Source organism: Alnus glutinosa, chromosome 1, assembly GCF_958979055.1.
Source record: "Alnus glutinosa chromosome 1, dhAlnGlut1.1, whole genome shotgun sequence".
NCBI classification, from domain to species: Eukaryota; Viridiplantae; Streptophyta; class Magnoliopsida; order Fagales; family Betulaceae; genus Alnus; species Alnus glutinosa.
Genome location: NC_084886.1, coordinates 6,550,401 through 6,691,920, shown reverse-complemented (window position 1 = coordinate 6,691,920; position 141,520 = coordinate 6,550,401). Strand labels below are relative to the sequence as shown.

Sequence of the window (141,520 nt, the reverse complement as noted above, 5' to 3'; positions counted from 1 at the left end):
AAAAAAAGGAAATTCAAAATCATCCTTGTAACGCTCACCACAAATAAATGCCATATTTCACATTAATCCACGTGATGCTTTTACTATTACCTTATGACAATGCTATGATATATATATATATATATATTTGAATTTAACTTAACTAGAAACTATAAAGTTAATACCAAAGATTATATAATTGCGTATATTCACAACTTATACACCTGTTTAGTTTAACTCATACAAACACTATTGGAGAATGATACATGCACTCATGGTACACAACAAATATACTATCACAAGGCACAATTCTTGTGGTAGTGCACTTGTTGTGCACCATGAATATTTTGAGCATTTCCCTAAAAGCTAAGTCTCCCCAAACTCTAGAGGGTAGTAATCCAAATAGTTGTCCGACCCCTTCTCGTCTCCTCCGGCTATTGATGTAAAATCAAACAGTTTTATCGGTGAAAATTGGTGAGTCTACGACTCAGTAAGTAAAACATATTCCAACCAATACTCCGAGCGATGTAAGCCATTTTTTGCTTTATCAAATACAAATCTAAACCAAATTTATAATCTATGCTTTCGCCTCTGTCGCATTCCTATTCAATTTCCTAAAAATCAATATTGACCATTTGAGCAATCTCTCAACCACCAAACCTCACAAAACAATCAAAATACCTCTTCCCAACCATCACATCATTGAAACTTGATACATTAAGCCAATTTTGCTATTTTATGCTGCAAGGAGGCAGGGCAGGATTAAAATTTTAAGTGTGGAGGTAAATTAAGAAGAAACAAAAAAAAAAAAAAAAAAACTTTTTAAGGGATAAAAAATTAGTTTTGGAGGGTCTATCTCATTAAAAAAAAAAAAAAAAAATTCTGAAAAATTTAAAATTTTAGGGTCCATGTAGTAATTAGTCGGTTTGCCGGAAAATCAACATCAAATTTAAATTTAAAAGGACTTTATTCATTTACGGAAAACAAACAAGTAAGAATTGATTCAGAAGATCGAATAAAACAATTATAATTGATCCTAGGGATAAAACAATTATAAAAAAATATATTGGAATAAAAGAAATAAATAAAAAAGTTCCTCGAGGGTCATACAAATTAATCGACGAGTTAGAACAGCATGAAGTAAAAACTGACGAAAATGAGATAGCGTATCATGAAATTCGTTCAAGAAAAGCCCGTGCAAGGAGATGAAAGATTTTTTAGAAATGCTACTTTGTATTGTTTTGTCATTCTACCATCATTTTTAGTTGATGTGATATTGTTAGTTTATCATTGAATTTTTTATTTTTTTACAGTCTATATTATTTTTCAAAAAAATTATTTCAGCTGAAAATATATATTACTCATATTTTATTTTATCAAAAAAAGCCGAAACAAACATGCCTAAATACCATTATTCATATTTTTAAGACATGAAATTACCTACTCTGCAGTAAATATATACAGCCAAAAGAAAAAAGAAAAAGTGAGCCGATTGTATTAATAGTTCTCTCTTTTTTATTTATTTATTTATTTATTAAATAATAGTTCTCTTTCTGGGTAAGCTCACACCGGCGAAACGGACACAAAGCAATTCCTCATTTCCTCTCTCTCTAAAAACTCGAGCTGTTGGGTGTTTTTTTTCATTCAGTGCAAACCTTTTGGCCCCTGCAGCCTGGTTTAGGGCTACGAAAGCACACTGAGGAGGTGAGCAAGTTAACGTTCACAAAACTTTATGGACTACAATCTCCTTCACTGCTCTACAATTTTGGATTTTGCATTTCATTTGGGATTTCGATTGTTTAAGCTGCCACTCCGAGTACGGGGTCCAAATTTATTGACCCAAAGTTTGTTACTGTATTAGATACTTGTTAGTTGTTGAGTTGCAACGAATGAAGAACTGTCTACCTTAACTGTTTGATAAAATGCCCAAAAGAAATATTAGCAAGGTTGAAGCAGAGCATTATCGAATTATCTAATAAAATTATCTGAGTTGTAATTTCACTTGATTGGAAACTAAAATGATATTAATAATTGATAGTAGTGCTGCTGCTAAATCAAATAGGTTGCTAAAATACTTGTAATACATTTGATTTTGTTATTTTTGGGAATTAAGGAGATGAAGTAGGCATCATGCACTGTGTTAGTTGCTAGAACTTACATACTCGTAATCAGCTTGAACTCTTTAGATGCTAGTCTAAACCCTGTTGCTTTTAGTGATTTTACTGAACATATGTATTTGGGCATAGTTTCTCTCTGTGGTTTAGTGACTTATTGGGAAGCTCTAATTTGACTTAAATATGTGACAGAATTGAAATGGACAGCTTCCGCCAGGAGAAAGTACAGAGATTTGAGGAATTTGTTGATCGACGCTTGAAACCAGATCTTGTTCAAGCTATTGCTGAACGGTATGTCTTTGTTCACTCATTTCTTGCTTATTTCCGTTGAAAGTGCTTTTAAAAATATCTCCACCTGCCTCCTAATTAGAGTAAAACAATGCCATTTGGTTGGTGTTGAGATTTGTTTAAATGGATGCAACATAGATTGTAAAGAACACATTATTCTTTCTTATAAGAGATTCTATCTTCATTTTTTTTTCTTTTTATAATTATTTATTTATTTATTTTATTTATTTTTTTCAGGCAGCATATATGTTTGTTAACAAGTTCTAGATTGAAACTTGACATTCTAACTCAATCATTTGAGTTGGTACAATTTGTTTTATTATGGTTTCAAAATTCACAACTGTTTTGTGAAAGCGAATAGTTTAAGAAGCAGCAAATATCTCATTGGCCAATCCATATAGTTTGGATAGTGCTTTGTTGATATGTTTGTTGTGACATGAGAAGTGGGAAGAAGCACTAAACTTCCAAACAATGCGATTTGTAGCTTCATTAATTTTTCTGTTCTTATTTTGCAGGGACAAGGTCTTTGAACAACAAAAAGTTTTGTATCCTTTCCATTCTGTGTGTGTGTGTGTGTCTCTATATAAGGAGGGGAACAAGTACACTTGGAAAGCACAGTACACCGAAGAGTTGTATGCTGCATTCGGGATGGATGAATTGCTCCCGAAAAGAAATATATTGATTCTCTCCCAATCGGTTGGACCGTAGGTGTGATGATTTACTTTACGAGCGAGGCCTCTGGTTAAAGTCCATGATGGCCTAGCTATGCCAAGTATGACTTGAACTATTGATTAGTTCGTGCATATATATTTCTTATTTGCCACATTTGTTTGAATTCACAATAGATGGGACTTGACGCATTAGCTACAACATTGCACGGGTCGACATGCACAACACCTAGAATCTATTGTTTATGGCTAGGACTACTGGGCTATCTAATCCCATTTGCTCCCTTAGCTTTTGTCTCTCAGTGTGTCGGCCCAGCAGAGTCTCTTGAAGACAGTGCCCAAATCATTATGCCCTTCGTGTGGGTCAGAACTTACCCGACAAGTAATTTTGTTACCTTAGGACTGTTATTGTTATGTCCACTATTCATCGGGACTTCGGTTGCTGGCTCCCCTGTCATTAGGCCACCAACTTCCTTGACCTTTTGGCACTAGACAAGCATCAACCCCATACACGGTCTTACAACATATGTATTACGTAATAGCTCATTGATTGAGCGCTCTTGCACTAATAGCAAGATACCACTTTGGAAAAGCTAAAATTTTAACATTGTGTTAGGACCTACGGGCTAAGGAACAGTTTCAGATAGATAGTTTCTTTAGGGCATAGGTCTCCCAAAAGCTAACGGAGGCACACAAAGGTTTCTTTGGGCTAGACGGAGATTGGCCATCGAGTGCAAAGGTAGAAGGGAGCTTGATTGCAAGATCCACCGGTCAAGCAAGGAAGAAAGTCGACCTTAGTAATCCGACAATGCCGAGCAAAATGGCTGTTTCTCAACAGATGAAAGTTACTTTGGCAATCTATACATACATAGATGTGTGTGTATATATATATGTATATATTAAATATTATATTAGATTTACTAGATTTTATATTATTAATATATTTCATATTAATATAAAATAAATTATAACTATAATATATAGTTAACTAAAGTGTCTCTTATTTAAATCATTCAAAATACCTAGGGGTAAACCATTGATTCGGTATGGGAGCTAAGGTCCAAAATATGGAAGAAAGAGGTGTTTCCATGACTCTTCGACCCAATCAATCTGTTCTGCATAATCTCTATTGTATAGCCACATATCTTTCCGGCCAAGGAAAAATTTCCATTAATGAAAGATGTAAATTCATTGGAAAAAAAAAAAAAAAACCCCATGTCGGATGAAATGGTTGTTGCTATATGTTACAATAACGGACCATTGGTTTAACGAAATAATTTAATAAAATAGATAAACTTTTCTCTTCGCCTCTCAGTTTGACAAATCTTAAGGTCAAGGTTCAAACGAGGAAAGGTTTAGGGTATATATATACACTGGATAATACACAATTTACTCACCTGCATGGGATTGAACCCATCACCCCATTCTCCACCACTTCTTAAGTGGGGAGGAGATGCCATTTGGTCCAAGGACCATCATTCTAATCACATTTCTTGAGAAATATAGCTTGCTTCCTGTTTCCTTTTGACTAGCTTAGGGGTTGCTTCAGAAACATAATTTTTTCTATTTTTATTTTTATTATTATTATTTTTTGTGCAGTACCTATTTATCAGAGAATAAACTATACATTAAACATAGCAACCCCATGTGTTGGTGCTTTTTGGTGTCTGTGTTTACTTGACTCTATGCACTTATAGCTCGGATTTGCGAAGGAACATAGAGAATCTACAGAAAAATAGTGTAACCAGTCTTAGGACCATGGTCAATCTTGGCTCTGAAGTGTACATGCAAGCTGATGTGTAAGTCTCTAACATCTCATCTTTTCTGATGCTTTGTGGTGCTGCTTTCATGCTTATACATGTGATCGTGTATGGTGTGTGCAGTTGTATCTTGTATATTTTGTTATTTTTCTGCTTCCGTTTAACGATGATACTATAGCTGGTTCACTTGTTGTCCATTATGTCGTAGTTAGCTACTAGTGTCCTTGCTTCCCTGTGGTGCTGATTATCATCATCATGGATCATGTTGGAAAAAGCATTTACATCTTATGCAGGGACAGATCAATGGGACATAGTTTGCGGGCCCGGAATTGAATGAATTATTTCAGTGATGGGGTTACAAAAAAATGTGTAATGTTTGGAGGGGAAAAAAACAATTTAAAAGGATAGTCTCTCCTTTGTTGTCCATCATGTCCTACTATGAATGAAAAAATAGCTTCTTTTTTTCTTTTTTTTCTTTTTTTTTGGGGGGGGGGGGGGGTTGGGGGGTAGGGGATGGGCGGGAGAATGTGGCCCAGCTTTCAAGTCTGTCCATGGTAGTATGGGCACTTTATATGTTGTTTTAGTCTGAGCATGACCACTTTGAACTAAGATTTTGCATTGAACTGGCTGTAGCTGTGTTGAATGAGATAATTAGTTTATAGTTACAATTTTTACTGTTTTAGCCTGATTTTATTTTTAATGGTTTGGGGGCTGTTTTGTACATGCTTAACAGTCCAGATACACGGCGCATATTTGTTGATGTTGGACTTGGATTCCATGTGGAGTTCACCTGGCCTGAAGCTTTAAATTTCATATCACTAAGGGAAGAAAAGCTAACCAGGTATACAGTATTTCTTTTATAACATGATATGCTATCATCAATTGTATTCCAGCTGTAATGAATTGAGTTGCCCATGAACAATTGGAGTTTGACTCGTTTAAGCTCGACTCAAGTTTTGTTGGTTTAACAAATCAAACTTAAAACAATAAATTTGGCTCAAGTGTTAAACGAGTTAAACTCGTATGAATTAGGTTTGAGTCTGGTGAAAAACTACCTATCCTTGCCTTCTCCCCTCCCTCCCCCCTTCTCCTCTCCCCTGAAAGCCATTTAAATTCACTTGGGAAAAAAAGAAGACCACATAGAGTCATCACGTCAACCACCTAATTTATTGATCCCACCCGTTCCACTTCGACAAGGGCACATCGGTGTTGGCCAATGAGATCAAAAAAGCCCTGGAAGGGAACAACGGCGAAGAAGGCCACCATGCACCTCCTCAATGGCGAGACCACCTCCAGTTCTTCATAACCATCACCCGCTAAGTTCTCCCCTCTAAGGACCACACAATCCAAGAGCTCCCGCTCTACCCTATCATCTGTGACTCCATCACATATCTCAAGGACCTCTGTCATGATTTTTATCTTTTTTCTTCTAATTTTCCTTTTGTGTTTCGACACCACAGATACGCGTTCCTTTATTTATGATGGTTGATCTATGCATTTCTTGGTTTGTCTATGCAAACTAGAAATTAACTTGAGTTCGAGTTTGAGCTCAATTCGTTTGGTTTATTCGAGTCTAGATGGAGCTGAGATCAGACCTGGCTAGTTTTGGTAGATCTGAGGTTGAACACCCTTTTGAAGCTCGACTTGAGCTTGAACTGAGCTTGAGCCGGCATATTTTTATTTATTTATTTATATTTTATTGAGCCGAGTTTCAAAGCCAATACTTGGCTTGATTGCAGTCTTAATTAGTATGGTGTTTACTCGTATAAATTTATTTGTTTACTGTTGCATAGCTTAACTAATTTTGAAAGTGATTCAAGCACTTCTTGAAATCTATTTGGTTACAACTATATCAAAGTGCTGCTTATATAGCACTTTTTGAACTTAGTATAGAAACACTCTACTCAAAGCATGTGCTTTCTGGTCCTTGTATGGATTCTTTTTCATATATCAAGGTTCCTGGGCCACTGCCAAGTTTGATCCTAACATTCACGCTTCTGAATGTTCATTGAATGATTATTTAAGATGTGAAGGCTTACACAGGTTGCTAAATCTTAATATACCATTTTAATCATCAATAGAATCTGATGCTTACAATCTTCACCAATATGGTAGTTTAATTACACTATTTGCTCTTTCCTGTCCGTTCATCTGACTTGATATTTTTTTTAATAGCTTGTTCTGTATATTTAAGCTTCTTTTCTTATTTTGTGCAAACTACATTCAAACTGAATGCGGCTGGATTCAATTATGCAGGCAAATAGAGGAGTACACTCAGCTAATTGCTTCTATTAAATCCCAGATAAAGCTGGTATGTTCATTTATAATGATGGTTTGCCTTTTATTTATTTTTCTAACTAACATCTCTTGCAAAGTTGGAACACCCAGTTAAGGGATCTTCCAGTGAGGTCCTTAAGCCAGGGTATCTCTTTTCCCTCTTCTTTTCTCTAAAGAGGGCTGCGTGTTTGTTCAAATTCTATTAAACTACAGATGGAAGATAACAAGTTTGGGAGGCGTGATTGTATTGAAGCATTTAAGATAAAATGTGAACCAAGGATAAAAGTTTTCTTGATATTTTGAATTTAAGTTCTTTATGAGGAAGACACATTTATGATGAAAGTTAGCTTCTTTTGTTTCACCTGTGAACAAGTCCTTCTTTCTTTCTGTTTTCTGGGCTCTATGGACAAATGATCTCATTTGATTGCATACAGGTTTGTGAAGGGATTCGGGAGTTACTGCAACTTCCAGCAGAGAGATCTGTACGAGGGCCCATATTTTGATATTTTACCTGAATGTATATCTCGGTTTTTCGTCTTACATGACTTGCACTCCCCTCAAGAAGAAACTCAAGAAAGGACTGAATGCAAGGAAGCGAAAGGAAAGATCATTATGTGCCAATGCAAAATATTACCTCTTTAGTCTACACTTTCTTTGTTAGCGCCACTCGATTGGTTATCTTTCTCTAGAAAGTTTAGTCAGATGAGCTTGGATATGAATTTTGCTACAAATAATATAATTACTAAATGAACCAGATGGATCATGTATAGATATTAAAAAAAAAAAAATTAAAGTCTTATAATTGTGTTAATTAAGCTTTCTAATACTTTGACTATTCAAGGCGTCAGCAAATTTAAATTTTGAAAGACACAATTATTATTATTATTATTATTATTATTATTATTATTATTATTTATTCATTTCTCTGTTGTAAACGAAAGGAAATTGTTCGAAGTGCAGATTACATATGAAGGCTTGAGCTGACTGCTGATATGGGTAAGCCCAAATCGGTTGCAGCCTATAAGGATAATCCAAGGTTAATGTCACAAGCCCAAGCTGAATTTGACAGAACTCGGCCCACCTTTACTTTGCTGCTATGTGAAGACACCTTTGCTTTGTCTGCCTTAAATATGCTTTTTGCAATTAAGTATTCAAATTGTTAATAATTTAAAAAATGAACGTGAGAGAGCTTGATTGGAATTTATCTCTTCAAATAATTTTTGGCATGGATTCTTTTACATTAGCTGTTTAAATTATTATCAATTTGAATAGTTAATTGTTGTGGATTTCAATCCTAACTGAACGCCAAAATTTTCTCTCATTTTTAGAAATTTCCTAGTAGCATGAGCATGAGTAGAAAAAAATGTACAAGGTTTAGGTATTTTTTGTTCGGTTCACAAACCAAATGATATGAATAAGAAAATAAAAAATAAAAAACATATATTATTATTTCATCTTGTATTTAGTGATGGAGCAAATGGAATCCAATTTGCTGCCAACCGGCCGGTCGGCCAACCAACCCTACTTCTCTATGCATTATATGCTTCTGCTGATCTGTAGAAGCAGCTGTAGTCCAACGGAGGATAGATGATGTGGCCTGTTGGTTGTAACTTGTGGGGATGGGACAATACGCCACATCATGATCCGACTGTTTATGTGGTGGCCTACTTTTGTTTACACCGTTAACTATTAGGCTGAGAGATGATTTTGTCCGTTGGATCCATCACAAATAGAAGAGAAAACTCATTTACCGACAAAAATTGTGTAGGACTACTGGATTGATTGGACCAATAATGTTGAAATAACAACGTTAGAGCAGTTTTTTTTTCTGCACCGCCCTGTGAAGTATGAACAAGGGTGAAAATAAAAAAAAATATCACATCTCTCGCCGCGAAAATCAAATCCAAATCCACATTCCCAGTCTAGTCATCTACACCAGCCCATCTTGGTCCCATTTCTGAGTTGTCCAATCATAAATATGATCTTTTAGTATCAACTCAATGCATCAATTACAGGAGAAAATTTTGATTCATTTTATGTATGCTTTTTATTACTCATTTTTTAAGATGAGTTGATAGTTCTCAATGTAAGACAAATTAAGCCTCTACTTAAGGTCTCCTAATCTATAAAAGGTTCTAAAACATATATATATATATATATTAAATTTGTCAAAAAAAAGTTTAAATTAAAGCATGACCCACTTCTTTTTGTATTTCTTTTTTCTCTTATTTTATTTGTCATCACTTATAATCTTTTGCTTATTGGTTTTATCATTATTTATTTTTTTGATATTTTATACTTACTTTCAAACACCACATTACGAGTTCCAATATCTCATCGTAATTGTGCCATTAATTTTAGTACACAACTAATTAAATTTTAATTACAATAAACTATCCTACAAGAAGAATAAAATAGATTAGTCATATCATCATTTTAGAACAATATTTATTATTAATAAAACTTGAACATGAAAATTTAATTAGTAATTTTCCATCTCAAATAGCTAGAAAAATGACTTTTGAAACTAGAAATGCTTCATTTTAATTTTTTTGAGCGCCCCAATTTAAGATACTATCAAAACAAAGATTTTAAATTTGAATATTGTAATAGTAATTTGCCTTTTTATTTTATATTATTATTCGTTGTCCCTCATTTATGGGAAGAAGCATTATTAAAGTATTAATTAATTAAATAAATATATATATATATATATATATATTTGTTTTATAAAAAAAAAAAGAAGAAGAAAAGGAATAGAGGGTAAAATCGTATTTTGAGGTGACCCTCAGAAGAAACAAAAAGTTGGTGCCCCAAAACGTGTAGTTTTTTGTTTGATAGGTCGTCGGTACATGGGGATTGTGATGGAACGGGCCGTAGAGCATCTGTATGGAACTGTTCCATCACCGACAAGAGGAATCCCGGTTATGTAGTTTCGTATTCTCATTAAAATTTCGTTGATTCTCGTGTAAATATTAATTTGTTTTTGGTTACTTATCGGTGGTCCCTATCACTTTTTTTGATTTCCCCAGTCTTTTTGTCCCTTTCCGAGGCCGTGCAGGACCGGAAGCTGGAAGCTGTGGGTGACGCGCGCTCCCGGAGAGAAAAGCGAAATGGGGTAATAAGAGAGACAAAAGGGGAAGTCGAAAGTCAGACTTCTCTCTCTCTGGATTTACTTGGGTTCTTGCATTCTTCCTTTTTTACCCCCTCCTTCTCTCTCTCTCTCTGACTGTTCTGTTCGTAATATTGGGGTGACAGGTGGCACTGGGCAGGGGTTTCACTGGGTGAAACCATTCGTGGGGGGTCCCGCGAAGGGGGTCTCTCTGTACAAAAGTCTGGTGTTGCATGCATGGATGGTACGTATAATACATATACACACTGATCTGACATAGTGACATGGTGTAGGGCTGTCCCCAAAATCATCAATTGCCCCTACATTCTTAATTATCAAACAATGGATGGGACCCCTCATACTTTCCACTTTCCAGGACCCAAGTACACAGTTATAACTCATAACAGAGCCTAGATTTCTCCTTTTTTTCTTTTTGAAAAATGTTCACGTTCATTACACTTGGATATTTATTACCCATCGAGAAACATATAATATATACGAGAGTCTTGCATATAGTATTAATCTACAATATTATTGGGCAATATTCTAATTTTTTTTTTTTAACGTAAAAGCCTTCTTCATTGCCGGAACAAATGCCCGGAGGAACAACAAACGGTTACAGTAACAGAACAAATACATAGAAAGAAGACCATTACAACCGCCCAAAGGCGAAGCTAAACCAAGGCCAAAGGCCGAGAGACGTAGCTAATAGGTAAAGAACCTACTAACCACTAAGCCAGGGGAAACCCTAGCTTGAAGCAGCTACCGGAAACCGGTAGACTGTGAAAACAAAAAAGAATATACAATAACAACAAGGAGAAACTCAGGAAGACAAGCCAGGTAACAGACCGCCGGAAAAACCCGCTCGAACAGAGCACTCGACTTCTCCGGGAGCCCCCCCATCAACGGACGACCTTCAGAGGTCCAAATCTGCACCTAGCGAAGCCGGATGAAGAGGTCGTGACCCGCACGCTCAAGGGCCAGAAAGAAAACCCTCGGCGTGTGCAGATCACGCGCCGACCAGGAGAGCGCGATGCGGTCCCGCCAAGTGACCGTCGAGACCCGAGGAAGCCGAAGACCGCCATAGGAAGATTCATGTCGAAAAATAGCCAGCCGAGGTTAACAGATCTAGCCTTGAACGACATCTCCACCCGCCATTCTCCAACACCCGTCTATCTCCATGAACCATCAACCAAAAGCTTCTGCTTGCACCAACAAAGACAAAACAAAAGAAAAGAAAGAACAAAGCAAAAACACACAACCTCCACCAGTGCTACACTGGGAGGAAAAAACACTCCGACAGCCCAAGAGACTCGGAGACAAAACAACTACCACTGGGGCAAACGACCCAGGGTGAATAAAACCCAGGCCCAAACAGCCAAGGGAACCAAAACCAAAAAACAAGACCGGGAGGAGGAGGCGAGAGGCCTCCCCCCCCGGACGACAAGAACTCTCTCACCCCTCGCTCTCTAGAAACGTCTCAGACTTTCTCTCTCTTCAGCAGAAAGAGAGAGCCCCCCGGGCAATATTCTAATTGAATGTGTTGTTTAGTCGCTGACCCTTGGCCGGGCAAACCTTTTGCCATGTATTACCTCTCTACGGGGCATGGCATTGACAAGGTAATGGAGACGAATTAAATGCCTGCCTATTACATGGTGGTAGGATGCAATGTGCGTTTTCTGACTCAGTGCGGCGTTCTTTATGTTCTGTAATGAATCTTGAAAGTAGTTGAGGTGACTCGAGAAAGACTGTGATCCCCTGCGACCACTTTTCTAAGATAGTTGAAGTTTGTTTCTTTTTCTTCTTTTTTTTCATCTTTTTTGTGGTGAAAAAATATTTTGAGTTGTTTGAGTTGAAAAAAACAAAAATACAAACAAAGATGACCTTCACTCTCAATTGAGCAATAACTTCCTGTATAGTTACCATCAGGATCAGGGTAAATTTGGCTTTAGAGTTTAGGCTGTTTGAGGCCTTGATGTGCTCTAGTTATATGTTCAGCTTTAGTCAATACCATACTCATGAGGTTTGTCTTGTTAAGCACTCGTCAATGATTGATTGATTCAATGCAATAGTGTAAGAAGAGATCAAATCAAAAAGGAGGAAAAACACATGGTATTTTCATTCAAGGATTTAAGATCAGTAAGACCAAATGTAAAATTGAACAACTTCAAATTAAGCAGCGATGAGAGAGATTCTCGATAAATGTAAGGAATTTTTTTACCACAATTTGCATCATCTAGAAAGGCTGCCAGATAATTAGCAATTCATCCTTGAATTGACCTACAAGTTAGTCATAATTGGGAACTAGCTAGCTTATGCAATCGTATTAGACTACATCTCTCTGGAATTCAATTGTATGGGGGGTCATATAGTTTAGAATTTTGAATGCAACGAGAGCAAGAAAAATCAGCAGTAGAACATGAGTTTCTTGACATTTTCACTAAGTTTTGGTAGGGGAGTAGCTTTTGGAGGGGCAGCTCGGGAGAGTGTTGAAGCATTTCTCATATATCCTGTATTCTCTGACCGCTCAAGGTAAAGTCTGCCTCTGTATGCAGCAAGGTGGGCATAGTAAGCCGGAGGCACCAAGGAAATTGGTTTGGTGCATCTCACAAATGTGTAGCAGAGACTGTAAACCAGCTTCTGTAGTTCATCAGAAGTGAACTGGTTTTCATCCCACAAGACATGGTAATGGGTTGGCCGGCTTGTTCCTTTCACACCCCAATGGCTACAAAGATAGAAATCAAATTCCCTTGGATGAGTAATCACAGTATCAACCACTGTGCCTGGAGGAACATTTTCATCAAAAAACTGGTTTTGAGTGGAAGATGGATCGGTTTCAAAGGGAAACAACCTTGTGTGATGCCTCTTCTGGACTACTGAAAAAGTGATGAGAGGCTTATAGCCAGGGAATCTATAACATGCGCCTCTAATGGCTTGCAGCTCCTCTTCGAGTACTTTATAAAATTGGGTTTCACTTACCCCATCCCTAAAGAAGATTATTCTATTGGGGAGTTTCTTTACTTCCTGGCAAAAATCCTCAAGTAATTCCCAGACCATAGCACCAAGATCCTGTATGATTTCTTGTCGATGTGTTTGGGACCTCATTCTTGAAACATACTTGTTTGCTGCTGGCCAATTCATGCTACCAACCACAGCAGCAACAGATGGGCTGAAATCATCAAGTGGGTGAGGGTGTGTCACATCAGCACCCATAAAAATCACTGGCTCATCAGACTGGAAGAGACGTGGGATTTGAGAGGGTAATGAATTGTACAAGGCAACTGTGCATCCACCAACTTTGGCATTGATCTTGAGAGCCAAATTTGCCAGGAATTGAGAACTCAACTTGCTGAGGTTCGGATATAAGCAACACTGGCTTACAACCCCAATGCTTGTCTCTGCAATTCGCTTCAGATCTGCATAGCCTCTATGTTTTCTCTCCATTATACAAACAAGCACCTGGAGATTGTTTGATGCCGCTTTGTGTATTTTCTTGAGTTTAGATTCCAAAAGGGAGACATTGTTAAGCACTTGGGTTGATTCAAATTGGGGGCTAACTATTGTGCTTTTGTTGAGAAAGATGCCTAGTTGTTCACACCTCTGTGATAGCTGGTTTATGAATTTCGGAACGTAGGACTTCTGCTCAGAGGTGCCACCGAAACTTATCAGTGCCCACCTTTCAATTTTAGCTCCTTCAAAAACGTGGCTGTCCAGAAGGTTCCACTGTCTGTCATTGCGGGAAGGAATCAGTTCCCTCACATGGCCACCATCGCCAAGCTTTAACTTGGGAGGTTGAAGAATTCTTCCATTTAATCGCGTCATTTCTCTGGAAACATCGAGTTTGAACTCTCTTCCTTGGATGCCACTGTCAAGATAGAAAAAAAAAAATTAAATACTTAGAAGTAATTTGATAGCCAACCAAGAAAGTTCTAATGGTAACAAAAACTTTCAAGACAATTCAGGACAGAATTTCTTCACTAGCAAACTTTCAAAAATAACCTTGTTGGTCCAACAGGTCCTCTCATGACTCCATCTATAATAGCTTTTCGCTCTCTTGGTCGCTGGCAACCCATCTTAAGTATTCTTGCAGTCTGATCATCTGAAAGCTTCCCAAGAAACTTCTGGCCTTCACAAATCATACAAAGCTCCATAGGAAGATAACACGGTTTACTCCGACTAATTTGCAAGCATGGCATGTTTCTGAACTGTATATCATAATTGTAATGCTCCTTGAAGTAAGACACCACCCTCAGGTTCTTCCCATCCCTGTCTGCAAAACAAAGATTTTCAGTAGCTTCCTCAGTTAAGCCAAAGACCCTATATCTCTGAAGAGTTTCTCTATGGCAAACAAAGACCCTGATGTTCTTCAATGCCTTCTCCACTTCCTTCCTCTCTTCACCATTTAAACCCCTTGTCTTCCTTTGAGAAAGGTCCCGCAGAAATTCAAGACGCTTCTGCAAGTAGGGGATTACTCCAATGCTTTCATGAAAAGCACTCACAGAGAAATCTACGTTGAGAGCAAGTCCTTGTTGGGTTGGACGAAGGCTCTGAAAGAACCCCCTGAATCCAACAGCTCCACCCCCAATATCTTTAGTTCCTCCCATTGAACTTGAATATAGTGATCTCCCAACAGAAATACATTTCTCTGTCGGGCTTTCCCTTAAAACAACATCCAAAGCATGGAGATAATCTTGAGGAAGCGGGATCCAATCATCTCCCTCCTTGCTCAAGTAACTAGTTAACTCCTTTCCATCAAACTTCGACACAAGTTTGATGTTTATCCGAAATAGTTTAAGCTTTTGAGGCTTCTCTAGCAAGTCATTGAATTCTCCTTTTGGCAAAGTTGACTTGCTAGTGGGGAGTGGGAGGCTTACATAGAATTCAAGCCTATCATTTTGGAATTCGACGGGGCTGTAAAGGTTCTTTCGACCATCATAGGCCGGAAAAGAACTGGAGAGCACAATCGAATTTTCCTCAACCAATTTCTGTTTGATCATTCGGGCAACTTCTTTGGGGGGATTAGGAGAGATTTCGACATTGTAATGGAAAATTCGTTGAGATGAATCAAATTGGACAAGAAAATGGTTGGCTAGGAGAGAGATAACTGGCCCTTCTACACCGCCTGAATCTGGTCTTCTTGCAGTCACTAGTGCTTGTGATGTCCTTGCACCTATGACCCTTCTTCCATTATCTCCTTTAGGGGGTAAACTTTTTGGCCTTACGAGTCCCTCTGGAGCTGATTAGACAAGGAGGACAGAACAAGATGAGTCCAACTGATTAAACTCTACCAATCATAAAATTGAGAAATATTAGGCCTAAATCGCCATAATTGGTGGAATACCTTAAACTACAAAAGAGAAAGATTACAATACTCGACACTTCAATATCAAAACCAGAAGGGCATGTCATTTTTATCAATTATGTTCTCCTCAGAGTAGATAACTCAAATATCAAGATTTCCATATTTTGAGTAAGAACAAAGAGATAAATTGGCCCAAAAGAAAAGAAAAGAAAAGAAAAAATGAAAAAAGAAGAAGAGGGAAAACAGAGTAAATAGCACGTCTTTCTCAATTCTCGGCCTTCTCCAATGGTTAAAACTACGATAGTAAGCTACATGAACAAAGCACATACCCTCCCCAGAATCTTTAACCATAAACCATACTTGCACTTCCAAAGAACAGGAAGCAAATAAAGGGGTAAAAAACCGAACAAATAAAAGAAGAGGCCTTTGATATTTACCTGTTGAAATTGTGACATTTCGAACCTGGGTATCTGAGGAGGCGACAAGAGGAGGGTTATTCAGCTTGCATGAAGGTTTGTAGAGATGGGTTTTTGTTCTGAAGCTCTGGTTTTGAGGAAGAGGTGGAGTCAAAGCCAGCTGAAGTGGTATTTGAGGAGGCAGGGGAAGCAGCGCTGGGTAGTATCTCTGGTACTGGTTCTGGTTGCTGAACCCATACTGATTTGAGTACTGTAGTAGCTGATGCTGATACTGGTACTGATGCTTGGGGGGGTTTGCTCTGCCCCTGAAACCTCTCGTTTTGGTGGTGCATTTCTTGTTAGCATTGGGCTCCTCTGTCTTTTCCATTATTTGCTAGAGAGAAAAAAAACAAGACTGAGAGAGAAAGAGCAAACAGAGATGGGCATGAAACAGAGAGAGAGAGAGAGGTTCTGATTTTGTTATCAGTGGAGACTGTAGTTATTGTACAGTGAGAGCTTCTCTGCGTCCAGCTCTAGAGGAAGTATGATACCCGGTGAAGTCTATTTCAAAGGGAACAGAGGTGAAGGCTGAAGGCCTGGATATTGCTCTATAAAAAGAACCATGAATGACAGTATTGTCTATTTGGAGTTTTTTAGGGCTCTCTAAACAACCCTTGGGAATAAATATGGATCTGTTTTGTTTCCACCTGGAAAACAATACAAGGCTATCTTTGCCTTTTCTTGAAAATGTTTGGTCGGTCAAATGGGGAGGGAATAAAAAAAAAAAGGTACTCTCTCTCTCTGCTATAGAAAATTAGAAATTGTGCTGATAGCGATGGCCGATGGACTTTCAGTTCCTCCTCCTTCCAGGGGGTTTAAGCATCATCCTGCCTATCATTTTTATCATTGCCATTGTCTCATTCCAAGCTTTCTACTGGGGTCAAATTCATTTTTATTTTACCACATTTTAATACTTAAAAAGCATCATCATTCATCAACTTCATCAGCTCATAAGCAAACTGCTTATGAGCTGGACTGGGAAGTTTTTGCAGCTTCTTTTCAAACCCTACTTTTGGAGTTACTTAAACGCACCTACGTTATACTTACCCTTTGACCCCTCAGCAGGACAACGTTAAAAAAGAAAGAGAATCTTCTATTCCCCCTTATCTCCTTGGATCCAAACGGGAGCACGAAGGCAACTTTAAACCACCCCCCAGAAATAGAGCTATATTTTTTTATTTTTTATTTTTTTTAAAAGGAAGAGTAGATCTATTATATATGGAAGAATAATGGTATATATTATAATTTTATCTCACAAATTATCTTATAATATTGACGAAATAAACTCAATTAACCTTTTAATTTTTGGATTATGATCCGTAGAAGATTCTCAAATTATAGAATATTTAGGCCGTTTCTAGGCATCGAAACACTTGAAAAATGTCACGGTTTGCCACCTATCGACCCAATTAACCCTTGATTTTTTGGATAATGATCCGTAGAAGATTCTCCAATTACATAATTAAGACCGTTTTTATATATCGAAATACTTGAAAAATGTCGCATATTAAAAATATGACATATTATCTAGACAACCAAGAAAAATAATTTCCTCTCAAAAGGCTTATTTTTCACTTTTAAAGACCTTTTTTTCTTTTTTTTCTTTTTTTTTCCTTCAGAAACATAAAAGATAATTTTTTACTCAAATATTTTTTACAACATAGAGAGCAAGAACCTAATGAAAACATATTCCATTCTCAACTGTAACATGTTACATTTTTAATATGTATCATTTTTCAAGCGTTTTAATATTTAAAAAGGGCCTAAATTCTATAATTTGAGAATAATTTTTTTTAAAGCTATTATCTCTTCAAAATTGATTGGTTCAAGCCACCCTTTTGCCTCATCTTTTGTGAACATGATTAGTAGCAAGGGATGAGGGAAGGGGCCATTGATGCAATTGATCAGAAGGTGGGTCTCTTTAATATTTTAAGGATAGACATCGTTGGAATGTGGTAACGGGACAATATGATTAGTGTGGAGCCCAATGAGATTTAACTCATTTTTAGATTTGGACCACATCATTACCCACTAAGTCCACTCCTTTTTTGGTTCATGAATTCTTCAGCACATGTTGACAAAAAAAATTGAGATTCGTCAGACCGGAAAAAATTAAAAAAAAATTAAAAAAAATTGGTCAGACCATAAAAACACTTTCTCACTTTTCGCTATTTTACACGTGGCAAACTCTCATTCGATGCACTATTGTGCTTAATTACCTGCCCAATTAAAGGAAAACTGAAGTTACCTAACCTCAAAATTAGGTACCATTTTGTTAATCCTCACTGAATTAAAAGTGAAAAAATCCTAGACTTCAATCACCACCCAACCTCAAAAGCTGTGATGATGGCTTTATCTTTATCTTTATTTTTTATTTTTTTTTTCTTTCATTATTCCAAATGAAAAGAGTAAGAACATCCATATATACATAAATTTACATATTAATTATTAGAGAAATTATATAAATACATTTTCTACACATCTCATTTTCAAATCTACCATTAGATTTATGGAATTCACGTTGAATCTGATTTGAAACTTGATTTTACGAAGACGTGCAAGAGATGTATGTGTATTATTTCTCTATTTATTATTTGATTTGCTAGCTTTCAAGGCGGAGCTTTAACCTATATATCCTAGGCAAAAACTTGAACCAAAGACAACTATGTTAGCAGAACCAATCTAACATAAGTACTGATTCGCGCTTAATTGTATACTACTATGTAATTAACCAGAACGAGAGAGATAAGATAGGAAAAAGTAGATTGTGGTGGCCGGCATCAATGGCTGAAAAAAATGTGAAGATATATATGAAGAGATCGAGATGCAACTGGGAGGTGGCGGCCGGGGTAGTGCATGCATGTAGCCTTAATTAATGTGCTGAATACTCTTATTAATTCCTTCTATAATCATTCACAAATAGTGCTTTGATGGGTGCATGTTTCTGGAGAAACTTGCTGCTGCTACTTTCTCATCTGGCTAATTTTAAGTTCCTTTATATCGATCGATGATCTGATCGATGACCATCAGCAGGTCCCATAACACGTTGGGGTTGCTCCCCGAGTGCTTACGTACGTCACCCTCCTCCGTTTTCTAGGATTGATCACCTTGAGCCTTAAACTATGCAACCATATAAACATATAATATAGTTGTTGGAGATCGACAAAGATTAGAAATTTCAATTTCTTCTTGTCATTAATTATGGCTGAGTATCATGATCTATATCAACTAATTAAATTTCAACTCAGTCAAAGAGACCGAATCTTCATCATTTTTAAATTAATTAATTAGGGAAGAATGACGAATTGGTCCGCCTGGTTTTGTAAATGTGACTCAGAATCAACAAAATGACATGTCATCATCATATATGATACTCTTTGACCTGATGACCACATATACGTCATGAGTTGTTATATTAATATTTTCATCATTTCTCAATAAAATCTTCAGCTTCTTTTTCTTTATTAATTTCATAGGTGTATATATATATATATATAGTCTTTTTTTGCTGTTGCACGATATATTTTGGCCAATAATTAAGTATCAGCTCTCACAAACTTATTTAACAAAATATGCTCCATTTGCATAAAAGGATAGTTATGGTAAAAGATTATATAAGAAGCAAGATCTCTCACCTTTGCAAGATTGTAAATAAAGTTGGAAATAAAGCTCACTTTCAACCCGCTTGGAATCAAAGGCCTTTACTCCTAAATCAGACTTCTTAAAAGATCATCTATTCTGGTATTACTCCCACAAAAACACGTTTAACTGCAGAATTCTGATAGGTTCATTTTTATACATAAGCGATGTGGGACGTCACAATCACCTCCTCTTAGGACTCAGCGTCCTCACTAACAACCCTCATGAGATCTCCTATTCTTGGTGTCTCAACAAGTGTCCATTAGCGATCTTCATAGGCTTGTGCACGTTCTCCTCATCTCAGGATGGACAATGGCTCTGATACCATTTGTGTAATGACCTACCCCCAGCGACACAATATTGTCCGCTTTTGGCTTCCCTGAACCAGACTTCTTAAGAGGTCATCTATCCTGGTACTACTCTTACAGAAGTACGCTTAACTGCGAAGTTTTAATAGGTTTATGGTCATCACGGCTTAAAAATGCATTGTATTAAGAAGGTTGCAAATATACATATAAGCATATCACTATTCTCATATCTAGGTGACGTGGTCACGATACCCACATTGCAAATTTTGATAATTTGAGTTCAACATTGCAAAACCCGTGACACTTCTGGTGGGTAAGTATTGAAGTTTTCCTCCCTTATTCTATTTATTTATTTTTTTACAAGTACTGATCTAAAGACTTATTTTTAATGTCACATCATCAAGTTGTATGACATAAATATAGCGATCTACTAAATTATCATTACTCTCTTGATTGGATGCTCTACTACTTCTTCTATTGATTTTTTTTTTTTTTACTAAAATTAAATACAATTGTTTAACCTCTCCTACATTTCCAAAAAAAAAAAAAAAAAAAAAACTAGGAAAAAAGAAAAAACTTCTTTTAAAGATGTCACTTGATACTGATTTTAATCATTATAATAGCAATAAACTTTATAAAAGTTGTCGTGAACAATGCCCAAGAAATAAACTTTTGGAAATTGGATTGAAAAAAGTAAATTAAGATATCAGAAGAACAAAAACAAACCGAGAAATAAGGAAATATTTTTATTAAAATTCTTACATAGTAAACTTTTTTTTTTTTTTTTTTTTTTGACATGTCCACACAAGAGGGGAGAGAGGATTTGAACTAGTGACCTCCGCTTCATGAGGCGTGCATGGTCCCTAGCCGATTGAGCTACCCTTTGAAGACCTTACATTGTAAACTTGTGATTAAGGCTAGTGATGCAGGACAAGACAATAAATATTTGGGTCTTTTATTTTTATTTAGGTTTATTAATTAATGTGGTTATTAGTATTTAGTTTTTAGTTAAGAGTTAAGTGATATTTTTGTATTTTAATAATGGGCTTGATATAAAGTCGGTTAAACTAGGGTTAATGACTTAATGTTAAACAGTTAGTCAATTTAAGTGTATTTTTGTACTCCATTGAAAAACATATTGAAACTTGGAATAAACATATTTTGGTTTTGAGGTGTGACTCCTCTTCTCTCATCTTTTGGGGTGATACTCCATCAAACTCCATTGTTAGCTGGTAAGATTCTGATTCAACTTGAAGTTCCATCAATATTATTTAGTGAGACCCTGTTTAACTTGGATTTATTTATCTTTTCTTTGTTTTTTCTATCCATCTTGCGTAAGCAAGTCTACTGAAAGTTGTATTTTGTTAATTCTAAGAGTTAATGGTTTAATTAAATCAATATCCAGAAGTTTTAGGGCCTTTAGATCAAAGGTTAAGCTCTTAACAATTAGTATATATAAGACCTAGCATTTATGTTATTTAATATATCAAGATGAGTAGAGCCATAAAAAATAAATGACTATCATCGGGTCAATGTCGATAGAGTAAGCCGTTGTGAACGTTGGATTCAGAGGCGTAGTGAAATGTTACGATCCCAAAAGTTAAGACTTTAACCAAATCAGCTTGCAAAAAGACTTTTACATCATATAAAGTGATTAGTCTGTTAAATCAATGGTTAGTTTCTTCCATTGCAAAACTAATTTTCTGATTTAAAATCATCATGTTTCTCTGCGCAAAACTAAATTCTATCCATAATATATAGGACACCGATATGCTCTACTAATTCAAAATTGAGATTATTTATAGCACTAAATATATATATATAAAAATTAATATAAATCAGAAGCGTGGTGATATATGATCCTCTCTTTGTAATAAAAACTATATCTAAAGAAGCTCGTTCCACAAATTAACATGATTTGCAAATGGGAATAAGGTAATTAACTTTGACTTCCTCAAAAAAAGGTAATTAACTTTGACAATCTGCACTAAAAGAACGAAGAATAATCATAGGAATTCATATTAAAGTTAATGGAGTGATCAATTCTTTGTTTGTTTTTTGGTCATTTAAACCATGAGCGTGTGTGTGTGTATATATATATATATATATGGTTAGGCAGATCGAGAAGATCTAGAGAAAATCTTGAATATTTAATCTAAAGAGAATTTCACTTAAAATTCTTGATCTTTTATCACTTTCGAAAAAAGGTACCAAAATTTTAAAAAAGTGTCAATTTAGGGTATCCATCTTTCAATTTTTTTAATTTTTTTTTTCTTTCAATTTCAACAGTTCATTAGAATTTTTTATTAAATCCTGTCAAAATTTCCAAAAGATCACTTTTTTTTTTGGGGGGGGGGGGGGGGGGGAGGGGAAACAAAGAAAAAAAAGTTGCTAAAATTTAGGTATTAATCAGAATTTATGAAAATACCAATGCCAGAATGTTTGAAATTTTTTTTATTTTTTATTTTTCAAATAAATACATGGGTATTTAGGAAATTTTGATAGGATTTAACGGAAAATTTTAAATGATTGTTGAAATTGAAAAATAAAATAAAAAAATTTGAAAGATGAATCGCCTAAATTGACATTTTTTAAAGTTTGAGTATCTATTTTCAAAAGTAATTAAAGATCAGAGATTATAAGTGGAGTTTTCCTTTAATTTAACTAAGATATGTTCTAAAAAGTAAAATCTCATCAAGATATACAGACATTAATGATGGTTTAGACCAAAAAAAGAAGATATTCATGATGATTTACCTTGTGAATTGTCTAAAAAACATACATATTGCAGCACTTGGCTACTTGATAGATATGTTTAAGAACATGTAATCTTGCTTGAAACCTGTCATAAAATTCTTACGTTAGCAAAAAGGAAAAAGAAGAAGATCGATGTGAGTTGTCGTCTTATTAGGATCCTCTTAAATTATTTGGTGGTGATAAAGTTGGATTATGATCCTCTCAAATCATTTGTCGAAATTTGAGAGAATTCGAATAGGTGATTATGAGATCGAATCCCATAAATGGTCTCTTACAATTATTTATTCGAATTATCTTAAATTCAAACAGATAATTTAAGAGGATCTGATCCGATAAAGTTAGCTTATTAATACATTATATTCGCTCAGGCGATATAATTAATCATGGTGGTTCTGACTTTGAATGTTGGTAGTAGAGTGCGGGAACTATTACTAGCTAGAAAACATAAATGGTTTTTACCTTCTGCCGTACTATTCCTTTTATGGTGAATAATTTTTACCAAGTTAAATTCTACCATGCATTGATCACAATTGACATGCCATATCTCCACTAGATCTTAGCATATACAAATTAATGATTTTACCCAACAAGCTACAAACCTAATGTAACCCTTCTTTTTTCGTGCGCCAGGGATGGGTTATGTCGATGATTGAAGAGATTTTAACTATAATTAAGCAGGAAATTATAAAAGTCTCTAAAAATACTAATTTACGTGCACACATTTTAATTAAATAGTACTGTAGTGTTGGCAGTGTTGCTACCTACCTTGTGTTTGGTAGCATTTTCACTGGATCTCTTTATTCTTTCTAAAATTAGAATTAAGAACGGGAAACATCACCCTTGTAATCTTTTCCTTGTTCAATTATAAGAAGAAGAAAAAAATAGAGCAAGAAATTATAAGAAATATTACTATATATATACATCACCAATATTATATGACTTAATTAATTAAGATCAGGCATGAATGTTTAGCTCCCGATCCTCTTATCTATGATTGTGCGTTTGAAATGATTTTTTTTTTTTTTTTTTTTTTTTTTTTTTTTTTTTATCATTTTTTACAATTAAATGTAAGATATTGAGGCCAAACATTTCAATAAAATTTCTTTGGCCTTCTCTTATATGCTATGAATATATTTAAATATCTTGCCTATAGCAATTTCTTGATTATACATTACTAGCCTATTCCTGTGTTGTGCACGTGTTTTTCATTATAATTTAAATTTAAACGTCTCTTTGTGAAAACTTCTTAAAAAATAATAGCAAAAAATATAAATAATAATAATGAAAAAAAGAAAAGAAAGGTTATAGATGAATTCATTAAATTCAAACAATTGTTTTGATTTCTGCCTCATATACTGAGTCAGTGACGTTTGGGTGGATCGAATTAAACCGACATTAAACAACAAAAAATAGTCATGAAATATTTCTTGTCACATAATTAACCACCCTAAAACTATTTTATATATTAAATTTTGGTTTTTTTTAACCTACTTTTTATTAATCATTTTTAGTGATTTTTTTTTTTTTTTAACAGCTATTGAACGTATGTATACGAACTATAAAGTATAAAATTGCTGAAAATTTTTGGTCTATTTAACAATTTTAGCCATTCTAAAACCATTTAATAATCTTCTAACCCTTTCTTTCTCTTTATCCTCTTGGATTTTTACCCTCACGGGAAGATCCTTCCAATCACTTGCATTCTTTTTCTTTCAATATTCCAACATTATATGTGGAGTTAAAATGTTTGCAAGACGTGTTGAGACTGCAACATTAATATTATAAAATAATTATAAAATAAAAATATGATATATAACATCGGTCTCCTTTTAACATAAAGCAGGAGCAAGGGCATCATACCCTTCTCTGTCTTTCTTTGTATATGGTACTCCTCCTCCACTTATGAATCCAAGGCTTTATAAGCAGCATGTCAAAGCTTCAAGTAAACGCGTACTGAAATCCAAACGCAAGCTATCTTACTATCTAAGGATATATAAATCATAAACACACACACACAAAAATGGATATATAAATCATATATCGTGAATCAGTATTCGTAAAAGTAGTATAGTATTGAATCCCGTTTGATCCACATGCAATGCAAAAGATTTGTAAAATAGTAATTTATATGAGGGGATCATGATCATGATCATTGGAACTGTTCATATAGACCAGATAGAAGAAAGATTGAGAGAGCTCCAAAGACACTGTTCACTACTTTCTGTGCTAAAAAATGAGGAGGATGAAGAAGAAGAAGATCCTGTTTCTGTCGATGTTTGTGGGAGGATCTCAACCTCTTCTTGCACCACCTTCTGAAAAGTTTCTTCTTTATCTTTTTTGTCTTCATTAGATGATTGTTCAGACCTCTCTGTTTCATTTGCCACCCCTGCAGATTGCTTCAGCCTTAAGCACTCTGGAATCCCATTGAAGGCATAAAGAGAAGCTGAGAATTTGCGTTCAAACATCATCCTCTTCATAGTCTCTCCAAGCACTGAACTCTCATCATCCCCATGATTCTCCAGCTCCATTAATGGCTCCACCATTTCCTCAGCTATCTCAAAAGGTGAACAATAACAATCAGATCTCGCAGCATCCACAAACAGCAAATCTCCTATTTCTTCCTCCTTCCCTCCCCCGTGAGTACTACTCTTGCCATCATCAACATTACTCCAATTCTCATCCATATCCAAGGCTCCCACACAACCCGTAAAACTTGACTCAAAACTACTATCAGTATAATTAGCATCATGACCATTTTCGTAAATGGTGCAATCTTGGGGCACATTGAAGAAACTATCAAAGTACTGATCATCATAGTCTTTTACTTTCATAATTTCCTGCTCGGAAGCTGGTGTTGAGGCAGAGGCGGCCGCAATGTGCCTAGCCTTTAGCCTAAGCAGAAGAAGATTGGTGATCTTTGAGGGAAGGGTTGGCGTTGATTGGCAAGGCCAAAAGTTTGTCCGAGTATTGGATCCACGGAGCAAGCAAGCAGCCTCATCGTAAGCCCTTGCAGCCTCCTCTGCCGTATCATAAGTTCCCAACCAGACTCTCATCTTCTGTATCGTGTCTTTTATCTCCGCAACCCATCTTCCTGAAGGCCGCTGCCGCACCCCAATGTAGCGTTTTCTATTTCTCCGAGCTCCACCTACAGCCTCTTCCATCTCCTTCTCTTTCGACTCACCAGAGTCTTTTTCTACAATATATATATAAGAGGGCCTCTGTACGTTGGTTGTAGGTATGTCTTTGTACGCGGCTTATGAATTCGGCTTTCTTGTCAAAACCCATATGGCCTGCGACTTCATCTGAATCGGAATCAGAAACTGGATCTTCCTCGATCGGCACTTCAATGGGACGGGCCACTCATCTGGAGTATATATTCTCTTTTTTTTTTTTCATTAATTAATTAATTAACCATTTCTTTGACCTAGCTAGTCACACTTGGTCATCTGCATTAATCTAAAAATCGAAAGAAAAAAAAAATTTATACATTCAACGAGCTCGATCTCACCAATCTTTAATTAATCAATCAGCTTAATTTGTACTCGTTCTTTTTTATCTTTAAATATCATTGGATTAATTTATGAGAAATATTTAATTTCATTATTTTACATATCTCTTGTTCATCTCCGTATAAAATATGTTCAAATCCACTATTAAATTTATCAGACCACATATATATTGGTTCACATATTCAATATATGGTGAATTTGTAGAAAAAAATATGTAAGAGAATACCACAAAAAACACATCTTATAAATTTAATGTCGTGCAAGCGAAACCTAAGCCCATAAATCAACATTTTTTTCCCACTCGAGGCTTTAAACAAAGGATGAGCATGCATGTCCGGTTATTAGCTTGTTAGAAAAATATAGAAATTTAGAGAGTTGCGGGGCCATCTGACTTACTTACCCAAAATAAGTAGGCTTTACAGTCCTCTTCTCTTAGGTTGTTCGAATTTTAAGTAACCTAATAACAAAAAATCTCAATCAAATATATAAAAAAGAGAGAAGCAAAAGAACAATTAGTTAGAAAAAATGAATTTACATGCGTTTTGGTAGCTAGGCTTGATCGACCAACGGCACTCTAGCTAGCCATGATCAGTGGCCTCTATATATTGACAACAACATTTTTCCCTTTTTTGTGGGTCCTTTAATTAACAAATTTTCGTACTCTGAAAATCGATCATTATTTTCTTTGAATATATTATTGCCCAAATACTTCTCCCGGCCAACTCGATCCATATATATATATATGGTCAAAAATGGCATCAATTCCTGCATATCGATCGTTTGATTTTATATATATATATATATATTTAGCGACGAAGACGATCAATGCCCATACATACTAGAATTTGATCCCATTTTTCCTTATTTTTATCATAACGCGTGCATTGCAATGATCATAGCGATGTACGTTTAACAAATAAGTCAAGAAACATTGGAGAGATCATGAATATTTATATAGTGAAAGAGATATATTGGATCAGCCTTCAATTCGTTACTAACAACAGATGCAACAAATATTTACTACCCAGCAAAAATCCAAAACCTTCAACTTCACAGAGATCGAGTAGCGAAAAATAGAAAACAAATAGGAAATTAATTTCTGGCTTAAACCCCAAATTGTGAGATTTATGCTACATATTGATCTTATATAATTATAAAATATTTGTAACTCCCAAGACTCGATAATTTCAACCAAAATCAATTTTTGGGATACCTTGCTTCGCCATGCATGCCGATCGACGAGTTGGACAAGCAAATGTTACCATTGAAAACATTAACAAACAAAAAACCAACTCGTTTGATCGAAAAGATGATCTGATAGTACTGCAGAGTGGAAGGGCCGAGTGGAAGGGTTGTTGCTCAACTATTATGCAATCCCTGCAACTGACATGTTCACCTTAGCCACCGCAGTGGCTACAGAAATTTTAGCATTCTTTTATAGGAATCACCTTGACGAATGAAACTCTTCCACTGCAACCTAGAACTCTAGCGGCTAAAGATTTTTCATGTGGTTTGGTTGATGAAAAACAAAGAGACGAATTAGATCTATCTAGGCTCAAGGGTGTTTAGAAACCTTTATACGAAAAATGAAAAATAATCTATGTGACTTATGAAAGCCATAGGTCATTAGGCTTAAATAGATGGAAAGAAAACATAAGTTTAAAAGCAAAGTCGGGTACAATTAAATTGTCTACGATTATCTCGCTCGTATGGGATTAATTCTCGTTTGAACACGAGCTAGGGTTTTACGAATTCACCTTTAACTCCATCTCTTCGGTCAACCGAAGTTCGACGAAGCCTTCAATCGAACGTTTTGGGTTTTAGTACTGAGACTTGATGCATTGGTTAGGTTGACCTAATAAACATTTGAATTTGAAATTTTTTGTGATTGTTTCAATTTGAATCAGATTTTCATCGCCACCAAGGTTTCCTTCATATATATATATGATATCAGAATCAAAAGATATGATTGTTTTACTTTAATTAAGAAATGACACATGTCATTTTTAAAGGCTGGTTTGTAAATTTCTATCCATAATAGTATAATAGTATACAATCTCTTAAAGTCTTACTCCCATAATAGACCAAACCCGAAACCTTTACCTTCTAAATAAGTTATAACTTATTAAGAAGTTTGATATTAATTGCTATTACTCACATCAATTCTAATGTCGAAGTAAGAGGACTTCTTCTTCTTCTTCTTCTTCTTCTTCTTCTTTTTTAAAGGATTCTTTTATTTTCAAGCTTCTTTAGATTTACATTGTTGTAATTTTTTTTGTTTTTTTTGTTTTTTCAATAATGAATCAATATTACATAGTACCTCCTTCTGTGCATCAATCAAAGAAAACTTCTTTAGGTGGGATTGATCGATCTATCCATCTCACCCCCAAGAAAAAGACCCTCCAGCCCAAAAATACTGAATTATTTTGATAAAGTATAAACATTTTCTACAAACTGGATCGAAAGACATCTCACCATTAAAATTGATGTTGAGACCCATCATTCGTATGAGACGATGAAAAGATATTGCTTAGGAGTATTGAGTAATTTTATTTTATTATTATAAATTTTATTTTTTATCAGGATATCCATTCTATCAACCAGTGGCACAAATCTTATATCTTGAAAAAGGATACCAAAAAAAAAAAAAAATGCAGCCCTAAGAGTGAGAGGCAGCATGATTTGAGAAGGGGAATAGTTTGCCGGGCAAAGCCCAAAGGAAGAGGCAGCGCTGGCCCTGAATCTTTGAAATTAGAAGGGTCTCATTTGCTGATTTTTCTGGTGTTTGCTTGTAATCTTTGAAATTACCACCATGATTAAGGCGTTAAGACACTCTAAATCTGCTGGTGATAAAATCAGTAAATACGACCCTGGCGATCCTAACGATAACTCAGTACTACTATCCTTTCTCGTTTACTCCAATTAAAGCTTTCATGAAGGCCAAAGAAAGTGCTATTTTTTTTTTTTTTGCCGGTGATGCTCGAAATTATATTTTTAACTTATAACGTTAATCTAATAGTCTTAATCAATTTTTAGATCAGTTATTGTTAATAAATAAATAAATAATTAGTTAGTTGAAATCATCACATCAGTATTGTAGAATAGTTGTGAGATAAAAATTTGATATAAAACATTATTATTGTTGATACAGTTTTCAACATGGTGACGTGTTGGATGATGATTCGCCTTGTTATTTATGATCTGCAAAATAATAAACACTGCGTCGGGGGGTGCCGACGATCCCCCTCCGATGCCTAAGTCAGAAAATATTAATTATGAGCAAAGTAATTTTTAGAAGCATAGAATAGCATGTACCTTAATATTTGAAGAGACTCTGGTATTTATATAGATTGAGGAGTAGTTAGGATTGTTCCCGGTTTGTGCAGGAATCGGTAGTTGAGGAAGACGTGGCCTCGGGTGCACAGACATTTCGGGTTCCATGACCGCCTATCTCGGGTGCACGATCCTTTATGGGTGACATGTTTGTCGAGACAGTTCGGGTGCACGATCTAGTTATATATCATGCGTCGTGTCCTTTAAATCTCGGGTAATACCTAGATGTTCGAGGACTCGGGTGTTACGAGGTATCCGGGTCGACCACTCGAGTCGGGTGGTCGGGGCGGTTGAACCGGTTGGGCTCAAATGATTTTGATGGGCTTTGATAAACTAATATTTTTCCTAACAGTTACCCCCCAATTCTCTTACGCAAATTTTGTGCGTAAGGGAATTTAGGAACAATTAAACGGCCTTAACTTACTGCAGATTCCAAAATTGAGTCGAGTGCATGCTACCGGGAAGATTTCAATTTTTCAGCCGTTACTTCACTCGAAGAGTATCGGTCCGAAGGCCTTTGGAAGTCATATTTGGAAAAATCCCGCACTTTTTCAAATTCTAAATTTCAAATTTGCTCTCACATTCAAAATCTTGGATTTCGGGATCGGCTAACGTATGCAATAAGGTGCATTTAATGCGATTCAACGTCGGTTCGACTTTTGAGGCTTGGGACCAAGAACTGAGTGTTTCAGATTGACTGAGAGAGACTTGGGATCAGGAGCTCAAGGTTAGTTGAAAACAACGAGAAAAATTGCAAGGCCGGCATTTGAATGAGTTGTCTGAGTTATTCTTGAGGGTGTTAATTATTTGATTTGACCGAGTTACCCCCCAGTGTTACCGAGGGACATGATCGAGTGTGTGTTCCGAGCCGGTTGTGTTTCAACCCGAGGGAGACAGCACTTTGAGTTGATCTGGTTTGAGTTGAACCGAGTCACCCCCTTGTTACCGAGGAACATGATCGGGTGTGTTGTTGGGGTTGCCTCCCTGTATGGTTTGTTGTAGGGGTTCTCTCCCCGTATGGTATGTGCCGGAGCAGGACCCCTGAAATTTGTTAGAACAGATGTATATATATTGAATAATGATTAGTTTGCATACCTGAGTTGATAGATTGATTTCCAAACAGCTGTGGTTGTTGGCGTTGCAACACATAAATAGCACTTTGAAAGCACAATTGTTGTTGATTTGATATGGTTTGAGTTGATTTGATCTGATCTGGTTTGAGTTGAACCGAGTCACCCCCCACTGTTAACGAGGGATATGATCGGGGTGTGTGTTCCAAGCCGGTTATGTTTCAAACCGAGGGAGACAACACTTTGACCTGATCTGGTTTGAGTTGAACCGAGTCACCCCCCGTGTTACCGAGGGATATGACCGGGGTGTGTGTTCCGAGCTGGCTGTATTTCAAACCGAGGGAGACAACACTTTGAGTTGATCTGGTTTGAGTTGAACCGAGTCACCCCCTGTGTTACTGAGGGATATGACCAGGGTGTGTGTTTCGAGCCGGCTGTATTTCAAACTGAGGAAGACAACACTTTGAGTTGATCTGGTTTGAGTTGATTTGATCTGGTTCGAGGCTTACGACGGCTCTGGGCTTATGGTGGCCCGAGGCTTACGGTGGCTCAGGCTTATGGTGGCCTGAGGCTTACGGTGGCTCGGCTTCGTGCTCGGACGTACCGAGTCTTTTGCTCGGGATTGCCGGGTCTACTGGAGGCCATGATGAGGCTTTGCTCGGGATTGTCGAGGCTTTTGCTCGGGATTGCCAAGGCTTTTGTGCTCGATGCATGACGTGGCTTATGTGTGCTCGATGCATGCCGAGGCTTATGCTCGGGGGCTCGAGTCTTTGGTGCTCGAGTCATGCCGAGTATGCTCGAGGCATGACGAGACTTTTTTTTTTTTTTTTTTTTTTCTCTTGAGCTTTTCAGTGGAGTTCCTCCCATCGTTGAGACATAGGATTCAAAAGAGCTGTGGAGAAGCTTGACAGAGCATGGGTATGGTGAAATTGCCTGGCTAGGTTTTGCTCACGAGCGAGCATTTTTTCTGAATTTTCTAATCTCGCTTGATAGAGACCTCTGGCCTGAAATATTAGCCTCGCTTGTGTCTATACGACACATATGTAGCAGAGCCTAGCAGTTAACAATTTATTAATGCAAAGTATTCAAAATTGCACTGAGATTCAATCATGCGACTTGATATAGTCTTCTGTTTCACTTTTATACTTGGCTAATTTTTAGCTAAGTATGAAAGTTTAGGATATCTGTTTTGTACTACCGAAGGAAAAGTTTATGGGTACCCCCCAATTTTTAGATTTGATGTGTAATCATTTTTGCGGTGAGAAGTTAATTTTAAATTTCATTGATTAATGCATGAGATATATATTTGACTGTCTAAAAATTTATGAATAGGCTAGCATAAACGAAAATGCAAATAGTGAACTTATCTCAATATTCTGATGAAGTTGTGCATTGGCGCTTCTCGAAAGAGACCTTTGAAATATGCCATCAGCTTGGACCCTCGGTCGAATTTGAGCCTTCGGGAAATTAGACCCTCGAAAAAATTGGACCCTTCGGAAAAATTGGACCTTTGGTTGGATTTAAGCCTCAATTGGATTGCTCCGTTGGCTCGGGATGCACCCTTGGCTAGGGTTGATCCTTAGCTCGGATGGTTTCCTTGGTTCGGAATGGACCTTTGGCTCGGAATGGATCATTGGCTCGGGATGATTGATGGCTTGGATGAGATCCTCGGCTCTGATTGTATTCTTGGCTCGGGATGATCCATGACTCGGATGGGATTCTCGGTTCAGAATGCACCCTCGGCTAGGAATGGATCATCGACTCGAAATGCACCCTCGGCTCGAGATGATCTGTGGATCGGAATAATCTGTGGCTCGGATGAGATCCTCGACTCGGATGGACCCTCAGTTCGGGATGATCTGTGGCTCGAATGCGATCCTCGACTCGGATGGATCCTCAGTTCGGGATGATCTGTGGCTTGGATGCACCCACATATCAAAATTTTATCTTTTGAGACATTAAAGCATTGTTGTACAAGCCCTTGCTGCCGACAGGGAGAGTTTAAATCCATAGGATTTATTCAATGCACTATTGCAAATGCTTAATCTGAAAGTCAAACCAGTATCTTTATAGGAGTGATTAGTAATGAACATGGTATAATCCCCATGTCTTGTGCCAAGCAAGTGGCGTTTATTTTGCAGTCTTGACTTTATGAGAAAATACAACTCATGTTATGTGCTTAAAAGTTTCATCAATTCGTCTCGTAGTGCACATGAAAGATGACAAAAGGCTAAAAGTATTGAATATGAGGGAAGCAGAGCTCCACTTGATAGTTCAATATACAGAGATAAAAGTAGAGTTCGGACTTATCTGGTATATTCAATGAAGGCAAACATAAGTAGGGATGGAGATTTGCGTGATGCTTTTCTTTTTTTCTTTTTCTTTTTATATATATATATATATATATATATATATATATATATATATATGCTATTAAGGCTTGATGTTTTGTACTTCTACACAGCCGCATCCGAGTTGAGGAGAAGTCTCCTTCAAACGTCTGAGCCAAAACCATCAGGAGCACTGACTTGTTATCACACTTGTGGATCCTACCGAATCATTAAACCGGGCAATTGCTCGCTCCTTGATCAATGATTCACTAGGTACTGTACCGATGATGACCCACGGCTTGTAAGGATGTGCAGGAAGTGCAGCTGGCGAACTGAGATATCCGGTCCTCCAAGTCAAGTAGATCGTCTGGGTAGAAACATCGGCTGCAACAATGGTCTCTGGCCTATGGCGAGGATTGTGATAGTCTGGACAAAGGTGGGACCGTGGAGCATTAGATCTGGTCCGGGCTTGCGGTTGTGCCAGAGCTATTGAAGTCACTGGCTCGGTTCATTTCCAGAGAATGTTTTCTGCACGTCTCGGAACCGTTTGGCTCTAGGATCCAAGTTCACAGCAGCGACCTTTAGTCCTTTGGAGCTTAGGTATGTGCTTGGGTATCTAACCGGAGAGCTCCAACTTATTTTCTGTAAGGGAGTTCCTCCTAGAGGAGGCCCACTTATATCCTCCTTTACCGAGTCGTTGCCGACTCGCGGTTGTACAGGGGGTCGTGTTCTTCGGCCCGATGGGTACTGGACTAGCTTGCCAATCCGCTGGAAGATATTTAGGAAGGATAGGAGAGTACCCGGATCTGAACGCAATCACTTGAACTGCTAGCGGTAAAGCCAGATTTTGACGCATAGAGAATGGATTCGCCTGGTTGCCGACAACGACGCCAGAGTTGACAAACTAAGTCGCTGAAAATACATCCAAGGATCCAGGTCCCAAAGTCGAAACCACCGTCTTCTTATGCTTCGTGACTCCGTGCCCCGGAGCAGAAGTCCGAGCTCGAGGCGATCCTCTGGGAGAGAACGGCTAGGTAATCAAGCCTCAGGGAACGGCTGGTGACCAGGGAAGGGAGAAGCTGGAGAACTCAAACCAAATGGAACTCATTCGCTCGTGGTCAGGACCGGGACGGGGCCATACGATCTGAGAGCCCTCGCCTCTGGGTTCTGCCCGTGTGTGCTGTGGGCCTCCGGGTTGATCACGATGTCTCACTCTCAACCCAGAACAGTTGGCGAGTGCACAAGAAATCCCAAGATCTGAGGATCCAATGTCTGGCTTGCGTTTGTCTCGTCGCCTTCTCGATCCGAAGGCTGACCCAAGGAGGTGGCATTTCGGGCATGGGGCCGTCCCGAAGAGACGCCTTTGGGCTTTTTTCACAATCTGGATTGGGTTGCTATTCCTTGCCTTTGGGTCACCGAGGCCTGGTTCAGTCTTGGTTCTTGACTTGTCAAGCTAATGTGGACGGTCCTTGTTATCACCAGCATGTACAAGTGTCAAGGTGCGTGATTCCTCTTGGCATCACTTCAATGAAGTTTTTAATTATGAAAACCACTCGTAAAGGTTTGTCCATTGTTGAAGAGGACTTGGTCAACTCTCTTTTTGCTTTTGATATGTACTTTTTGTCTTTATCTTAAAAAGAAGGAAATAGCAAAGTATCTACGTAGGCTATGTTTATAAAACATGATTGGGTGTTGTAAATCACAAAGCAAATAGTTAACTTATCTGGAAATCCGGCGAAAATGGCATGGTATCTCTGGACCGTGAGTGACAACATCATGGCGACACCTTTTCGGTCTCCAGCAACTCATCATTGTTTCAAGTTCTTGCCGACAGAAATTTAAAGCCACGTGATGTCATCACGTGTGTGTGCAAATCTGGAGTTTTTTTTTTTTTTTTTTTTTTTTTTTGCATAAACCCAGATCTGCATCAATAGGTGTTGCAAGAATTGTACGAACATGATCTGGCCTCTAATTTACCACTCTATATATATTTCATGAGAAAACATGGATCTGATGTGTGTTATCGTGGATTGGACATCATCGAATAGGTTGATCGTAGATCTGCTCTGGTATATACGGTGAGGTCCAACACTGGTTTGATGCGCGTTAAAGCGCTCCGATATAGCTGGATGCAGATCAGTTGTTTGTGAACTCAGATTTATGTAGATCTGGATGATAGTACATCTGCATATATGGCAAAGGCCAGCACCGATTTGGCGTGATTGGATGCAGAATTGAGATGTACAAACGTAGATCTGTGCAAATTTACTGTAGATCAGCAGATATTTGCCACGGATGATGAACAATTTGGGGAAGAAGGCGTGTTCAGCCAGTCATAATCATGATTTTAGAGACGAGAGAACTGTCTGATCGCGTGGTCACCATTCTGATTTTTTTTTTTTTTGCAAGAAACGATTAGTCGTTCCCACAGACGGCGCCAAACTGTTGATATAGTTTTCAACATGGTAACGTGTCAGATGATGATTCGCCTTGTTATTTATGATCTGCAAAATAATAAACACTGCGTCGGGGGGGTGCCGACGATCCCCCTCCGATGCCTAAGTCAGAAAATATTGATTATTAGCAAAGTAATTTTTAGAAGTATAGAATAACATGTACCTTAATATCTGAAGAGACTCTGGTATTTATAAAGATTGAGGAGCAGTTAGGATTGTTCCCGGTTTGTGCGGGGGTCGGTAGTTGAGGAAGACGTGGCCTCAGGTGCAAGGACATTTCGGGTTCCATGACCGCCTATCTCGGGCGCACGATCCTTTATGGGTGACATGTTTGTCAAGACAAGTCGGGTGCACGATCTAGTTATGTATCATGCGTCGTGTCCCTTAAATCTCGGGTAATACCGAGATGTTCGAGGACTCGGGTGTTACGAGGTATCCGGGTCGACCACTCGAGTCGGGTGGTCGGGGCGGTTGAACCGGTTGGGCCCAAATGATTTTGATGGGCTTTGATAAACTAATATTTTCCCTAACAATTATTTTTAGCAACATATATAACATAATATACTATATAGCAAAATGATCACATCACTATACACTTTAGGAAATTTTTTTAAGGTATGATGGTTTTTATTATAATCTCCTTAAATTGATGAAATGATTAAGAGTGTACAGGTAACAATCAACCATTAAATAATTAAATTTGACAAATCAATTTTTTTACTTAATCATTTCATTAATTATGAATTACCACCACGTCAATTTATAAAGAAATCTGTATTAATAGTTGTAGTTAGCAGCACTCTATAGTTTATTATCTTCTTTATTCTTTCTTTCTTTCTTTCTTCTTCTTCTTCTTCTTTTTTTTTTTTCTTTTTTTTTTTTTTCCAAATAAAAAAAAGTTAGTTACAAACGAATCATAAGTTTGGCCCATACAAGTGCTGCCCTATAAGTTCATATCTTACTAGGTTCACCCACCTATTGGTGATCACTGATAAGTGCTGAATGTTACACATTTATATCCTTTAATTCACGTATGTTAATCTCTTAGTTTTGTTATAATTTGATGTTTTGTATTGTTTTTGTATTTTCTTATATTTTACAGGTTTGGGAAGAAAATCTATCAAATTCAAAGATTAGAATGAAGTCGGTAAACTCACTTTTAAAAAGATTCTATATCAATTCAATAAATTGAACTGAAAAAATTGCTACACTACAAAAAAATCAGGATTTCTAGACGGTTTGAAACCGTCCAGAAATTGGAAATAACCGTCTGGAAAACGGTCCAGACGGTTTTTTCTGGACGGTTTAAAACCGTCCAAGAAAATGGGTCGCTAATTCGGACTACGAACGGTTTGGGCAAAACCGTCCGCAATTCCAGACGGTTTGGACCAAACCGTCCAGAATCTTTTTTATTTTTTTATTTTTTTTTAATTACAATTTTTTTATATAATAATAATAATGTCTCTTGGTTCGAAGATCAATCCCGCATCAGAATTTTTCTCCTTTTCCTCGCACTCGTGAACCTCTTTTGCATCAAATTTTCTCTCATTTTCCATAAAATTTCTCTCATTTTCCAGTCTTGTGCTCCTTTTCCCATTGGTACTCGGCGAGAATGAGAGTACTCCTGAAGAAATCGTAAAAAAAAAAAAAAAAAATCAGATGTTTTTAGTTGTTTCACCTGAAATGATGCAACACAACCTAAGATATATATCACAATCTGATCATGCGTATTTTCTCAGCAACCAAACAAAGCAGAGAAAATATGAGAAGCTAGACATCAAATAATCCGAATAAAAAATCAATCTTTGCTAATAAATAAACCAAAAGCATCGAAGCTCATTCTCAAAGTTGAAAATGCAAGAAAAACTTCCAAAACACCCAAAAATTCACATACTTCACCTAATTTCCCAATTTTTACAAATCAGATTAACACAAAATCTCAAACCCACATACAAATAAACAAGAGCACAGATTTGGTCGGCTGTGTCCCAGATCTTGGCCGGGGGTACCGTTCTTGGCCGGCTGTGTCCCAAATATGTGCCTTGATGCTCTTGTGCTGGAAACAACGCCGGATATTGGTAGTGGGCGGACCGAGGGGTAGTACCCTGCTGAGGGGAAAAGAGAGAGCGTGAGAGAGAGACTCGAGATCAGAGACGTGAGAGAGAGCCTCGAGATCTTACCTGTAGTTACCTCATGGTGGTCGACCTGGGTCACTGAACCGCCGGGAGAGAGGGAGAGAGAGCGAGGCGTTGGGGAGAGGAGGTCGAGTGTATGGGGAGGGTCGGAGGGACAATAGGGATTTAGCAGGGAAAGTAAAGGAAGGTGTGCGGGCAAGAGATTAAGAACATGGAAAAAAAATTCGAAAAATTCATAAAAATAAATCCAGACGGTTCGATTAAACCATATGGAAAAAATTGAAAAAATTTTAAATTTCTATTTTTGGACGGTTTTTAATGAAACCGTCTGTATTTTTCCAGACGGTTTGATTAAAACCGTCCAGAAATATAAATTTAAAGACGGTTTGGTTAAAACCGTCTATATTTTTTCAGACGGTTTGATTAAAATCGTCTGGATTTATTTTTGGGATAATTGCACCGTTGGTCCCTGTAGTATGCCATAATTATTTTTCACTCCATATGGTTTAAAAAGTTAATGAGAGGTCCCTTTGGTATGCAATAATTACGTTTTACTCCCTGGGTCGATTTTCCGTCCACCATTTTGACGGAATCTGCTAACCCTACACGTCAGCGCCATGTGTCACCAATAAGATGGCGACACGTGTCCATCTTAATAAAAAAAAAAACTTATTTTTTTTTTTTTAAAAAAAAAAAAAAAAAAACAAAGAAAATGACAAAAAAAAAAAGAAGAAGAAGAAGAAGAAGAAGAAAAAAGGGCAGGCCAGCCACCCCTCAGGCCGCCGGGGGCCACCCCCTGCCACCTTTGGGGGTGGCCGCGGCCTCCCCAGTGGCCGGGGGGGCCACGCGCCACCCCCGGCGGCCACCCCCAAAGGGGTGGCTGACCTGCCCTTTTTCTTTTTTTTCTTTTTTTCTTTTTTCTTTGTTTTGTTTTTTTTGTTTTGTTTTTAAAAAAATTAGTTTATTTATTTATTTTTAAATAAATTTATATTTTTTTTATTAAGATGGACATGTGTCGCCATCTTATTGGCAACACGTGGCGCTGACGTGTAGGGCTAACAGATTCCGTCAAAATGGTGGACGAAAAATCGACCCAGGGAGTAAAACGTAATTATTGCATACCACAGGGACCTCCCATGAACTTTTTAAACCATAGGGAGTGAAAAATAATTATGGCATACCACAAGGACCAACGGTGCAATTATCCCTTTATTTTTTACAGACGGTTTTCAAAAAAACCGTTTGTAAAACTTTAATTCTAGACGTTCTAAAAACCGTCTAGAAAAAAACCGTCAAGAAACGGTCATTTTTTTGTAGTGCTAGCAACCCAATTCGAACGCAAACTTTGTTAATATGTCATTAGCCATGCATATGCATAAGAGGGGGGTGGGGGGAATGCACACGCATGCACACAAAGCAGGACATTTCTTATTGCTCAAGTAAAAAGAATCAAGCATTACATATGAAAATGGCAGTAAAGAAAAGGCACCACCAATACCAGACAATGTAATATGGTAGAAATAAAATCATATCTCAGGCTCAAACTTCAGCAGATGATATAAGGGGACTGTGAAGACCGTCGTTTGAAGAGAAATGAATTGGCGTAAATGCTGGGTCCTGATAAGCAGTGACCAAGTTATCTAAAAACTCGGCCAGTGCAGCATCATTCTCGTCTGCCCTGTCTTTCTTTATCAAAGTCTGAAAGTATGCATGAAAACTAAAGTCAGTGTCAAAGTGCAAGATTTGAAGGCAGTAATGGTAATAAATTCTAAAAGAGAATAATGTGGGGGTGGGGGAAGAAATGGGAAAACTTGGCACCCCTTTGGCTTAGGGTCTCACAGTACTGGACTCGTAAACATACCTCAGCCGGGTAGGCAGTGAAGATGGGTAGGAAACGTTTCCGGCAGTACTCATTAAAGAGAAGCGTGAGTATTGCAAGAGGGAAAATTAAAGTTGAAGCTAGAGAGAGCTTCTTCAGCGTGAAGATTCCCACAGCAATAGCATGCATGAGTACCAGAGAAAATATCATTGAATTGTGTACGGTAGGCCAAAACTTCCCAGCAGTTTCATACTTTGGTGCATATACATTTATGAACTGCAAAGTGAATTTGTGGGCCGGAATTAGCACAAGCTAGTTTGAGCTCAGTCCAAATGTCTAAATAAATTATTGCTACAAGAAACTTTCGAAATCGGGCAACATGGAAAACAAAATGACAAGTAGCTGTTCCCTTTATTTTCTTTAAGAAAAAAAAAAAGAACTTTAGGTACACCATCGAAATAGGAAAATCTTACAAGGAATGTTCTTAGAATCATTAATTAGTACTTTCCAACATCAGTAATCATGTGCAATTAATAAAAGCTGTTAGTATTTTCTTTTTTTTTGGACTTAGAACACAAGGTGTACAATGATACAATCTTAGGGGCATGAACTGTTGATAAATAAATAAAAAGTTTTGACTTATTCGAATTCACTTTATTATCTATTTTGCATGCACCACACAGATATAACCAAGTCTGTTGTTTACTTTTACCCACACAAATTTAAAGTAGCCCAACTTCATTGCCTGAATAAGTAGGAATGAAATCAATTTGTCCAATCTAGGGCACCTTTACTGGATATGGGGATCCGTCTAGCATTGCTAGAGGATGAAAATAACATTAAAAAAAAAAAAAAAGCAAAGCTTTTTCTCTTTTATAATCATTTTTATTTTTATTGTTATCGCAGTTTTGATGTAATTTTACATTTTGCCTTTTAAAGTGTAAATTACTTATCTGATATACAATTCAACATGACTAAAGAGCCTACCTCAATATGATAAACTTACAAGGTAAATGTTACTATTAAGAGGATTTTATCCTTTTCTTTTATCTAGTTAAGCTTATCCTCATCTAGGTTTGGGGGCAATTCCGCTTGTTATATTTATCGTTATCTTGAATTGTATCTCTCCTATAAATAATAAATTTTAGTTTAGGAGAAAATAATATAAGTTCATTTATTTTTCTCAACATGGTATATAACACCTCAGTTCCACATTGGAAAGATGATTAACACACATAGAGTTGGTGCATTATAAAGGAGCTCATGGGTGTTAAGTCTCACATTGGTTCCTTACTAAATGAAACTGAACTTTATAAGCGATTCTAGGGATGCTCCAATTGCAACTTGACTAGTCCTTTTAGAGTGATAACGCATATATGACTAGCACTTTCCATGGGTCATTACAAACAGTATTGGAGCAACCTAGTAATGTCATGTGGTACTAAAACATTGCATGATGTGGCCCTAACAAGGACGTCAAAAATTTAAGGAGAAGATTGCAACACCCTGGTACCACATTGGAAAGATGATTAGCCCACATAAAGTGGTTGGATTTTAAAGGAACTCATGGGTGATAAATCTCACAATGGTTATTTACTAGGTGAGACTGGATTTTATAAGCGATTCTAGGAAGCTCCAATTGCAACTTGGCTAGTACTTTTGAAGTCATAGTGCAAGTGTGGCTAATGCTTTCTCTGGATCGTTATATGGTATTGTTAAATCATCAATTATCCTAAAATTAAAGCTTAAGCTAATAGGAAGAGATAAATTTAATTACTTAATCAATGCTTTAACACTCTCCCTCACGTGTAGACTCAGACTCCCTTTTAATAGGTGAGGCATAACACGTGGAATATTTAATTGAAATGAAAGGTAAATGACGGAATCAAGGTTCAAACTCAGGACCTTTGGCTCTGACACTATGTTAAATCACCACTTATCCCAAAAGCTTAAGCTAATAGGAAGAGATAAATTTAATTACTTAATCAATGCTTTAACAGGTATCAGAACCAAATCTAAGGTTCAATAATTTTCTTACTATCTAGACCCTTTTTTTTTTGTTCTTAGTTTTCTTTCCTCTCGTGTGTTGTGTTGTGGGCTTAGTGGTTGGAGGTTGACGGCAGCATCTGCTGTCACCTTTGACCTCATTGGTGTAGTTGGCTATTGGTTGTTGTAGTTGTGTAGCTGTATGTGGTCGCCGGTTTCCATTACTTTCTGGTGCATTTCATGTGAATCCAGTATGTTGCAAAGGTTTTCGGCCGAGTACCGTGAGTTTCAGCCAGTTCAGTTACTTTTTCAACTGGATTAGTTGTATTTCAGCTCGTTTTGGTTGTTTTCGGTCGAGTTCATGGAGTTCCAGTCAGTTCAATTGTTGTTTCAGTCGGTTCTGGTTGTCGTGTTTCATTGAGTTTCAGCTGGTATGGTGTTGTTTCGGCCGGTTCCGGTTGTCGTGTTTCATTGAGTTTCAGCTGGTATGGTGTTGTTTCAGCTGGTATGTTTTCAGCTGGGTCAATTGGTTTTTGGGTCGATTCTGTTTGTTTTTGGCCTATTCATTTGGTTTTCGGACCAATTCAGTTTATTTCTTGACCAAGTCAGGGTTTTAGGGTCTGTTAAGTTCGTTGATTCTGTTTGTGACAAGTTGTTTGTGATAGGTAGATTTTGTTACTCCCTAAAAGCCCTTCTCCATGGATGTGGTACACTTATTTGTTCCAAGTTGGGATTATATGATAATCTCCAACTTGAGAGGGAGTAGTAGAGGATTTTATCCTTATCTTTTATCTAGTTGAGTTTACCTTTATCTATGTCTGATGGTAGTTCAGTTTATTTAGGTTTGTTATATTTATCGTTATCTTGAATTGTATTTCTCCTATAAATAATAAACGTTAGTGTGGAAGAAAATAATATAAGCCCACCATTTATTTTTCTCAATAGTTATGAAATGCACCCAAAGAAGATTAGGAGAATAAGAGATAGCCAACTAACCTGGTTACGGTAGATGATGTATCCAAGACAGAAGTACACTAAGAGGAAGGGTAGAATTAATGGAGCTTGGAAAAAATATGTAATCCCAAGAAGTCCAAAGAAAAGAAGTCTTGGAATGTCCCTGTGGTAAGGAATAGTTGGAACTTCAAGTTCATCATCCGTACTTCTTGTACAAGGTTTTGTTATTAGACCCCAAACAAGAGGGACAAGGCGAAAGAGTTCGGATGAAGCGCTTGTCCATCCAGATGTGACAACATAAGCAATGAAAAATGATGCCTACAGCCAAACAAATGATGTCATAACAAAGAAAACATTTGAACCTGGTGATATTATATGATTGTGTCAAAACATAAACCCATGCATTTTGTGTTCCTTTTGTATCACGTCTAAACTATATGGAATGTCATTTGTATTCTGATCTGTCTTGTTAAACATATCTGATGAAGCTTTTTACTGGCTGCATATCTGCATAGGTACTAAGTGTGGCCATTTCTTCTTCTTTTTTGGACTAGCTATAAGCTGTGACTATTTTATATATATATATATATATATATATATATATATATATATATTGGAGAGAATAATGAAACAGCAAGTGAACATGGGAACCAGTGCAAAGATCAATTCGTAAGGTAAAGTTTGATTTCAAAGGCAAACATGTGTTGATATGAATTTCAAAAGTATATCTGCTACTCGGGCATAGGAGGAACTTCATTTTTTTGGTGGTGATATTAGCTATTCAGGTCATAATTGTCGGATTGTAAACTTCGAATCAATGAATTTTATAAATTGATTTTCTAAAACCAATTCAACTAATATACTGAATCAAAAACCGGATCTGTCCATAAGCCCAAACTGGATTACTATCTGAATCCATTTCTGGGATTCGGGAAAACAACTTGGCCGTTGAACATGTGAGGTAGTCAGATTACCCTGTAAAAGTAACCAGAGTTGAAAAGGTACCATTATTCTTTATTATTAGAAAGAAAAGAACTATATAGTCATATGTACTACATCCTATCAAGAGATTAAATATGAAGAAAAGAGAAATGACATCCTAGAAAGAAAACACAATGGATATTGCCTACGGCATGCAGCAAGTAGATCATTATCCTTTCTATATTTAGTTTAAAATGCATAGTCAAATGAGTGCAAATATCTTAAGAGTCAGTAGACCATATACATCTGTCCAACTGCAAGTCAATAAATAGAAAAATATAACATTCTTAAGTACGTTTCACCTTCATGGATTTATTTGTGCTAGCCCCGAAATATTTTACCTAAACCAGGTTCAATTTTAAACAATATTTCCACGGGGAACTTAGTCTCACCTGTGCTGGAACCAAAACGGCTAGCTTCGCAGGAATATTCTTGGGTTCGAGGAAGATGGAAACCTGATATAAAACTGATCCAGAAAATACAGTTGCAAAGAAAATGTTCCATATTGTGAACCACAGTACTTTGATACATGCACTCCTTTCTATGGCACTATGGGAAACATATCCTTGAATGGAAGAAAGCAACTCCATCACAGGAGGCACCGTTTTCAGAAACAACATAAGAATTAGACTGGGAAGGTATCCTGTAATTACTTCACTAACGAATGTTCTGCAAGAAGACACGTAGAGTCAGTACTTTGCATCATCAAGAAATTAAAGAAAGCAGGAACAAAGTTTGCACACGAAAACATTCAAATATCAACAAATTAGCGTGCTCCTGACTTTAAGCTGCATATGGGTAACTACAGATCATATAGTATCACAAAATTACCATAGAGGTCATTGCATAAGAACAAAGCAATTTTCTTAAGCAAGAAAATATTCCTCCAGATGGGAAGCACTCACTGCTCTGTAATCACTGTTACAAATCTCCTATCAAAGAACCGAAGTGCAAATTCCTCCTTTAAACAATTAGTTAGAATAACAAAACAAAGTTAAATCTCCCAAGGACAGATATACAGGGGGCATCCCACACCCCCAGCGGGGGGAGGTTTCCCGTATCAAAAGTGCCTCTCACTGTTCTGCAGTAAAGCAGTAAGCAATAGAAGAAGTGTGCATTCTGTTTTAGGAAAAAGAAATCTTAGTGTAGCCGAGTGAAAAACCTGAATTTAGTTCATTCAACATATATTTCACAATACTTGATTTTCGGCCTCTCTTTTTAGTGATTCTATACTTAAATTTTATCTGAATGACAACATCACTGCTTTAACAAGGAGATATTATAGTGACACTGACAAGGGAGTACTGATAAAGAATTCTACATTAATAAGAGGTTATACATGAAAAAACATGTATGATCATACACCTTTGCGGAAGAGCCAGATAGAATAAAGAAAGCCCTTTACTGATAACATAGAAGGTAAGGCCATCTTTCAAATTGTAGCTTTGAATGATAGGACCTGCCATTATTATTTTGACTATTTCTGGGAACTTAGGGTCCCAAATAAGACCTGAAGCGTAAGTGTATTTCTTTCAGTCAACTGCTAAAGCCACGTGGTACAAGGAAAGGTAAAATGTACTAGAAAACTAAATTCTTCATTGCTGTATGTGGGTGTCAACGCAATAGATATGCAAAATTTGACTCTTTAGACATCTACGAGTTTGAAGACTTCAATCTTGTTTATTCAATAGAATAAGAGCCATAATCATTCTGAACCATTGTCAGCACAAGTATGCATGAGTCCATTAAACTAAATTCTCTAGTTCTGAAAATTGCATCGACAGCCGGATAATCTCCTGATTGAAGTGTTTATTCTGTCAGTGGCAATCACCAACCATAAAATTTCACGATTAGTTTGAATTTTGGTAAGCTAGCTTAAACTTATGATTACGTAATGAAAAAATTAGTGGTGAATACTTCAGGATATACTAAAATATCTTGAAAACTATAAATGTTTCAAATCTATTATGGTAATATGTACTCATATTGTTTATAAACCATTTGTTAGCTTGCATTACTAATTGGAAATTGTAGTTTAAAGAGAGATGGAACTTGGAATCAAGAAATAGATTAGTTTCATAACAACAAAAACATTACTTACATGGTAAGAATGCTTTCCAGGAAAGGAAACCAACCTTCCAACTGACTCAGGTTAGTAAGACCTTGCACAACTACAACAGGTATAAGGAATAAGATTGTAAGAAGAATACATGCAACTATAACCACCAGCTTAGAAATCCATCTTCGCATAAATGATGAAGAGAAGAAAGGCCAGTAAACATCATGAGGCTCAGGAGCTTGCTCTGTGACCCAATGAGTGGGATTGATTGATTGTTGCAAATGAAAAGCAATTGCAGCACCATACCGAGACTTGAAGGACACAAAGGCGGCAGGAATTTCCTTTTACAATAGATAAAGAATGCAGGTTAATAGAATGCACCAGGTACCACAATAGTAACAAAGAGCTAACAAAGCATTATGAATATATTACACTCATTTACAAAGGCAGCTAGAACTTCCTTTTTCGTTAAAGAAAGAATATATGTATACCATTTCACACCCAGGAATAATACTTGTAACATAATAGCTATAAACTTAAAGAATTCATATTATAACAATGATGTATAATATTGCAATATCTAATGTACCCAGTGCTGGATATGACTAAATTTGATGCATATGATTCATACACAATAAATATAAAAAAGAAAAAGAAAAAGAAAAACAACACCAATATGCATGAATACTTGAATTTATGAACAAGATCCCCACCAAAAAGACGTAAAATCTAACAAAAGACAAAATCTCTACAAGATGACAAGAAAGTAGTTTAGCACATACTTCTCCAGCCAATGAAACATCTGATTGCTCCAATCTCACATTCTCCTCTATGTCTTCTAACTTCTTTTCATAATGATCCACAAGATCAACATTGCGTCCAAACAATCCAAAGCAATTGTTACACCCATACCTGTGTTGAGTAGGATTTGATTGCAAGCGAATAATCCTTTTGTAATACTTCTTGGCATCATGCTAGGGGAAAAGTGAAACCATGTTAGCAATGAGGCATAGAAAGGAAGTCTACGTATTCAAGGCTATGAACTACGATTTAGCACTCATATTTCACATCCAATACTCTAAATATGTCTTTAAATATTATACAAATTACTTTCAAAAATAAATAAATAAAAAGGCTTAAATTGATATGAAATATACATTAAATCAAAGAGAAATAAAGGCATACTTTTCCATGCATTTGCAACTGTTTGAACGAAAGTGATTTAGAGACCAGCAAGCTATTTGTAAAATATACTTACTGTAATGTTACTGTTTGTGCTGGTTTAGCTAGGGCTTTCAAGGATATTCACATCTTTCTATTAATTATTGTTTTTGTTATATTTATGGTCAGGACTTTATGATTTAATGTCAATAGGGTTTTTGGGCTTTTTTTCCTCTAATAAGTGGAGGCTATGACAGCTTAATGGACAGTGGAAATGACAGTTTCACAATGGACTCATGACTTTTTCTATGGATGAAATAGCCTCTAGCTTGTTAATTCTTTTGAGATTTCAGCATCCCAGAGAGGTTTTCCTCTGTTTCCCTCTGAGAAAGATGTGCTTCAAGAGAAGGTCAAAGTATGAATACACTATACCATGCCCCAACTGCATCATTCCAGATCATCTCCCTGCTTCACAATTCACATATTTGTGAACTGTAATTTCCTCTTTCTTCCATGTTGGTATCCAGATGTTGTTTCTTGTAACTATTGTCAAGTCATATACCGAGTAAATGCTAGTAATAATGCTCAACTATCCATACATATACTACAACCTCAATCAAAAAAGTTATGCTTCAGAAATATGTATCATAAGTAAGAAAACAAATGGATTCATTCAAATATACAAAACAGAAATGGAAACAAATCACAAGTAACATACTATTCGACTAGATTCCAAAAGTAAAATCTCTGACAAGTAAATAAAGGATCCATGATTCTGTATTTTACCAGAAGAAACAAACATGTTCTTTCCTGACAATTAAATTGATTTTTCAGAAAGAAGAATTCCATTATGGGGAAAGGGAAAACAGAAGTTTGTACATCTGAAAGGACAATAAACACTAAATGCTTACAATGAGATTCCGTAGTTTGTTTGTACGACGAACAACCAAATGTGACAGATATGTTGAAGGATGATACTCTCTAAAGAAGTTGTCAATACTGTCACTGATGCTGTTCCCGGCAGAAACAGGAATACTGCGAACTAAGATGGTGAATTGATGTGGCTGAGGTTTTGATGAAAGAAAATAAGCGATCCTTTTTGAAGAAATATATTTGTATTCCTGCAGAATGAAATGCAATTCAGTAACCATTGAAATAGAGGAAGGAAAAATTGGAGAAACAAGGAAGAATATACAGAGAATATGGTCTTATTTTCCTTGGTAATATGGAAATACAATAGATGGAAAATAAATGAGAATCATATCAGAATCAAATCAGCCGCATATCTTCAACACTCCCCCTCAAGCTGAGGCGAAGATGTCTCGCATGCCTAGCTTGCACAAGGCTTAATGAAGAACACTATTGGACACTTCCTTCGTCAAAATATCTGCCAGTTGCTCCTCTGTCTTCACATGAGGTGTGAAAATTAACCCCACACACAACTTTTCCTTGATAAAATGTCTATCAATTTCAATGTGCTTAGTTCAATCAAGCTGGACTAGATTATGAGCAATATTAATCGCGGCCTTGTCGTCATAGTATAATCTCATAGGCTCCTTACAATCATTTCCAAGTTCTCTCAGTAGAATCTTCAATCATAATAACTCACATATCTTATGAGTCACGATAAAATGTCTATCAATTTCAATGTGCTTAGTTCGATCAAGCTGGACTGGATTATGAGCAATATTAATTGTGACCTTGCTGTCGCAGTATAATCTCACAGGCTCCTTACAATCATATCCAAATTCTTTCAATAGAATCTTCAATCATAATAACTCACATATCTTATGAGTCACAGTCTAGATTTCAGCTTCTGTCCTAGATCTAGCAACCACTGATTGTTTCTTACTATGCCAGGAAACTAAATTTCCTCCCACAAAAGAGCAATATCCCGAAGTAAATCTTCTATCCATGACTGACCCAACCCAATTTGTGTATGTATACGCTTCTACATTCACGTGATCATGTCAAACAAACAACAATCCCTTTCCTGGTGAAGATTTCAAATAACGAATTATTAAGTAAACTGCTTCCATATGAGGTTCCTAGGGTGAATGCTTAAACTGACTGCATAGGCAATGTCTAGACGAGTGTACGACAAATATATTAACCTGCCAACCAATTGTTGGTACCTACCTTTATCCACTAGAGGACTTTCACAACTTTCTTCTAACTTTTTATTCTGCTCTACTAGATTGTCAACATCCTTACAATCGAGCATTTTTGTCTCCTTGAGCAGATCAAGAACATATTTTCGCTAGGAAAGGAGGATACCATTTCTCGATCTTGCTTCTTCAATAACCAGAAAATATTTTAAATGGCCTAGGTCTTTTATCTCAAATTCAGTGGCCAAATATTTTCTCAACCTCTGCATTTTCTAATTATCATTTCTAGTCAACATGGTATCGTCTACATAAACAATTAAAGCAGTTACCTTTCTCTATGAAGAATGTTTTATGAACAGCGTATGATCTGGCTAACTTTGTTCAAAGACAAATCTCTGCATATCTCAGGAGAATCTCTCAAACCATGACCACAGAGATTGTTTTAGTCCATATAGGGCTTTCTTCAGTTTAAACACTTTATCCTTAGCTGATGAGAATTGAGGACCAAGAGGAAGTTCCATGTATACTTCTTCCTCTAAATCTCCGCAAAGTAATGCATTCTTCACATCAAGCTATTTAAGTTGCCAATCTAAGTTTGCTGCCAAAGAGAGAAGGACTCGGATAGAATTCATCTTTGCTATCGGGGCAAACGTCTCCATGAAGTCTATCACATAAGTTTGAGTAAAGCCTTTTCCCACCAATCACACCTTATATCTTTCCACTAACCCATCAACCTTATGCTTCACTGTAAACACCCATTTGCATCCAACCACCTTTTTTCCACTAGGCAACACGACTAGCTCCCCATGTGTTATTTTTGTGTAAAACTCACTCTTCTTTAGTTAGGATTAGATGTTCAGAAAGTATCAATAGGAATAGTATTTACTTTTCTGGCGTCTGGAGCAAACTCTTAGCTCATCCATTGGTGGTGGCTTATACAACTCGGCAGTAGAAGACACATCAGCAAGCGGCTCGTGTTTGTCATGCTCTAGCACAGGAGCACGGATAGGAGTAGGGGTAGGTAAATGACTATCATAGAAAACCTCTCTTCACTCAGACTCCCCCTTGAAGATAAGTGTGAGTAGACGAAAAATATGGTTGTGATTCAAAAAATGTAACATCTATCGAGACAAAACGCTTTCGTGATGTGGGATGATAGCATTTATATCCTTCTGAATAGGAGAATAACCCACAAAGATACATTGAGAGCACAGGAATCTAATTTTCCCCGAGTTGGACCATGAATGTAAACAAAGCAAACACAACCAAACACCTTTGGAGATACACCTTTGAAAGTAGATAAAGGTGGGGACAACACCTCAAGAGGTGTTTTGAAAAACCATGTGAGGGCATCATATTGATGAGATATGCTGCAGTAAGGTATCACCCTAATAAGATTTAGGGACATGCATATCAATCACGATGGACCGAGTTACCTCAAGATGTTGATTTTCCGCTCAACAACTTCATTCTGCTAGGAAGTATCAACACAAGTGGTTTGATGGATAATACCATGTTCACAAAAAAAGGTACCAAGACTACTGGATAGATACTCACCCCCATTATCAAAACAGACAATTTTGATAGAGGCATTAAATAAGGGTTGAATCATGCGGTGAAATTTCTGAAAAAAATAGAGGACACCTCACTTTTATCTTTTAACAAATAGATCCAGGTGGTTCAAGAAAAATCATCAATGAAAGATACAAACCATCGATGACCAGATAAAGAAACCACTCGTGAAGGAGCTCAAACATCAATATGAACAAGAGCAAAAGGCGCATCACTTTTTAGTTATACTAGGAGAAAATGACACTCGATGATGTTTAGCAAGTTCACAAGCTTCACATTGAAACTTAGAAACATGATTATGCAAAAATAAGGAAGGAAACATTCGTTGCAATAACAGAAAAGAAGGATGTCCTCACCACAGATGCCAAAGCCAAATTCTAGCTACATAGTCATCTAACCGAGTGGTGTGACAAGCTTGTATGAGCCGACCATGTGTCATGGGATGAGAATCTAGATAGTACCAGATCCTAGAAAAAACAATAATCAAAATAGAAGACGACTCTACAATTTAACTCACGAATAATAAGAGCAATGGACAATAAATTGGCTGCAAAATCTGGTATATGAAGGACAAATGACAATGACATGGAAGGCGTGACAAATATGAATCCTTTACCAGACACTGACCAGAGAGAACCATCGGCTGTTCTAACATTTTCCTTGCCAAAACAAAGATTATAAGAAGAAAACAAGGAGGATATACCGGTCGTATGATCGGAGACCTTTGAGTCAATGATCCAAGAATCATCAGATGGAGGAGAGGATGCATTCAAAGTCATGGCCAAATTACCTGTATGAGCAAAGGAGGAGGATGCAACAACAAATATTTTTAGTCGACACATAAGCCGACAAAGTGTGTCTACCTCTTCCTTGCTAAAAACACCAACAAATTTTTCCAATTGAGAACTAAGCCGACAAAGTATGTCTACCTCTTCCTTGCTAAAAACACCCATATAGGCATAAATAGAAATAGATTATGGTGTGAAAAAATTCTTCTCTACCATAGAAGCATGATTGGTCTAAGGCCCGGTTCCACCTCCCGAACGACCCCCTCGACTTCTTGTAGGACAACCACGAAGTTTCCAACTAGTCTCCCGACATCTTGAGTCTTGTGCATGGAGAGTTTGATTCTCATTGTGGGAAGCCTATAATGCCTCTAGAAATTAATTAACTGATAATTAACTTCACGATTCGCCTCCCAATCTCATTCCACAATGAATAAGACTCAGGGATCTCTACTCCTAAAAAAGAGAATACTACGCAGCGAAAACATAAAATATTCTATCAACATTAATAATGACAACCAGAGCATTTACTAAAAATCATTACATTAACTGGAATCCTTACAATATACACTCCATCACTATAAAATATTTCTATACTAAACCTTTAATACACAAATAAACTAGGCCTGTGGCATCACCCGAAAGTACTATTCACCATAAGCGACCTCCGAGTTTTGCAATGTCCTCAAGCATAACCAGATCAATATCATTACTCCAAATGGTCGCGTCCGCCTTAAGATCCTTGTAACTCAAAGACCTAACTGGCTTCACTATAAAACATAAATGTTTTATAGGGGGAGAAAGTAAGGGATAAGTCTACCACTTAGTAAGCAAGTAAGCCGGTACTAGTGTGTGACTTTGAACAATTCATATGCACATAAAAGTATTATTTTTTATATCATTTCTCTTAAACATTCACTATGATCATTCTTTTTGCAAGCATATTTATTTCATACATAATAGCTTTATATAAACTTTTGTTTCTATCCTTACTTTGTTTGCCACAACTTGTGCCATCTACAAAGTAAGGCCATTTCTCGTTTTGCTTGCAACTACTTGTACCATCTACAAAGCAAGGTCAGTCCTTGATTTGCTTGCAACTACTTGTACCATCTACAATTCAGGGTCAGGTTATTATATAAATATCTCTTAACTCTGTTTAATCCCCAAGAGTAAGGTTGTGCTTATCCTACACATCACCTTTCGGCAAAGAATGGTCCGTTCAACCCCTCTCTATGGAACCCTATCAGCCTAGCCTCCTTCATTTAGGGCTAACATCTGGTGTGGCCACACCCAATCCCAGGGTGCGTTGCACTGCTTTTGATATTTATTAAAAAACACACGCACATGCTCGGTATTTGTGGCCTTATTTATTATCTCATAACCTTTACACATAAGCAATTCATTTCATATCACATAATTAACGTAAATAAGCAGTCTTTGAATCATGTTATGCATCATTTGAGACAATATTTATAAAAAGGTAATCCAAGTCACACATTTCATGCATAAAATATTCTTCATTTATTTCAAGATAACCGGGTTTGTCTTTGAAAACATTATACATAAAATGTGCCGGGTCATTATTTATAAAGCACATGATAGCCCGCTTACCTCAATCGCTTAATTCTCCACAGAAACCGTCTCTGATTCTCCAACACCTAAATATGAGAAAAGACCTAGCATTACCCTCTAATCTCGAGCTAAGAAGGTCCTAAGTCCTAAACTATTCAAAATAGGCTTACTGTCTGGTCATCAAACATCCAGCCAAAAGCAATTGAATGTTCTGCCTCGATGTCGAAAGTTTGACCAAAAGGGTCGAACGTTCGTTTCTGCGCAAAAACCCATTCTGAACCAAAAGTCCTTCCAAACTTTATTTTAACATGATCCAAGGCCTTAACATGATCTCTAACACAATCCTAAACCATAATAACACTCCCATGCAGAACATGGTATGTCCAACATCATTAAATCATTAATCCAACACTAATTTTGTATTAAAACCAAAAACTAACTAGAGATTGAAAACCATAAGCTAGGGCACGAAAAACTAACTAAACAGTAGGTTAGAAACAAGATAACAACCTAATAAAAACAAGTTAGACTAGGAAAGTTACCTCCTTTGAAGAACAAGAACCAAGAGAACTCATTCTCTCTCTCCAAATCACTCTCTCACTCTTACTAGGGTTTTAAAACTAGAGGAAATTGAAAATGGGGCTCAAGGTTCCTATTTATAGGCGTCGAAAGCTTAGGATAAGACTGAACCATTTGATTTTTCAAGTACTGGAGGCATCAAACGTTCGATGTACAATCGGACCAACATTCTTAGGGCTTTAATCAAACGTTCGGTTGTACTATCAAACGTTCGGTGTGCCATCGGACCAATGGTTTTAGGGTTTTTTCAGTTGCACTATCAAACATTCGGGTCCAGGGATACAAGCGAACATTCGGCGTCCCACTCGATCGTTCGAGACCCAAATCGAACGTTCGTCATCAAGCGTTCGATGTCCTACTCGAACGTTTGACAAGCATAGAAATTCTTAAAAGTCCAAATCTCACACTTACAAATTGAGAACCAACCCTAGCATCCTTAAATTATAATTAAAGCATGCTTACCCTAATTAATGTTCGGGGCATTACAAAGCCACCTGACTCTCTATCCCCTTTCTGAGAGTTTTCAAGGTCTTACTCATTTCTAATATCTTGAGTTCAGACATCCAACCAAAAAAAAAAGAAAAATCCACTACACAACTAGGCTCAATGAAGTAAAACTACCCACTGCGAATCATATGATATATAAGCAACAAAAGTGGAACAACATTTTTTCTGTTTTTTAATATTTTTTTTATTATTATTATTTATTTTTAATTTTTATGAAGCTGCGCTAAACAACCTGTCATTTAGTGAGGCTGACTTGTCGTTTGTCTCGGGGGGAACAACCTGTCATTTGGGTCCACGTTGTATGACATGTCGTCTTACCCATGACTATACGACCTACCGTTTGAGTCTCCATTCAAAAATGACTTGTCGTTTTGGTTGTCTCCTCCACTACCATTGCACAATCGCTGGAAAACTCACTGCTGAATCAGAACGCCATGATTTCTTTAGAGAACAACTCAGATCTTACTGCTGAGTCTCCTCACCCTCATACAATCTTCTACCGTGCAACCACCCAATCAAGAAGAAGAGAAAATCTTCGATTGGCACAGTAATGTCGTCGCCCATGTGTAATGCCGGAACAGACCCATGCGAAAAAACAACTTCAGACTACCTGAAGAGTTTCGATCATGGCTCTGCGGGGCAACAAATGCAGACCAAAAAGGCTGTTAGCGCGACAAGCATGAGCGGCACAACAGACGCTCAAGACGGGAAAAAAATTGCTTTGATACCAAGTTGAAATAGAAGGAAAATTTGGAGAAAGAAGAAGGAAGAATATGCGAATATGGTCTTATTTTCCTCGCTAATATCACTGATACAATTACATTGTTTATAAACAGGAGCAATACTGTCTAATATGAAAATACAATATTTGGGAAATAAATGAAAATCAAATCGAGAAAATCATATCAGAATCCAATCAGCAGCATATCTTCAAAAGTTTTGGCTCTTGTATGACTGTTATAACCATAATTGTCTTCATTTAGATATTCTGGACTTTTACTTCTTTTGCTAGGAGTTCATACATTTTAACAAGCAACGTTAGAAGAATGCTAGGATCATACCATCAAATTCAGAAGCTCCAGTCAATATTTTCCTTTCAAGAGAACACTAAGTGATGAGTAAAGGTCTACCACCAAGACATAAATCTAATATATCATCCTGGCTTTTTCTTTACCCTCCATGATAAGTGTTCAGTCCCAAAATCATTAAAATTCCAATCTCATGTAAAGGGATAGGGCTCTGGAGGTGTCAGTTAAACAAGTATCAAATTCAGATCAAGTTAGATCTCTTATCTAGTCATCCAGATAGAACTTTGCTAAATTGACTTACATAATACAGTAGATAGCAGACAAACACAGTGACAACATAAACAGCGCTGAAGTGAATCCACAACCTGCGGGAAAAAAAAAAAAAAAAACTTTTAGGTCTTTCCTCGTACTTACCTCAGTTATAAGAGTACAAGATTAAATTCTGGATGGAATTGAAGTTCATCAAATTCTTAGGATCTTTAAAGCATGAAGTCATGAATATAAACTACGAAATCATTTCATCCTGCTCAGATTTCCTTAAACTCCACTGAGAAAAAATTTAAGAAGCTTATTTTTTAACAGATCCACCCAAAATTTCTAGGTTACTTAATTAGCATGGAGGTTTTACTCAGGCAGGATACTCATGTTCCACGCCAAAGATACCCAGAATGCCGGATGAGGTGGAAAGAAAGCCTAAAATAATAGAGAACTATTTTTAGCCACTAAATCCTATTCATGATGAAATTGGAAGAAATAAAAGAATTTACATTGAAATGAGGCAGGTGGGAGGAGTTTTCCTCAAACAGTTATGGGAAAAGTGATGTTGAAGAAGAGCTAACATAGCTTTCAGATACAAGGTTTCATATTTAGTGTTTTCTGCAGTAATATATGGCTGGTCAAGTTTACAAATTTGGTTTTAAAGCTAAGGGCTAGCATGGAGGTAGTTGATAGATGCAAAGCTCAACAATATAAGCCATCATCAGAAATGAAAAAAAATAAAAAATAAAAATAAAAATTTATTTCATGGACCCATGATCACTTCATTCAAAGTTTCAAATTTGAATATATGTAATCTTTAAAACAACTCAAGGCACAGCATGGTAGAATCTCAGAAAGGAAAAAGTCCAGTCAAGTTAAATGACACTCAACCACCTGCAAATTATTGAAATCGACTTATAAGCAACAGGTAAGTCAGATATACTCTACACAAGATACTCTTACTGTCTTACAAATCATATCAGCCTCAGTTACAATCCATGCTCCACTAGAACTGGACAAAGGACCACAACTAGATTGCGCTTTACGTGATTGAAACTCACTGCCAAATATATGAGTGCTTCCTCCACTCTTTAATAAGGGTGAGGACCATTACTATTTTGAAATTACTTCACTCTAAGCTTTGCTTAATATGTAAATAAAATTTTGAGGTAACATTTACCTTTTTGAGCCACTGTCTACATTTGAAATGGTAAATACATCCAAGGAATTATTTGAAAAATCAACGAAGTCAACACCTTCAAGCTGATCTCCCGTGCAGTTCACTGGGAGAAGAATAAAGACCCCAATAATCCCAGCAACCAAAAATATTTTCAAACTGCATTATTCACATAAAAGCACGACTTTGCGTCAAGATAACAGAACAATGTCAACAGCAAAAACAACAGTTATTAGTGCTCTAGAATGGCAGAAAAGGAAAGAAATGTAAGAAGACCACCAAGAAGACAAGAATTTTTAATTAATTATGACTGTCCAGACAGGTGATATCCACATCAAGCAACAACATTACACAAGGGTAATGTTGCAGATAATAGCAAATATTACCCGCTGCTTTGTAATGGAAAGTTGCTGCCAATTGCATTTATTTTGAGTGTTGCGTGTGCGCTGTGCATGTTTTTTAATGCCATATTCATTTGTAATGAAACTTCCTTTGTGAAATTGACAAGGCTTATCCCTTAAATGAAAAAAGACAAAGACAAAGAAACAATAAAGTGAGAAGCCATCAGTCCATAATAGGTCCAACCCAAATCAATTTGCAAACTCTCTCTTTTCCTTTCTTATAACTCAATCTTTGCTTTTCCCCAATTCTTTCATCTAAGGCGGTGTTAATTAAGTTTCACTAATTCAGTAAAGTATATTTGTAAATATTCACATCGAGTGGAATACACCTACAATCAAAAGAGTCTTCAACTAAGAACCTCTCTTCATGTTTGTTCTCAACAAAACCACACCAATACTTTTGCATGCAACTCTTCCTTTAATTTATTTTATCTTGTCCAATTACTTAGAATGCAAAAGAAACTCTCTCTCCCTCAAAAAGTAAACACACACACAAACAAAAGTTACATGACCAAAATAAGAAGTAAGCATTGATGAATGACCCAGTTTACCAGAAGGTTATAATGCGCATAAAAACCACGGCATCCAAGCCTGAGGATGACAGTAGTTCGTCTTCAGAAAGCTTCCACGCCCTTCTCACCCAACCAGGAGAAGGTATTAGCCTTTCTAGGTTGAAACCACTTCTCCGTGTAGAAGTTCCTTCAACCAACAAGCGTGGTATATAAACATCATAGTTACTTGGTTGTTTCCTCAATATAGAGTACAATGTGAAGAATAAAACGCATAGCCCAAAATTTATTCCAACAGATGTTAGAAGAGCAGAGACAAGCATTTCTTCAGAGCAATCTCAAAACCTCGAATTAGATGACCTATCAAACACCAAACTGCACCAAGAATAAAGAAAATACTTATGGATACCAATAACAAATTCACAAATAACTTAAGTCGATGATGTAAGAACCATATGAGAGTGCCACAACAACTTAAATAAAAGTGCACAGACGAAAATTTACTAGATACAGCGGGGATGTGCAACATAAATTAAAAAACTGAACCAGATGGAAATGCAGAAAACAAAAAGAATAATAAAGTGAATATCCTACAGTCAAATATCCTCAAAAGGATAAATGGATAATGTGTGTGTGTGTGCATGTATTATGTGATCCATATCATTTGGATCTTGGAACTATATAAAAGTGAAACTTATTTAAGAGTCAACTAAAACAAAAGCTATATCAATTATGCTCAATGAGATGAGCATAATTATGATGGTTGACATGGTTCTATATCAATGCCATTTCAGAAGAAACTAACAGAAAAGTGTGGATGCAGGTGACTGGTAATACATACATACATACATATGCGATATCTGCAACGTAACAGCCAATACCTTCTGGTATCGGCAATCTATGGCAATTCTGACAATCTTTTTTTGGATGAATTATTCTGACAATCTATAGGTTTGATAAAATTGTATGACTGCGATGTTCATGACTCATTATGTAAGGTCCGTTGCGGCTGATTGCATGACTGATATCACGGTTTAATAACACAAATTATGAGACAACTACCAAAAACAAATCCAATTAAGTAATTAATATATGTCATTTTTTTTTCCCTTTTGCTAGGAATAAATCTAAGTCATTACCTATAATCAGAAATCTCCCTCTATCCTTTTCTTTTGTACTTTTTCACTTAAGTTAATAAGCAGTCAATGAATAACCAAAAACCCTGGAGGTTTTTTTCTTTTTGGGAAGGTGGGGATTCTTGTTCAGGATCAAATGCCGGAGTAGAAGTATCAACAATTGAATCCCAGGAATTACAACAGGAAAATGTTGGGTTTTTTCGAATTCTTATAATTTACGACTCTCACTGTTGCCCTCACTCTCACACAATCAGAGCCAAAGCCAAGATACCCATATACTTAATTTGGATTCAAAGCTCAAATGTCAATAATCATACAATTGTATATCAAGAAAGAAGGACACTTTACAAACAAAAACACACACACACACACACAGAGACAAACAAACAACTATATAAAGCATAAAATTATCCAAAAGTGGGAGAGAAGAGAAATTCAAACCTCGTGTTGTTGGCGCTGTGAAGCGAAGTGAACCCAACTTGAACTCCTTATAATATAGTAAAAACAACAGATTGTAGCTACTGATGTTGTAGTTTGTAACTGTTCTTCAATGAAAAGAAAATCCACCTGGGATATTCCTAGCGCCTGGTTTTGATTTCTAGTTAGTTCCTAGTGATTGTAATGCCAAAAGTGCCCCTGTAGCCTCGCTATGTCCATTGTTTTGTGTTGTCCAAATAAATAACTTGGACGAATCTTTTTGGGAATTCCATCTATTTTACTCACCCAATTAAATAAAAAACGAAAAAAGAGGGGGTTTTTTGTTTGAGGTGATTTTGGGAAGTTCAGGTTTATTAGAGAAAGGAACAGCCGCTGGTAGTCCAGGGCTAGCAGTAGCACTCCGCCAACTACCAGTCAAATACGCGCCGGCGCCAGGAGTTAGTTGTCCTTTCCTTCTACTTAAATCGAAATCTTGTACAGTTGTGCATCATGGTGAATTTATTATCATAAATTATTTTAATTGACAAGGCACCTCTTTTCTTCTTCTTTTTTTATGTCATCCCCATGTTAGATATTTTTCAGTCTATAGGTTATTGATAAACGACTGAACCGGCGACGGCGACGGCGCTTAGACAATTTATCACCCACACATATATAATTCAAATATAAAACACAATCATGATGTTGAACCTGAAAATTACTCTCTCTTTTCCACGCAAAATGTTTTTTAATTTTCATATTGATCGATTCTCTATCTCCCAAAAGAGAAAACGAAGCGATTAAAAAAACCTAAAACAAAACCGACAGAAAGTCAATCAAACGGAGAAGGTAATTAACAAGTATGCGGATTGGCGGGTATAATGCTGTGACTGTGAGAGTAACATGGTGAGGCATGTGCTGTTTAGTTTAAGTGGTTTCAAATGGATAATGCACCTTAATTTTACTGCTACTATTTGGGAGTCTCAGGCGACCGCGCGCCTGATTCGCCTAATCATCCCGTCGGCACGGGCATATACAATGCATTTGACCATAAAATAAGAAGAGGAAATGAGTTAGGTAGGATGGTGTGAGTGGGATAAAGTTTATGTAACACCCTCACATTGCAGGGTGGATTTGGTATGTGAATTTGCCTAAAGTATTGAACTTAATTGTGCAGACCAGCGATATTGGACCTAGATAGCTTAGTAAAATTTAGATAAAATACTACTAAAAGAGACCGTAAGAGTTTTAAAATATGTACATATATGAATTTCATCTATGATGGTATGCATAATTTCATGGTTTAATTCATGACACATGACATGTAGGAAAAGAGTAATAATAGAAATTACATTTTTATTTCACGACTATCTCATAATGTTAACGTATTAGTCTTAAACAACTATTGGATCAATTATTATTACAAAAAGAAAAACACACACACACACACAAAATGATTAGTTGAGATTGTTACATTATATTGTAGAATAAAAATGTGATATATAACATTTCTGATAGAAAAATAGGATTAAAATCTTATGATTTCAACCTAAGATCATTTTTTTTGATTAATAAGGTGATTTACATACCATTAACTAGGGGTTATTAAGTTAATCATTACATGAGTGTAACCTTGAGTTCATGAAACTTTTCATGCAAATGACCAAGAAAACAATTTTACATGAAAAACCCTAAGCATTTTTTTTTTTTTTTTTTATGAATAAAACCCTTTATAAAGCTCAAACTCAACATCCTTACACTCCAGTTAAAACTGGATACCAATCCTACATAGGACAATCCCCTAGCTAGGAATACTACTCAAACAGAAAAAGAACCTGCTAAATCACTACTACAGGCAACAGACAGAATCCAAATACACTTCAACCCCCTCCCACAGAAAACCGAAACTGCATAGCAACAAACACCAACAAGCAGAAAAAACTGCAGAAAATACCATCAAACAGTCTATCATCTACGATTACAAGGGAATTTCAGAGGGAATTTATAAACCATTCTAGTCTTCACCTCCCATCTAATCTTGGAGATAATCCTCTTTTTGGTCAAAGGAGTTTCACTGTGAAGAAAATTCCTCTGTCTCCATAGGTGGTAAACAGTAGCCCCAAAATAAAGTTTCCTAAGACTAGCATATAAACTATTCCCCTTCATTGCCGAACCACACAATTCTGCAATATCATCCCACTCAACAGGAGGGCAAGGTAACGAACAGTCCCTCATGATAGTAGACCAGATACGCCTACTGAATCCACAAGAGAAGAAAAGATGATCTCTCTTCGATTCTCTTATCCTACCTCAACCTCTTCAAGTACTCTAACTTCGAAGAGCTCAAATTACCTCCTCTCATGGGCGGAGTTACCTTATGACTTGGGGGGCTTGGCCCCCAAACTTCAAATTTTCTGTAAAAAATGAAAAATTATAATTAAATTTAAAATTATAATTTTATCCTTAATTTTTATTTTCAATTTTGCCTACCTAAATTTCAAATGTCAACTACGTCTTTGACTTTTAGTTTTTTATTTTTATTTTTTATTATTTTTTTATAGATGAGCAACAACAATTTTAAATGCAGCCTTTTTAGTTGTACCTTACCAATATATATTCATTAGCCGCCAACTTTCTTCATTGTCATTTATCAATGTTCGAGCCCACTATGGTTACAGTAGCCTATGCCCTAAATAGACGGCTAACTTTTACAAACTAGTATAATAAATATGTCGGTAAAAAGTACATGTTATTAAAAAAAAATATTGATCCAACCAAAAAAAAAAAACATATTTTTCACAGCTAAGGACATATGATACTTTTTAGGGCTTATTTGAAAGAAATTTCCTGGAAACAAATTTGTTTTAAGGGATAAATCAGCCCTTTTAGATATTTGTACCATAATATCCTTCGAGACCAGAGAGATATTTATAAGGAAAAAAATAAAAAATTGGTCATTGTAGTTGGTATAATTTACAACTTATTTTACGTGGTATAAAAAAAAAATTCTGAAGTCACCGTGATTAGGCAAAAATGACAATTTGCTCATTGCAATCTGTCTACAACTTAACAGAATCTGTTTGATTGCCTCGTCAGACCTAATGAAAACGTATGTGTCACTCTTTAATAAAAAATAAATAAATATATAAAACAATTTCTTTCTTAAAAAAATAATAATAAAAGAAAATGGTGGCATTCGAGCTACCCTTAGCCCATGGATGCGCCATCCGGCCACCCCCAAAGTGGTGGCTGCCAACCAGGGGTGGCCGACAACCACCCCTTTCCTTTTTTTCTTTTTTAATATATTATTTGTTTAGTTTTATAATTTATATCTTTTAATATATTTATTTATTTTTTTTATTAAAGATTGATACGTGTCGCGCTTTTATTGAGCTTGGCATGACAACCAAACAGATTCTATTAAGTTATAGACGGAAATTGATTTTAAGGAATAATTTTTTTTTTTCAAAAAAAAAAAAGAAAAAAAAAAGAAAGAGAAAAAAGAAAAATATAGAAAAAGAATAAATTGTCATTTTTGCCTGTCACAATCCTGAATTATTTTTTATACTAAACTAATGGATTTGTAAATTTATAAACCATAAGCTTTATTCACACTTATACGGTTAATCCAACGGAAGGAATGTAAGTAGAATGAATATCCTAGATTTCTGGTCCTTAGAATTTCATGCCTCGTACTGGGCAGCCATCCCAAGAAATGGAGGGTGCCGATGTTCCCGAAGCCTTGCATGAATGGCAGCAAATCCAGTCCCCACCTCCCCAAAACTCTCCCACAGTGCACCAATCCGGTGTGGGATGGGAGATGGCGGATGTCGGAGACAACCACCTCAACCCCAACGATGACTGCTCAATCTTCCCGGAAGGCCTACAAATCCCCGTTCCGGAACTTCAAGCCCCAGAAGACCCAGACTCTCAAGGTGATGAGGAGGAAAATCAAAGGCCCCAGGGGGGATATGATCAGATACGGAGGTGTTGGAGGGTGCGGTTTGAGATTATGAGGGCCGCGGTCTTCCGGGTGGCCTCTAGCTTTCGTAACACTGCGGTGTGCACCGGGGGGTTTTGGTCCATTGCGTCGGTGACCGGAGTGGTTGCGGCGGTGTTGCTGTCATTCTTGTACGTAAGGGTGCGACGGTGGCGTCAAAAAGTCCACCAAGAGAGCAAGGATCGTTTTGTTTTTCTCATCAGAGAAAAAGACGAGGTTCGTTCATAAAGCTTTCAGTAAAAAATCTGGCCCTTTTTTCCTGAGTTCCACCCGCAGTATGATTCTAGATTTCTTGTGTCAGACTTGTTGAATTTTTTTGATGGAATAATGGAATTCAACTATGGAACAATTCTTTTTTGATGAATAAACTGATTTTATATCAAACACAATCTAACTCTTGAGGATAGTAATCGGTAGACTCCAGCTTGCACAAACATTCTCACCTATCAATCCAAAATTATCTCTGCTCAAAACCCGAGTCCTAACCTCCCAAATAACTTGTTTAACAAGTTTCTCCTCTGATTTAATGGAATTCCCATGCTTGATATCGTTTCTATGGCTCCACAATTTATAAGCCACTGCCCCAATACTGAGCTTACAGATCAAGGACTTTAAAGAACGACCCTTTTAACTCATTTTCACCCAAAGAAATGACATCTGCCCAATCCAGAGCAGGGCTGTTTACAAGGCAGAGCTTCAAAATCTCCCTCTACAACCTGCGACTAAAGCTGCATAGAAAGAAGAGATGGTCCCTCCCGTCAATACAACTCCTACAAAAACACACAGAATAACCTGTATAGCCCCTTTTAGCAAGGTTTTCACCAGTTAATAATCTGTCCCTTGCTGCGAGCCAGAGAATGAAGGCAGCTTAGGTATAGCTAGAGCGAACCAAAGTGTCCTCCACCAACTCACCTCCTGACACTTAAACCGAATGTAATCCCAAGTTGCAGCACAAGAATAAAGCCCTTTTTTGGACAAACTCCATATTAGTAGCCTGGTCATTCTCCCCTAGCTTCACCATCGGCAGATGACTTTGAATTGCAACAAGATCCTCTGACCGTGCTGCTTTATATCTCCAATTACCATTTATCAATACCTTCGACACTTTATCATCCATCCTCCCACCTGCATCATACATCACACGATGTCCAAGCTTCTCATACAAGATTCCTAAAGGATGCCACCAGTCATGCCATAGGAAAATACCCCTTCCCTCACCCACTTTGAAACGAAGAAAATTTCTGGCAATATTCCTTAGTTTTAGGATCTTCCTCCAACACCATGAGCAGCTTTGAGGAACATTAACAAGCCAAAAACTTCTTCCCTTGAGCCAAGACTCATTCGCCCATGCAAACCGTAGTGAGCCAGAACTATGGAACAATTCTGCTAATGCTGAGCTTGTCAACTGTTAGAACACAAAATTGTAGGGGCTGTCTTCTTCTTCTTTTTTTCCTAGTTTTTAAGCAAAAAACTCGAGAGGCTGTGTCTCAGTTCTAGGCCTCTGTTTGAACCCACGGGGATGGCTCAAGTGGTAATTAAGGGCATTAGTCTTTGTAGTAGTCCCATGAGGTCTATGGTTCGAATTCCCTTGAGTGCAAACAATTCTTTGGGACCAACTCGCTGGCAAAGCAGGATTATTACCCGTGTGGAGAGGGCACTTTACACGGATCCGAAGTTTACCTGACATGGGTGTGTACACGAAGTGACCCTGTCTTGGAGGGATTCTTTGTCATAATAAATAAATAAAAAAAAAAAAAAGTTCTAGGCTTCTGCCTCGGTATGTAGGAGAGACAGTAGAAGGGGGAGATTCGCTGCAGCGACTGCAGAGGAAAGGCAATTGCTTGGTAATGGTTGGTAATCCAAAGATTAAGGTTGGAAGGAAGCTTATGAGCTTCTAGCACTGTCCTTATGCGGATAGTGTCTTGTCCAATTCCAGAATCACACTACCCAGTAACTTGCACCTGTTAATGGCGTGTGTCCTCGAGCTTCCACTCTTTTTGGCAAGGATAAGGCTGTTTCTTCTGTGATAGAGAAGAAACATATTATATTTAATATGTTCTTATAATTGTTCTGCACTACTTATATTTGTTCTAACCAGAAGATTCAATTTTCCCTGCAGAAGATCAACCAGCTCTTGCTCCACATAGCACAAATGAATGAAGTAGTATCAGCACGCCGCAGGGTTCCTGTGTTCAGAATTGGTTGATTGACCGTGCAGTGTCAGCCAACCAGATGTTGATTTAGGATCTGTCTCTCGCCTGTGCATTATGTATGAAGTCGGCATCTTCTTGTGCATCAGAAAGTGGAAAGAGATACATGCGTTTAGTTGCTTAGACGCTTCTGTATCAGATTGGTGACTGAACCAAATTCTTCATATTGTATTAAGCACGTTGTATCTATCTATCTGGGTAATTTGTGTTCTTGTGATCATACTTATGGCCTGAGCCAGCAGTACCATGAATTGCTTCTCAGTTATCTTTGTCACTCTCTGCTCCTACAGAGTTTTTTTTTTTTCTTCTTCTGAAGATAGAGAGAAGATGGTGCTCAAGTCTTATTAGAATGAATACAATTGTATTTCAAAACAAGGCTGTTTTTCTGTTCTTGTTTTAGAAAGAGGTACCAGTTACCAATAGATATCAGTTAAAGGAGTAACAAATGGGTGACTCCGATCAAAATAAGCTGTTAATATCATATGTTACAATAAACTTTCTAACAAGAAGCAAATTTCTATCAAGAGAACAACATTTACCCTGCTTTACCAAACAGGATGTTTGGAAACCAAGAAACAAGTTAACAGATGATAAGACCAATATAAGATGTTGAGGAGCATGAGAAGTGAGACTAGGTAGGATCAGAAATTATGCATTTATGATTTATCCATTATTCAAGAAAATGCCACCATGAAGCACAGATATGAAAAGTTCAAGTACAGCAATTAGCTAGGTGAAATTGAAAAATGAACTTCAAAAGCTTTGGAAGCACGAAAGGAGAAAGGCTGGCCACAATGAAGAAATTTAATATCTTATAAATAAGACCAACTGGGGTCATACTGTTCTAGGAGAGAATCGCCTGCTTTTGTTTCTTGAAAAACGATACAAATCTATGAGGAACTAGACAATATACGCCCTATTTGTTCATAACAGAACTCCGGTTAGGGACTTTCACAAGTCCAGAAAATAGGCAGGAAGAGAAAATTTAGCAACACTGATCCCCATGTAAACATAGCAGCCAATTTCCTACTGAAAAATTTAACCTCACACTAAATAGAATACAGATGCACGACCAAGGGCTATTATGCAGGCTGCAGCATTATGGATTCCAAAATTGCAACAAACCCTAAATTCCAAGATTAAAACAGAACAAAACAGATATCCATGCCAATGCAACGAGTAAGCACTGTTATGCTCCACTTCAAGAAACAGTGAATAAAGGAATAGGACGCATGTCTCTATTAATGACTCTAATTATCGATCGTGCCAACTGAAACAAAGCAACATAAAGAATTCTATCGTATTTGTGGATTCCACTTTCAATAGCAGTTCTACAAAAGCAAAACGAAGGAAGAAAGCCACTAACTCGGATATCTAATGGGGTTGATATCAGCAGTTATCTGAAAAAATTACATCAGAAGACCATGAATGTATCAATCACAAGAAAAATGAATTACACTCACGATCATAATCCACTTTGTCCACCACGTGTTGAATGCCTAATATCAAACCGGTCTACAAACTCTAAAGGAGTAGTAGTCTCGTTCCTAATCCTCTTGATCTTAGGACTCAATAACCCTCTATGCCTAAACCCATACAGCCTGAGCACCTGATTATCTGCAAAATTGAACGCCCTTTCCATGCTTCTCAAGCACCTCTCGACCGCATAATCCCCGTAGCTCCCACAAGGCTTGCAACCCACAAAATGCGTTACAAACGGCCACCTCTCGTCCCCCAATCCCGGATGATACTTCTCCATCATCTCCTCATACCTATCCACCAACCCTGCCCAGTACCCGTGCAAATAGTATGAATTCTCTACGAACACCTTATCCATCCACTCATCTTTCTTCGAAATCAACAAGTATATCAACGCAGACTGATCATCAGCCTCGAAAGCGGGCCTTCCCTTCAGATTTGCCGTCAAAATCTTCCCGGCCTCGTCCCGAATAGGCCCCTTTGGACCCATTGGAGCCCAAGCATCGAGCAAATCCAAAGACCACTGGCAGTTCCTGAACAAAAAACTGCCAGTGTTCAACGCAATCCACGACTTCTGATCGAACAACAAATCTGGGTACCCATGAATAACCAAATTATGATTGTTGTACTTCCATAGCGGAATCTCAAACACCATGTCCGTAAACAGAGCATCGCTGTCCAACCACCATATCCACTCGACCTCCGGGTGCGACAACATCAACCTCCGAATCAACGGCAGTTTTGCCCAGTACCCAGCAAGCTCCTTATCCAAATGAGCCAAATTGTACACGATCTCAATCCCGTGAATCCTACAATAGTCAATCTTGTTCTTAATGGACTTCAAGAGATAGTGATCCCCAATTGGGTTGTCGCAAGGCTTCGGGGGAGACCCAGTGACGAGCAAAACCCGAGCTTTCCCATTGATATGGCTTGGGAACTCGGGGTTCTTGGCAAGCCAGCTCTTTCTCTCGTAGTCCCAGTTGGAGATTTTGGGTCCGAGAGTGTAGGTGACGTTGGGGTTGATGTCGGGCTCGGGGGGCTCGTTGGGGTCGGAAGGTTCGTCGTCTGATCGGATCTCGGCGAGGATCCGGTTGGTCTCCTCGGCGATCTTCTGGGCGTTGACATCGGCGTCGGGGGAGCCGGTGAGTCCGCCGATGCCGACGGTGCCGCGGAGGACGAGGATGGTCACGAAGCCGCAGAGGATGGTCAGCTTCAGGTTGTTGAAGGTCTTCTTAATCTGCTTGCCACGCGTCGCAGTCGTACGGCCTCTGGTTGTTGTCGTCGTCGTCGTAGTAGTACTAGTAGGGAGGCCAGTGGCTGAGCCACGTTTCAGGGCCGTGAAGGCGTCATGGCCCATCTCTCTCTCTCTCTCTCTCTGTCTCTCTCTCTCTCTCGCTTGTTTAGATTGGGATTTAACTAATGATTTGATTGCAATGGGGAGAAGACGTGAGGGGATGTCCGAGTTTGAGTTTGGGTTTGTGCGAGAAGTATGGGTCCATGGGAGGAGGAGACACCGACAGCGGAGCACCGACGACGAGGTACTGGTAAGAAAATCATTGTTTTGTTTTAGTTTATTTTCTTATTAGGAAAATACAGGCAACAAGTAACAACGGTGGAGATTCTGACAAGTGACGAGTAAAGGTCTAGACTTGATAATTAATTAATTAAATATTTGACAAGTAGATAGAAAAAAATAAAAGTAATAAAAAAGTTATTGAGCCTGCAAAACTACTTGTAAATTCCGTGGCAAATGGCAGCACATTAAGCCCAATTGAATGGCGTTGTTTCTTAATCTTGCTTAATCATGCCACGTTGGCTTTTGGTTTTAATTAGGAGATCTATATCTTTTCTTTTCTTTTCTTTTCTTTTCTTTTTTTGACATAATTAGGAGATCTATATCAGTAACCTTTTGGTAATGCAATAATACAAACACAATAACCAATTTCTTTGGGTTGGACTCTTGGAGAACGATTATGAACATAACCAAGGAAGGCCAAGAAGATGCAGTGAGTTGTATCATCTCTTAACGGTTACAGATAGTCAGAAACTGTTGACATTTGAATGCTATTAGGGAAAGACAACCTCGTTTTTGTTTCCCTCGGGATTATGCTGTTGTGTGGTCTTGACATGCGGATGGCTGTTAGAAGCAAATTGCCGAGCCCGGAGGGATTTGTTAACTTTAGGGAAGTTTAACGAGTGCGTTTTAATACCCAACTAGCCTGCATCATAGTCAAATTTCAAGAGTTTTTTATTTTTTATTTTTTATTTTTACAAAGACAACATTAAAGAGATTAGGGAAAAATAGAAAAAGGGGGGCCACTTGAGATAACTAAAAGTATAAAACATTAGTAAAAATACGAACAGTTACATGAGATTTTGTTGGAATCAGCATTGATATGCCAAAATAATATTGCTAGCTTGTGCAGAACTAGATAGAACTATGGGTTACTCATCACGGTTTCCATCCAGTGGTCTACAAATTCCAAAGGAGTAGTTGTGTCATTCCTGATCCTCTTGACACTTGCTCGCAACAGCCCTCTATGCTCAAACCCATATAACTTGAGCACCTGGTTGTCCGCAAAATTAAACGCACTCTCCATGCTTCTCAGGCACTTGTCAACCTCGTAGTCGGCGTGGCTCCGGCAAGGCCTGCAACCCACAAAGTGAGTCACAAACGGCCACCTCTCGTCACCCATATTTAATCCAGGCCCATGTTCCTCCATCATTTTCTCATGCAAGTAGTACGAGTTCTCTAAATACACCTTCTCCATCCAGTACTGATCATCCTTCTTTGAACTCAGCAAATATATCAATGCAGATTGATCATCCGCCTCAAACGCTGGCCTTCCCTTCAAATAGGCCGTCAAAATCTTCCCCGCCTCTTCCCGAATACGCCCCTTTGGACCCATAGCCGCCCAAGCATCAAGCAAATCCAAAGACCACCGGCAATTCCTCAACAAAAAACTCCCCGTGTTCAATGCGATCCACGATTTCTGGTTAAACAACTCCGGTAAACCGTGAAGAACCAAATTATAGTTATCGTACTTGAAAAATGGAATCTCAAATATCATATCAGTAAACAAAGCGTCGCTGTCCAGCCACCATATCCACTCCACCTCTGGGTGCGACAACATCAACCGCCGAATCAACGGGAGTTTTGCCCAGCACCCGGAAAGCTCCTCGTCCAAAAGAGCCATATTATACACAATATCAATGCCGTGAATCCTACAGTAATCAATCTTATTCTTTACAAACTTCAAAAGATAGTGATCTCCTATTGGGGTATCACAAGGTCCGGGAGGCGACCCGGTAACCAACAAAACCCTATCTTTCCCGTTCACGTAGTTGGGAAATTCGGGGTTTTTCATGAGCCAGTTTTTTCTCTCTTGGTCCCAGTTTGAGATTCTGGGTCCGAGAGCGTGCGTATGCGTGAAGATGGGGTTGCCAGTAGTGCTACCGATGGTGCCACGAAGGACGAGTATGATTATGCAGCCGCAGAGGACAGTGATCTTGAGGAGGGTGTTGAAGGTCTTCTTGATATGACAGCCGCGAGCTATGCCGAGTAGCAGCGTAGAACCTCCACTGGTGGTGGTGGTGGTGGCGGTGGGGAGAGCAATCGCGAAGCCTTCCAGCTGGCCCATTCTCTGAGTCGTCGGTGTATCAATGATGGGGTTGAAAAAAGGTTGCTGGCGAAGGCTAAGCTTGGTAGTTGTTTGATGATCTGGTGGAGAAAGACGTGCGGGGGTGCATGTGTTTTGGTGGTGGATTCAACAATGATTTGTTTGGTCTTCGGAATTAGCAGCTAGCTCTCCCGCACATGGCTACGGGAACCCGGCCAGTACGTACCCACGTCCGATCAAGATTGAGCTTTAAAATGGTTAAAGACTTCATTTTCTATCCCAATATTGCCGGCCATGCACTTCCATTGTTTTTCGTCTGCGGGAATGATCGATCTCCACGTTTCCAATGTGATTCGTGCATCTACATCTACATCTACAAATATTGCAAAATCCATTTTTAACTCAAAAAACAACTAAAATAATTAGCATAAACAACTGCACCCCCGAAGTGGCGGCATGTGCCGCTTAATTCAGCTCTCTTCTCCCAACTAAACAACAACGATAACAACTAAGCAACATCACTTGTAAGTGGATCATGGAGATTTAAATGAATTACTAACTTCTCAAATATATTGCATTTTGAAGAATGACTCATTAATTAATTTATTGTTTCTTTATTAATTAAGATATAAAAGAGAAAATGAGAGAGCTAGGTCAGAGGAGAGTAAGAATTTTTTTTTTTTTTTTTTTTTTAATCAAGTTAAAAGAGAGCGATGAATAAATTAAATAAGATATATATCTATATATAAAGGATCAACAACGATCTTTCATATAGCATCGATCTCCTTTAAAATAAAGGATGAGGAAAATTGGATGGAGGGTGATTTTAAGGCTTAGTTCTTCAAAATTTGAAGAAAATGGTCGTTTAAAGGATCCAATGTGAAATGCATGTTCTAATGGAATGAAAGATTCGAAAAACGGGAACTCATTAATTAAGGATATGATTATTGAAATTATAAACTTAAGAACTAAATTGAAATCGTGTGAAAACTTAAAGAATAATTAAATTTGATTTTTTATAAAATGAAAACTTGAAAGGATATGAGGTAGAATGCAATGATTCTGAAATATGATTTCTCACATTAATATTATTATTTTGGTGAATTTGATATAATCAAATATCTCACAAGTATTGATCGATTGTAAAGAAAAGTCTTGACTCAACAGAAGTTTTTAATTGTTAAAACTTTGGAAAAATTGGCTCATGAGTTTAAAATTACATAGTAGTATCTCTTCATACAAAAATGGGTAAATGGTAAAGTTGGGGATCCAAATTCCACTCACAAATGTGCGTGTAACCTTATTAATAATTTGAAAGAGGACAAAGTTGTTATTTTGTTCACATTTGTGTTTTTGACATGTAATTTTGACATATATTTTTAATAGAATATGTAATTTTTATATTTTTAAAAGAGTACATGACAATTATTTTTAGAGAATGTCTTTATATAATTTTAATAAGATGAATTAAAGAAGAATACGGTTTATAGGATCTCCAAATGTTACTTGTATCTAGGAGCGGACAAAACCCATCCAAACCTGCAATACTCGACTCGCTCCACCCTCGTGGATCTGAGTATAAAATCAGACTACTCGTGCAGGGCGAGGCAGGTCGGGAGTATAAAACTTTTAAAATCCAGGATATCCGCCCCACCCCGTCTAAAACTAAAAGACCTAAAAAAACCCTAAACTACCCGCTCCTAAAAAAACCCTAAACTCTTGAGTACGTCCCTCCCTCCCTGCACTGCTCAGCCTCACCCCCTCAATATCCAAACTTCTTTCTTCATTTTCATTCACCTCTCACCTCTCACCTTTTAGGCTTTCACCCTCACGTCCCTCTGAAACCTTCACTCTTGAATCTTTCACTCTTGAACTGGTAAGTTGGTAATTTCTGTTTTCGTTGTTGTTGAATTTTGAGTTGGTGGTTGATGTTTTGAGATGGGTTTGCAGGTATATATTTTCAGATCCTTCACATGCAGGTCTTCAAGTGATCGAGTCAAGTCTCTAACACCGGCTCTAACCACAAGCTCTACATTTTCCCATATACGCATATCTTTCTTTCATTTTTAAAGAATCTGTACGTAAAATGAAAAAAATGAGTTGGCATGTACGTATATCACTTACATAACTTAATTTTTATTTTTATTTTTGCTTCTATATATTCTCTGGCTCACACTTTTTGCTTGTATATTCTTGTTTTCTTTATTGTGGTTGTGAATCTTTGTGAATTAACTAGGGTAAACGCTAGCCGGTTAGTTCTGCAAAAATTATATTGAATGCCTTTTGACAAAGCATTATCTTTTGTTGATGGTTAGAGAAGAAGTACCTCATTTGGAAGCCAATAAGGCATCGGTTCTTGTGCCAATCAAGATGCATGTACTTTTTTTTTTTGGTCATTTATTGGATTGTGATGTACCATTTTTAATTTAATTTGCTGTTAAGCTCTGGTTTTTCCTTTTCCAAAAATTTCTTCGTATTAATCGGTTGTTTGAGGAAAGATTGAGTAATGCTACATACACTTTCACTTTTTCACACTTATTTCTTCAAATTCTTAAGTGACTTTTAAAACTATAACTGACTTTGATATAAATTTTTAATCCAATAATTATTTTAAAAATATAGAGAAATAAATATAAAGACGCGTGAGTGTGTGTAAAATTAATCTTTTCTGAAAGAGTAGAACTGGGCGTAGGGGAGTAAAATATCACTCTGAACAGGCAAGTACAACTAACAAAAGAATAAAAAATTAAAAAAAATTAAAAAAATAATATTTTATTCATATAAAGAAAGATGAAGGAAGTATTTTTACTTCCTAAATTGAAAACTGTGCTCTTATTCGGTAAGTTACCGAATAAAAATCGCCGACTCCACCTAGTCTCACCGATTTCCGACCGATTCTCACAGTTCTTTTGTTGTTTTCGTGCGTAAATCCAAGGCTGACACCAGAAAATCGGCAGCAAGTTAGTTTTCGCTCTATTTTTTTCGTTTTCGGACGTGTATTTGCGATTATTTGTTTTGACGATGGCGATTCAGATCAAACCCGATAGTAAGAAAAAAGCCCTAAATTCGTCAGCCCATTTCCCCTAAAATATTCACGCCCACTTTATTAAACTCTCAAATAAAAAAATCAAAAGCCCTCCTCCACCAAATAATCTGACCAGTGAGGGTGGAGATTATTTACTAATAAAAAATAATAATAATATACGAAACGTAGGTAAGTACATGAAGTACGTGGCATGTATCCTTACCGTATATTTTCTCTACCGCACATTACAAAGTGGACCCCTACACGCCAGCGGCTGTGATTTTAACTTGTGATTTAGGCCATCAGAAGCTTACTTGGGAGCTGAGACTTGGTAATATATTCTGCCACCACACTGTCCCTCTCGGTCTCTCTTCCAATTCTGGATCTCTAGCGGGAGGTTCTGATTTTACAAAAGGGATTCAATCAGCTCGCTTTCTGTACGCCTAAGGTGCGCTCTGCATGCAGATCGACATTCTGATAAAAATCGTTTTGCATCTATACTTCTAGGGTTTTGCTTCAAGTTTCTTCGCAATTTAGCTTTGCTTTTTCTTTTTCTTTTTCTTTTTTTTTATTTTAGTTCATTAAAAATCGATTACTCTAGGGTTTTATTATTTCGGGTTTGGGTTTCAATTTTCGAACTTGTTACGACGACTAGGGTTGCGATTTTCTGTTAGCTTCTGAAATTGTTTATATGCTGGATCAGTAAAGAATGAGCATAGAATATGTAGTATATTTCTCCTATACATGCGAAATTGGATTGAATAGCTTATTGTTGGAAAATATATTTGATGGTAGATGGAGAGAATTAGGACGTGTTTTGGAAAATTTATGTTGTGTAAAGTGTAAAACCCTTGGGGATATTGATTTTATTTTTAGCATGAAAACTTATCTCTTTCAGTGTTTTTTTTTTTTTTGGATGAATTAGAACTTTATAAAACCAAACTCAACAATACAATCTCTCCAGTAAAAACTGGAACAAGTTCTCCCAAAAGAAAAACAACAACAAACAAGCTGCATAATACACAGCTAACTCCAAACAGAACATACAAATTCAACTAACTAAGCAGGCTCCAACGTCGAGCTAAAACCAGATTCTTTACATTACTGTTAGAAGAAAACTTAGCTAGCAATCTCATCCTAACTTCCCACTTGACTTGAGCTAGGATCACTTCCTCTGTTTTGGGAGTTTTTCCATGCAACAAAGCATTCCTCTGAAGCCAAAGACGATACACTACAGCACCAAGATAAAGCCTATAAATGCTGGACTTCAGACTTTTCCCTTGCATAATCTCAATACTCCACTGAACAACTAAATCCCAATCATCCGGAGGATCATCTACCAAGCATTCAGCCATAATAGCTTTCCAAATCCTCCTGCTAAAGCTGCATTTGAAGTAGAGATGAGCACTACTTTCCTGTCTGCTATGGCAAAACAAACAGAGGCTATTTCCAACAAACCCCCAACCACACATCTTTTCCTTAGTAACAATGGCATCCCTAAACACGAACCAAAGTATAAAAGCATGCCTCTTTCAGTTTCTAATTCTCCTTTGGATCAAATTTGTTTGGCTTCATGTTACACCATGATAAATCTTATAGCCGTCCAAGCCAAGGACGATTAAGCGGTACATCTTCGTGCTAACTACGAAACCCAATTAACTCCAAGGGGTTGGCTCAAGTGGGAAGAGCCTGGGTCTTTGTGGTAATCCCATGAGATCTAAAGTTTGAATCCCCTTGGTTGTAAACAATTTCTTGGGGCCAACTCAACCGGTGAAGCTTGAGTATTACCCGATTCGTGTGAAAGGGAGTGCTTTACACGGGTCCGAGGTTTGCCTAACAAGGGTGGGTACACGAAGTGGCCCTGCCTTGGCGGGGTTCATCGTCATAAATATTAAAAAAAAAAAAAAAAAAAAAAAAAAAAAAAAAAAAAAACTATGAAACCCAATTAAAAGGACCAAAAAAGAAAAAAGAAAAGAAGAATATATAAATATACACACATACCCTCGTGTATCACACTTTTAATTGCACTCTAATATTCTCTTTGCCTCCTAAACACAGCTCTCAGAGCCACAGGCTCTTTCAATCTCTCTCTTGGCGATTTCGATCCCTCCGCCGCGGTAAAACACTCTCATTGACATCATCGTCGCCGATATATTGTTATAATTATTATTGTTTTCAGTCATCAAAAAAATTTATTATTATTGTTTTCATTGTTGTTGGTTAATGCATTTGCTTTTGTTTTATAGATTGGTTACTTTTTTAGGGTAAATTGGTTCTTGGATTCTTTTCTAGACAAGATTTGAGGTTCTTTGTCTTGTCTGGATCTGGGGTTTTACCTTGCGTGGATTATTCGATAGAAGTTCTAGTTCCGTGTGTTATAATGCACAATACTTCAGGTTTAATTTTTTGGAATTGTTTTCTCATTCCTAAAAAACTTCCTAAAAACACAGCGATTTTGGTGCAAAGAGTTTTCTTGTTAATGCTTTAATGTGATATATCTATCCTGATTAAAAAAAGCAGAAATTTTTTATTTTTACAATGTTTTCCGAAGACTTATAATCCGTTTCTAAAAGAAAAAAGAAAATTTCCTTTTTTGTTTCATGGCCCCAAAAAAAAAAAAAAAAAAGGCGGTGTTTCTAAGTATCCATAGTAATTAGAACTCGTGGATGTTGTGCACATATAGGTGGGAGACCTAAGAAGGTTTTTCCTTCTTTTTTTTTCATAAAAAATTTAATTAAAGAGAAAAAGGAGCTAGCCTTGTATATTTAATTATACAAGAGAAAAACACCTACGAAAAAAGGGAACAAAACGTCTGATTACTGAATTTTGAAAATTTTAAGCATCCATGAAAGATGAACAGCTAGGAGCCACCATCTGCTCATAAAGCAATCTTAGAAATAGACTCTGCAACTTAGAACTGAATGTTGATGCTGTTAAATGTCGATGTCTTTCTTATTATGTACTAATAGTGAATTGCCTAATTTTAGTATCTTTCTTAAGGGATGAAATTGGTTTTCTGATGACTGCCACTGAGTTCCCATGTTGAGACTGTTACTTATTGTCTGTAAATAGAGAATAGAGGCTCATAGATATAAAGTTTGGTTCTGTTTGCCAAAATAGCTTGAAACCACTTTGGCCACCCAATTTCTGTATACTTGATATCTCTGGGAACAATTTTTTTTGTTTTGTTTTATGAAGTGCCAAGGCGATTTTTATTTATGTCAAATTAAGTTGATGGATTATTTTCATTTTGCAGGACTTGGTTATTTTGAACCATCAACTATGTCTTCTTCATATCTCCCAGCAACAACTGATTCAATTGCTCAGGCTTTAGAAGCCAAAACCCCTGCTGAATCCATCTCTATTCTTTATCGTGTACTTGAAAGCCCGTCATCTTCTTCTGAAGCCCTTAGGATAAAGGAACAGGCCATCACAAATCTCTCAGATCTTCTAAGACAAGAGAATCGGGCTGAGGATCTCCGAAACCTTCTGACCCAATTGCGGCCCTTTTTCAACTTGATCCCCAAGGCAAAGACTGCAAAAATCGTTCGTGGGATAATTGATGCAGTGGCTAAAATACCAGGCACATCTGATCTCCAGATTTCTCTCTGCAAAGAAATGGTGCTGTGGACTCGTGCCGAAAAGCGAACTTTCCTACGGCAAAGAGTGGAGGCAAGGCTTGCAGCTCTTTTGATGGAAAGCAAAGAGTATTCAGAAGCTTTAAATCTCCTTTCGGGTTTGATAAAGGAAGTGAGAAGGCTAGATGACAAGCTTCTACTTGTGGACATAGACTTGTTGGAGAGTAGGCTCCATTTCTCTTTGAGGAATCTCCCTAAAGCTAAGGCTTCACTGACGGCTGCGAGAACTGCTGCCAATGCTATATATGTGCCCCCAGCTCAACAGGGTACTATAGATTTGCAGAGTGGAATCCTCCATGCAGAAGAAAAGGACTACAAAACTGCTTATAGCTATTTCTTCGAAGCTTTTGAAGCTTTCAATGCTCTTGAAGATCCACGAGCAGTATTTAGCCTCAAGTATATGTTGTTATGCAAAATAATGGTGAACCAGGCTGATGATGTGGCGGGAATAATATCTTCAAAAGCTGGATTACAATATGTGGGACCCGAGCTGGATGCTATGAAAGCTGTGGCCGAAGCCTATTCAAAGCGCTCTTTGAAGCTTTTTGAGACTGCCCTCAGGGATTTTAGGGCCCAGCTAGAGGAAGACCCTATTGTTCACAGGCACCTCTCTTCCCTGTATGACACTTTGTTGGAGCAGAATCTCTGCAGGTTGATTGAGCCTTTCTCAAGGGTTGAGATTGCTCATATTGCTGAGCTGATTGAACTGCCCGTTGATCATGTGGAGAAGAAATTATCTCAGATGATTCTGGATAAGAAGTTTGCAGGAACTCTAGATCAGGGTGCTGGATGCCTCATCATTTTTGATGATCCCAAGACAGATGCTATATTCCCAGCAACTTTGGAAACCATTTCTAATGTTGGCAAGGTCGTGGATAGCCTCTACGTTAGGTCCGCCAAGATAATGGCATGAGGTTTTAGAGTTAGGAGGCAGTTTGTCAGCCACTGCGTTTTTTCTTGGTTCTATTTTGAAGCAATTTCTGTACTTTCTCATTTGATATGCATGCTAGATATAGATTGCTTGGTTGCCTTTAGCCTAGTTTCTATTTGTGGGTTCAATGTTGAATCCATCATGTTGGAGAACATTCATATTGGTTAATAGAATTTGCAACATCCAACAGGGCTTATCAGTTTGTTGGATTTTATGATTTGCATTAAACTTTTACTATGCCTAATTCTGCTTGGTAGGAGGTGTAATATCTTAGGACGTTTGAAAATCACAATCTATCGTATATCGACTTAAAATATGAAAGTTTTTCCAAATTTCTGATTGTAAGGGCAATTTGGAGGCTTTGTAAATGCTGATTTGGAGGTAAAATAGAAAATAAATCATGCAAATGATTTGATTGGTCGTATTGAACAATAACTGAGATGCCTAAAAAAGAAAAAATGGAGGGACGACCGACGAGATTACTCATATATATATATATATATATATATATAGAGTAATGATTCACTACCACCTAAATATACAACTTTTTACCACATTGTCTATGTGGCAAGGTGGTCCCCTACTAACTTTAGAGTTTTTTTATTTTTAAAAAATAAAATAAAGTGGGGGACCACCTTGCCATATAGACAAGGTGGTGAAAAGTTGTATATTTAAGTGGTGAAGAATCATTTCTCATATATATATATATAGAATAATGATTCAATGCCACCTAAATATACAACTTTTCACCACCTTGCCTATGTGGCAAGGTGGTCCCCCACTATTTTTTGAGTTTTTTTATTTTTTAAAAATAAATTAAAGTGGGGACCACCTTGCCACATAGAGAAGGTGGTGAAAAGTTATATATTTAGGTGGTAGTGAATCACTACTCATATATATATATATATATATATATATATATAGATATTGTATTAAGGACATATCAAAACGGCATGTGATGATAGAAAGATAATTGGTTGGGAACATCTTATGCTTCTAATGGCAATTAAAAGATAAAAATCTTTTTAATAAAAAAGAAAAAGAAAAATCATATTTTTTTTTTTACCAACAATAAAAAATCTACCGCGAAGGTAGTTCGCAGCACAGACGAGATAATCTAGACTGTCCCAATTAAACGCAACTCTCATCCATTTCGTGAATTTTACCGTTGTAAAGTATCAGTTTTTACGTCCAAATCCCTTCATATCAAAGCAAACAATACTTGCAACTAAAGTACAGCGAAACGAGACCATTCCCCTTCATATGGTCAAGGGACCGATCGATCTTCAATCAGATCTATTGACTATTGTTTTCCCACATCTTCAATTTTGATGATTTTTCTTCTATATTTATTCGGTTGAGGTAGAACTATGGTTTTGATCTTCTATATATGAAGGGGGTTGCATAAGAGGCTTTGAGAAAGAGATGAGTCAGGTATTCAATCAAATGGTACGAGCGCCAGTACTGCGAGCTCTCTTTGAATCTCTCTCGAAAATGTAGCTCGGCTAGTCCTCTTCCTACCAGAGGTAATACCCAACTTCCCTCTTTAAATCAACCATGAATAAGGGGTCACATTTATTTTTAGTAGGGGCCAACCCTAATTTTGAAGCCTAAAAATACATACATACATATATATATATATATATATATATATAACTTAATAAAAAAAAATTTAAAAACCAAGCGGGGCCATGGGCCTATATATGGGGTCCATCCTAATTATTAGCCTTACTAATTGGCGTGCTGTCGCGAGCACCCAAAAATAAAAACCTTACTTTTAAAATATATGTAGTAGTGCAAGTAAGGGTCGATCCTACGAAGAGTGATTAGTCGAGTTTTATGCTAAGTGATCAATGATGGGGGGTTTTGAGTATGACAATAAAAATAATAAGTAAAATAAAAATATAAAGGAAAAGAACAAACATTGGTCTTAGTCAACTTCCACCGTCGGAATCTGGCAACTGATCATCCATGCAAATATATATCAATTCATACTTGAATATTCACCGTTGTAACTGTTTTCCTATCTCTCCTTAGTCGTAGTTAATTAGAAGACAAGCGCTCTAATTAACCCTAACTACTAAACAACCTAAGACAAGCGCTATAGGTTTAATCTTGTAGCAGCTTTAAGAATTAGAGAGATCGATGAAGCGAAACAACCAAGCACAAGCGGTTGCATTTAATTTCGTCAAATGTTCTTCCTAAGATTTAATAATCACTGAGAAGCAGCAAATCATTAAACAATTACGGATTTGATGTCCAACCTAGCAATAGATTGCAACGAATAACAAACTAGTAGACTTCTTAGGATTTAATGATCGCCAGCGCAGAAACTCAGTCAAATCATTAAATAAACTAGTTGGCTACTAGTGGGCTTCCTAGGATTTAATGATCGCCAGCGCAGAAACTCAGTCAAATCATTAAATAAACTAGTTGGCCTCCTAGGATTTAATGATCGCCAGCGTAGAAACTCAGTCAAATCATTAAATCTTAGTTGTTAAACGAGACAATCATAAAAATAAGTATAGAAGAACATCTGATACTCAAAGCATAAATCGATACAATAAAAACAAATTAGATCTCACAGTTTTATTGATTCCGAGGCTTCCGTTTCCTTCGACCAAAGTTTAGAGAAGAGGGGAGAAGATAGAAGATAGAAGATGGAAGAAGATAGAAGATGTAAGGTAGAAGGTGTGTGGTCTTTTGGTCTCATGGTTCCCCCCTTTTATACACGTTTCAGCCCATTTGCTAGAAGCCTAGGAAATCTCCTAAAGAAATATATTGTAAATACTATCCTAAAATAACAATACACAAATCTACTAATTAAGGAAAATGTTAAACATAAAATAAAGGCTAGGATAACTAGGAAGGTGATGATTTCAATGGGGACTTTTGTTGCCATATCCCCACAAATCAGCCAAGTATGTCATGGAAAGAGATGCTTAATTCATGTTGTCTTCTTCCGCGTGGTCCCCACAAATCTCTTCTTTAATTCCATGGTCCTCCACGCATCTTTTCTCTCCTTTTCTTCCTTTTGCTTTAACTTTTCATTTATTTGCTTGGCTTGGCTGCAATTGATTGGATGATTATGAAAGGCTCAAAGTAAAGAAATTTCCATATCTGAAAACTTCCGCAAATAAATCGCATCAGATCCACATCAGAACGTCAACTTCAAGCCCGATTTCGACCTTGATTCATTCGGTATCTCTCAAAACGCAAAACATAAAAGTTGTAGATCTTTTTCTTGGCGTTTCACAGCATCTTGAATCATCTCAATCGGAGTTTTTATGAGAGAGTTATGCCCAGATTACGAACTGATGTCAAATCTGTCCAAAATCGCCCAATTAGCTTTGTTTTGCATTTAATGCCTCAATTTGCATCCTAAATCAAAATATAAGAATAATGAGTACATTTAGGCATTAAATAAGTATAAGAGATTAAATATTAAAGGAAAAAATACGACATTTTACATTCTCACCACTGATAGAGGGTATCTCAATCGGTGTTAAACTAATAAAGTGATGCTTCACTCACTAAGAATAGATGCAATCACACCAGACAATATTTAGCAGGTGCTATTATCATTTTGATGTGGTATAGCTATGTGAGATAGTGTATCTACTTGGATGATTGAGGATGAAAAATTTGCTTGTCATCATGCTTTACTACTATGCTTACTTCTTAGTAAAATTATTATTAAGATTTTATTATTTAAGTTAATTAGATAAATTAATTCAAATCTTAAACAATCTAATTTTGAGTCCATATGTTTGTCTTAACTCTTATAGCATGCATATTCATTCATTACACACACGTATACATACCCACAAACCAACTCATATATACACACATACATAGATATTTATATTAAAATTCACAATTACTATAACTAAGTTATATCTATTACTTTAGGATGATTTTTTTTTATTTTATTTGAATCATTTTAAATATTTAAAATATTCTCGTTACAAATTTTTTTAAAAAAATATGCTAAAAAAATAATAAAATGAAATTATACAATATATAAGAGCTTATACAAGTTCGAATGTAATTTATTTTTTGGCAAATCGGTTTTTGATTTTGGGAACTGTTTTTTAGAACAAAAAAAAAAAGAAATCAATTTTCTGTTGTTTTTTTTGCTAAAGAAGCATTTGGTAAACTGTTCCGGAAAACAAAAAACTGGTCTAATTTCATTTAAACAATTGATATGTTATATAATATTATTATTTATGTCATAAGTATACTAATATTTATATAAGTATGTAAATAATTAGATATAATATATTGTATATGTGTATATGTGTAAATTTATAATATATAATTATATATATTATATATATAATATTTCTCTCGACGAAGGAAGAAAAATAAAAAAGGAAAAATGAAAATATTGAAATTGTTTTCAGATTTTTGTTTTTTTTGTTGTTGTTTTTTTTTTTTTTTTTTTGTGTTTTTGTTTTCACTCGTTCTGATTTTTAAACCAGTTTACTGAAAGCAAATAAACAGTAAAAAACATGTTTTACTGTTTTGAGAGTGTGTTTGGTAAATTGTTGTGTTATGAAATTTTTGTTTGAATAATATTAACAACTTATTGATGTGATATAAAATATAAAAAAAAATTAGAGTTATTTTATAGAAAAGTAAAAAAAATTTGTTTTGTACTAGATTTTTTTATTTGAATAATAAAAAAAATAATTAATGTAATATAAAAAAAAAAGGTTAAAATATTTTAAATTTGACTTTTAAAAAAAAAAAAAAAGTAGAAAAAAAATAGAGAGATAAGAGTGTTGTCAAACACACACTAAAAACTGTTTATTTGTTCAACTAAAGTTTATTTACTGTCCTTTATTAAGGCTCCGAATTTGACCCGTTGGCTTCACAGAGGCAACTCCGGCGGACCCACCATGGAGCGAAAAATATCCGCAGATTCACGCGAGATTCACGGACGCCACCAGACCCATAAGTTACAGAAACACAGTCCTTCACGGCGAGAAATTCTTCCAAACTCTCGTGCCATCTACAAAATCCACCTACCCCGAGAAAAAGCTCAACCAAACCCAAAGGAAAAGGCAAACCATCACCCATGGATTCTCTCTCCTCAGTCTCGCCCTCCATAGTTCTCCCCCCCAGCAGGGACCCCCTCCGCCTACGCCGGCGGCGGAGACTCGCCGTGTCTTCTCTGGGCAATCTTAACACCCATCGTGTTCCTCGTCTCTCTTCATCTCTCTTCGGTGTCCGATACTCTCTGGACCCTTGCAGAAGGAAAGTTCTTGAAGTTTCTTGTAATTCGAGAGCTTCTGAAGAAGAAGATGACGGAAGAGAGGAGGTGGAGAGGGCGCTTCACCTGGACGGGACCATTCCCGGCACTTCGGATGAATTCGTGAAGCGGGTGTCGTCGCGTGCCTACGACATGCGTAGACACCTCCACCAGACCTTCGATAGCAGCAGCTATGACGGTATTGCTTCCAACTGTTCCTTGTTCTTTGTTGCTTTTAGGTTTTAATTATAGCGGTTGCTCATCACAGCATTGTATCTCTTCTTTTTTATTGTGATTTATATCATCTTGACATGCACGAAAATAACTTTACAATTAGGGCAATGAAGGGGTGTCAATTCGGGTTCATCATTCATGGGTCGGGTTTCTGTAGTATTCTTTAGGGGGTCATGATCCCCTTTGGCCCCCCATAACTTCGCCCTTGCAGAACCGTTCTGGTGGCGGTGGGTGGACAGTAGAACTTCTCAATCCTCCAACCCGACAAATAGCACCCTAAGGAGTAAGGGGTAGCTCACCACACCACCTTAGTTAGTGGAGGTCACTGGTTCTAATCTCTCCTTCTTCCTCTCCTTGGGGCAATTACTCATCAAAAAAGAGAAGAGAGAAATAGGAAAAAAATAGTGAAGGCAGTTCAAATAAATCTCACTCTTCCACTTGGTATGATATCAATTATAACATGTGGAATTTGATATTTCCATATATTTGCAATTAGATTAACTCATTGCCTGTTCTGTCCTTTCATTCTAATCATTGTCCAAGCCTCGCCAAACCTCTTTGGCCTCAGCTGAATGGACATCACCACCAACTGTCTGATATATGTGGCTTAAGAGTAAATTATTTGCTGGAGCACTTAAACACATTTGCATTGTTTGTTGTCTCTTAACCATTTTCTATATATATAGTTTAGAATGCAGGGTCTATTTGTATTTCTTTTTTGAGTATTCCGAGTGTTACCGATCATTCATTGTTCAAAACTGTTACATTGGTGTATGATGTAACATGCTTTATTTCTACTAGGCTTGGTGTTCTGTTCATAAATAATTTCATATTTGTTTTCATGTAAAATGCTTCTCATTTTCTATCATTTTTATATTGGTACAGTACTGGAGGCCAACCCATGGAGAGAAACATCGAAGCCTGTCTATGTACTCACCCACAGGGAAAACCAATTGTGCACAATGAAAACTCGAAGAAATCGCAGGTCTCATTTGGTTCAATGTTCTTCTACTTTCTTTTGGATAATTGTTACTGTTGCACCAGATCAAATTTGTTTGTTCTTTCTGTAACAGTGAAGTCGAAAGGGAGCTTGGGTTACTGTTTTCTAAGGGGGGAAAGTGGAGGTCTGGAATTGGAAATCAAACTAAACAGTCAAGAACTGGGACAAAGTTTCAGATGCTTGTGGAGGATATTAGGGAGGGAGTGCTAGTAAGTGGTTTAGCTTTGGTTTTCCAATATTTGTTGTGTTGAAGCAATATTTGTGAATGCGAATACTAGATCAAGCACCCTGTTGTTTGTGTGTAACTGCAAATTTACAGTTCAAGCCTGGCACCATTTGTGGCTCTAATTATCCGCTTGCTTACTCGCCAGGACCCCTTAAAAAAAAAAAACAGATTTGAACACTCCAATCAAGGCTTCCCATGCTACTTTCCTGTGGGAATAGTTCAATGCAGGCCTATATCTGTTGCATATTCTCTGATTTTATCTCTGGTTGCAAAAAATCAGAACCTTCATTGTCGTTGCAGGTATTTGAAGATGAAAATGAAGCTGCAAAGTATTGCGACTTGCTGCAAGGCGGAGGTAAAGGTTGTGAAGGCGTTGCAGAGATAGAAGCCTCATCGGTAAGAAACAGAGCAATCTTCAGGACTGGCACAGTATTGATTCTTTATAATAAAGAATTTCCAAAATTATCTACAGGTATTTGATCTTTGCCAGAAAATGAGGGCTCTGGCAGTTCTGTTCCGTCGAGGAACGACACCTCCTCTACCTCAAAGCCTTGAGCTCAACCTGAGGGCCCGGAAGCGCTCTCTTGAAGATACTGAGGATTTGGTATGAAGCTCATGTAGTTGGAAGAATATGTACAAGAAATTGTGCTACCCATGCTGAAGATTGGAACTAAATATTGTAAGCTAAAGTTTTTTTAGCTGGATCCATAGTATGTATTCAATTGTAAGTAAATTATACAACTCAAATGCTCAAGGGGAAAAAAAGAAAAAGAAAAAGAATTATACAACCCACATAAAATTTGTGTATTTTGGTTTTATCTTCAAAGGCCATGATAGTTCCACATGTCGCTAAAAATTCGAAGCAACATCCATGGGGAGCCTGAGCCAACATGATCAAGTTCGATATGTATCTTTCAGGGTGAATTTGGTCCTAGTCTTTCAAACTTCACAGTGCTAAAATCCATAAAATCTTTAGGTGCATGATGCGGAGCTGAGACTCAAATGAAAGTCAGACCTTAAGCTAAGGTGTATAAGTAACTTTTTCTGTTGGATAGTTTTGAATATAGATCCACCCACACGCATAACACTTTTTCCTATGTTTGAGTTGAATTCCAAATTATTCAAATCTCCTGGAATTCCTATTCGAATTTCAAAGAATTTGGATAGGGATGACTGATGAGAGAGGGATGCGGGTTCGGGGGTGTCGAGAGTGTCTCTAGGTTTTTTGGGTGTGGGGAGTGGGGACCTAGATCCTTTCCAGTTGAGAGGATCTGTTGTTGGGTGTGGGGCTTGCTCTCTCACTCTTTGAGATTAGAATATGGGTAGGGAATTTGAGGTCGAATTTCAAATAGTAATTTATGGTTTAAAATATTTTACTTTACCTACCTAAAGTCTAAATGGTATCTGTTTTTGGTTTAGGGCTTATATAATTAGATTATCATGAGATGGATAAATTATATGCGAGAACTTTAGTAATAGAGGACGAAGAAAGCATAAAAATATGTAATTTTTAACAGATTAAACAAATCAATCTCAACCCGTTCACACATCGGTAAGACTTAAGAGTAGTAAAAAGAAAGTAAATCTAAAATAAAGTAAAGATTAATCGCATAAAGAGAAAAAAGAAAAAGAAAAAAAAGAGTAATAGAAAGTAGGCACGGCAATTCAGGATTCACACATTCACACACACCCCCCATAAAAGGCAGGAAGAGAGAGAGAGAGAGAGAGAGAGAGAATCACTTTCTGTTGAAAAAGTAAAACCGGACTAACGGACACAAAACTGACATCTAGACCTACAGCTACAGCCCCCCAGCTCTCTCTCTCTCTCTCTCTCTCTCCCTCCCTCTCTCCAATTCATTACCCACTTTTGTTAAAGCTGAAAACAGATTCCAAAGCACATCAAACTCGCCAAGTCACACAGTTAAGCTACATAACAGAGCAGCCAATCACAATCAAATCCAGTTGGATCCGATCCGATCCAATCGCTGGTGATGAGCTCGGAATCGGGCTCCAGCGGCGAGACCCCCAGAAGTAAGGGAGGCTCGACATCGGACAAGGAGAAGCAGAAGGAGAAGGCGAGGGTGAGCAGGACCTCGCTGATCCTCTGGCACGCCCACCAGAATGACGTCGTTGCCGTCCGCAAGCTTCTCGAGGAAGATCGGTCGCTGGTCCACGCCAGAGACTACGACAACCGCACCCCGCTCCACGTCGCCTCCCTCCACGGCTGGATCGACGTCGCCAAGTGCCTGATCGACTGCGGCGCCGACGTCAACGCCCAGGATCGCTGGAAGAACACCGTAATTTTTTCGCCAAATTACTGCTTCCTTCCTCCTTTATATTAGTTTGTTGTAATTGAAATCGATGTTTAATTTTCTATGCTATGTCAAATAAACGGTTCTAGTTATAAGAGAGGAGCCTATTCGAATGGTAATTTTCTGCAATATGGAACAGTAAAACTGGTGCAAATTACCCCAGTGATTGTGGATAAGCCTCGCTCAATGAGTGTGGAGTTGTATGAGGGAGTAAGCTTGTGGTCGTACAAATTTTCTAATGCATGAGTTTGCTTGCGAATGTAAAAATGGAAGTGCAACGTTTGGTGGAACTGCAAGTGAATAAACTGTGCCTAAGTCTAGAAGAACATATTTCCATATCGGTACCGTATTTGTTAACCTGAGCTTGCAAGTTGATTTTCATTGACGTCGTTTGTTAACTTGGGTTGAATGGATGAAGCAGCATTTTATATAATTTTTGGTGTTTTTCCAAATAAATAGGATGAAACAAATCGCTGCTACGTCATGTAGCTATTATCTTAAATTCCATTACACTTGCAAATCTGGAATTTAAATGCAATGCTTTGATATGCATTATCAGGAAAAGGGATTCTTTTTACTCAACATGGGACTTGTTTATTTATTTTAATTAATTTTATTTAATCTAGAATATTCTAATTAATTTTATGTAATCTAGATTTTTTTAATTAATTTTATTTAATCTAGATAATTTTTTTTTTTTGTAAGTATTTAATCTTGAATTTCCCTCAGATGAATAATTATTTGGAGTTTCTCTCATGACAGCCTCTAGCTGATGCTGAAGGAGCTAAAAAGCACAGCATGATTGAGCTGTTAAAATCATATGGTGGCTTGTCTTACGTAAGTCTATGGTCCTCTCTCTCTCTCTCTTTGTGGACTTTGAATGATGGGATAACAAATTTTGCTTTTAAAAGAATTAGTTCAGCCTTTTTATTTTTGTAAGTATATAGAACAAACAACAAGAAAGCAACAAACTAAACAAGCCTAAAACCTAACATGACAAAGCCGGAAAAGGCGGGTCCTTCCCACTAACAATAGGAACCGAGGGAGGAGGAGCAGTGGGAATGCGGTCGGAAAAAAATGTAGCTGCGGCTCAATGTGCCGCATTATGGGCACAAAAGTTTGCACTTCTAGTGACTTTCCTAGCTCTTCAAGAGGAGGAAGCTGGGATAGAGTTGATAATAGTTCAGTCTTAAGTTCTTTTAACATGGTTACTTTTTTTCGGGAAGAGAAAACGGTAAGTTTTATCACTAGTTTCTTCAGAGGTGTGTTGCTGGAAACTTGTGGTCTGTTGCATTTTATTGCCATCAAGGATAGATTGAGGTCATAAGTTTTTTGGATTTTAGCTTCCACTAGCCCTTGTAGTGTGGCATAATATCATCATATCTATTTCATCACATTGAATGTAAATAATGGGAGGTTTGATTTGTGCTTTAATATATGATTTCAGGTAAAAAAAAAAAAAAAAAACCATATCGTTGTCGGTGAACATGTGATAATATGTAGTGGTGGTTGTCAGTGAACCTTTAAAATATTATGGTTGATTTGGAGTTTCCATTACAACTTTGAGTTCCCTGCTCTTTCTAAAAATCATATCGTTCAAAATTCCTGTAAGGGGTCCTGCCTTGAAAACAGTATTGTTGTAAACCCTTATGATGCTTGTCTTTTCTATGTTTTACTAGTCGTCAATTAGAAGTTGGATAACATGGTATGGTACTTACATTAAAAAAAAAAAGTTGGATAACATAGCAAGGTATTATATATTAGTGGAGCTTCAATTTCGATACGTGAACTTGTGTTTCCTCATACAAAGAAATGAAAAGGAGGATCAGATTCTATTTGTACTGTATCTGAGATGAATTTTAGTTATTCCCTCCCTTCAACTCCTCTGGACTAGATTTTTGAGTCTTTTAACCCCTATAATTTAATCATTCTATTTTAGTATGTATGTAACGTGGAAACAATTTACAAGTCACATATGACCAGTTTGCTCCAACATGGAAATGCACCTTTCTTGTTTGTTCTTAATGCTCTAGCATCACATGCCTTCAAATTGGCATCATATCAATGCTAGGTGTATCAGATTACTTTTGATGAATAATAATTTATTGAAGAAGAAAAACTCTCGTACACGAAAAGTATACAAGAGAAGCAACCACCCTAATGGGGTCGGAAATGGAAGCCATTTTGAAAATGGAAGATTACTTCATGAAGACTCATTCATATTCTGTGGATTTTTTGTTTTATATGCTTTTGCTGGATCTAAGTTTGATTATGCATGTTGCAGGGCCAAAATGGAAGCCATTTTGAACCAAAGCCTGTTCCACCTCCTCTGCCAAACAAGTGTGACTGGGAAATTGACCCTTCTGAGCTGGACTTCTCAAACTCAGCTATGATTGGCAAGGTCTGACTTTAGTTTTCTTTAGATTGGTAATAAACAAACTTTGTGGGGGCAAGTTGTGCAAACTGTTCTAAGTGGTTACACTATGATTTATAAACTCTCTTGTTTGAATGTTTTAAAAGGGTGTCTGATGATGCTATTCAAATACTGTGACTAGGATTTTCTATCTATTATTTTGCTGCAGCCAGAATTTAATTTAGTTTTAGAGGTTATAGATTCTGCCTTTAGTGTGACATTTGGTCTTGGGGATCATATTACCACTTATCACATGATTTCATTCCCATTGAAAGTGTGCCACCTATACTTCATTTACCCTGGCTAGGTAAGGTGTTGAGATAATTATTTAGAGAAATAGAATATATAGTATCTCTGAAATTGGTCTTTGTCAGAGAGGGTAGTTAGGCTAAAATAATTCATTCATCTTTACTCAACATTTTCTCATAGTTGTTTCTTGCTGTTGGTCTGTCGTGTCTTTAACTTCTTGGTTCTGTCATTTAGTTTGCAACTTGAATCATTTATAGTCTGCTCACAATCTGGGTGTCAGCGTACAGCTCTCAGTGTGTCACTTTAATCTATCTATTTAGATGTGCTTTCACTGATGATGGCTGATGCTGGCAGGGATCTTTTGGTGAGATTTTAAAAGCCCATTGGCGTGGAACACCTGTAGCTGTCAAACGCATTCTTCCATCACTTTCAGATGACAGATTGGTGATGTAATATCCATTTTCTTATAACGTTTTTCTATAGGTTTTCTAGATAGGCATTTCTCTTGTATATTTCTTGTGTATCTGGGTTACGCTTTTTCGATTTTAATGATATTTTTATTACTTATGAAAAAAAACATTTTCATATATATTTTTAATAATTTGTTGTATTACGGTTGTATAAGCTGATTATTTTGGAGAAATAGTGTATTCTTTTCATATCTCTCTCCCTCTCTCTTTCTCTCTGTGTGTGTATCTTCTTTCCAGTTTACATTATGAATTAATTCTCCCTATGTCTGACTTTATTGTTATATCCTTTTTACATGGCTAGTCCCAATCCCGGATAAAGGAGGAGGTTTAGGGTTGGTTGACAGCCAGTGTAAAACTTTTGCCACATCTTATGAACATGGATCCTCTTCACATACAACTTTGGGGCGTTAACATAGAAAAAAATATGATTGTTAAATAAACATGTCGCCTAAATAGGGCCAACTAGCGTATAAGGATCCATGTAACCAACCTCAGTTAGTTGGGAGTAAGGTATAGTTGTGATTGTGGTATATGTTATGAAATGTTCTGGTTGACAATGGGAGCAGAACCAAAGTAATGGATGAAATTTACATTTCATTTGGATCAGAAAGACTTTTCTTAGATGATTCATTCAGCATTCTTTTCTGAGAGATGGTGAGTCTACAGAAATTCGAAGGGATCTTTACCATCCATATATCAACATTCTGTAGGGCTTCCATCCTTAAGAGAATTATTTATCTGGTGCTTGTTGCCTATATCAAAATTTCCTTTCTGATCCAGTTTCTAATTCATCAAAAAATGAAAATTGCTTACCTGTTCTTTGCTTTCGTGATTCAGTCAGGACTTTAGACATGAAGTGATTTTACTAGTGAAGCTTCGTCACCCTAATATAGTCCAATTTCTTGGAGCCGTCACGGAGAAGAAGCCCCTTATGTTAGTTACTGAGTACTTACGAGGAGTGAGTACATGCATATATTTTTTATGCTTCATATTGTGAATTCTGTTTCTTGAAGTTCTTGCTAGTGATCTGAAAAATGTACTTGCAGAGAAACCCCTTCTTAATTGTTGCATTCATATGCTATTTTAGGGTGATCTTCATCAGTACCTCAAGGACAAAGGTTCACTTAATCCTTCAACAGCTATCAACTTTGCTCTGGACATCGCAAGGTACCCCTAGTTCTTATGCCTACCTATAAGAAAAATGCAGACCCATACCCCGTAGTTATGGTTAGTTCTTGGTTGTTGCATCTGCAATTCTAAATTAACGCTGTATCATAGGGGTTGTTTGCCAAGTGACGGAACAATACCGAATAGTGGGGTTACTGTTCATATAATTATTTTTTCACTTTTTCATATTTTTTAATATCAATCAACATCAAAACATTCCTACTTTTTCACTTTTTATATCACATCAATAATTTTTTATTCACTACAATCCAAAACTTTTTCACTTTTCTATACATTTTTTATTTTATTTTATATCTCATTATCACTTTTTACTAATTCCAAAATTAACAACCCACTATTCTGTTATGTTTTGTTCTGTACATGTCTTTGCCAAACAAGCCCATAAGTAGGAAAGTTCATTTAAGCCGCACCATTTTGAGGTTGTATGAAATAATTGTGTGGAGAGATGGATGTCCAAAGATATCTTTTCAGGAAAGGGAAGAGGCAAAATGGAGAGTGTGTGTGTCTAATCACTTGCATAGTGCGGAATGCCCCATTTGAGGCAATCTGATCAGGGCATTTGCATGGCTCGTTTATTACAGTTCTTACTAAGAACAAGATGCAGTCTCAGTGAATTCAATTGTTATGCTAATCTGACTTCTGTAAAATCTTATGTGGGCAGAGGCATGGCTTATCTTCACAATGAACCAAATGTCATAATTCACCGGGACCTAAAACCAAGGTTAGTAGATTCTGTATCAGATTTGTTGTTATATTCTTTATGTTGTACCGGAAACCGCTGACGCTTTGCTTTAATCAGTACTCTTAATATATCACTGTAATGAGGAGATTAATGTTCATAGGATAAAATGCTTCTTCACCAATTGAAAAAGCACCTTCTCTTTCTTTTTCTCTGGCTTCCACCATCAAGAACATGTCGGTGGCTTCCATATTGTATTTTATATTTACCTATTGAAATCTTGTTTATAAATTTCAGGAATGTTCTTCTAGTCAATTCCAGTGCAGACCATTTGAAAGTTGGAGATTTTGGACTAAGCAAGCTCATTAAGGTTCAGAATTCTCATGATGTCTACAAAATGACTGGAGAGACTGGAAGTTGTGAGTGTCTCTAATTGATATTGTTTTGGTGGATATGAATTTTAATACAGAATACATAATTCTTTTTCCATCTTTCTGGCATCAAACAAAACAAAAGACCGGTATATGGCTCCTGAAGTTTTCAAGCATCGGAGGTATGATAAGAAGGTCGATGTTTTCTCTTTTGCGATGATACTGTATGAGGTAATGCTGGTTTCTGTAAGGAGTTGAGATAAGATGTAAAAGTTTTCAAATTAGTTCTAATTCAGGATGTTCCCAACTGGTTCAGATGCTTGAAGGGGACCCACCACTTGCAAATTATGAGCCTTACGAAGCAGCAAAATATGTGGCTGAAGGACACAGGCCTTCGTTTCGCTCAAAAGGATACGTCAATGAACTGAGAGAGTAAGTTTGTTCTAAAATTTCTGTCAATTAAAAGGTTGCTTCTTTTCTCATGCTTGTGTGGCCCACTTATGAACTGAATCATAAGTCCCAGAAGCAGCCTTTTGGACTATGGCTTATGTCCACCCTTTGTCTTTTACTTTTGCTGACTTTTTCGCTCGCTTCTCTCTTTCTAATTAGGTGTTTCTTTGTATACTCTCAGTGTACCAAGGGGTGTCTTACGCTTTTTTAATGAGATTGGTTTCTTACTTATAAAAAAAAAAAAAAAAACTTATGAACTGAATCCTTTTCAATTTCTCTATTTTATGATGAACTGAATTCAATCCAAAATTTTGCAGCTATATAATCATTAACAAAATCAACTCAACAAAGATTTAAGCAAACTACTTTTCAGATGCACGAAATATTATTGCCATTATACTTCATCTAAGTACACGTACTCTCTCTCTCTCTCTCTCTCTCTCTCTCTCTCTCTCTCTTCCCTTAGAAGTCTAGGATACATATACTTTCAAGATTGTCAGCCATCTTGTCTTCCTCACATCCTGGCTCCTTGTTATTTTTCATCTCTCGTCCTTGTGGCACCTTCAACTAATCTGTACTCAACTTTCCATTGATTGATTTTGTTGCACATGAGAAAACCATTGTTGCTGATACTCTCATCTCGTACCGTCCATCAGTGCTAATTCACTGAGGATTGATTTCATCTCTTATTGTTCTTGTTTTCCCACTAATCCAAATTGATATCTGCTTTTAGCTATGCTCTTTTTCCTTTTTTTTCTTTTTTTTCTTTTTTTTCTTTTTTTTTCTGTCACCAAGGCGGATGCCAATCAGTGAATAGGCCATTGACAAAATGGGGTATCTGACGGTCATTATTTATTACTATCTTCTATATTCCGTTCATTAAATTTGCCTTTAACAAGTTCTGATTTTTTTTAAAAGATTGTTACACGTCTCTCAGTAGATTTAGGCATCTATTCAACCACATCTATTCATGTTGTTCCACATGCAACTAGGATGATGACTTCTGTTATATTGAATACTTATAATTGTTTAGAAGAACAGCACTGTGTTGATAGATGAACCAAAACCTTTTTAGGAAATTATCTATCTTAGATATGCATAGCTGAAAAAATCCAACTGCTAATATCTTCTTTGTATTGAATGGTTTCTAGGTTAACTGAGCAGTGTTGGGCCGCTGACATGAACCAAAGACCCTCTTTCTTGGAAATCCTCAAGAGGCTCGAAAAGATTAAGGAAAATCTACCGACTGATCATCATTGGCACATATTCACTGCATAACATTCGAGACCAATGTTACGGTCAGTATGTGGGTAATATATGTTTGCCATTTGCCATTTCTGCCTGTCATCTCCTGTACTCCCAATTGAGCAGATGTGATTGTGAATAGACTAAATTGGTAGTTTGCAAGAGAAATAGGGATGACTAGTTTACAGGTATTTCTGTTCGGATTCTTATCGTAACCCGAGTAGGTGATGTTGATTAATTTCCAGATTTTCTACGATTCTCATGTCTTATCTTGATCTGAACTAGCCTGTCAAAGAGTCTTGTCCAAATTAACTTATATATAAAACATTTCATCCTTTCTCTGGATTTTTCTTCTCTTTTTACTTTCGACTGTAATTTTGTTTCTGATTCCGTAGCGAATTTGAAAATAGAGAATAGGTAACATTACTCTGTTTATCTGCTCTGTTCTCTTTGAACAATTAGATGACACTTTTCAGCTCTTAGATCGTTCGTGTAAAGGATGGAGTTGTTGAATGTGAAGATGATGTTACTGGATATATGGACACCATTGTATAGATGGTTTTGCTGCATGTTGTACTAGTTGTTGATTCTTCTCTCTCTCTCTATGCGCGTGCACGCCAAAATGTATTAATCAGTTTTACCAGTCTTTTTTTTTCATAAAAATTTAAAAAAAAAAAAAAATTAGCAGAGAATTGCGAGAGCTTGTATCAATCCAAGTCTCTACTCAATCGGATTCTTTTGAAGAAGAGATTGTATTCTTTGAAGATGAAAGAGGGCGCCAAGGTTTCCGAGCACTTGAACTCTTTTAATGACATCCTTAGCCAACTTGAAAGCATTGGTGTCAAGATGGATGATGAGGATAAAGCGGTTATGATAACTTGTACATTGCCCAATAGTTATGATAACTTGGTTATAACTTCAAGTTGTTCCAAGGTTGATAAGCTTAGCTTAAAAACCATAATATTAGGTACCATATGAACAGGTCCGGCAAAACCCTTGTATATTAATTTCTTACCAAAAAAATTGCAAGAATAATAATAATAATAAAAATCCCCTTGTATATTAATATTAATTCACTCTGCTAAAACTTTTTTCTACCTGCAAGTTGCTAGGCCACTCCAAATGGGGTTTTTACTTTTTACTGGAAGACTGCCAATCATCGACAATATTCCCAACTCCCGTGTCACAGGGATTATCGCTTGTACCCACATTGACCACTCGTGTCACCCATGCATGCTTCCCTTACAAGAGTTCCCACGTTTCTTTACGGATATTAAGGGCACATTTCCCAACACTTTTCAAATGATTAAGGTTAAAAACTATCTTTTTTTTTTATTTTCTTTTTATATTCTTTTTAATGGTGATTTAAAAAGTCATATCAACTTCAAGATGATAAAAAGGGGTCCAATATTGATTTTAAAAGAAAGTCACATCAACTTAAAGAAAAAAAACATATGACCAAAAAAAAAATGGCCTCTAGCAGCATCCCTAGTCAAAACCATGATTTCAAACAATCTTGTTAACTAAAAGATGTATGATACATGTACAAAACGCAGTTTGACCTTTAGAGCTTATCTTTGCCTAACGTGCAAAACTGTAATTTTTTTCATATTTTCAAACTGCTATCTATTTAAATCGCCCTTCCAAATGGGTCATTTTCTACAAATTTATTTAATCAACGGGCGTTTGGCTTGCAAAATCGCAGGACCAGACACTCTTAACAAATTGTGAACATTGACCAACATGAAAAAGTTAATACCCTAATTATGAACTTCTGATGATTTCTTGCAAGAGTTAATGCAGTAATTTATGTCACATTGTCAAAAATAATCTCACCAAACGGATAGTTCTAAATATGATTTTGCGAAAGCAGATAACTTTAGTTAGATATCCTAAGATCTCAATTTAAACAGAAACGAGAAAATTGATGATTAAAGTTCTTTGATCCTACATTTTCCTGGATTGATGTGAGTTAGCTATAAGAACATAAGGAGATTCTGCACCCTGTAACAAAGACTCAAATTATTGAAAGCCCCACTTAATCTAACAATGTGATCTGAAAATTATTCTATCCGAGTACATCGTTGCTATAAAGTTACATGAGCAGAAATGAGAAAAATTCTGAAAATTGTCCAGAATAAGATTAAATGAGCTTCTTCTTCTCAAAAAAGGTTTTCAAGTGCCATAGCTGCAGGCCTGCCACTGACAAGCAAACAAAAAGTGAAAGAAAACTCAACCAGCCCATCCTGGAGTTCGTTGTTCTATTGAGCTCCTGCATTTCATCTTCTCTGAAACATGAAGCATAAACAGCATTAATAAAATAAGAAAATCAAAAACAAAAAAAGATCAACTTCTTAATGACGTGTTCAAGAAATAAATGTTTCCTTACCTCTCGCGGAGATAAAACATTTCCTCCTGAATGGAAATGGCAGTATCATACAACTTCTTCAGTTCTAGTTCCATAACCTGGCATATAAAATAATGAAGACATAAATTATTTTCCCTAACTCAGCCCTGACATTTGCAAAAAGTTAAAAGAGTTATTTGGCGTATCACATGATTTACTTTAAATTAACTTAAAAAAAAAAAAAAAAAAAAAAAAAAAAAAAAGGTTAATGAGAATACAATTATTTGAAAAATTGATAGAATTAAACTATATTTCCAGAGTAATTCCCAAAAAGCTAACTACTAATATAGTGAGGCATAGACTTCTATTTAACAAGACAGACAAGAAAAATACCAATTTGGTTTCACTCCCAATTCCCAGGTTTGTCCAGGGAAACCAACTATTTGAACAATAAACATAGTATAGTAGAAAGACAAATAATCTGCATGATCCTTTCAAATTAAGAGACTGCATGAATAAATATTGTGTAAAGAGCAATCAGTTAACTCTGTGGGCATAGCAAATGAAATGAGTTTCAAACTTGCATAAGGACATCAGCAAAGAAAGAAACCCAAATGCACAAATTAGTACAAGAATGTCTTCGCACAAGCAACATGTGTAAGAAGGTTTTATGAGCTAGGTTGTAAGCACCCAATTCCCAATAAATACCCAAGACAATCATCTCAACCATATTTATAATTAGGGAGATTAGGGAAGCATCCGTATCAGTGTTTACTGCACTAATCTCCTAGCCACCAGGAAAAGGAATCAATCTATTATCTTGTTTTTCTTTAACAGTTTGTTAGGTTGTGTTTATTTCAACCTAAAACATCTTTGAAAAAATTGTTTCCATATTTTCCGATATTTGATGCAACTAGAAAATGCTGGTCAACAACAATGTTTTTTTTTCTCAAAGGATGCAGCAAGAAGCCATTTTCCGTTGGCTTCCCACTAGGGAAAAAAAAAACAACAAAATCTCTCCAGCTCTCTCTTCCTCCCGAAGCTCGTCTACCTCCATTTCCTCCAATCTTCACGCTCAAGTGCACCCTCCTCATCTCCTCAACTCATTTGATAAATTTGGCTGCTCTCCCCACAACATCCCCTTGACCCTCCACACCCTTGCCTCAAATCTCTACTCCAACTCCAACTAGCTCGTCCACTTCAGACCTGACAATGGTGACTCCATCGGCACCAATGTCCACGATTTGATCCTTTTTGTCAGCATTGAATGCATAAGGACTCGACTGCCATCACCACCATTTGGCTCTCCAAACCCAAAGAATTTCCCATTCCCACAGTGGCGTTGTATTTTCTCCCTTCATCTCTCTCTTTCTTCTATCTATTTATGGCTGCCAACCTTTAGGGTCAATTAGCCTCACTTGTGGCTGGGTTTGAAGTTTGGATGCCTTTTTGGATAATTGGGGACGGTTTAGGTGCCAATTGACAATGAGTGTAGCTTTTGTTTGTTGCTGGTAATGGTGTGTGCTTGGAGAGGCCGGTTGGAAGTCGTAGATTGTGGTGTGGTGGTAATTTGGGTAGATGCAACGGTGGTGATGTGGGGCATGAGGCTGTTCAAGGAGGTCATCAATGAGTGTAATCATAATTCTATATTGTGGGAGAAATAAAGGGCAATGGTTTTTTATGAATAAAGGGTGATGGTTGCCACAGTATATGCGATGATTGCAGTGGTCTAGGCCTAGGCCTGGTAAGGTGGGGGTACTTGTGTTTGAGACTTGGGGAGTGACAGATGTGGTTGATGTTGGTGATGCATTTGGGGGCTATGAGTAGATTTTGAGATCGTAGGCATTGGTTGGGTTTTTTTTGTTTGTAGTGATTTCTGATTCTATGTTATTTCGGGTGTAGTGGTAAATGAAGTTGTGGTTCTTTCTTTTTTGGGGGAGTTGTTGGCAGTGGAATACAGTGATTGGCATTCTGTTTTTGGTTTGTCTTGGATACAATGGTGAAATTGTGGTTCTTTTTCTTTTTAGGCAATGAATGCTATTATGCCAACCATCACTTCATCACCTAACCCATTATTGAGTTACCAAAGTTTTATCCATCTAATCCCAAAACATTGAACAAGAGCTCTAGCTAGGCCTTTTCCGTTGAACCATCAAAGTGAGCTCTAAACCAATAGCTAAAACTGGTTTCCAATATTTCATCCGATATGTTTTCTACTATGCTTGCTTTTGAATTAGAAACAAACGTACACTGCAATTTATTTGCCTGTACTTACCAACCATTCAAGTAGCTTAGAGTCTTCACTTCTGGCACACTTGTAATACAACTTCATTGCAATGACAGACACCCAAAGTTGTCATTTCCTACTACACCATCCTTTCTTCTATTTTTTTATTTTGATAAGTCCCATATACCCATTCATCCCCTTCACATTTGCTAGGACCGAAAAGATGGAGCCCAAGCCAACCCTCAATTGTATCACTACAACACTTGGGAGCACTCGAACTAGATTGCATCAGGGATCACAAATGTCACTCAGGAGCACTTATGATTATCATCTTATTGATTTTTTTAAAAGTGAATAGCTCGGCTACCATATTCGATGGATTTAGATCAATTCTTCAATCATGCCTAGGATATGACTCCTCAAAAAATGGGGTTCTCTATATGTAACAACTCAGAAAAAGCGCTTGTCGAATGTGCACTACCACTCCAAAAGACTAGTCAAGTTATAATTGAAGTTCCCTAAAATTACTTATAAAGCCCAGCCTCACCTAATAAAGAATCAATGTGTCACTTAGCACCCACGAACACTTTTTTATAATTCCCCCACTCAATGTGGAAAATTCATCTGCCACAATTTCCCCCACTCAAATTCCCAACGTCCTCATCATGGCTCATGCCATGCAGTGCCTCAAAGCCACATAGTGTTATTAAGTCGCTCTAATAACATTTGTAATAACCAAGAGAGAACTCTGCCTACATCGGCACTTTCACGTCAAAAGGATAATCAAGTTACAATTTAAGTTCCTTAAAATCACTTATAAAACTCAATCTCACGTAATAAGAAACCAATATGACTTAAAACTCGTGAGCACATTTTTAATCCACTCACTCTATAGGGCAATTATATCCATCTGAAAGTAAATTTGACCAGTAACAAATACATTCCCTATGCTCACTTTTTTTGCGTTCGCTAGGAATAGGAACAAATTCTGTTCCCCGACAAGTAACTCCTCTATGCGAAAAAATCAAATTTCATTGCCCAGAAACCAAACTTAAGACCAACGACCTGATCACATAACAAAAGAAACTGAATAATTAACAAAAACAAAGACTTACATCAACTTGGCCTTTCTTAGCAACATTGGACCAGTCCTTGGCCGCCACACCAGTCCTCCAATCGAAATCCACCGCCATCGTGATAGGGGGTTTGTGATCAGGCCCCCAGAAGCACGCCATGTAATCTCCCTCCTCCGGCGCCGTGAACGCGAACTGCCCCGATCCCACGAGCTCCGAGTAATGGTAACTATTCCCATATGCCGAAGTTACCTATATATACAGTAAATAACAATATTCACCCAAAATTACCACCGCAGACAAATCAAATTCAAAATCCCACAAGCACCCAAAAAAAAAAAAAGAGGAAAAACAAAATTACCCGAACGGTGACTTTGTGGGTATCGGGCATGGGATGGGCCTCGTCAGGATTGATCACCCTGTACTTTCCCACCGTCATGGAATTGGTCTTTATGTCTTCGGCGATGCACTTGGTTTGACCCGATTGCAGGTCGAACCGAACTGACTCCGACGTAGACAATAAGAACCCTAGGATTAGAAGAAAGCACAGGCTGTTGAATCGAACCATTGTGAAAAGGTCAAGTTGCTTCCTTTTTTCACAGAGAGACGCAGAGGGGCACCAAGTTTTGGACTTCGGAATACGAAACCTGAGTTAGGGAAAAGGAAGAAGAACCATGCTTTTTATTTTATTTTATTTTATTTGTGCCACGTGGTGATCCGTGATTGGAACTGACGCGTAATTTCTTTCATTTGGATCTCGCTGATTGGTTGGCTGTTACGCAGCCAGTAGATTGCAACGTTTACTAGTTTCAGCCCAATTCAGCCAATTCTTTTGGGCCAAGTCGTGAAAACGTTAAAGAGAATTAATTACAATGGAATATTTGCCGCTTTTGATCCACAGATTGGAGCAGGACGAGGCCCATTAAACTAGGCCCATCTGCTTCAGTGTTTACCAATTTGTGAAAGCGGAAAGCCCAATGTTGTGTTGAGGTTTTTTGAAATCAATGCATTTTCGTTAAGGAAATGTTTTATCTCGTATTTTGAGAAAATTAGTTTGTATTTCAATGACTTCCAACAAACTTTTAGAGAGAAGTTTTAACGAGCAACTGAGCAAGAGTGGGCTCACGTCGCACACTCCATTTTGATTGGTTGCATTTATTTATTGAGCTGTAAATTTATAATTCCAGAGTCGTAACTACTCAAGAAGCAGGAGAGCCAGTGATGGAAACCGAGCGTTTGAGGTCCAAACAGACTTTTGTGCAGGTCCGGTCAGGTTGTGGCTCAATTGGTTGTGGAGCCCTTTTGGTTACGTAGAAAGTTTCAATGTGTTAATGAACAATATAGTATAGTAGTGATATGTATAATGTATATGTTGACAGAACATATGTATAAGTTGTGAATGGATGTTTATCTTTGCAGTTTTTAATTCAATTAAGTTTAAAATTTTTTTAAAAAAATGGGTATAGATACAATATTTTTTCGGTGCGTTTGTTATGAGGAATGGTAATAGCACCATATTTATTTATGACGGGGCGTTACGCTCGTTAGAGCTATGAGACTATAAAACAATTTACAAAAGGTATTTCTCAATTCATAATGTGAGATTGTACAATTGATTTTGGGAAGTTAACGGTGTTAACGGTTCGTGAGATTTTATTTCCTTGTGTGGTGGTGGGCTGTTGCTTTTAGTAGCAACGGTGGAGCTATCAACGGGATTTGTCTCAATACTTTCAAATATCCAAGCTCTTTCATCGGCCATCACATAACAACTCTTCTCTCGACTACATCTCTGGTTTTGAGGAAAGTTTTATCATTCATTCACTTACCTTTTTCTTTTCTTTTTTTTCTTTTTTTTTATTTGGATTCTTTCCTTAACGTTGTTGACGGTAATGCATTTTAAATCGGCCAATAAAGAGGAATACACCGTTAGATACAACAATATTAAATTTTGACTATAAAATAAATTATTTTCATTTCAAGTGAAATTGAGAAAATCTTTCATCATCTTTGTTGATTGTGGTAACATCTAATTTTTTTTTTTTTTTTTCCTAAGCCAAATTGGGAAAAGGTTACAAAGGTGGGTCCGAGTAATTCTAACAGTACATTAAGTGTCCATAAAAAAATAAGGTGGCTTTTAAAATCACCATTTAATCAAAATCATCATTTGATCAATCACATGCCCAATGGTGATTTTAAATGCCACATTATTTTTTTATGGACACTTGATATACATGTAGAATTACTCGATAGATCCTCCCCATTATTGATCGAAATGGAAGAAAGAATAGGTGAAATATAAAATGGAAGAAAGGAATATATGGTTTATGTTTGGATCCTCCCCTTAATTTGTTCATATATATTCATCTTCGGTTTGGAAATCTAGCTAACTTCTCAATGTTCTCATGGGAAAGTCTCACAGTACTATCGAAATTAATAAAGTTGGTTGCATCTCTAATCTTCTTTTTGCAAATAACCTCTTTATCTTTAGTAATTCGCACTACTTTTCCCTTTTCCTTTGTATGCTTTTGGAATAATCAATTATCAATAATGTTAAGGACTCAATTAATATCAGATAATGTCATATAGATAAAGTCAACGCTTTATTACCTCGTATCGACCCGCGTAAAACTTATGTAAATGCTCTTTGAGAAATAATAGGAGTATCAAATTTTTTATCGAGAGATGAGTATCAAAATGATGTGCAACTTATTCATTGGAGATGATCAAAATAACTAATAAAAATAAATGTTATGGGTACCAATAAATAAGTTCCGCATCTTTTTGATACTTATCTCCTGATAAAAAAAATTAATACCTCTAACATTTTTCTGAATAATGTGATTCAGGGAGTATATTGTTAGTATTCTAATACCGCTGAATGGAAAAGTCTTTTATTCGGGTAGTAATTTTGACTCAAAAAAAAAAAAGATTGTTGATTGAGTTGGTTTGGTGGTGGTCAAACTCAAATTTTTTTTTTTTGGTTGCTAATTAAAGAAGTGGTTCAATGTTTTAAAAATAATTTGATCATTCTCAATAGCCGATTTAGGGCGGCCGAATTACCAAATCGATGTAGTAATGATACATTCACAACTCTTCCCACCCAACTTTCACACAATCTTCTCATATTATGTGGGTCTCACATGTAGAACCCACACAATATGAGTAGAGATTGTATGAAAATTAGATGGGGGTTGAGAGGAAACATTATTCTAATTCAACCATCCCAATAGTGATATTTCTTTTTTGTCAATATCTAAGCTGATAATTTAATGAGTATCCTAGATTGAATGAGCACCCACGTTGAAGTGAAGTTGTGGCAGACCACACTGTGAATTTAGTGCTACCAGGCTGTATTCATGACCATTGTTGAATCTAGAAACAGGCGACTCGATCAGCCCTCCGATCATCTTCATCTCTCTCATCAGCAATGACATCAACAATCAGTACTGAGTCGCATGCAATACGCCAACACAGATTCAACATCGGACAGAGTAATGAACCACCGCGCGCCCATAAATTATGACAAACCCCAACTCCCACATGCAACGGAAGCTAAGAGGTATTCATCATTGCATCACATGCTTCTTTAGGGCCTAGGGGTCCGGGTCCCCCAATTTGTACCACTTTCCTTTTCTTTTTCTTTTCTTTTTTTTTTTTTTTTTTTTTTTTTTTTTTTTTTTTTTTAAGTTCCTCGTTTCTTCCTTAACGGTGTGAATTTAAGCTACTGATCCTCTTCATTCCTCAACATACCTTCTTCTCGTGGGCAGAACTAGAATTTGAAACGATGGAAACGAAATTAAAAAATGAAGAATTTTTTAGAGTAAAACTTAGTTTTTGAGGAGTCTAACTCATAAAAAAAAAAAAATCAAATTTAGGAATTTTTTTTTAAATAAAAAACTATAGAATTTTTGGATAATTCTGCCCCTGCTTCTTCTCAAGGTTGGTCGACTATCAAAGTTCAAACCAATCATATTATAATTAAGTGAGAACTGAGCTGAACTTTAATATTAATTATTCAGTTAATTTGTATTAGATTGTGACAAATAGGACGAAATTAGAACGGACCACACACACATACATACACATATATTATCGAGTTTACACGTGTCAATGTAAAAAGATTGAGTCGTTTGTTGGATTTAGTGGTTAATATAATATAGTTGAGATCATACTCATAGGCTCAACCTTTTGGGTTAAGCTTATCTTAACATGCTATATTATGGTCTTAGAGCATCTCCAACTGAGCTTTTAAATTGGTTATAATAGCTAAATTTAACTATTATTAGATAATTGACCCCTCCAATAGAGCTTTTAAAATAAAGGCTTCCTATCCGATTTGCTACAATAGACTAAAGCAACTTGGACTAATATAAAATAATATTTAAAGAAATGGAGAGAGAGAGGTGAAATGTGAAAAAAAAAATGTTTGAAAAATAATATTTAAAGAAAGTAAATGATGAAATAGATAGTATTGATCAAGTTTGTGTTGAAAAATAAGTAGCTAAAATAGAAGAGATGTCTTTTTGAATAGTTAAAATAACCCTTATTACTGGAAATGTTATTACTAATGCTCTATTTATTTCGATATAAAATGTTTTATAGAAAATGTTTTTGGCATTTTTTGGTATTTTGTAGGGGCAAAAATAACGGTCAACGGAAATCATTTTCAATTTATGCTCCGTTTGTTTCGACCTAAAATGGTTTCCATCGTAAAATGGTTTCAGGGAAGTCATTTTTCAGGAAACTATTTTCCGTCGAAAGTATTTTCCGGTATTTGGCGCGTACGGAAAATCGCAAATATTTTTTTATATTTTTATTCAATCATATTAACTTATAAAAATCAATTTTTATTCACAACATAAAAATATTAATGTAAAATAATATAAAAATCATCGATGACGAGATTCGGTCACTGACCGACAAGATTCTGACCATTTTTACCTGATTCCGGCTAATATAGCCAGAATTCGAGATAAAGGCCGGAATCCAGACAGTTTAGTCGAAATATGGGATAGTCGGATTCCGGCGAAAGTGGCCGGATCTGGCCAGATCCGTCCGGCCAGCCGGCCGGGAACCGGCCTCTTTGGCCAGGGCCGGCCGGGATCCGGCCTCTCTGGCCAAGGCTGGCCGGGAATCGGCCTCTCTGGCCAGGGCCGGCCTGGATCCGGCCAGATGGCCGGAATCTGGCTGACCGGATTCCGGCGAAGGTGGCCGGATTCCGTTGCCAAATTCCGGCGACATTAACCGAATGTTGTCGGATTCCGATACCGGCAATATTTCGATGGTAGTCGGCGAACGTGAAGGTCGATTGTGACGTTTAAAATAGATCGACTGCGTCTTTGGAAAATGATTTACGCTTTTAAAAAGCGTAAATCATTTTCCGAAATTTACTAAGCATTTTTGGTCAAACAGAAAATCATTTTACGGTTGACTATTATTTTCGCCCTACCAAACACTGGAAAATGCTGAAATCATTTTACGCCGAAACAAACAGAACATTAACCGTAAAAGCTTCTTAAATTTTTGGAAAACGATTTACAGTTGTTAAATCGTTTTCTTAATATAAACTCATCATTCTTGCACGCACGTTTGTGAAAATTTACCACTCCCGGGTATTAAAGTTTGTTGGTAGCCCGACTCTACCCCGAAGATTTCAGAATTTTGATCGCCGGAATTCGACGACAATGGCCGGATGTCGCCGGATTTTGAGAGTGGTTGCCGAATTCCGTTTTACGTCGTTGGATTTTTTCGTACGAGCCAAATGTCGAAAAATAGTTTCAAGAAAATAATTTTTCTGAAAAATAATTTCTTCTTAAAAAATAATTTCGTTGAACAAACGGAGGATAAAAAACTCTCCAATATATCAATCTTGTTAACATGACCTAAAAATTAGGCTGGACCCTGTCAAAATTAGACTTAATAATAATCTTATATGGACTTTGGCCTTATACAAACATGTATAATTTATATAATTTTTCGCAGAATTGTGTGGAAGCCGGCCTAACAACTAAATCATACGAGTCAATCGTGGTTATAAGCCTACCACGTCTTTTATATATATATATATATGGTGGTGAAAGAGAAGGGCTATCTATCCATCATGTAACATGAGGCAGTTCTAGCCTTCTAGGTTCCTTGAATTACAGAAAACGTTGATTTTTGTTCGCCCCTTACGCGTCGTATGATCATATCATGATGCTCTCTATTCAGTATCATGTTGTTTCCTCTTATTGAGAGCTTTTCGTGAAAGGGAAGTTTCATGTGAGAATGAAATTATTTGGATTATAAATAAATAAATATTTTGTGTTTGGGGTTGTTTTATTAATGATATTTATATTTTTTTTTTTTTGCTAAAAAGTAAAAAAAATAAAAAATAAAAAATCATAAAACATTATCAAACGAGACCAATATTCCTACGTGCATGCAAGGTACAAACTAAATGGGTAATCCCAGTAACACACTTGTAAGCATTTTTAGTATGCACAAGAAAATGGATATGTGGCCAATCCTACTATCATATGTCAATTTCACCAACAACATCAATCAGCTAGAACAATTAATGTTACTATAATGTGGATGAATAATGAGCAACTTTTATGCTTTTCCGGCCAGGTGAGATGTGATATACGCTTACACGTGGGTCTTACAAATTTAATAATTGATTATTACAAAAATAAAAATTATACGGAGACATACAACATATACAAATCAAATGAATAAATAATAATAATAAAAAAATTCATTTATCTTTTCAATTGCTACACTTTTCGTTCTCAAAGATTAGTTTAATCGACTGGAGACTATGTCTTATGAAACGAAGATCACTAGTTTGAATTTCCCATCTCTCTCTTGCGTGGACATGTAAAACAAAAAAAAAAAATTGCTACACTTTGCACTCAATTTTGGATGTATCTTACAAACTCAAATTTCCTAATTCCTATTATGCCTAGCTAGTCCATATATGGAAAAAAAAAAAAAAAAGGAACAAAGCAGTAATTGCATATTTATAGAAGAATGTCACTCTTCATACATATTTATAACATCTATAACACACCCGGCTGACATGTTTAAGTGACTAATAATGTCAATAAATTACTTAAAACATGTTATGTCAGTTAATATGAAATGAGTGTGAAGTATAACATTACTCAATTTAAAATTTGACAAATGGAAATAAAATATTATTAATTTTTTTTTTTCAAGTAAATGCAAATCATATATTGGGTATTTATTTTCCCATGAATAATACAAAGAAAAGGCCAAGAATGTCCCTCTTCCTACCGAATTTAGCGAATTAGGATACTCTCAAAATTATATTAAACGGTAATTTCAATGTTGAAAAAAACGGCTTTTGAAGTCGTCGTATAGGAACAACTGGAGGTGTTTTAGAACCGCAGAGGTCTCCTTCTCTAAGTCTCCGACAATTGTCCCATTCAAAAGCCCAAATCTTCCAACCACATCGTATATTTCTAGTTTTGAATAAAGAAGATCCAGAACGAGAAAGAAAACCTATTAACATATTTAATTATTTATATATATTTTTGTATATATCTTTTTTTTTTCTTGCAGGAAAACGCTATATTTATTTGCTTTGAGAGTTTCGCTGTGAGGAAAATAAAGTGAGAAAAAAGGAAATTTTCCCGGAAAAAAATAACGGAGTTCAAAAGAATCAGAAAAAAGCAACTGACCCTGCCGGTTTGTGCTGTGGGTTGTTGAAAGTTATTTAATTTGTTATCCCTCTTCTTTTCCGCTCGTGATTCTTGCCCTCTAGGGTTTTCTTTTTCCTTGATACTTCACAACTTCATAATACTACATTATCGGAGTTATCCAAATTCTCAATTATTGTTATTATTTTTTTTTTCAAAGCTTCCAAATTTGGGGATAATCTTAGCGTAGGGCACACCATGTGAGTGCCTTTTCAATTGGCGAAATCGGGGTTTGTGAAAATTGATGTGGAGGCAGAGGGGATGAGGTTTGTGGCGGAGATATGGAGATTAGATCGGAGAGTATACAGGTGCGGTGCGATAAGCTACCGGCTCCGGTGATTCCGAGGACGCGGTTGCAGGTATGGTTCATCCGAGTGTGCTCGAGCATTGTGCTCTGGACGTGTTTGGTTCAGCTTGTGGCGGTCGGTGGGCTATGGCACCCACATTTGCTGTCCGGGATCACCAATCGGATGTCCCAGAGAGCTCAGCTTCGCTTCGAAGAGGTGCGATCGCTGCCGCCTCTTCTTCCCGCAAGTGAGTTCCTGAGCCCCCAAAGCTCATAATGTTATTATGTCAGTGATCAGGATTGAATCATTATTATAGTCACTACTCTATTTATCTCAGTTTAGTGCTACTTGAAACATATTGGGTATGATGTACATTTTGGGGTAGTTTGAATCAATAATATTATATTTTGGCTTGTGATTTCTATGATTTTTAAATGATGAAAGTTATCAAGATATTTGTTTTTTTGCTTATAGAATAAGACAGGAACTCCTGATATCTTGCAGGAAAGTATAAAAGTAATGGTTTTCTTAGAGTGTCCTGCAATGGAGGCTTGAATCAAATGCGTTCAGCGGTTTGTGCCTTTTTTTTTCTTTGCCCTTTTTTGTTATCATATATCAAATTGTTGATTTAGCTACTTCGGCATTTCAGATATGCGACATGGTGACTGTTGCTCGGCTTTTGAATCTCACTTTGGTTATTCCAGAGCTTGATAAGACATCCTTCTGGGCTGATCCTAGGTGTATTCGTTGTTCCGGAAAAAAAAATGACTTAATTTTAAGTCTTAGCATTCTTTCTACAGTACTTAAGACTTAGTTACCCACTTTTATGGCTGTTTTAACATTTTAAACCCTTTCATTATTTCTGCAGTAATTTTGAGGACATCTTTGATGTGAGACATTTCATTGATTCACTAAGAGATGAAGTTCAAATCATAAAAAGGCTGCCAAAGAGGTTTAATAGGAAATATGGAGTCATTCCACTTGAGATGCCTCCTGTTAGCTGGTCAAATGAAAGATATTACTTACAACAGGTTCGTGTACTTTTCACTACTTTGGATTTAATTAACGAAAATCTATATTATTTATCAAGTTCACAGCTTACAGGTAGATTTATTTTTTATCAGGCTATTGAAAATACTTCTGCCCCCTGGTTTGTTAAGAATTGAATTTGAAACTTGAGCTTGACTTGGCTTGTTTGATTTGTGGGCTTATCTGATCAAGGTTATTGATGGACCCGAAAAATGTTGGAAGTCTGTTCATTTTTTGTGGAGAAGGTTCTATGAGAAGAATAAGGCCCCATTTAATTCTTCCTCTTGAGATTTCTCTTTTCCTCGTGGATTTTCTTAACAAAGGTCTGATATGGGGTTTATATGGGATCTACTAGGACCATGAGGATTAAGGAATCCTGAATAGTAATTTATTAAAGAAACTTTTTAACAAACCGAAAAAAATATTAAAGAAACTTGAAATATTCATATCTGAATAAACAATTTGTATGACAAAAAAAAAAGTGGACAAATGGCAATGGTTCTATCTCTTCTTACCATAAAAGCAAATGTATTTATCTTCATGCTATGGCCATCAGTACCAACACTGAAAACTTTTTGTTATAGTTTAGAATATTATCGGTTTATCATGATGTGTTTAGACCCTGTTCAATATCAAGACAGTCAGCATAGCATAATTGCTGGCATCCATCTAATGTTGTAATGCTCCTGTAAAACATTTTCCCATAATGGACATGGGAAGGAGATGCTGCCTAAAACAATTTCGGGGGTGCAAAAGATATTCTTTGAGGAGGTCCTTTAACAGTGGAGAGATCACTATTATGGAGTAATCCACCACTATGCTGATGTGGCAAATTCAATCCACCATTGGATATATATTTTTTTTAACAAGGATTGATGTAAGGGTGGATTGACAATGCCACGTCAACATACTAGGATAATGGTAGGACAATAGTGTAGTATATAGCATTCCTTCACTATCACGTGCTTGGTCTCTCTAGAAAATCCATTTGTAGTGGTGGGGCTCGCATTGCCATTTATGATGTCAGCACCAATTAAGTTCAGGCTCAGTAGGTGTTAATTTTAAGAACCCCGCTAGCCTTGTAGTGATCGGTAATCCTGTCAGTCTTTGACTTTTCTTGTTCCACTGCATTGAAGAGTAGCTATGTACAATTTCCAGTTCACTTCAGCGCAAATCAGTGCTCCTGATATTAAAGTGAAAGTGGAGTAAAACCAAATATGGGATACAATATAAACATGCACCCCCCCTCCCCAACCCTTTCCCATTTTTTTTCTTCTTCCCCCCACCCACCAAACATGCCAAGTAAAAGTGAACTGTTGAGTCTTTTGATGAATGAATGAGTTGACCCATTTTATACATTTTTTTTTTTTTGGCGATTCATCCTGATCCTATGTCTTTCCATTGTGCAGATTCTTCCACTTTTTGGCAAGCATAAGGTGTTGCACTTTAACAAAACAGATGCACGTTTGGCAAACAATGGGATCCCACTTGATCTTCAGAAACTCAGATGTCATGTTAATTTCCAGGCACTGAAATTCACTCCTCAGATTGAGACTTTGGGGTACAAATTGGTTCGTATGCTTCAAGAAAAGGGACCTTTCGTGGCTCTGCATCTAAGATACGAGATGGACATGTTGGCTTTCTCGGGTTGTACTCATGGTTGCACTGAGAAAGAAGCTGAGGAGCTCAAGCGGATGAGGTTTGTTGTTTGGGAGTGAACTTTTTTTTATCCCTTCTGGAATGCACATTTGAAGAACCTGACAAATGCTTTTTTAAGTACACTTTGCTTATGAAGTGGTTAACTTGTAAAAGAGATTGTCCAGTGAATATATGCTAGGTGATGTATAGAACAAAGGGGAAAGAAAATAATAGAATGGTCATAGTTTTGTGGTCAAATGATCTGAAATTTTTTCTTTATTATAATGCATCATGCATTTGGACAGGATGCCAAATGTGTGATGATTCAATGGGATAATCAGAAATTGTCTAACCAAGCAGCTTCCTGTCTAGTGTGACAAGCGTGGTTCCTGCTTGTTTGTTTCTGAATCTAACTCAGGGTTCTACCACTTGGAGAGGAAAGAGAATTATTAATGATCCTTCCTGACCAAACTGTATTTATTTTTTTCACTCGAATCTATAAGAGTGTCTTACGGTCAAAGTAGTGTGTATTCATCATATTGCACCATTTCATCCAGGTATGCATACCCTTGGTGGAGAGAGAAAGAGATAGTGTCAAAAGAGAGGAGAGCACAAGGTTTGTGTCCTCTGACACCAGAGGAGGCGGCGTTAGTTTTGCAGGCATTGGGCTTCGATAAGAACACACAGATTTATATCGCAGCTGGTGAGATTTATGGCAGTGATCGGAGACTCGCGGCACTAAGAGCTGCATTTCCAGTAACTGTGAGTCTATTTCTATTCTGCATCTTGCCTTAATTTTTTTCTCTGTGATTCTGCTTGTGATATTATCACCCTTTGATGGTAGTGAAAACCACTCTGCTTTTGTCCAGTGTCTGAGTTATTCTAATTAAGATGACCTCAGTGGTAACATATTGAAACCTTTCCAAGTTTTATGATGCTTGTTACATGCTGATGATCAAGCATGCCTTTTATGGTTTTGCCTTACCCATATAATTGACAAACAGTTAGATCATTTAGATCATTTCTCCTGCACATATTTTTGTTAGAGAACCTCATCAGGGCTCCATCAAGTGGTTGGACCTAACTGTAGAATATGCATGTTTATTCTTATTGAGTATTTGTATCATCTCCCTTTTAGCTTTAGCAATAAGCTTCTTGACAGTAATTTATCAACTTCCCTCATGTTTGTTTGCATATGATTCTTCTAAGATCTGGGACCCCATAACAATTTTCAGGTGAAAAAGGAAATGTTGCTAGCCCCAGGGGAGTTGCAACAATTCCAGAATCATTCATCTCAAATGGCGGCTTTAGATTTTATGGTTTCGGTAGCCAGTAACACTTTCATTCCCACCTACGACGGAAACATGGCAAAAGTTGTGGAAGGCCACCGCAGGTTTGTATACCCACACTCAGAAAGGTTGGCTTTTTCGAAGATCTTGAAGACATTTCTAATAAGATATCTTGCAGGTATCTTGGGTTTAAAAAAACCATCGTATTGGATCGGAAAAGGCTTGTAGAGTTATTGGATATGCATCAGAATAGAACACTTGCATGGAATGAGTTTGTAGTCGCTGTTAGATCGGCTCATGAGAAGAGAATGGGGCAGCCAAGGCGGCGTAGGGTTACTGTAGACAAGCCAAAGGAGGAAGATTATTTCTATGCAAATCCGCACGAGTGCCTTTGTGGGGGAACAACTTGTGATGACTTGCTAGGCCCTGGCAGCTCGAGTAAAACATGATGACTGCAATTGATGGTGAACCACTGAATTTTTCGTAGATATGGGGAGCGGTCGTGTCATTTTTCAGAAGAGAAAGCAATTATTATAACCTTGTATACGCGCTTAACAAAAGCTTTTGCACCAAACGGCAGAAAAGAACAGTTGAGTGCCCGTTTGGGTGTGAAAAATGTTGTCTTATTATTATTTGTTTATATATTTATTTGTTCTTGTTCGGTTGATGTGTTCATTAGCTTTCATATAATTACACAGTAAATAGATATCCGATTTTGTAGATCATTGTCCAAAAAGTTGTCCCACTCGAAATGCTTGGTTTTTCAGAATCAGTGTGATGAATGGAAATGAAGCCAGCATTTCCTCCTGGCTTATTTCCTTTTTTGGGGCGTCCGTATTTGACGTGTTAGTCCCAATCCCGTTGGACCAGTTATTGTGAAAAATAAAATAAAATAAAATAAAATAAAATAAAATAAAATAAAATCCAATTATATAAGACTGATTGTAAGATAAAAATGTACTATATTACATTCTCTAATTTTAACATATTATATTGTAGTCGTGCAATCTAAGGCTCGTAGACATTTCAACTAAGCTTAATGTGTAATGGAAATATCATTGGAGAGTAATTTACTTATGCTGTGGTCGATCATGATTCATGTGCCATACTTCCTTTTAAGATTTATTTAAGCAAAAATCTAGTACCATGATCCATTTCAATAAATGAAAAGTAGCACCTAAAGATTTGGATAAGTCATATCACTTCTTTGGATTGTGATAACAATAAGTGTTAATTATGTTATATATTAAAGGTGACAATTCGTATTTGTGTGTCGAGTTTAAATCGTATCGAGACATAGATACAAGGTTATATAGGTCAATTCTAACCCAACCTATTTAATTAAACGGGTAGACCCTTCAACTTCAACTCGCTAATTATGTGTTGGGTTTAAGAGTAGTGTAAAAAATTGTCAGCACTAAATGTCACGTATTAAATTTGGGTCGTGTCGAGGCATAGTTACAAGACTATATAGGTCAATCCTAACTCGACCCATTTAATTAAATAAGTTAGACCATTCGATCCTAATGTGATAATTTTGTGTTTGGTTCGTGTCGTGTTTACGAGTTATGTCAAAAATTACTAATCTTTTTATATGTTAGCTATTAAGAAAGATTGTAGCTCAACCAGGAACTTCTTGCTGCACTTGAAGCACAAGTACTGCAGGAGTAAGCTGAATGGATAATTGCACACCCAATTAAGACAATTGCAGAGATTACTGCAGCATACAAAAGGTTGTCTGCTGGGTGTTTCCTTTCCTCCCCTCTTAAGAGAACTCCAGAAACTGCGTTTCATTTGAGGTACTAATCATAGCTTAGGTAGGAGTGAAAGACTTGGCACTACTTTGGCTCCCAGAAGATGATCTCACCTTGCTCCCCGCATAGACCAAGATCATTCAGCCTCCTTTCTTGGTAATACTCCAGCTGATCCAATTCTGATTCCCTTCCCTTGAAGATCTCATCAATTTGCTGGAGCACCTTCTTCTCCCCTTCTCTTATTCCAACTGCGATTTCTAGCCTTGGATCAAGATTTGCTCCTTTCAACTTCTCATCCTGCAATTCAAATTCTATTTAGTTATCATGGGTTCAGACTGATTGAGTAATAGAGACACCATTGCTCTCAAATGGAGGATAAAAGTTTACCTCTTCAATGGTGGTATGATAGCCAGAAAGCGCAGATTTGCATGCATCTCGGACCCCTCGGCATATGAGCTCTTCATTGGCACGGCTTACAGGCAAGTCAAGGTAGCCCCAGACATCGTTTCTGAAAATAGATTCTAACAAGAAAGCATCGGTGCTCCCAAGTGCTACCAGACGCAGATATTGAAGCATTGCTGGTGGAAGTGGACGGTCGAAAACAATGTCAAAGTACGCAGTCTCACCCAAACCATTTGACTCTGCAATATCCAGCTTGTCCCCAAAAAATGGGTCTGACTCTGATATTTCTAGTGTTAGAGTATAAGCATTCCGATCTGCCTTGGATTCTATGAACCCATAGTCCAGAGCCAGGTCAGCGTTGCTCTTATTTATATCGTACTGGATCATAACCTGTTGACAAAACTTCCAATTGTCACATATTAACAATATAAAATCGGAACTCATTCATAAGGAAAGGGTTATTCATGTAAATTTAAAAGGAGAAGTCATGGATTTCAGGGTATCAAAATGGCAATGTTTCTTAGCTCACTCCTTATTAGTAGTGACTTATTATGCCACTTTTTTTTTGGCACATACCTCGCCTCTACACTAAATGACTCTAGATTTATAACTATGGATTCAGCATTGATGTTGTCCAACTTGTCGATTATTCAGAAATTACTACCAGTCTACCAGTAATGTCAAATAGAAAAAAAGCATATGTGCTCAGATATATGGGATGCCAATGGAACTGGATACAATAAGAAACATTGGAAACTCGAATACTTCACCTGCTCACCAGCCTTGACAGAAACTGGGGTCCGTAGAGAAAATAAGGTATCCCAAGAGAAGAGACCTGCTGCTCCTTTAATCTCCCATGCATGATCTTCTGTGGCTATGCTGGGGCTATGGTTAATCTGATTCATAAGTAGGTTCTGATAAAGTTAAATTTCCAACTAGAGGCAGTTTAGCACATCAAACGAAAGTGGCAACAGCATTGCCTGTAGTGACCTATTCTAATCTGATAGTGAAACATGGCCTGTATGTGAAAATAGTAAATACACCTTTTATTTTTTACTTTTTTAGTAAAGCTTTGTGGGAGACTTCCTTGAGACCAAAGTTTGCCTCAGATGCAAGCATCATCTCTTCACTGCTATTTGTGACTCAAGTAGCTTGAATTTAAATTCTATATACTCTTAGTGACATTCTCGAGCATGCATTTATGGGATGTCCAATGCAGCTTTTAGCCAATCAGTTCTTAACAAGCTTCAAGCTCATGGAGATGATCAATAAACCCTAATGTCCTTCATTATTAAATAATTATGTCCCGAATAATCCAGAGAATCTTTTTCTTTTTGTTACCATGGAAAAATATAATTGTGATCAAAATACTTATGGTCCATGACAATTTTTTTTTTTTTTTAATGAATCTTAGGGTCCATGACAAATTGTAGGAGACCTTATTTAATTTTTTCATACAGATTAGAGTTACTGATAATTCTGAGAAGTCAGAAAGACTGCAACTGAAAACTAATAAGAAGAGGGAAAAAAACGCTTTACCAAGTCTGCAAGGGGGATCAAAACAAGATTCTGACCACGTAGGCGTGAAAATGCCCTTGATCTGAGTATTGCAAATGCCCAAAAGAAGTCATCCAGTGTTATAGGTGATGGAAAAAACTGCTTGTGAGGGGTTATGATTTCTTCTTCCACTTTTAGAAATTCATTTTGCACATATTCTTTCACACTCAATGTCGTGCTCAAAAGTTGAGTTCCTGGACAAGGCAGTTCAATCGAATTCAATAACAAATGGCAAGATAAAAGGGATTCTGCAGATCAGATTATGACATCTATCATCATCAAAGCCACATGACGGTCTTATACATTACTTAAGGAAACATAGGCGAATTTAACCCATTGGCAAACCAAACAAATGCAGTTGTATATTTGGTATACACATTAGAAATTTTCAAATGAATATAACATAGTATTCACAAATAAGAAGACACAATTAGCTTGGGTAAAAAGACTTGAATTACTCCCGTGATAGCTTCAAGTCTCCCATGGAGTTAAAAAAGACTGTTTTGACTTTTAACCCTCCATACTTATACTAGAATATATGCTCTGCAGATGAAGCTAAATCCCAAAAATATTTGTAAGTAGTCCATTTACAAACCTTAGAAAGTTTGAACACTGACCCTAACATAATAATAAAACTTGAAAGATGAATGCTAAACAGCAACTACACTAACCTTGAAGTTCAGCCAGCTCCTCTTCTGACCTGCACTGCAACCATTAAACCACATTCATCAACCCCACAATTTCAAATCCATTGAAAACACGGAATTCCAACATACAAATGACAGGCAACCAAAACTAAGCCAAACCCACCAATATATAGTGGAATTCGTGGTTTCCGGAAGAATATCGAAGTAAAAACGCCACGGCGAGTCGCTTTTCCGCTTCTCTCTAATCAGAAACAGAGCCACAGACACCCAGGGCTTCAACTCGCTACACACACTCCCAATCTCCGAGGCCGCCACAGCATCTGGGTTGATCCACAACCTCTTGGGGACCTCCAGAACGACCTCGTTCCGAGCGAGGTCTCTCTGGGCAACGAGCCCCAGGCCTTCCGAGACCAGAGCGGGCCTCGCCGGAGCCTTGGCTGACACAACGCCTTCGTCGCGCAGCCATTGCCAGAAGGTCTGGACGTTCGGCGGCAGAGGTGGCGAGTCAATGTCAGAGCCAGGTTTGCGAAGCGAGGTAACGGTCACCGAGAGAGGCCTTGGTTGTCTTTTTGAAAGGGTTAGAGCGGAAAAGCGTTTGAGGGTTTTGGTAGGGAAGAGGAATGTGGAGGACGGAGATAATGTGAAGGGAGTGACCATTGTCTCTGTCTCTCCCTCTCTTTGAGCTTATCAATGTGATGAGATGAGATGGGGGTCGATTTTATAGCTTGTGGCTCTGGATTTCACAGCTAATCTTCGATATTATTTTTTTGCGTAAAAAAAAATAATAAAAATTAGTACCAAGAATTGTCTGCAAAAAATAACGCTTCTTTCACACACTTTATACACAAAATCTTATTTAAATGATATTTAAAAAAAAAAACAAAATTTAAAACAAGTGCCACGTAGTATTTTGTATATAAAATATGTACAAAGTGTGTGCAAGAAGGATTACTCGTTTGCAAAATAATTGAATTTTTCATTTTAGTTTTTAATGTACTCAGTCGGCTTCTTAGAGTTCAGCAAAATATTTTGAAAAAAGTACGCATACCTCCTTAAATTATTATTTAATTATTAATGTGCCTTTAAACTACTAATTGTGTCAATGTCCATCTCCTAAATTATCAAACAATATCAATATCCCCAAATGACAAAAATATCATTCATAAAATTATAAAAATTCTTAAAATTATATAAATACAAAACAAAAAAAAAATTAAAATAAAGACCAAGGTTTTTCATTTTTTTTAAAGATTTTGTTTTATGTAATTTTCAGTTTGGGACACCTCTTGGATTTTCATTTTTCTAGTTTCTTTTCTAATTTTTGTTTTTTTTTTTCACTCTTTCAAACTTTTTTTGGGTTATTTTGTCTTTTTGTTAGCTTTAAGGGGGACATTAATATTTTTTTAGTAGTTTAGGAGAAGGTATTAACACAATTGAGGCACATTGACAATAAAATAGTAGTTTGATAGGGTATGGATACTTTTTCTGAACATTTTATAGCTGATGGCCTTTTGGGCTATATATTATCTTGCAAAGGTCCCCTTGCTGGGGGTGTTGCCATGCAGACTTTATTAAGGCCTTCTGCTTTTAGGGTTGGGCTTTGAATCTATTCTAAGCCTACTTAAATGGGAAAAACAATCATAGAATTTTCTTAAAAAAAAATTAAAAGAAGTCCAAAAGACCAACAAACGATTAGCGGTTGCTGATTGGCCTTTAATAACCGTAGAACTGCCGGTTTATAGTTGCTTAAAAATAATAATTACTTAAAGCAGTTAGGATTATGATTAAAAGAAAATAACTGCATTTTGAATCATTTGTACATCCCTAATTTCTACCAGATTGTTGGGAGGTTGATGAGGAAAGAATATTTGGTAATTTATTGAGAACGAAAAGCTGTTGTATCACATGAACCGAGATATAGGTAAATATGGAATATTACTAATAGAATAGGTAATCAATAATTATATGTTTTAGAGCAATTTTTATGGATACTTGCATCGTTGATCCCTGTAGTATGTCATAACTATTTTTCATTCTCTAAGATTTAAAAAGTTCATGAGAGGTCCTTGTGGTAAGCAATAATTACAAATCGATCATTGGTGTTAAATTCCGTTAAATTTTTTGACAGATTCTGTTAAATGCCACGTTAGCGTAACGCCAAATCAATAAGAATGCAAAATAAATAAATAAAATTATTTTTTTAAAAAATAAAATTAAATTAAAATTTTTTGAACCATAGGGAGTGAAAAATAATTATGGCATACTACTAGGATCAGTGGTGCAATTATTCCCAATTTTTAAGGAAAAAAAAAAAAAAGGAAAAACGTAAAATTGGTTCGTAAGAAGCTGACCCCTTGCTATGAGGTGGCCCGCGAGCATGCGTCGGCCACCTTTAGAAGTGGCTCGCAAGCTACTCCCTCCCCAAAGGGGGTGGCTGCCCAAACCCCCCCTTTCTTATATATATATATATATATATTAAGTTTTTAATTTTTAATATATTAATATTTTTTATTAAGAGTGACGCGTGTCGCGTTTTTATTAGACTCATGTGGCAACCTAATAGTTTTTGTCAAGTTAATATACGTAAATTGACTTCAAAGAGTCATTTGTCAATTCTGCATATCATATGACCCTCTCAGTTAATTTTTAAAAATTTTTTGGATATCAATAATTATTTCCAATTTTTTCTTGAAATTTTTGGAGTATGGTTATACACTGCTTCCTATAGGCGGAGATCAGTCCAAATTTGCCATCGTATCACTATCCTCCCACTCCACCCAAGGGCGGAGGGAGGGGGGGTTAGATACCCCATTTACCTTTAAAAAAATCTTCTTACCCCTTAAATAAATCTTTTATACCCCTGAAATGCTACCTTTCAGCAGTTCATCAATAGGTAAATTTGCCCGGTGCCACCCTTTGCAATGGGTTTTATTTATTTTTCTTTCTGTCATAACTCATTAACGTTTCTCGTATCTGTGACGGTAACTAGGTAAAAAAAGTCATACAATATTTTTTTTTTTTCTTGAAATTTTTGGAGTATGGTTATACACTGCTTCCTATAGGCGGAGATCAATCCAAATTTGCCATCGTATCACTATCATCCCACTCCACCCAAGGGCGGAGGGAGAGGGGGTCAATACCCCATTTACCTTCTAAAAAATCTTCTTACCCCTTAAATAAATATTTTTATACCCTTGAAATGCTACATTTCAGCAGTTCATCAATAGGTAAACTTGCCCAGTGCCACCCTTTCCAGTGGGTTTTATTTGTTTTTCTTTCTGTCATAACTCATTAACGTTTCTCGTATCTGTGACTGTAACTAGGTCAAAAAAGAACTACAGACTTCAAAGATCAAAGAAGGGACGAAGGTCGAAGAAGCCAACGATTTTTTTTTTTTTCTCCAAAACACACTGTTTAAAAGTAGTCCTCATAATTTTCTTTTTAAAAAAGTTGAGTCAATTCTCATTCTCAACAAGTACAAGTACAAGTACAAGCCAGATAATATAAAAAGAATTTTTTAATATAATTAAATCATTAAATATTTTTGAATACACAACTTACGATGAAACATTCATTCAACAACTAACTCGTTTATACGCTTAATTAGAGCAAAGAGATCTGCAGTTAGGGGTGTAAACGAACTGAGCTACTCGTGAGTTTACTCGAGATATGTTCGAATAAACTCGACTCGTGCTCGAATCGATTATTACATGAGCTACTTGTGAACACGAAAATCAAACTCGATTATTAAATGATGCAAACTCGTATAAACTCGGCTCGACTCGACTAAAGCTCGTGAACTCGCTCGTATAAGGATCGACTCGTTTATTAAGGCTCGACTCGTATATATATATATATATATATAATATACTATGTGTATTATGTAAGCATAAATTAAGTAACAAATAACAATAATTATTAGTCAATATATATTAATTGGTCATATTTATATAAAATAGTAAAAGTGAATAATATCAATAATTAATTGTTAATCATATGATATAATGACAATCCAGATACTTAATCAAATTATTCATGTAATATAATAGGATTATAATTTATAAGACTATATGATCATATAATAATATAACATTGTACCATACTACCATATGACATGTAATTTATGTAAATATAAAATATGCAATCACTTTATTATACGTTATGAATATTATCATTAAATATTTAATATTCATTACATACGGATTGTTAGATCATATTAATATGTTAAATATACTATCGTGTGATAATACTTAGATCATATGATTATATAATATTAGTATTATTAGTAGATAGTTATGAGTTATGATAAATTTGATAATTATAATTTATGACTCATAAATTTATAATGATCATACTTAATTACTTATTATAAATTCATAGATAATCTCATAAATCAAGTTATATGATATGATTCATAATTCATAATTATAAATATATATACATATTAGTAACATATATAATTATAGCTACATAGTGTCATATATGATATAGACTATAGTATACAAATTCATACTAATATAATGGTTTAGTATTTAGATACTTACTTAGATACACTCATACACTTAATAAGTATGATTTATGATTTTAAGTATTTAATAATTATTACTAATATTTAGATGCAGTGACTATGTATATAGATTACATACGTAAGTTACGGTAAGTATGAATTCATATTATTCATATGATATAATGACACTTATGAAACTTAATCATATTATTCATATATAATAATAATGTGATTCATACAATCCCAAAATAAGTTATTAGGATTGGAATTACTTATATATTAATTATAATCACAATTCACAAGTTATGAATTATCATTATAATTTAGATCATATGATTTAACATTGTGCTATATAACCATTAGTCGTTAGATATTATCTAATTAGTATTATCAATCGATTTTTAAAAAAAAAGTATTATCATTATAAAAAAAGAATAAAGAAATAAATAAAGTTAAAAATAGATAATCGGATGTATGGTGCTTTTAAAAGTTATTAGTTAAACTAAATAAAGTGATATTTAATTAGCTATTTTAAATTGAGATTTAGTTAGCTATTTTATATAAAAATTTACATAAAACTTTGAAAATGCTCTTAGTCATTTAGACAAGTCCCACCTATTCATAATTTCTTATTTAACTTAACCTAAGTCTTAGTCTGCTAAGACTTTCTTTTTTCTTTTTTTTTTAAAAAAAGAAGAAAAAAAAGAGGTGTCTAGTACTACATTTCTCATTGTCTTGCGTAAAAGGAGTTTTATATCAGGAAAATGATCAAAAAACCCACTCAGTTACAGACCATGCACATACCACCCCTTCAAACACTCCCCTACATATATATATAACACTCCCCTTTATATTAATATGATCGTGTACACTATAACATCAAATTTCCTTTTTGACTTGTCTGACGCAACACCCATCTTTCAACCAATATATATAAAAACAAGAAAAAAATTCACATCCGAACTCTTGATTTAAAGGAAAACGCGTTTCTCTCAATATATATATATATATATATATATATATATATATATATATATATATATCCTGAATGGTAAAAAGCTTTGTCCTTTGTTAAGTCAAACGAGGTATTTTGGCTTTGACACAATCGTCCGCGTGTCAGGAAAAAACGTGAAGAAATGTTTTGAGCAGTGCGCCTATCACTTGCAATAATGATGCCTATTCGCCTAACGTAAACATTTCCCTTCAAAAAATATCAGCCACTTTTATTCCAAATTTATCCTCAACAAATCTCGCATCTTCTCTTTACTGACTCTTCACATCAGTGGCAGAGCCAGAATTTTGGTTCATGGGGTCAAGATTAAAAAATAAATTGAACAAAAATAGATTAAAAATACCTAAAAAATATAATAAATTAACAATTTAATAAAATTAAATAGAATCATTGTTGTTTTTCATAATTTCAGGTAACTACAATTATACAATTAAAATTTATAATAAAGAATTAAAAAAATGTAATAAAAACTATATATATTCTTAAACAAGAAATTTAAAAGAGTAATCTAAATATAAAAGCTTAATTAATGAAAAAGTTTGATTAAATATCTAAAATTTTTCAAGAAAGAAAAATTGTAAAAGAAAAAAAAAAAATTGCTCTTTTCTGAATAGTCTTTTTACTGTACAAACTCTCGTGCTCTTAAAAAAATAACTAAAAAATTTATATAATAATTATTAAATGGCTAGAAGAAGAAAAATTTGACAGCCCAAAAAGACTACTGTAAGAAGACTTGCAATTATTTGATGGCCGGCCCGTGATATACTTGACAGTTTAAAAGTTGCAACTTTGCAAGTTGTTGCTTCAGACCTGACAGTTTCACAAAATCGCACTAAAACATTGCTCCCAAAACGCAGCCGTTTAGCACTAGAGGAGTTGAACCCAACTGGCTCACATTATCTCCAAGGCTCCACATGTTTGCTGCCACGTACCCCTTATCCTCTAAACCTTATCTCCCTCTTCTCCAGGCTTCCACGACGTCACCACCTCAGTTCCAAGCTTCCATCTTTCAGTTTCATCCCCAAAGCTCCAGCAGCAAGCTTCAGGAAAATACCTGTGATAATGGCTGAGGATAGTGTCAGTTGCCCTTGATGAGTGATCGAGGGGGGCAATTAGGACATTCAAAATTTTTTACAAAGGATAAGGGAAACTTTTGGAAGGTGAGGGGGGGTCTTTGTTGACACCCTCCCTCCGCCCCTGCTTCACATTTACCCCTCAAGGAAAATTTTTATCGTGGTTGGCACTGTCTCGTCTTTCCTTCAAGTTCAAGGTGCATTTTCTTCAACCTCCTTTGCTTGATTTTGTTGCTTTCAAGTTTTAACGGTTTGACGAAATCACCTGAAAAACTAACAAAATCTCAGTATGACTCATGAATCTCCAGCCACAACGATCCACAACTCTGAAAAAAGACTTGCTCCAAAATCATTTCTTTCCTAGCTTTCAAGATTGAGAATGGCGCTTCTGGCTTCAGCTCCGCTCCATCTGGTTTGTTTTCTACATTCTTGTCCTTTGCTTTTTCTGGATTTTGTGTATGAGATTTTTTTTTTTTTTTTTTTTTTTTTTTTTTTTTTTTTTTTTAAAGTCGGATTTGTTGGTTGGTTGGTTTTGATTTTACGGTTCTCAATCTACTTGTTTGTGCTAAGATATTTTTTTTCACTCCGGTCGAGTTCAGGATCGACCAAAATGATCGAGCTCGAGCGAGCCGATCTCGCACACCAAAATTAGGCTCGTGTCGAGCCCGAGCTCGAGCTTCACTGTTACATAAACGAACCGATCCGAACAGCCAATATCCGCTTAGAATCGGCTCATTTACACCCCTATCTGCATTCCTAATGTGATACGTTGTCATTTTGATATGACAATACTTTGAGAAGCATATATTTTTTTTTATTTTTTTTCCATCTTTTTTCTGAGCAAACGTGTCTCCATTTTGATATCAATAATCCAATTTTCTGAATTTTTTAATCAATGCTTCAGTGCTATTTTGTCTTCACAACTCTACATGCTACAGCTACAAGCCCAGAAGGACGGATCAGATTAGATCAGATCTTGTGACTTGTGGCTTGGAAAAAAAAATCATGGAGCAACAAGACGAGTGAAGAGAATTGAATTAAATTGTAAGGTATATTCATATGTTTTAAAAAATAATTAAATTTTGATGAATTAGCTTGTGGGGTTCGGACGAATCAAATCTTGTGACTTTTGGCTTGAAAAAAAATCACGCAGCAATAAGACCCGTGAGGAAAACTGAATTAAATTATAAGTTATATTTATATGTTTTAAAAAATAATTAAATTTAGATGAATTATTTATTTATTGTGTTAGTTAAATTTTTTAATTAATTTTTTGTTCTACTTTAATTATTTTTTTATTCATAAAAAAAAAATTAATTCCACCGACTTAAAATCCACTTCGCCACACCCTCCCCTCATTAACAGGAGGAGAATCTGCCTGTTTTTAGCACACGGTGGAGGGGTAAATTTTAAAATTCGTACTGTTAATCTGTTAAAAATAATGATAATAATAATAATTATTATTATTATGATAAGGAATATGATAACGAAAGCACCCCCATCTACATCATCTAGACCCGCACGAGCTTTGTATTGTCTGAAGACTGAATTCTTCTAGTTTACATCGCTAGTTCGCAACTTGCACTTTATTTGGTTCGTGGACCTCGTGGTCAACGTATGCCTAAATTATTTATTAAATCATGGATTATCATTTATCACAAAAATTTAAGCATAAAATAAATTATTCTTCATGTGTGGGTCTAAATTAGCTATTTCTTTTAATAAATGAGGCATATTACTTAAAATAAAAAATAAATGACGGAGACCTTTGTTCCGACCCCACTCACATTAGATAATTCGGACATAATATTCATGAAATTTCTTATCAAAGATTTATATGCTTAGGTTTGACTATTTTTATGGACTACATGCTGAATTATATGTTTGAAAACTATTAATGATGAAAAAGATAGGAAGTTGACCATGGACGACGCTGGGGTGGTCGGTAGGGGCACGGCCCCGGTGCATTGGAAAAAGAAAAATTGATCTGAAGAAAGATTTGTATTTATATTTTGACTACATAATTTAATATATGTTTTTATTTGGCTTCTCTTAGCCAAATGTCTAGCTCTATTTAGTTTTAAGAGCATTAGTAACAGTTATCCTATATTGGTTCCCTTCCCTATATTTAGGAAAAATTTCATGAAAAACATTAAAAAACCTCCCACAGCAGATGCCCTATATTTAGATGAGGGAGTTGGAAATGAATAGTGATTCCCTATGTATACATGTCTACTATTCATTCCCTATGTATTATTTTAATAAAAAAGAAGTATAATTAATTGATATAGGGAAGAGAGAAAAAGTAGGAAAAAGAGAAAAAGAATAAAATAAGAGTAAAAAAATAATATTTAATTGATATAGGAAAAAGTAAGGGAATCTATTGTGGGGTATTTTTTTTATAGGAAAGCAAAAAGTAGTTTTGTTCCCTAAATATAGGGAAAATGGTTGGGAATCTGCTGCTAGTGCTCTAACTCAAAGAATTCCTGACTAGGCCACCACCAAATTTATTTATATTTATATATTACTTTACTTTCATACGGGTTGAAATGGTGTTTTTTTAATTAATTAATTAATTATTTATTTATTTTTTTAAGTTACTAACATGAAATATTATTTAAAATATGCCATTGCAATCGATATAAAAAGAAGTGTGATAAATAAAAATAAAAAGTAGCATTATTGAAAAACAAAAGAAAAATATTAAGAGAGTTATTCATGTCCCTAGAGTAGCTAGAGTAGCTAATAATGTGGCTCATTTTTTGGCCAAATTTGCTCTATCTCAAAGGTTAGATTATGTCTGGATTGAGGAATACCCTTCCTTTGTTCAGGGTGTGGTACTTGCTATGCAAGATGTTTAGTTTTCAATGAGATTCATCCTTTTATCAAAAAAAGAAAAAAAAAAAGAAGAAAAAAAAAAAGAAGAAAAATATTAAGAGAGCTTTAGAAATGGAAAGAAGATTTGCAACAAATAGAAAAGTATCTGTCTGTCAACTACTTTCTAAAACTACTTTACCGCGCACATTGTTAATTGTGCTGCTACATTCTAAAACTAGAATGTGATTTGTTTTTTAAATTTTTTTATTTTTTTAGTTTTGGATAAATTATATATTTTGTTCTTCAACTATCATACCATTTGTAATTAAAAATACTCAATTAATCTCCTAATTCAAAGAATTTATTGTAATATCCCATACTCAAAATCCGCAAATTACTAGTGAACAGATTATAAATTGTGTTAAAGACAATTAATGGGAGCGGTTTCCTCCTATCAATTTTTGTTGAAAATTATTTCATGATAATTTAAGTTTCCTCCAATTTCTAAATTTCAACTTTTTCCATATTTTTTCAATTACACTTTGTCTCACATTGAAAATCTATGAATTTTTTGTGTGCTTTATAAGCATTTATCTTACTCTTATACTAGTTTGAATTTTGGGTACACACATGCTATTTGTGTCACCCAATGCAAATTAGTGGCCGTCGCATGCACGTGTGTCGCATTGTCGCTTTTGACGCACACGTGTGCATCGTCACACTCAAGCCACAAGCTTTTTATTTACGTGTGCATTTTCTAATATGTACAATTGCTATTCTACCAGTCGTATTTTTTAAATACTTAATTATTTTTTCAACAGTTAGAAACTGTTATTTAACTGTTTTTTTAACTGTCAAAAACTATGATAAACTGTTTCTATAAATTATAAAATATATTTTTCAGCATATTTGATGGTATATTTTTTCTTCTCTATTGTTACAAAATTTCTCATTTAGAGTAGTGTTCAGAATTTGCAATTTGCAATCTGCATACTACATTTTTGAGGACATAATTGTTGTATTCCCCGGCCTATTGCAAAACTTATTGTATAAGTGGGAAACAATATTTGATTAAGAGAAAGATTAATATTCGCCTTACTCTCCAAGACTTTAGTGATTTTTCATACAATTTTTATTTTTCTTTCATTAATTTATGTAGCTCCACATATTTAATTCTATGGATAATTGCACCACTGGTCTTTGAGGTTGGCTTAAATTACGAATCACTCCCTGAACCCGTTTTTCGTCCACCAAGTAAACAAAGTCCATTAGTAGATTATAATACAAATGATATTTAGAGGTTGACTCACTATTTATATGACGTAGCAAACTAACAGATTCTATTAACTTGGTGGACGAAAAACGGGTTTAAGTAGTGATTCGTAATTATAGTTTACCACAAGGACCCACCATGAACTTTTTGTACCACAGGAAGTGATTTGTAATTTAGGCCAATTCTAAGGACTAATAATACAATTATTCCTTATTTCTAACAATTTCTTCCTGTTTTCTTCCCTACAAGGCCTAGATTATGTCACGTTAACTACATAAAATCTAAGGGTAAAAAATAAATCAGAACATTATTTTCCATCCACATTTAATCTGATCACGCCGGCTTAATAGACTTTGAAACCTCAAACGACTTGAAAAAAAACATCTCTATTAAGAGACCAAAAAGTTAAAAAGAACATTCGTCCTTCTCTCTTCGTGATGAGTGGAAAGTTGGTGAAAAAGAAAGAAAGAAAAAAAAAGAAAAAAAAAGGAAAAGTCTCACGGTTGGTTCTTGGCAGTCTGCATGTATAGAAAAGTCAGGGGGAATATGTGATTATAGAAAATCTGAAGGCAAAAATTTGGCCCACTTTAGTGACTTTGACTTGATGGAAAACACAAGTCGTGCATAAAAATCTCGTTAGTTATCAAGGGGTCCTCTTCCCACGCATTAAATCAAACTTCCAGCATCCCACTGTTTCAATTCTCCATCTTTACTGCACTTAGAGGCTAGAAAAGCATGAAATTTGGGAAGGAATTCACGGCACAAATGGTGCCGGAATGGCAAGAAGCATACATGGATTATAATAATCTCAAAACCCTTTTGAAAGAAATCCAACGCTTCAAGCAAAGAAACCGGCCACCAGCCACACCGGCCGGCCTAAAGCGAAAGGCCGCACTTTACAGAGCTTTTAGTGGCCTAACACAAAGATACAACCAACCCAAGAGCCCCAGCCCATCCACTCCTGATCATGACATTGAAACCCAAGCCATTCTGGTTAAATCCGTGAACCGGGATGGCTCCCAAAGCTGTCAGACTACGTTTCTCATGGCCGCTGAAGATGGCGGGGAATATGAGTTAGTTTACTTCAAGAGGCTGGATGATGAATTCAATAAAGTGGACAAGTTTTACAGGTCCATGGTAGAGGAGGTGATGAAGGAAGCGGCGACGCTGAATAAGCAAATGGATGCTTTGATTGCTTTTCGAATCAAAGTGGAGAATCCTCAAGGTGGGTTTGATTGGTCAGTGGAGATGACTCGTCTCGCTTCAGATGTTGCAGCTTCAACGGCTGCGTTGTCGGCTTCTACACCAAGAGGAGCCAGAGCAAGTATATATAGTGAAGTTTGCTTTTATTCTATTTTCCGATGTTGCTCATGTTAAGACAGTTTTTGTTTTGCTTTTAGAATTCTGCATTAACCAAACTAAATGGTGTGTAAGCAGGAAGAGTTGCCATGGGCATGGATGTGATTGAAGAGAGTGGATCGAGCAGCCGTGGACAATCAGATGAATCGAGTGACGAAAGAGATGTCAAGTCTTTGAAGCCGCCGAACAACATCAGGGCCACTAGACCGACTCCACTGGAAGTACTTAAGCATGTGAAGATGAACAACACCCTGGAGACTCCTCGCTCAACCATTAAAGGATTCCTCAAGTACCCTATGCAGACAGAGCTGAAATTCAGCAGGGAAAATCTCAAGAAAGTTGAAGAAAAACTTAAGCTGGCTTTTGTTGAATTTTACCACAAGCTTCGGCTTCTAAGGAGCTATAGGTAATAGATTAGATGCTTGTTAATTAATTTGTATAATATTTTATTAGCTTTCATTCTGTTTCTTCTAAATTCTGATAATATTTGCTATGAATGATACAGCTTCTTGAATACACTGGCATTTTCAAAGATCATGAAGAAATATGATAAGGTACTCCTGCCCCACAAGAACAAAAAAAAAAAAAAAAAAGTAAATTAGTAAATTTCTCTTACAATTGATATTGAGCATTCTCATTACATTTAGAGAATTTTACCAACAATTAAGATATTGCAAGCTTAGAAGAGGAAATTAAGAAGAACAAAAAGCTACAAGTTGTTTGCTCTTTTCCTACAGGGTTTGGAAATTGATTTTTTTTTTTTTCTTTCTTTTATATATATATATATATATATATATATTGGAAATTGATTTTGGTCCTTAATACTTTTAGCCTAATACTGCAGATCACTTCACGGCATGCAGCAAAATCTTACATGAAAATGGTGGATAACTCCTTCCTTGGCAGCTCTGATGAGGTGAGATTTCTATATTCATGAGAGAGAGAGAAACTTGTATGGGGAGACATGCGCGCAGACCATTTAATCTCGAAACTACTCAAACTTTAGGTTTTTTTGCTGGGTGCACAGCAGCTCTGATAGTAGCTCTTGTTTTGATCATACGTGCCCGCGGTATCATGAATATGGAGGGGGGGACCCAGTACATGGAGAACATATTTCCCCTTTACAGGTAACTTTGATTTCTTCTTAAACTCGATCAACTTGTACGATTAAATTTCCAAATAAAATATATAAAACGTACGCTCTTGTGGATTATATCTGCAGCTTGTTTGGGTTTATAGTTCTGCACATGCTGATGTACGCCGGAAATATATACTTCTGGAGGCGGTACCGAGTCAATTATTCCTTCATATTTGGATTCAAGGAAGGAACCGAGATGGGGTACCTTGAAGTTCTTCTCCTCAGTTTTGGTCTTGCGACGCTTGCACTCACCAGCGTTCTCGCGAACCTTGACATGCATTCGCCACATTACGATGCCTTCAATGAGCTTTTACCTCTCAACTTGGTTTTTGTAAGATTATATATTACTTTTTTCTTTTTTCACATTTAATTAGCCTCCGTTTAGTTAGGTGTAAAATATTTTTAAAGAAATCAAAAAATGTTTTCCACTGAAATATTTTATGACGTTTGGCGCGTATAAAAAATCACATTTTTTATTTTACTTTATTATTTTCATTCAATCATATTAACCTATAAAAATTAATTTTTAGGGGTGATATATGAGGGGGTCCGACGGTTTGAGAATGAGAAACTCAAATTCTAAAAATGATTTACAAAATTTAAAAATGTAAATTATTTTTCAAAACTAAAGAAACTTTTTTGGTTAAACCGAAAATATTTTCGGTTTGATTGTTGTTTAATTTTCAGTCGCACCAAATATAAAAAAATATGAAAAATATTTTTCAAAAAATATTTTACACCGAAACAAACGGAGCCTTAACTTCTGAATGCATACACGTACTGAACCTGATCCTGTCTTTCTGTGCATGCAGCTCGTGCTTATCATATTTTTCTGCCCATTCAACATAATGTATCGCACAGGTCGTTTCTTCTTCCTCACATGTCTCTTCCACTGTATCTGTGCTCCTTTGTACAAGGTAAAAAATGGTCGATAAAGATAATTATAATTGAACTGCGGTGGAGGTGGGTGTGGGTGTGTATTATTTAACATTTGCGACTTTCTTTCCACTGCAGGTCACACTCCCAGATTTCTTTTTGGCAGATCAGTTGACTAGCCAGGTTAGCAAAATGGCATATGCTCTGTATCAATCTACGAATTTCCTTTTTCTTTTGCCCATCAAGAAATTCGCTCTATTGATCATTATTTTGTTCAGGTGCAAGCCCTTAGAAGTCTCGAGTTCTACATTTGCTACTATGGTTGGGGAGACTACAAACGTAGACACAACACTTGTAAAGAAAGCACCGTATTCAAAACTTTCTGTTTCATTGTTGCTGTGATTCCATACTGGTCTCGACTCCTTCAGGCATGCACTCAACTTACCTTCTTCTACTCGAATGATATGATTATTGCTGCAGACACTTATACATCCCATTTTCTTCTTCAGTGCATCCGTCGCCTGTATGAAGAGAGAGATTCTATGCAAGGATATAACGGGCTGAAATATTTTCTGACAATTGTGGCTGTTTGCATGAGGACAGCTTACAGTCTTGACAATGGATTGGGTTGGAGAGCTTTAGCCTGGATTTTCTCAGCCGGTGCAGCAATTGTTAGTACGTACTGGGACCTCTGTATTGACTGGGGGCTTCTTCAACGGCAATCGAAGAACCGCTGGTTGAGAGACAAGCTCCTAATACCTCACAAAAGTGTATATTTTGGAGCCATGGTGAGCAAATATGACTTTACATCAGGAGGGTTTTCATAAAAAATTCTGACACTAACAATCTTTAAGTTCACGACAATGCAGGTGTTGAATGTTTTACTGAGGTTTGCTTGGTTGGAAACTGTAGTGGGGTTGAAGGTGTCTTTCTTACATACAGAGTCCTTAATCACCATTGTAGCCAGCCTAGAGATCATTCGTCGTGGGATATGGAATTTCTTCAGGTAACCAACATTTTCAGTCAAATTTTGATATTATATTCCTACATGTTAATATAGGCTAAAGATTTATGCATAAAAGGTACAGGGATGGCTTGTTGAGAGTTGGTGCAAGTTATGAGCTTCTAAATTTTGGTGATTTATCAGGTTGGAGAATGAGCATTTGACCAATGTTGGCAAGTACCGAGCATTCAAGTCTGTACCACTACCTTTCAACTATGATGAAGACGACGACAAGGATGAGTAGGCTGTCGAGGACTGCATTTAGAAGAAAAAAAAAAGGGCAAACACTATTTATCTCAAGGTTGTAGCATCAAGTGTACTAGTGATTTGTTTGTGTCAATTTGAAAAAGCAAATAAAAGCTTTTCTCTGGGGCTCTAAACAACAATTTATTTTCAATAAACAAGTCAATGATCATAAGGCCACTAATATTAATTTGGTCGAGCAAAACCGTAGTTATGATCTTTTTTTTCTTTTTTTCTTTTTTCTTTTTTTAAGTAAACCAAATTTTTAGAAGTGCAAAGGGCATAACCCAAGGAATTATATAAGAGGAAACACTCAACAAGATCAGGAACAAGGAAAAAACACAAAAATATACAAAATTAAAGGCATCAAAAAGGGCGTTAATAGAGATTCACTCGAAGAAAGATTTGAGGTATTTTTTGTGACATGATCTTTCAAATCAAGCTGATTGCATTCTCACAACAAATCAAGGTATTTTGTGACTTTCAAGGTCGCAGAAAGTTAAAACCAGATGATGTAAATCATAAAAGAACCTTGCCAAAAGAAAACCGAGAGTTTCATAAATTCAAGCAGCCATATGGAAGCATGGTAGCATACTAAAAGATAACCGATTTGCCTTTTTAGCTGCGAGCAGGATCCCAACTCAAGGTAGAACAAGATACTTGACCAGGATGAGCAGGCCTTGGCAGATCATTCTTAAAACCCAGAATCCCAAAAGACCTGATTTTCCAGAAAGCATAACATTGTCGACAATTGCAACAAGCAGTTCTCGTTCACCGCAATTGACAAACCTTAGCTCAAATTCAAAGGGCACATATCTTTTTAAAATCCAAAATGTTGGGGATAAATCTCACTCAACCTGATCCAAAGAGGAGATTCAAAAGTCAAATAAGGTTCAAACAGATAAGAATAATGATCAGATAAGAATAATGATCATATCAGAAGTCTAAGAAGATATCAGATCAGAAGTAGAAGAAGATATCAAATTAGAAGTCTAAGAAGGATTAAAGTCCAATTAGAACTCGAACAATAGTTCTAGATCGACAAGTGTTGGGGATAAATCCCACTCAACCTGATCCAAAGAGGAGATTCAAAAGTCAAATAAGGTTCAAACAGATAAGAATAATGATTATATCAGAAGTCTAAGAAGATATCAGATCAGAAGTATAAAAAGATATCAAATTAGAAGTCTAAGAAGGATTAAAGTCCAATTAGAACTCTGACAATAGTTCTAGATCGACAAGGAGTAGGAATTCTATTCCAGCTTTGACTCCATCACTTTGCCTATAAATAGGCTCATACCCCAGGTATAAACTAAGACTCAGTTTTTATGCACAGAGCATTATTTTTCTTACATAAGCTAATTTAGGCATCGGAGCGGGACCCTCAGAAGGGTCCCTAGGTTTTGTTGTTTTGCAGAGTTATTTAGAAGCGTGAAGAACATCAAAGGAATGTGCAGATTCACACCATACCAGAAACTGTACCAACAGTTTGGCGCCGTCTGTGGGAAACGATTATTCGTTCCTCATAAAAGAAAAAGAAGATCCAGCATGGTGATGAACACACGTTCCGGAAGCCAGACCAACCGAGAGCCCATAGTCCGAATGGAGCCAATTATTCAAAATAATTTGCAGCCTCCACCGAACCCTCCCCCAGGGGGTGGAGATCAAGATCGTATAGCAGCGATGGAAGCCCAAATTGAATCCTTAACACAGCGGAATGCCGAGTTGCTGCACAGGAGGCCGGAACAGCCCAATCCCGAGATGAACAGGGATGAGCGTGAGGAAGAAGATCACAACAGCAACACTAATCCTCGGAGGGAGGATGATCGCCAGGAGATCTGAGCAGAGTTATTGCTGAGCTGGAGAGAAGGTGCACATACATGGAGATGGAAAGAAAGGACAAAAGCAGATCCGTAATGGTGGACAAACTCCTAATGGGTACAGACTCACCCTTCACCAGACGGGTCGCAGACTATCAGCTTCCCGATAAGTTTAAGGTACCCCAAATTCTAAGTTATGCAGGAGACAGAGATCCCTTGGATCACCTAGAGAATTTCAAAGCTTATCTAGACCTTCACGGGACACCCGATGAAGTAGCATGTCGGGCCTTCCCTCTTACTCTTTCGGGGAATGCCCGAGACTGGTTCAGGAAGTTGCCCCCGAATTCTGTTGATCAGTTCAAGGAATTGTCCAAGATATTCCTAACGGAGTTCTTGGCTTTCTGGACAAGGAAGAAGCCTTCGGGATATTTGCTATCATTGCACCAGCAGGGCAACGAGAGTCTCAAGGAGTTCATGGCTCGGTTTAATCGAGAGAAGGTGATGGTCGAAGATCCAACCGAGGATATGGTCTTTGCTGCCATTTATCAAGGAATTTCACCCGAGGAGCCTTTGATGAAGAAGTTGATCCGGAAGCAATCGAGTACCTTGCAGGGCCTCATGGATAAGGTAGAAGAATTCATTAATCAGGAAGAGACGTTGAAGTCTATGGCCAGTTCTAGACTACCCCAAGAGACAGCCCCAGAAAAGAAAAGGAAAGAATTCAGGAAAGCTGATGGGGAAGAGCAGAGGCAGGTAAAGAAGTTCAAAGATTACAACTTTACACCTCTCAATGCCGAGATATTAGAAGTCCTCATGGAGATCAAGAGAGATCCGGCGTTTCGAGAACCGCAAAAGATACCAGGTAATCCTCCTTATAGAAATGCAGGGAAGTATTGTGATTTCCATAAACAAGCAGGTCATTACACCGAGGGGTGCGTAACCCTAAGGTTGTTAATAGAAGAATTCATAAAGAATGGCAAGCTAGTTCGGTTCTTGGGAGAGCGACGAAACCATCAAGGAAATAACAGGCCTCGGAATCATCAGGACTATCAGCCCCGAGATCAGTAGCCACGGGATTACTATCCCCGAGACCGTCCTCAACTAGGCGAGAGGCATCAAGGGAATGCTCCCCGAGATGACATAGAAATAAGAGAAGACCGAGGAAGCAGAAGCCCTAGGCATAGAGAGCCAAGGCAATAGCAGTATCTGCCCGTGATCCCATAAAAAGGACTCTCGGGAATTTCAGGCTTGCTTTTATTTTTTAGTATTTATATTTGCAAAGAACTAGACTTTTATTTTTAATTCAGACTAGACAGAAAATTCCCCAGATTTTGGGAATAAGTATTTTCAGAATAAATGAATAAAGCTGACTTAAGCATCGTAGTGTTCCCGGTCTAGGACTGGGAACCCGTTGATGTTGCTTATTTTGTAGGTAAAATCTTTCAGATCAGTCCTAGCTGAGAGTCTCGGATCAGTCCTAGCCGAGTACAAGAAGAAAACTCTCGGATCAGTCCTAGCCGAGAGCAAGAAAAAACTTCTCGGATCAGTCCTAGCCGAGAAGGAGCCTCTCGGATCAATCCTAGCCGAGAGCAAGAAGAAACTTCTCGGATCAGTCCTAGCCGAGAGCAAGAAGAAACTTCTCGGATCAGTCCTAGCCGAGAAGGAGAGCCGAGAAGGAGCCTCTCGGATCAGTCCTAGCCGAGAGCAAGAAGAAACTTCTCGGATCAGTCCTAGCCGAGAAGGAGCCTCTCAGATCAGTCCTAGCCGAGAGCAAGAAGAAACTTCTCGGATCAATCCTAGCCGAGAAGGAGCCTCTCGGATCAGTCCTAGCCGAAAGCAAGAAAAAACTTCTCGGATCAGTCCTAGCCGAGAGCAAGAAGAAACTTCTCGGATCAGTCCTAGCCGAGAAGGAGCCTCTCGGATCAGTCCTAGCCGAGAGCAAGAAAAAACTTCTCGGATCAGTCCTAGCCGAGAAGGAGCCTCTCGGATCAGTCATAGCCGAGAGTCTCGGATCAGTCCTAGCCGAGAGCAAGAAGAAAGCATTCTCGGATCAATCCTTGCCGAGGGAGAGAAATAAAGAGAGCCAGGGGGGTAAGATTTAACCCTCAGGTTTTGCAGGTTAGCAGGTTTTCAGAAAGAGACAAGGATCGGGTTTCCTTAGACATGGAATTCCCATTATTCAAGCAAGCTTCGGATAAGGGAATTGGGGCGTACCTGTTGGGGATAAATCCCACTCAACTCGATCCAAAGAGGAGATTCAAAAGTCAAATAAGGTTCAAACAGATAAGAATAATGATCAGATAAGAATAATGATCATATCAGAAGTCTAAGAAGATATCAGATCAGAAGTATAAGAAGATATCAAATTAGAAGTCTAAGAAGGATTAAAGTCCAATTAGAACTCTGACAACAGTTCTAGATCGACAAGGAGTAGGAATTCTAATCCAGCTTTGACTCCACCACTTTGCTTATAAATAGGCTCATACCCCAGGTATAAACTAAGACTCAGTTTTTATGCACAGAGCATTATTTTTCTTACATAAACTAATTTAGGCATCGGAGCGGGACCCCCGGAAGGGTCCTTAGGTTTTGTTGTTTTGCAGAGTTATTTAGAAGCGTGAAGAACATCAAAGGAACGTGCAGATTCACACCATACCGGAAACTGTACCAACACAAAATAACATTAAGGGTTAAATACAATTTGCCCCCCTTAAAGTTGTCAGCCATTTTCAATTTGGCTACCAAAGTTTAAAAAATGGCAATGTACCCCCCCGAAGTTCCAAAAATTTGCAATTCAGGCATTTCGTTACCCTTAACAGTTAAAACCCAACGGAAAAGTTAACACGTGCTTGTCACGTGCCATGTTTGAAGATAACGTCACATTTATACCCTTGTTTTAGCACGTTAAATTACCTTAATGCCCTTGAAAAACAACACACGCCTTTTAGGTAAAAAAAACACTAACACTTGTTTTCTTCGACCAGTTGAAAACACTAACTCTCGTGTTCTTCGAACTAGAGCATCTTGTCTGCTATGAACAACTACGAAGCGTGACATTGCGACTGTGTGTTACGGAAATTAGGAATTTGTCTCACGAGGGCACTGATTTCCATTTTGTGATTGGAGGTAAGTCAAAAAATGAACATTTTAAAATTAGGGTTGTGTTGAAATTAGGGATTTTCGGGTTTATATTGTATTGAAATTAGTCATATTTTGAAATTCCTTTAATGAATTTTGCGATGTTGCAAAATTTATTGTGTTGGGATGTTGCTTTCACATGTGAATGTTGAGTTTTGCCGGTTTTGTAATGAAAATTAAAAAGACTTCTAATTTAAACAAGTGCGTGCGAAAAGTGTGCAACAAAATATCAAAATGCGGAATTAAAGAAAGCATATATTTTGTTGACGAAGTGGAAACTCAATTAAGAGAAAAATCACTCTAGGGCAGCCAAACCCAGGATATCCACTATTCAGAAGACAAGACTAGTTACAAAGCAGTAGCACTCACATAATCTTATGCAATGGTCGTACCTTGAACTCTGACGTGTAATCCAACATGAACACCTCACAGCCAAGTCTTCTACCTAAAGGGGTCTTCAATGAAATCCTTTACCTTAGGGTCAACTCCTAAGATAAACTTTAATTTAGCGTAGCAACAGTACACAATGGCAACGGCTTAAGAGAGACTAACTCAGCACAATAACTCTAAAATATAACTCTCTAAGCACTATGGAATTCAATATGAAATTCTTACAATTCTCAAGCCTAGGGACCTCTATTTATAGGCTGTAGGTTCAAATAAGCGTCTGGCTTGAAATGCCTAGGCGTCGTTCGGACGATAGACATAAGGCGTCGGGACGGAAAACTGTGCGATCGGCTTTTCAAAATTCGCAGAAATTCTTTCCTGATTTGAGCTGCTTTCGGACTGTGTTGCCTTGTCGTCCGGACGATCGCACTTCAGCTGCACGCAATTTCCATATCAAGGCTTCGCGTGTCCGGACCATAGGAATGGTCGTCCGGATGATTGATCTGATGCATGCAATTTCCATTGATGTAGCTCGCGCATCCGAACCATGAAGGCTGGCGTCCGAACGTCTTGATTTTGAATGCACGACTTGCCTTATGGATGAGCGTGTTCAGACAAGAATCCACATCGTCCGGATGGTTGCAGCGATCTTCCCATATCTGTGTTTTGGAAAAAAAAAATTCCATAGCTGATCGAACACTAAGTAGCGTCCGGACGTACTGCTGAAATGTCCGGACAGATGCAAGTTGGAACAGTTCGAAGCTTCTCCACACAGAGGAAGATCAGGACGGAAGTCCTCGTCGTCCGAACAGATGATGCTTGGACAGATGAGCATTCGAATGGTATATCACGTCATCCGAATTGTTGCCAGGGAATTGAAATAAACTGCCTTGAAATCTTCACAAAGTCTTCTTGAAGAACATAGCTGAAGAGTAGACTTTGGATAAAATATTTTCCTGTAAAAAGCATCATTACATAGAAGTGATTTTGTCCAACAGAATGAAGCCAATATCACACTAACAAACTCCCCCTTTGGCCATTATGTGACAAAATCACTTAATCGGTTAAAAATACAGACCTGGTCCAAATAAAAAATTACTCCCATTTTTTTGTCACAAAGGGACAAAGGATAAAATAGAGTAATGAGAAAAACCACACATAAATTACTCTCCCAAAATGTCTCAGAAGGACCAGGGTAAACAGAGTAATAACATCCAGAGTTAAAAATGTTTAGCAAAGTATCCAAATATAAGAACAACCAAAATAGTCTTAAAATACAGTCAACAAAAAAAATCAAGATGCATAAGCCATAGGTGCATCGTCCTCATCATCACTGCTGGACGAATGATGATACCTGAGACACTCCTGAATGTCCAGCTGACTCTGTGCTTCATACAGAGGTTGATCGAGTGAACCTCCTGCTGCATAGAAGAAAGAGCCAACTGCATAGAGCTCATGCCGCTCTGAAGTGCAGCCAAAACCTCCAAAATCTGAGCGTAGCCGGCATCGTACTGTGGAGGTAGAGGAGCAGTCTAAGAAGAGGATGCCATATCAGGTATTGCTACATGGATGGGAGGAGGCTGTGGAACATCATCCATATCATCACGCCTCAGCTGGGCGTTAGACTTCATCAGGGTCTGCTTGCTGATGGGATCTTGAATCTTCATTTTCGGCTCTCCAGTGACGCCAATGTCTGACTGTAAAATAATTTGAGTGAGCAGGCAGCCAAAAGGGAGACCGGTATTGCTCTAATCACGAGCCTCCAAAATAACTCCCAAGATATGCTTGCACATGCAGAAAGACAAGCGTAAGCAGATGGCATAAACAAACTGAGCCTTCTTCAGGATGAGGTCACTGCACCTAGTTACAGGCCATATATTATGCAGGATGATCTTGGAGAGCATGCGGTGAGGAGCAGACAGGGCACCGATTCGGATAGAAGTGGCTCGCTCCTCACCCTGAGGGACAGCCTGATAGAACTCTTTGAGATCATTTAGAGAGGGAGGCAAGACGACCTCATTATAAGGGTTGGCAGGTGGTAGTCGACTCGACTACGTGGATTTTAAATTTATATATTGAACCACTTCGCAATAGTACGAATCAATTGTACTATAGTAAGGGTTATCGAACCACAATGATTGGGGGGTTGTTTTGCGTAACAGGATACTTAAGGAGCGTATTTAACTTAACTTAAAAATAAAAACAAAAGTAAAGTTGTAGAATTGAAGCTACAATAAATCAAATGATAAAAACAAGAAAATGAAAGTAAACATAAAAGAAAACTTAGGGTAATGATCGCATCAAATCCGTAACCAATGGAATGCTTCACGTCTATATAGATCTTCCTAATATGCATGATATGAGCGTGTAATGGGCATCAACCATTACGACGACCTCGACATGAAAATACTTTAGTTAAGACGTAATAATAAAGCACCTAGTTTCACATTAAACAACTCCACATAAAAATTAATCTATAATTGAAAAACGTTTTATACTACGAAAGGTGTGGAGTGATTAATGCTTCCTAGCTTACTACTCTATAAAACATCCTAAGAAGCATACACAATACATGAAAACCCTAATTAGGCAACAATGATAAGGTATCTAGTTTCATACCGATTTATTCTACATAAAAGTTACACTACAATTGAAAAATATTTTAGACTACCAAAGGTGTGAAACGACCGGCGCTCTCTAGCATACCCTATAAGGTGACTCTAATAGGTAAACACACATCATGTCAAATAGAACCATTGTGAAAGACATCGTTCCCTTTCAAGAATGTTGATTTTACTCGAGAAATCTAAGAAAACTCATAGACAAGTTAACTCTTTTTTTTTTTTTTGGAATAAATGGATTTGAATATTGAAGACAAAACCTTTTAGCATGGGTTTTGCAATCCTCTATCCCTTCACAATCATCAAACATATCTAGAAAATCCTAAGAACATCAAGAACACCCCATAGTTTTGGAAAAGATTTTGATCAAAATCCTAAGGAAGGGCTTTAGCTAGACATGAAATAAACTAATCTAAGCATCAAATGTAATTAAAACAGTAAAGAATCAACAAGAAAATGAAGAAGAACAATTATATTAAACTAAGAAAAATCGGATTACACAAGGAATTGAAAAACTAAACTAAAACTTGAAAAACAAAAAAGAAAAAGAAGAAGAAGTTGCTCTCTGGATTTTGGCCCAGAAAACATGCGTCAAATGAAATGAAAAGCACTAAAATTAACTAAGATACACCCGAGAAAATCGAAACCCCCAAAAGATACATCTTTAAACCTGAATCATAATCCTTATATTTATAGAGAATTGGATTTACAAAAGGATCACAAGAGTTAATTCTAGCCAAGTATTGAGAGCTGGTTGATGTCCATTTATGGCCACAAAATCCAACTTTTGATTTGGATCGCACAAAGATTTGGAAATATCTGATCTTCTGGAAGACGGAGAAATCGATCGATCGATCGATTATAAAGTCGATTGATCGCAAATTGCTCGATCGCAGTCATGCTTATTCTGGTTCAATCGATGGCTTTAGAGTCCGTTTGAGATTGCGATTTCATTAAGTGCGATTTTAAAAAAGTGAGATTTCAAAACGCAGTTTATAAAAAAAGTAATTTTTGAAATCGCACTTGGCATTTGGTAATATTGATTAAAAAGTTCTTTTTCTATCAATTGTGTGTTTGGATAACATTAATATAAAAGTGCGATTTTATAAACAAATTACCAACAAGGACATTTGTTTATAACAATAAAATAACTAACATTGTTAAGCATCCATTTCAACACCTCTGCAAACTAACGTATGATTTATTAATTACTATTTTTGTGTACAAACTATTACAAAATATCCTCTAACTTATTTTTGTAAAGTGAGTATTTGGTCCATTACCTTGAAATACTTCATCCACACAGAGTTCACAAAAAATTGTAGTAAATTGGACTATCAAAAAAACTTTAGCATCTAAGTGAATAGTGATCGATCATTATTTACCGAACAATAATCTAATAAAAATAATAATTTGTGATCTATCAATGTGATCGATTAAAAATAAATTAAATAAACAGTGATCAGTCACGGTTGATTCTCAGCAAAACTTAATGTGCCTATCACTTTTCAATGAACAGTGGCCTATTACTGCTCACTGAACAATGATCTATTAAAAAATTTAATCCATAATCAATAAAAAAAATTAATCCATGTTCTATTAAAAAAATTTAATTTGTGATCGATAAGTATGATGATTAAAAAAAATAAAATTTAAACAGTGATGGATTTTTACGTAGAGTGAACAATGATCGATCACTGTTCTGCGCTCTGCGCAGTGTGCAATGACCCATCTCAGTCAAAAAGAAATTACTGTGCTGTTACTGTTCAATGAACAGTGACCTGCACAGACTGTTCTGCGCTCAGCGTAGTGAGCCAGTGACCGATTGATTTTCAGTAAAAAGAAATTACTGTGCTGATCATTGTTTATGATTTAAAAAAAAAAAAAAAACCGTTCACTGAAAAGCCTGTCTCTTCAAAGTTTAATCGTTCACAGCATATCAAGATTCAAGAGCATTTGACCTCCCCTTTTATCTTCATTTTCAACATACACGCATATCAAAGCTTCTACCCTTCTTTCTCAACATCTGCACTTCTTTCTCAACATATGCCCTTTCATCTTTCTTTTTCATGATATACGCATATCAAACCTACTACCCTTCTATCCTTTCTTTCTTAACATATTTCTCAAAGCCTTTTCATTTGTTCAAACGAAACCGCACAAACAGGCAATAAAATGCTAAACTTTGCAAAAGCAGGATCAAGTGAGAAAGAGAACGGGAATCTGGAGCAAGCCAACGCCGGTGTGAAAGAGAAGAAAGGCAGAGAGAAGAACAAGAAAAGAAGAAAAAACAAGGGTTTTAACATATTTTAGGTGGGTATTCTTGGAATTTTTTTCTTTCCTGGTCGAAAATTTGATAACTGTGGTCCCAAATATTTGCTATGCGAAATTGTGGTTTTGGTTTAAATTCGCGCCTTTTCAATTAAGTACTTCCTATCCTGCTGCCAGAAATCGTGGTTTTTTCCACGATTTTAGAAAATGCGATTTTAAATCGCAATCCCCAAACGCCTCACTTTTTGTGATTTCCTTTAAAATCGCAAATTATTGTTGCAAATAAGCAATCCCAAACGGGCACTTAGTCGATCGATTTTTCTTCGACTGATGAACTTCGATTGATCGATTATAAAGTTGATCGATCGAATTGCCTTGGCAAATTCTTCAATATGCAAGAGCAATCTCGAACTCTGAAAATGACTAAAATACCCTAGATGTATTTTCAGGTCTAATTCAAGTGTTTTGAATTAGATTTCAACTAAGATCTGAAAATAAGACATAGCACAAAACTACGACAAAACA

At 36.7% G+C, this 141,520-nt stretch overlaps 13 protein-coding genes, 1 long non-coding RNA gene and 1 pseudogene across 20 annotated transcripts; 8 read left to right on the top strand and 7 right to left on the bottom strand.

The window, feature by feature from the left end:
- The first annotated feature begins 1,516 nt into the window (after nt 1–1,516).
- LOC133869041 (uncharacterized) lies at nt 1,517–7,801 on the top strand. Of its 2 annotated transcripts, XM_062306020.1 has the most exons (7): nt 1,519–1,683; nt 2,286–2,384; nt 2,897–2,926; nt 4,747–4,848; nt 5,543–5,650; nt 7,066–7,120; nt 7,521–7,801. In XM_062306020.1, the coding sequence occupies exons 2-7, from the start codon at nt 2,293–2,295 to the stop codon at nt 7,587–7,589; spliced, it is 456 nt and encodes a 151-aa protein (XP_062162004.1). In that variant the 5' UTR covers nt 1,519–1,683; nt 2,286–2,292; the 3' UTR covers nt 7,590–7,801. The 2 variants fall into 2 exon arrangements, with proteins under 2 accessions (XP_062162008.1, XP_062162004.1); XM_062306024.1 differs by lacking the exon at nt 2,897–2,926 and having other exon boundaries at nt 1,517–1,683.
- Nucleotides 7,802–12,390: 4,589 nt separating this feature from the next.
- Nucleotides 12,391–16,552, bottom strand: LOC133869030 (protein argonaute 7). The gene is made up of 3 exons (XM_062306011.1): nt 15,938–16,552; nt 14,198–15,434; nt 12,391–14,063 (listed from the first exon to the last, which is right to left on the bottom strand). The coding sequence occupies exons 1-3, from the start codon at nt 16,281–16,283 to the stop codon at nt 12,605–12,607; spliced, it is 3,042 nt and encodes a 1,013-aa protein (XP_062161995.1). The 5' UTR covers nt 16,284–16,552; the 3' UTR covers nt 12,391–12,604.
- Nucleotides 16,553–24,821: 8,269 nt separating this feature from the next.
- Nucleotides 24,822–25,820, bottom strand: LOC133863580 (ethylene-responsive transcription factor ERN1-like). Its single transcript, XM_062299628.1, has one exon. It carries the CDS (start codon nt 25,818–25,820, stop codon nt 24,822–24,824), a length of 999 nt encoding a protein of 332 aa, XP_062155612.1.
- Nucleotides 25,821–38,898: 13,078 nt separating this feature from the next.
- LOC133869017 (CSC1-like protein At1g69450) lies at nt 38,899–58,790 on the bottom strand. Of its 3 annotated transcripts, none has more exons than XM_062306001.1 (11): nt 58,529–58,785; nt 56,994–57,326; nt 56,045–56,200; nt 54,908–54,971; nt 47,364–47,573; nt 46,074–46,265; nt 45,334–45,632; nt 43,625–43,901; nt 42,294–42,569; nt 39,354–39,587; nt 38,899–39,190 (listed from the first exon to the last, which is right to left on the bottom strand). In XM_062306001.1, exons 2-11 carry the CDS (start codon nt 57,272–57,274, stop codon nt 39,032–39,034), a joined length of 2,148 nt encoding a protein of 715 aa, XP_062161985.1. In that variant the 5' UTR covers nt 57,275–57,326; nt 58,529–58,785; the 3' UTR covers nt 38,899–39,031. The 3 variants fall into 3 exon arrangements, with proteins under 3 accessions (XP_062161985.1, XP_062161990.1, XP_062161993.1); XM_062306006.1 differs by having other exon boundaries at nt 56,994–57,141; nt 58,529–58,783; XM_062306009.1 differs by lacking the exon at nt 42,294–42,569 and having other exon boundaries at nt 58,529–58,790.
- Nucleotides 58,791–62,118: 3,328 nt separating this feature from the next.
- Nucleotides 62,119–64,926, top strand: LOC133869014 (uncharacterized). The gene is made up of 2 exons (XM_062305998.1): nt 62,119–62,720; nt 64,624–64,926. The coding sequence occupies exons 1-2, from the start codon at nt 62,190–62,192 to the stop codon at nt 64,708–64,710; spliced, it is 618 nt and encodes a 205-aa protein (XP_062161982.1). The 5' UTR covers nt 62,119–62,189; the 3' UTR covers nt 64,711–64,926.
- A 1,074-nt stretch (nt 64,927–66,000) lies between these two features.
- On the bottom strand, nt 66,001–67,790 carry LOC133869001 (probable xyloglucan 6-xylosyltransferase 3). The gene has a single exon (XM_062305989.1). It carries the CDS (start codon nt 67,548–67,550, stop codon nt 66,180–66,182), a length of 1,371 nt encoding a protein of 456 aa, XP_062161973.1. The 5' UTR covers nt 67,551–67,790; the 3' UTR covers nt 66,001–66,179.
- A 763-nt stretch (nt 67,791–68,553) lies between these two features.
- Nucleotides 68,554–70,013, bottom strand: LOC133869008 (probable xyloglucan 6-xylosyltransferase 3). Its single transcript, XM_062305994.1, has one exon. It carries the CDS (start codon nt 69,832–69,834, stop codon nt 68,632–68,634), a length of 1,203 nt encoding a protein of 400 aa, XP_062161978.1. The 5' UTR covers nt 69,835–70,013; the 3' UTR covers nt 68,554–68,631.
- A 3,114-nt stretch (nt 70,014–73,127) lies between these two features.
- LOC133868995 (26S proteasome non-ATPase regulatory subunit 11 homolog) lies at nt 73,128–77,626 on the top strand. Its single transcript, XM_062305984.1, has 2 exons — nt 73,128–73,286; nt 76,095–77,626. Exon 2 carries the CDS (start codon nt 76,121–76,123, stop codon nt 77,387–77,389), a length of 1,269 nt encoding a protein of 422 aa, XP_062161968.1. The 5' UTR covers nt 73,128–73,286; nt 76,095–76,120; the 3' UTR covers nt 77,390–77,626.
- A 4,685-nt stretch (nt 77,627–82,311) lies between these two features.
- LOC133868986 (uncharacterized) lies at nt 82,312–84,927 on the top strand. 2 transcript variants are annotated; one of them, XM_062305981.1, is made up of 5 exons: nt 82,312–82,863; nt 83,784–83,883; nt 83,972–84,107; nt 84,405–84,520; nt 84,597–84,621. In XM_062305981.1, exons 1-4 carry the CDS (start codon nt 82,491–82,493, stop codon nt 84,507–84,509), a joined length of 714 nt encoding a protein of 237 aa, XP_062161965.1. In that variant the 5' UTR covers nt 82,312–82,490; the 3' UTR covers nt 84,510–84,520; nt 84,597–84,621. The 2 variants fall into 2 exon arrangements, with proteins under 2 accessions (XP_062161965.1, XP_062161960.1); XM_062305976.1 differs by having other exon boundaries at nt 82,324–82,863; nt 84,425–84,520; nt 84,597–84,927.
- A 942-nt stretch (nt 84,928–85,869) lies between these two features.
- Nucleotides 85,870–93,846, top strand: LOC133868977 (serine/threonine-protein kinase VIK). Its single transcript, XM_062305967.1, has 11 exons — nt 85,870–86,421; nt 87,199–87,273; nt 88,721–88,837; nt 89,453–89,547; nt 90,406–90,526; nt 90,656–90,735; nt 91,418–91,477; nt 91,733–91,854; nt 91,952–92,037; nt 92,123–92,238; nt 93,408–93,846. Exons 1-11 carry the CDS (start codon nt 86,116–86,118, stop codon nt 93,532–93,534), a joined length of 1,305 nt encoding a protein of 434 aa, XP_062161951.1. The 5' UTR covers nt 85,870–86,115; the 3' UTR covers nt 93,535–93,846.
- Nucleotides 93,847–95,496: 1,650 nt separating this feature from the next.
- LOC133868971 (transmembrane emp24 domain-containing protein p24delta9-like) lies at nt 95,497–99,801 on the bottom strand. The gene is made up of 4 exons (XM_062305960.1): nt 99,510–99,801; nt 99,191–99,400; nt 95,891–95,967; nt 95,497–95,789 (listed from the first exon to the last, which is right to left on the bottom strand). Exons 1-4 carry the CDS (start codon nt 99,714–99,716, stop codon nt 95,645–95,647), a joined length of 639 nt encoding a protein of 212 aa, XP_062161944.1. The 5' UTR covers nt 99,717–99,801; the 3' UTR covers nt 95,497–95,644.
- A 6,767-nt stretch (nt 99,802–106,568) lies between these two features.
- Nucleotides 106,569–111,758, top strand: LOC133868963 (rhamnogalacturonan I rhamnosyltransferase 1). Its single transcript, XM_062305955.1, has 8 exons — nt 106,569–107,388; nt 107,646–107,713; nt 107,791–107,879; nt 108,010–108,172; nt 109,580–109,869; nt 110,366–110,570; nt 111,044–111,201; nt 111,276–111,758. The coding sequence occupies exons 1-8, from the start codon at nt 107,136–107,138 to the stop codon at nt 111,544–111,546; spliced, it is 1,497 nt and encodes a 498-aa protein (XP_062161939.1). The 5' UTR covers nt 106,569–107,135; the 3' UTR covers nt 111,547–111,758.
- Nucleotides 111,759–112,711: 953 nt separating this feature from the next.
- LOC133868949 (ribulose-1,5 bisphosphate carboxylase/oxygenase large subunit N-methyltransferase, chloroplastic) lies at nt 112,712–116,158 on the bottom strand. Of its 2 annotated transcripts, none has more exons than XM_062305942.1 (6): nt 115,621–116,158; nt 115,482–115,510; nt 114,793–115,058; nt 114,024–114,149; nt 113,239–113,643; nt 112,712–113,148 (listed from the first exon to the last, which is right to left on the bottom strand). In XM_062305942.1, exons 1-6 carry the CDS (start codon nt 116,112–116,114, stop codon nt 112,936–112,938), a joined length of 1,533 nt encoding a protein of 510 aa, XP_062161926.1. In that variant the 5' UTR covers nt 116,115–116,158; the 3' UTR covers nt 112,712–112,935. The 2 variants fall into 2 exon arrangements, with proteins under 2 accessions (XP_062161926.1, XP_062161931.1); XM_062305947.1 differs by having other exon boundaries at nt 114,793–115,004.
- A 5,815-nt stretch (nt 116,159–121,973) lies between these two features.
- LOC133867631 (uncharacterized) lies at nt 121,974–123,115 on the top strand. Of its 2 annotated transcripts, none has more exons than XR_009900234.1 (3): nt 121,974–122,246; nt 122,338–122,461; nt 122,954–123,115. It is a non-coding gene; the product is annotated as an uncharacterized LOC133867631 (long non-coding RNA). The 2 variants fall into 2 exon arrangements; XR_009900306.1 differs by having other exon boundaries at nt 122,358–122,461; nt 122,954–123,112.
- Nucleotides 123,116–126,797: 3,682 nt separating this feature from the next.
- LOC133868943 (phosphate transporter PHO1 homolog 3-like) lies at nt 126,798–130,785 on the top strand (annotated as a pseudogene).
- Nucleotides 130,786–141,520: the final 10,735 nt, after the last annotated feature.

Excerpts from the sequence above, each read along its gene's own strand:
- LOC133868977 (XM_062305967.1), top strand. The coding sequence starts at position 86,116 with ATGAGCTCGGAATCGGGCTCCAGCGGCGAGACCCCCAGAAGTAAGGGA. Across the intron at positions 89,548-90,405 it reads TCAGATGACAGATTGGTGAT|TCAGGACTTTAGACATGAAG; the intron begins GTAATATCCATT and ends TTCGTGATTCAG. Across the intron at positions 92,038-92,122 it reads TTGCGATGATACTGTATGAG|ATGCTTGAAGGGGACCCACC; the intron begins GTAATGCTGGTT and ends CAACTGGTTCAG.
- LOC133869017 (XM_062306001.1), bottom strand. The coding sequence starts at position 57,274 with ATGCTTGTCTCTGCTCTTCTAACATCTGTTGGAATAAATTTTGGGCTA. Across the intron at positions 43,902-45,333 it reads CTGGAAAGCATTCTTACCAT|AACATTCGTTAGTGAAGTAA; the intron begins GTAAGTAATGTT and ends GTCTTCTTGCAG. Across the intron at positions 39,588-42,293 it reads ACATCATCTACCGTAACCAG|TTCATAAATGTATATGCACC; the intron begins GTTAGTTGGCTA and ends TTCACTTTGCAG.
- LOC133868963 (XM_062305955.1), top strand. The coding sequence starts at position 107,136 with ATGGAGATTAGATCGGAGAGTATACAGGTGCGGTGCGATAAGCTACCG. Across the intron at positions 107,714-107,790 it reads TGAATCAAATGCGTTCAGCG|ATATGCGACATGGTGACTGT; the intron begins GTTTGTGCCTTT and ends TCGGCATTTCAG. Across the intron at positions 109,870-110,365 it reads GAGGAGCTCAAGCGGATGAG|GTATGCATACCCTTGGTGGA; the intron begins GTTTGTTGTTTG and ends CATTTCATCCAG.
- LOC133868986 (XM_062305976.1), top strand. The coding sequence starts at position 82,491 with ATGGATTCTCTCTCCTCAGTCTCGCCCTCCATAGTTCTCCCCCCCAGC. Across the intron at positions 83,884-83,971 it reads AAAACTCGAAGAAATCGCAG|TGAAGTCGAAAGGGAGCTTG; the intron begins GTCTCATTTGGT and ends TTTCTGTAACAG. Across the intron at positions 84,521-84,596 it reads CAGAGATAGAAGCCTCATCG|GTATTTGATCTTTGCCAGAA; the intron begins GTAAGAAACAGA and ends AATTATCTACAG.
- LOC133863580 (XM_062299628.1), bottom strand. The coding sequence starts at position 25,820 with ATGGAAGAGGCTGTAGGTGGAGCTCGGAGAAATAGAAAACGCTACATT.
- LOC133868949 (XM_062305942.1), bottom strand. The coding sequence starts at position 116,114 with ATGGTCACTCCCTTCACATTATCTCCGTCCTCCACATTCCTCTTCCCT. Across the intron at positions 115,511-115,620 it reads ACGAATTCCACTATATATTG|GTCAGAAGAGGAGCTGGCTG; the intron begins GTGGGTTTGGCT and ends GTTGCAGTGCAG. Across the intron at positions 114,150-114,792 it reads TGATCCCCCTTGCAGACTTG|ATTAACCATAGCCCCAGCAT; the intron begins GTAAAGCGTTTT and ends CTTATGAATCAG.
- LOC133869001 (XM_062305989.1), bottom strand. The coding sequence starts at position 67,550 with ATGGGCCATGACGCCTTCACGGCCCTGAAACGTGGCTCAGCCACTGGC.
- LOC133869030 (XM_062306011.1), bottom strand. The coding sequence starts at position 16,283 with ATGGAAAAGACAGAGGAGCCCAATGCTAACAAGAAATGCACCACCAAA. Across the intron at positions 15,435-15,937 it reads AAATGTCACAATTTCAACAG|CTCCAGAGGGACTCGTAAGG; the intron begins GTAAATATCAAA and ends TTGTCTAATCAG. Across the intron at positions 14,064-14,197 it reads GGACCTGTTGGACCAACAAG|TGGCATCCAAGGAAGAGAGT; the intron begins GTTATTTTTGAA and ends CTATCTTGACAG.
- LOC133868971 (XM_062305960.1), bottom strand. The coding sequence starts at position 99,716 with ATGGTTCGATTCAACAGCCTGTGCTTTCTTCTAATCCTAGGGTTCTTA. Across the intron at positions 99,401-99,509 it reads CCCACAAAGTCACCGTTCGG|GTAACTTCGGCATATGGGAA; the intron begins GTAATTTTGTTT and ends CTGTATATATAG. Across the intron at positions 95,790-95,890 it reads ATGTTTTATCTCCGCGAGAG|AGAAGATGAAATGCAGGAGC; the intron begins GTAAGGAAACAT and ends TTCATGTTTCAG.
- LOC133869041 (XM_062306020.1), top strand. The coding sequence starts at position 2,293 with ATGGACAGCTTCCGCCAGGAGAAAGTACAGAGATTTGAGGAATTTGTT. Across the intron at positions 2,385-2,896 it reads GTTCAAGCTATTGCTGAACG|GGACAAGGTCTTTGAACAAC; the intron begins GTATGTCTTTGT and ends CTTATTTTGCAG. Across the intron at positions 2,927-4,746 it reads TTTGAACAACAAAAAGTTTT|CTCGGATTTGCGAAGGAACA; the intron begins GTATCCTTTCCA and ends ATGCACTTATAG.
- LOC133869014 (XM_062305998.1), top strand. The coding sequence starts at position 62,190 with ATGCCTCGTACTGGGCAGCCATCCCAAGAAATGGAGGGTGCCGATGTT. Across the intron at positions 62,721-64,623 it reads TCATCAGAGAAAAAGACGAG|AAGATCAACCAGCTCTTGCT; the intron begins GTTCGTTCATAA and ends TTTTCCCTGCAG.
- LOC133869008 (XM_062305994.1), bottom strand. The coding sequence starts at position 69,834 with ATGGGCCAGCTGGAAGGCTTCGCGATTGCTCTCCCCACCGCCACCACC.
- LOC133868995 (XM_062305984.1), top strand. The coding sequence starts at position 76,121 with ATGTCTTCTTCATATCTCCCAGCAACAACTGATTCAATTGCTCAGGCT.